This window comes from Corvus kubaryi, unplaced genomic scaffold (assembly GCF_017639235.1).
Source record: "Corvus kubaryi isolate FWS band 111438036 unplaced genomic scaffold, C.kubaryi_AGA036_p1.0 37334, whole genome shotgun sequence".
Lineage (NCBI taxonomy): Eukaryota > Metazoa > Chordata > Aves > Passeriformes > Corvidae > Corvus > Corvus kubaryi.
In genome coordinates, this window is record NW_024581108.1 from 4,228,019 (window position 1) to 4,372,197 (window position 144,179).

Sequence of the window (144,179 nt, forward strand, 5' to 3'; positions counted from 1 at the left end):
TGGGACTGCAGCCATGGCTCAAGCTGGAGGCACGTGCCCCCGGGCAATGAGGCAGTCCTGACTGCCCCAAGCTGTGCAGGAAGATGCCTGCATTGGGTCCTGCACATAGGCTGGGACTGGAGTGCCTTCATCCCCTCAGTAAATCAAAACCTATCGCAGCTTGGTTCAAAGCGCTCCTAAATAAATGAGCCTTTCAGCCGGTGTCAATAGGATTTCCAGTTTCTTTCCCATTCCTCAGCATCCTTGGGTCCCCAGAGAATATAATCAAGCACAGGAGACTGTAACAATCAGGGCTTGGAGATTATGTAGTATCCAGGCACAGCCTTGAGGAGTCATGTTTGCTGACATTAGGTTGACTACAGCTTTACGGTCATTTTACACATGACAGCATGTCAGCTGTGTAAACCTTGCTGGAACAGGAGATTGCCTGTGACTAGCTGCTGTGAAATTGAAATGATTTGTCTGCGTCTATGTGGACTGAAAATCATGGCTATTGTTTGCTAGTCATTGCAATTTCTCAAGCTTCTTTTCTAATTTGGTGTAATTTTGTAGTGGAGACAAGGCATTAAAGGAGCTCATGGTGCCAGGTGTGTGTCAGATCCCCACTTCATCGGTGCCTCCCATCAGCTTCATCCCATCCGACTGAACGGGCTTCACCTTGAGAACACAGATCATATTATATTTTCCTAACTTCAGTAGAATTTATTCCAAGGGAAATCTGTGCTATTGCAGAGGAAAGTATTACCCAAGGTCGCTTAGAGAAGTGAGCTGTAGCTGATGTGATTTCTGGTGAACAACCTGTGGATTCAGGTACCATTTAGCATAACTGGTGTAGAGTTTGAGCCCCTGGATTCCTGAGCTTTCAGGGTAACTGTACAGATAATAATGGAAGTGCCATTCTGTGCTTTGCACCATAGCAATTTTGTTAATAATGACTATGCCTGTTCTCATTCTTCAGACTTAACAAAGCTATATAAATTTTGTGGTGTAGTTAAATATTAGGACAATACTTTGAGTATGGCTTTTAAGCATAATTTTGTACAAGTTAACTATATTTTGCTTTAAATTACCATAGAAAAATTGAAAATGTTTTGACTTACATTTTTGACCAAAATCTACAGGGTTCCTGTGTGGTTCATAACCTGACCACTCCATGTATCACAGGGAAAGCAGAAATGTTCTATTCTAAGTTTTTGTGATATTCTATTTCATGTAACTTGAAGTACAGTAAAGATTGGGATAAACAGACTTTATGCAACGTAACATCCAAGTACAGAACATTTTAGAAGACAAAAGGAACAAAGACTCCCACTGAAAACCTGCTAGTGTCAAAGAATCATTTATTCTGCTGTTGTTGATTTGCCCCTGTCTAAATGACAGGGGCTTAGCTACAGGAAACAATATTCCAACAAATGCTTGTGATATCCTGGATAATTCCTGTCACATCAAAAGCCTGTGTGGAATGGTGTGCTTTTGGCTTTCGTGCTCTTTTTTTCTCACACATATAGAAACAATACATGAGGAAGTATTTATGCCTATGAAGAAAGAAGGCTACTTTTTACGAACACAGCACATCATTGAATCTTAAACCACAGGTCTGAAGTTTGGGTGAATTTCAGGGCTGATGTCACATATTGTGCTCAAGAGCTTTTTCATCATGCTCTCCATGTTCCTGTGGTAGCTGCTTGTGAGGTTTCGGATGGCTTCTGTTGTTTGCTCTTCTATTTTGGCAGAGAAGTTACCTTGGGAGCCCATTACCTGAAAAAGCAGAAGACCTCTGAGCAAAATGAGAGGCTATATATGACCATGTTTATTGTACTTTTCTTCATCGTGTAGCACAAGCATAACACAAACACACCACAGAGCTTCCGAACAGTAAGGGTATGATCTGGGTTGAGCTGTGTGCATAAAAACAGGACTAAAAGCAACTCTCATATGCTCATTAGCAATGGGAATCTCCCCATGCAATGAAAGTTTCCCAGCTCCCTGAGGGAAAATGTGTGTGTTTTGTCTTTTATATGTCTCATTTTAATTTGTTTTCTATTTTAATGACTAGTCAGCTAAGTTCTATCACCGTGTGCTTCATTTGGCCTCACTGAGAATGCCTGTGAGTGCAGCTAAGGACCAAACATGGAAAAACCTTCCTGAAAATGCATAATTACAGTTTCAGAGTACTTGAAATGTCTTCAGCAGTTAGTGATGTATAACCCTCAACAGGCCTCAGACAAGGTCTTTTAATGTTACATTTTCTTATCTGGCGAAATACCAGACAGCTTCTGGCACAGTTAATATCAGGACATTCGCTTAGAATTTAATTGACTCTAGACTCACTGAACATTTTAGCAAGGTTATGTTATAAACAGATGCACACGTTCCAAATCTGTGACTTTGCTCCCTCCTCCCTCACTGCCCCAACATCCCTTGAATTCTTCCCTTATGGAAAAGTCCTTCAGATACCAGCAGAGAAATTGGTTTCCAGCTAAAGAATTCCATGTGGAGAGAAGAAGACATTTCTGCATGCTGGCAGAATAAGAAAGGAATAAGTAACATATTGTTTTTGTTCCTGCCGTGGTTCTCTGGGGTGGACTAGCAGGTGGAGCTAACCTGTGATATATTAGTGGGGTACCTACAGCATGACCAGAAACAGGGGAGGAGTCATTAACTCTATTTTCCATCTAGTTTTAGCCCAACTTAGTCCTTAGAAGAAGGAAAAGCATCTTTTGCACAAGCCACTTACCCTGTTGCATTTACCAGTACCTGTCAATGTAGTGAGGCATTTGTCCATAATCCACACGTAAAACACTTTTCAATTTGGAAGAAATGTCGGTTGTAGACATAATACTAAGTATTGGGAAAAGATTATAGTTTTCCATAATAGATATTTTTAGCTGACACTTTATTTTATCTTTTAGACAAGTTGCAAGGGTCATGTGTGGGAAAGGTTGTACAGCTTAGACTGAATTTATGGAGCTGATTTTTTCCACTGGGGAAAAGAACTTTCTAGAGATCCCAGATGGTTGCATGTTATCCAGCTACTAAATACTTTTGAAATGTCTCAAGAAAAGTATTATAATTTTAAGAAGAGCCTCCACAGACCTGCTCTCTCAGCTCATGCTAATATTGTAACTTGAGATAGTAAATTCTTACTCTATGTGTTTTTCCCTCTTTTTCTGCTTCTGAATTTGAAGACCTTTTTCTTGCAGAATGAAGGCAATGCTCTGCTTAGTTTATGATTTCTGCTGACCTTGAAGGTCTGTCCCTTATTTTGCCCATACAGGTTTTGCACTAGTGTAATTTCAAAGCTGCTAAAATACTACATTGGCTCAGAAACCACAAAATTCAGAACTAGGCTGCACATCTCCAGAGTGAAAACCCCATGAACTTTAGCAAAATTTGTTTGAGATCCAGGCTAAAAATTTTGCATGTTTTGAAAAAATATTTTGCATATTATCATTCTGACCTCTATCGTTATTTTTCTGTTGCTGTTGTTAATTCTGGATGGATATGAAGCATCTCATAGTATGAGAAAATTTGCTCCAGTTTGGATACAAGCAACACAAAGTAAGAAGAAGAATGGCTTTAAAGGAGACTGTGACAAAGAATTAAAAATACCTGTGTCCAAATACCTGGGAAAGTAAACTGATCCGGGCATCAGAGTTCCCTCTGCACTGGCTCTGCTGAAGCTCCTGACTGCCTAGCAGACACAGGTTAATAATGATGGCATTTGTCTGGGTAGATAAATGTTTGACATAATGGGTCAGGGAACATGGAGGAGGACTGCAATGATCTTGTACAACGCCCTGTCATTCAAGGAGCAATATGTGCTCTGTCCTGCTCAGGTGAAATGTTCAGTAGACAAACAGTGGCCTTTCCTGCAGCTTTAATTTTGCTTGTGATGAAAAAATTGAGTTCAAAACAAAGCAACATCTTTTCTGCTATCAAGACCTAGAACAAGAAGTCTGGCTTGACTGAGAAGATGAACAAATTTTAGAGGTGTTACTTTATTTTGGTGTCAGTAAACATCTGAAATTGTACATTTGAGACTGTTCTACCTGGCCTGCCTGTGTGACAGTGTGTCTGGGGGCTGGCAGGGTATGGTAGAGACTTTGTGTGTACAGATGTTCTTAAGGGTTGTGATCCCTGCTGGAAAATGTTTTATAGGAAGTGTGACTGAAATGACAGATTTGTAAAACAGATTTTATTTGACCTCTTAGGCTTTTTTTTCTTTTTGTGGCTGTTTTTCACAAGTACTTTCCTTGCCTTTGCATGATACAAGCTGGGGGAAAAAACAAGACCAAAAATGTAAGAGAAAGGTCATCAGGTAAAAAGGGAATGGTTTGTGAACTTTGATGGAAATGCTAGGGAAAAATGCAAGATGCCATAAATGTATAAAACAGCTTTATTCAGATATGAAAATACCTGTCAGATCACTTTTACTATAGAAACATAGTGAAAAACTCTTAAGGTTTTGGTGATTTCAGTTGATAAAGGATGCAGTCTTGTATGTAATTAAAAGAGACAGCTGAAGTGGAACAGAAATGGAAAGAAACATTTTAAACCTTTGCTTTTACTGACACATCCACTTTACTGAATCCCCCAGTTTCAGGACAGGAAGTAGGTCTGTCTGTGGTTGTAGAAAGAGGACCCAAAAGTAATTTTCCTTAAGGGACATATGTCTTCAAAGCATAAGCATGAACCAAACATGCAATCTGGACAATTTTAGTGGTGAAAGTCCACAATTTGTTCTACAAATGCATTCAAAGCCTGTGAAAAAGTCCAAATGAAGCATATACACACTTTAGATGGAATCCCTGTGTTTAATCAGTATGACCACACTGGTTTGCAGGAGTCTCCATGTAATACTGTTGGAAGCAATTTGGTTTACCATTGAGCAGATCGGTACAAGAAAAGAACATATGCAGGTTTCTAACTTACACTTGTTTCCTTGTTTCTAAATTCCTTCTCCCTCTGTAGTCTGTAGTGGTCTATCTCGGCTGTGGCTTCTTCCTTGGCCTGCTTCAGCCTTTTACCCTTTCCTAGAGGGGCAAGAAAGAGGCACTTATTTCATACCATCACTGTATCCCCAAAGATGAATCTCTCTAAATAGGAGGTGTTTAGCTGGCAGAGTAGAACACTGACTTTGCTGAAAGTCTTGTCCATCAGATTTATTTGCACAAGAATGGTCAGAAAAGACAAAGTGATTTAATTAGAATACTTTCTGACTGCTAGCCAGTCATGCAAGTACCCATCTTCTGAGACCAACTTCCTGTGCAGAAGCACACAACAACTGAAGAGCTTCTTGGTTTGCTGAGAACAGAAGTTTTTTTGCAACTACACGTCTTCTCACAACACAAATGCTTTTTTTCTAATCACAGATTGGTGTTTAAATAAATATCTATCTTTTCTTCATCAGCAATAGTAGCAGCCAGATAACAGATTTTAGTTGTCATGGATGGGAAAAGACGTTATTCTGTAAGATTTCCTGTATTGATTGGTTGCCAGAATCCCTTCATCCCACACCAACTGGATTCTGCTTAGAGCTGGCAGATTTCCAAAATACTGCAAGATATGTCTTAACCACTACCAAACTGAGTTGCAACTTTCAGGCTTTGTCCTTCTCTTCCCCCACCCTTTTCCACTAACCTTTGTTAAATGCAGAGGTGAGTGATTAAGAGGAGGAGGTCAATGGCATTCTCTGCCAGTGCACAGAAACTATGAAAGGGATTAAATTTTTTTTTTCTTTTCATTTTAAACTAGAAGGTGGTCTGTAAGGCGACATTTTAGGGTGAAGTGGAAACCAGAGTCTTCCTCCTCACCAGGCTTGTTTACATACCTAATTTTGTTTGCTGTGAATAGTTACTTTGTTTTAGGTAAAACACTATGGGCTTGTCAAATCAAGAGCACATAAGTAATTTCAGGACTGGGCATAAGGTACTTTCTGGATCTAGTTGGGTTGTCATGTAAAGTATAAGAGTAAATGGTTTGATGGAAATGTGATGTTTAAGGTTTTACATGAAGGAGCTGGTGAGCATGTCATAAAACCCCCATGGGCTTCTCTGTCGTTTATAAAGTCAGTAAAGTTGCATGGATCTCCTCAGGATTCTGCTACACTACCTTGTGAGGAAAAAGTAATTTTCTAACTGTAAACCTCTTGTATGGAATTTGATATGTTATACTTGAGACACCTGGGCTGGTGCTGATTTTTGGGGTCTCTTTCTGCTGCACAGCTAGAATTTTAGGGGGGGGGGAATAAGCTTGCTCCCTTTCTTAACAGGAGCAGTATCTTCAGTGGCTGAAAAACTGCTTAGTTGCTTAAATTAGGATATCACAAGAATGAGAGAGTGGCGGCCTAGGCAGCTGAATGAGCCATCTTGATCTCATGTGGCACATTGATTTATTTACTTACTGTAACAACCTATTTAACATCACTGAGCAATAAGAACCTTTGTATTTTTTTTTTTTTTGAGCTTTCAATTCAAGCACAGAAGACAAAAGATACCTTTTCTGCTTTCCTGAAATCCTAGGGAACATTCTCTGCCTCAGCTAGGAAGAGGAACATAAATATTTCTGATTTGTTTCCTCCGAGCCGTTCCACTGGATTGGTTACACCAGAGCTGGGCTTCTGAAGCCTTATCAGGTGTATCATATAACAACTTGCTCCCACTGAGCATGGCACAATGAGGAAGCTGAAGCTTGGGAGGAAGACTGTTTGTTCTAATACATCTGAGATTCTGCAAAAGCCTGCGCAAAATACCTGATTCAGCAGGAAATGACTTCACCAGTTGATGGCTCCTTCCAAAATAATTATCTGCAGATGGGTGAGTAGAAGCAGAGAGATGCATGAAATGTGGATTACCTTTTAAGTCTTGATTCCTAGACTGTTGGCTTTTGTGGGTGTGCTTATTGTGGAACCTCGGGGGTGGCACTGTATACAGGCTTTTTACAGGAAGGAGCAGCCTGCTGGGGAACTAGATAGCTTTACTGACCCCCAGTCTATCAGTGCAGGGCTCTCTTGTGTGGTAAATTATATTTCTCAGAGTCCTTCTGCCACTGAGCTACTGTGCTTATGCATAAAGGGGAGAGAGGCTGTTTAAAACCTAGTGGGTACTTTTCCAGTTTGTATTTCTTTGATAAAGGCTGATTTCTCCCAGCTTCTACCACTCACTGTATGAAGTATTGGGACCAGGATGAGTGAACTGACAGATCTGTGTAAGAGCCTGACGTTAAGTCTGGACAACAAAATTTGGAACCAGGTTTAGGTCTGTATTTTGAAGTTTCCCTTATTCTCCTTTCCAAATTTGGAGCTGATCAGCCTTTTGTAGAGTTTCCACTCTGTAGGAGTGGAGCCGGGGGGTGATTCTCTGGAGCTGGCAGTCGGGGGGAGTGACTACGATGAAGCTTTGCCAATTTCACCAGCTGAGGAACTGTATCTCTATAGCAAATTAAATTATTTCAAAATCAGTGGGATTTTAATTTCAAATTCCATCTGGGGGGCCATCTGTAGTAAATATGTTGCATATTTGGCCACCAGATAGATAAATATATCCATTTAAAATGTACAAAATGGAAAGAGATTTACTGTAAAACAACAGTTCCCTTGCCTCTGACAATGTAGATAGTGAACCGAGGAGTACATACATACATACGTGTCAGCTCTTGACAGTGCTCTGGAGTAAGCACAATACATAGGGTGTCACCGTAGGGTGGCAGCCATTTCATTTTTCCATGATGCCTTAAGAATTGGTACAGCAGGAACCTGCTGCTTCCTATTTAATTAAGTGGAAAAGCTGTGAGTAAATTACTGCTAGTTCAACAACATTGTGGACAGAATCGGCAACTGCCAACATATGCGATGGTGCATATGCTGCACCTGATTAAGTTAAGCACAAACTAGAGCTTAACCTGCTGTTCCACTAGCGACAAACCAAAATTAATTAATCAGTCTGTTGTTAACCACTTGTCTGCTACCATAGCTGTGCAATACAGGACTGCCTTTTCAAAGCCTTACTGATCTGCTGGGTTGGGCTCTCTGCAGAGCACAGCCAGGCTGAAATCAACCCTGACACACTGAAGGGTGGAAGACACTGAAATTCAGCCAAAATCGTGCAAAAAGAGGGCAAGAAATACAGGAGGATGGGCAAACCAGCCTGGCCCAATGACATTTCCTCCAGGATCATAGAGGTGAGGTGCAGAAAGCCCCAAGTTTGAAGAGATTTTTGCCGCAAAGGTCATGCTGTGGGGACCAGGTTTGCTGCTGGCCCTCTGTCCCTCTTTCCTGACTTGAATATGGGCAGCAGCAAAGCAGCTGTGCTATGCATGATTTCCTTGTCCACAGCCTATAAAAAAATTCTTAGGCATTGTGTTAAACTGGCCCAATCCTAAAAAGCTTGCTGTGACTAGCCAGTCCTGTATGGGATTTTCTTGCCCAACATGGGAAGGTGTTATTAGCATGGAGGAAGGCTATATTCTTCTTTCTAGGTATTTCTATGATGTTAATGAAACACCTTGCTCTGGTTAGATCCACAAGAACTGGTGTCTTTTAGGTTGTTCGAGTTTTTTAGATCTTGCAAGAAAGACAGTAGGAGGCAAAAATGTTGCATTCTAATTTGTTCAAACACTAAGTTATCTTACTTTCCAAAACTGCAATGCTAAAATGGGGGTTGGTTTTCAAACATATCATCTAGGCTGAATTTCTGCATAGAAATCAAGTCATTTGAAGAAGTTGCCAAAAATTAATCATGTTTTCTTAAAATAGAACAGTTGTCTTTGCTAAATTGCCTGGAAAATGGGATTTGGGGATGTGCATTCTGAGAAAACTATTTTGTACTTTTAATAGAATAGAGGCAGCTAAGCATTATGTACAGCTTTCTCAGTAGATAAAATATGTCTTGGATATTATCCAAGAGAGTTCCATGGATATAATTCTGTTTACAATATCTTATTTTGATTAATTTTGTTTTAATATGATTCCTATTATCTTTCATCTGAGTTTTCTTTTTATTAGGCATGAGAAATTCAAGGGAAGACATAAAAATCTATACGAGAACAAGTTTTGCTAAGCCCAGTGTTCACAACACATTTGTTCCCCTTGTTTTACCCAAAAGGATTTTCAGGAATTGATGTCTTGGCACTGCTAATGCTTGGTTATTTCCAGGATCCAAATTGTGCTTAAAGTAAAAATGATAGATAAAGCAGCACCATGCTCAAAAGGCCAAAGGATTGCAGACTGGTTTGGCTTGTGTTTAATAAATTTAATAATTTCAGCCTTGCACATGTGCATTTACTAATTAATTAATTAAACTACTAATAATTTTTCAGGTATAAATGATATCAGCTAATGACATCATGCCAGGATAAAGGGTATTGAGCAAGAAGTATGAAAAAGCATGTACAGAGGAGCTTTAGCACTCTATTTTTGCTTTGTTTTGTGTGTATCAATTTAATTTGCTAATTTTTTTCAGTTATTTAAAGTGGCTTTTGCATTATGAACTGCACATATGTCAGCAAAACCTCGGCCCATTACCTGTTTATATACAATATTATGCGTGTTCACACTACATTTTGATTGGTTATGTGAGTATCAACTGTAAACACCGAAGGCTTTGCATCAGGGAGTTCTGCTAGTCACATTTCCTTGCAAATGCCTTTTCTGGGTGTGTCTCGTGAACAGCCTGCCAGCTGATGTCCCCGTCTTAGCACAGCAGCCAGACTCGGGCACAGTGGTGGTGTGCAGTTCCTGTTTGCGGTGACGAAGGAGGTCATAGGGCTGGGGCAGCAGTGGCACGGCTGGAAGGGTTCAGTGCTTTCCCTGGCAGCCCAGACCTGCAGAGAACAGGCCCTGAGCAGCAGCTGCTGATCCACACTGGTCCTGGGTGGATCTGAGCTGGCTGTTCGGGGGTGAGGTAGCACGTCCTCCCGTGTTTCACCCAGCCGTGTGTGCACAGGTCAACCAATCGCACTGCACAGATCTGTTGCATTTCATACATTTCCTTTTGGCTTCACTTTTATGCTCAAACTCTGCAGTCCTTTGTTTTGATCTAACTGCAGAATCAATGTGGGGAAGAGACTGCTGAAGTAATCCCAATTTAGCATAGCCAGATTTGCCTCTCAAAGAATCCCTTTTGTCCTTGTCCCACAGTATTTTAAATTATGCTGGCATAGTCAGTTACCTAAGGTGGTGTAGTGACATTGCTATAAAAAATACTGAAATTAGGGACAACATGGAAATTTTAAACTTTATTTTGTAGCTTCACTGCAATTCTTGCAATGTTGAATATAATGGTTGTAGAGATTACCTATAGTGCGTGGTTTAGCACAAAATCCAGGGTGGATTTATTTATTTGTTTGCCCTTGATATGCTCTACCTAGGAATAAAATCTTTCTGAAATTCTTGAGGTTTTTCATCGGATCACACTGAACTGCTGAGGCTGGAAGGATCCTATGGGATACACTCCCTGATGGGAGCAATGGCAGCTTGATTGAGGCCATATCCAGTGGGTTTTGAACGTCTGAGAATGGAGATTCCCCAGCCTCTGGGCAGCCTGTTCCTCCCTCACAGTCATTGAGTTGTTTTCTTATGTTTAAATTTGTGAATTGATATTTTAATTTTCCTTAATAATTTTTGTAAATACAAGAAAATTCTGGCCTTAAAAGTAGTAGAAAAGAAAGCCATAGTGATGATTTATTTTCACTATAAATAATTTTACTGATAGCAAAATTCTTAATAGCTGTTTTTCTGTAGCTGGTTAATAACTCCTACCAGTGTGTTAGTGTTGAGGTAAGCATTGGTAGGGGTTTAATTCAAGTTTCTGACTCAGAGGGCTCTGAAGATACTTTATCTGTATGAAACCTTGTGCTTATCACAAGCACTCCAAGTGAGGATGAGGTGCTGACAAGGGAGTGTGTCTTTTGCAGAGTAGAGTAAATGCATCCATAACTGTGTCTGGATTCTGCAAGACATTCAGCTTTGGTCATCACTTTTATGCTATAATGATTCTTTTCAGTTTTGGAGTTCCTTAATTTATGAAGCTTCCTTTTAACTGCCTGTTAAAGGAAAAGCTAAAGTGACTCTTCTGGTTTTAAAAACAAACCCAAATGAAATTAAAGGAAAAAAACCCCCTCTAAACCCAAAAGTAAAGGGTAATTCACTTCAAGATATCACAGTTAAAGGCCTGATTCTGCAGTCTGTGTTCAGGCCAAACTCCCTCTCCCTCCACTGGGGCTATGCCTTTCTGGATCATGTGCTCTCTGGGTAGGAGGAGCAGTGTGTTTCCTCTGCCCTGCATGAGAAGGGAAAACCTCCCAGAGCTCCTGGTTTGGCCGTATAAGAGGTATCCAAGAAATGGATACTTAACTATCCATTGCTTTCAAGTTTCTGCCTGAGAGAGTTCTGTTTTATGAAGGTGAGGGGATTTGTTTTAATCTCTGTTGTGTCTGCAAGGCACAGGCAGTGGCTGGGTGCTTAGGGAGGGGACTTGCCTTTCTACTTATTTTTGTGTGCTGCTGTACAAATTGATAAAAATTAATGAGCACACAACAATGCTGATTCATGTGTAGAAGGAATATGGAAACTACACAAATTACTCTGTTTAGCTTCCATTCCTCCCTGGAAAACAAAATATATTCCTTTAATCACACTCTTGCTCCACATGACATCATTGTCGTGCATTTTCTTCGCATTCTGCAGCACAGCGTTATTTCCTGCTGCTGGTTTCTAAAGCAAGATCACTCCAGAAAACAGTACTAATGTTTCAGGGCTAGTGCAGGTCAATGACTCACGTGGTTGTTACCTGCACTCAGGAGAATAATTACTTGTACCATGTAATAAAACTTCTGTGAATGATCTATTACAGTACTGAGAGTGCTCGAGATTTTACCTGATTTTGATCACTGTCCCAAAGTCTCCCCTTAGTTTTCATATACATTCTTGAAGCCCAGCTTCAACTAGGAGACAAGTTACTGAATTTTGTAAGTAAAGAGGAACACTGAAAAATTTTAGCAAGACCTATAAAGAAAAATAAAGAGTTTGGAGTCTGGTCCTCCAGAACTGGCAGCCAAAGGCACACAGGATTTTAGTTTAAATAGCAAGGCAGTAATGACATTATTGGCATTGAGATGAAGGAAGAACAAATGCAGCTGACAGGATGAATATAACAAAGAAAATCTTTTTTAATGTAGTAAGGCACATGTACATGTACACACAAGCACATGGGATTCTAAGCAAACTCTGAATGTTCACGTTTGAGTAAATGCCTGGCTGCAGTCAAGGCGCAGCACTAGTACATGTACACAGATGAAGTAATCTTTTTCTGTGAGCTACTGTAATTCTGAAGGGCTTGCATTTGAGAAGTACAGTAAAACCAGGCCAGCTACTTACTTTTTTTGGCTTCCTCCAGTTTGTCCTTGGCACGTTTTTCTGCCTGCAAAAGCTGCTGGATTCCCTGAGACTGGCTGGTCATGCTGATTGCTGGGGCTGGTGAACTTCTGTGGAGACTGGAGCTCAGAGGGAGTTTTATACAGCTGCCAGGCTCTTCCTTGTGTTTTTTGTTCTGTGTGTTATTGCAACAAGCTTCCAGATTGTACCAACCCAGCCAGCTGTGCCTGGATTGCTGCTGGGAGCACAGATCTGGGAGTGCAGTCGGAAAAACACAGCAGTGAGGCTGAAAGAAATGTTCTCCTCTCTTCAGGGTCACAGAGAACTTGAAGTGTCTGATTAACACACTGGGGGAAAAAAAGAACTCTTCAAATGGCTTGTAGTTTAATGGGGAATTTTTTCTTTTTTAGAATCTTATTTCTGAAGCAGAATACAGTTAATCTTGTCTAGGAACTGAGGGGAAAAGAATATTTTCTTGGCATTTCCTTTTAATAACAGTTCCCCTCAAAGTGAAGAATCAGGCTCAGTCAACAATTGATTTTGGTTGAACACCAAGAACTGCTTGTAGGCTTCTGTTTAATGTTACTTCTTAACACTACTCATTGGGGTTTTCACTTTAAAAAAATCTTCAATAGGAATTAATTCATTGGGGACTAAAGATTAAAAAAGCATGTGGTGAGTATGTGCCTTGTAATGTGCCATGATGGAAGTGAGTGGACATGAGATGGAGTGAGAAGCTGTGGGCTTAGCTCTAAGATCCGGACTCTTGGAAGGTATAAATGGTGGGCTAGGTTTTACTTTCAAGTCATAACACACACAACAGTCAAATGAATGCCTGAGCATGGCTGCAAAGGCACATCCCATTCCCTACAGAAGGAAGAGTTTTGTGAGCTACTGCATGAATAAGCAGCATGCTCATATTCTGAATCCTCATAAAAAAACCCAACAAATCCCCCTTGTTACAGATACTTCAGCCATTGCACAGGAGAGGGACATGCCAAGTTGCATGATTAAAATAGATTTATTTTTGTAAAACATTACCTCTTAGCATGACTAAAGTATATTTATTAGAAGTTCTTGACAGAGCTCTGCCAGGACTGGAGATCACCTTCTGATGTAAATGTTCTTTTCCTGCTGCAGTTTAATATACATAGTTACATATTTATATGCGTAGATATGATTTCTGCATAGATTATAATTAAAATATGTTTATATAAAAATTATTTAGTGCTCTCTGTTAATGGTTCTTATTGTAGTGCCCTTTCTTTCCTGGGGCTTCCCAGGGCAGCCGTGTCTCGCAGCTTCCTTGCTGTGCTAGACTTTTACCTGATCCTGATGAGGAAATATGTGCAATTGGTATGAAGTCTCTTTTTCCCTCCCAAATAGTTGTAGGTTTGAGAGAAAATGGAAGGAGAAGCCTCTTGCCCTATTGCTGTCTTCAGTAGTGCTCTGAATGTCGGTAGCACTGAGACTTGGAAAAGGACTTTGGTTTCTATTCTGTGATATTGCAAAGTCAAATTTCACTCAAGCTCTGTCTTTCTTACAGTGTATTAATCACTGAGTTAATTTCTTCATCCAGAAGCTGTGTGAGATGCTTGCTTGTCTCCAGCACTGAAACCAGGGGTTCACTCTCACTCCAGGAGAGCAGACATGGCACTGTTTTTAGAAGATTTTAATGTATAACCTTGAAGTTTATTTTATTCAGACATAGAAGAAGTAGTGATGATCAATTCTACAGAAAATGTGGAAACTGTAGGGTTAGGAAGCCATTTGCCACTGGGCCTCAGCTACAAGTGATATTACTGGCAAAGAAAAGCAGAAGTGGAAAATGAAAGTAAAAAATGAAGAGATCTGGTTTACTTGGGGCAGGAAACTTGGGCTCAGAACTTTAAAGCAGAAGTTACTTAAAAATTAAATAGGAAGTGGAAATGTCAGGCTCGTCTCAGACATCAAACGTATATTCCAGGCAAAGGGTCTTGTCAAGCAAATCTCATTGCTGCGAGAAATGTTACAGAACTACTGGCAAATTAAACTGTTTCAGTTTCTGGATTTAGCTGACAGCATTATGGGTGAGACCCTTTGAATTTTCAGAGCAGTTCTCAATGCTATAATTGTATTATGTGGGCCTCATTAATGATCTGAATTTTGATATTTACAATCTGTTAACTAATATTTCTCATAAAATAGTTCTATATGATGAATTTTTATGGGAAAAAGATCCAATCTTCAAGAGATTATGAAGCTCTTCCACTGTGAAAATATTAATGTATTTCTTAAGCAGATCATTTGAGCTGCATATGTCACAGTTCACACTTTCAATATTTTTATGAATTAAAAAAAAATCTCAGTTTATAATTTTCCTTGTGACTGGTTTCCATACAGTGTGGTGGGATGCCATGCTGGCCCTCCTCGTGGCATCAGGCAGGTACTAGTGCGCATCTGCAGGGGAGAAGATGATTATTTTGGCTGGTGCTTATATACATTTTCTTAGACTCCACATGAAGTACTGCCACTTAGAACTAATTTCAAAGCTTGTCTGATGATGTTTGTGATGACCTCAGACTATGCTGACATGGCACTTCTGTGTATCCCACCTCATGGATAATTCATTAAAATAAATTAAGTTAAACCACTGACTGGCCAAACAGGCTCCTACTTCATCACACAAACCAGTAAGAAACTTCTCTGTGTCATAGTTGCTGGCTTTCTTTCCAAGTCAGCTCCGGACTCATTTAGTTAGAAAAGAAAAGCCGATGTGGGGACTGGTAATGGGGGCAGGAGAGGTGTTACCAAAGTGAGAGAGGGCAGAGAAAAGGGGTTTGGGTTTTGTTTTTTTAAAGTGTCCTTTTTCTTCTCAGCATTTTGTCTCTCTATCTTGGCCTCCAGAATTTCCTGAGCCTTTTTTCGTTATCCTCGCTGACAGAAAGGGAAAAATAGGCTCAGTTCTGGTGTTCTTACTGCCTCAAAGCAAAGCTGTAGAACAAGAGCTCTTGAAGAGTGCTACAAGGGATGAGAGACCCTGCTGAGCTTTCCCTGCTCACCCACAGCTTGAACAGCAGAAACACTCTAAATCAGGTATTTTGAGTTTAGATGGAGGCTGTGTAGCTGCTGTTTTATCTCTGCAGTGGGAAGGCCAGGGCCAGTGGCTGAATTCACCCGGGGTAATTCAGATTATTTTATTTGGAAAAAATCTGCTCGCTGTAACACAGATTGAGCTTTATCTAGCATGAGTTTACCACCTTCTCAATCCACCTGCTACTGAGCAGTAAAGGTAGTGCTGTGGCATCCTTTTATTGTGGTTTAAGTGTGCACAGACTCTCCTGCATGTAGGAGGGCAGCAGGCAGAGTTTCCACTGAAACGTGTTTAACTTGAAGGTCTCCCATGCATTTTCTCTGTGGCTGTATTTCCCAAGGCATACAATTTTTTAATCACTTTTTTAAAAATTATGAACCGAATTATTTCCAAGTGAGCTGCCAGAACTGCTAAGTAGCACACTCTGTTCAGGCTACAGCTTCAAAGCAGCGACATTGATTCACTGATAAAGCCTTAAGATCAGCAGTGTGTCAGGCAGGGCAGCTGGCTCGGGTGCTTTTCTGGGTCTGTGTGCCTTTTGTTTTGCTGCTTTAGAAAGGCCTAAGCAAGGAAAAGCAGGGTGCACACCTGCATGACTTCCTGCAGCACAGTGGGAGCTGTTCCTCTGATGAAAATGGAGCACCTTCAAATGCAGTAAGATCTGTCATGCTGAGAAAGAATGATGGGCTCCTGTTAGCATTAATAGCAAAAGGTCTTTGTACACAAACTGAAAAGTATGCAGTGAAAACCATCATACATATCTGAAAATCCTGGCCTTTTCTCTCTGAATTCAAAAACCCTGTTTGCTTACATTAGAAGAAAAAGCTATGAACTTTGTACTGAAGTTGTAATTATGTCTACAAGCTAAGATTCTTGCTAGTGTTTTCTGAAACGGACAGTTTCACTCTGTTGATATCACCACAGTTGACCTCAGCAGCCTGAGTTTCACCTGTAGGCCTGAAAAATATGGGAACAAAAAGGTATGCAAAGATGAATAAATATTAAAATATTGCTAGAGGGAGCTTGCTGCCACACTGTCTGGGTGAGCTTATTGACTGCTGGCCAAGTCTGCAACACAGCCCCAGCTTCAGCTGGTGTAGCGCTCTGATGACCCTGTATTAAACACCTCCTTTAAACCAGCTCATATTTTTTCCTAAATTTGGTTTGTGTCTTAATGGAAGTAATTATTTTTGCAACTATGGGGAGTTTAGCATTCAGAGAAAGCCAGTGTGAGCTGTGTGTTTAATTACTTTTCCTAAAGATCTCTTCAACTTCCAGGAGAAAAATTAAGAATAAAAAAAGTGCCCTTTTTTTTTTTCACTACTCATGTGATAATTCAGGTAGAGTAAATGTCAATTTTAAAAAAGTGCAAAAGAAAAAGCAGCAGCAGAAGAAAGCCATAGTTTCTATGGCTGTAACTTTCAGGTTAACTTACAATTTAACTGTCATTATGGTTGTGCTTATTTCCTATTCTCAGTGTATGGTGTGATCACTCCACCCAGCAGGTCACATACTCCCCCACAGTGGCATAGGGGAGAGAATCAGAAGGGCAACAGTGAGAAAACTTGTGGGTCAAGGTATGAAAGCAGTTTTAAAAATGAGGGGAAAGGGTAGGGGAAAGTAAAGCGATGCAAAGGAAGTCGCTTCTCACCTCCCACAAGCAGACCAATGCCTCGTCAGCCTCCAAACAGGGGTTCTGTGGAAAGGCTCAGTCCCCAGTTCTGTGGCTGAGCCTGGCCCTGCATGACACACAGCACCCATTTGGTCAGCCCGCGTTGCTGTCCTGGCTGTGCCCACTCCCAGCCTCCTGCCAGCCCCAGCCTGCACCTGTGGGGGACAGAGCTGAGGAGCAGAGAAAGCCTTGACACCCTGCAAGCCCTGTTCAGCAATACCTCAAACACTGGGGTTCTATCAGCACAATTTTAAAATTGTGCTATCAGCAAGGTGGCAACGTGCAGGCTGTGATGAAGCAATTAACTCCATTGCAGCCAGCCCCAGCACAGAGTGTCATTTCAAATAGTTCTCTCTCTTTTCTTTTCCCAGTGCAGATATTTGCTATCTTCTTTCCAGCTCTTCTGCACTACAATAGTGCCTCCTCCCTTATTACATCCTCTCTATGATTTTCACATGGCTGCCTTTCCCAAAAGAAGTTTGTAGCTTCACCCATGTATTTGCGCACTCAGGCAGGCAGGGAGGGGAAGTGGGGAGCCATGTAAGTATATTTTGAACTGTGTAGGCTAACCAACAACTCACACGCATGTCACAGCTCTACATTCACTTGAAGAAAACTGAGTGTAGTATATCAGAAAATTTCAGCTCTGTCTCAAATTAGACTTAACAAGATCAACACAGATACCACAAATAAAATAGTTAAACTTTGCAGCCTAGAGGAGCTGAACCTGTGGTTCTCTGCGTTGTACTTAAGTACTGCTGCTTTGCATAAAGCTCAAGGTGGTTTGATCAGTTTTCTGACTTTTAATAAAATCTTAATTTTCTACTCAGTCAAATGAATTGTATTTCATTCCAACTCTGAGCGACACCAGCTTAAGCTGAAAGTGAAAAAAAAGAATAAGAATTTCCTTTCTTGTAGTGAAAATATTAATACTTCAATAGGAAGAAGGAAAGCTTTATTTGGAAAGGTAAGACAGAAAACCTGGGGTGGAAAAAATTACAAATACTGGCAACCTGTCTCTTAAGACTAGAGCAGAAGTTGCTTCAGCTAAGATAGTCCCTGTAAATTTTCCTGATGTTATTCTGATCCAGTTCTGAAGGTGAATGAGGTGTTTTTGTCCTTACTTTGTAGAATCTACTTTTAATTAGTGTTCCTAAACACTAACATGTACATGTAATTATGTTAGTACATGTGTGCATTGAGATTTAAAAAGCTCTACTTCACCACTTTCCAGTGCTCTCTAGGTTTTTTGGTGTAATTAAAAAAATAAAAATAGAACTTTTCCTCCCTTCATAAAAGAAATCAGAACGTTAACTAATTTTAGCTTATCCACCACTTTACATCATGTCTTTGGTATTTCTGTTCTCTGTTTCTCTTGCTTGTCATGTGGCTGTGAGAGTAGTGAGTCTTGTGTCTCAGGCAGTTCCTCATTTTAGAGGGGGAAGGAGTTTTTTTGTCAAGCCTTTGCGCAGTTTAAACCCTTCCCCCCCGTTTTTTTTGCCATTCTCTTGGTAGCTAGTAGGGTCTTGGGTTTTCCTCTGCAGAAGATAATTCTGATGGTGAGGATCTCTGTATGTTTTAATGTGGAGCATTTGTCCCTCTTACAGGCTTGAACAGAAGGTCAGAATGCACTGTTAGGTTTACTTTTCTTCAAACACTTCACTTGCCAGTAACGTCAGAGCTGAGGGAAGCTAAGCACCATTACAGTGTGTTAAACACGTCCCGAGTTCTGGCGCCAGGCCCCTCCGGCAGCCTGGCTGCCCACACGGCTGCGTGCCGGGCGGTGGCTGTGCCTCACGCCTTGCCTTCCCCGCCTGAGCAGCCTTCCCGCTTTGTCCCACAGAGCTCCCCTCCCCTGGGGCTGCCCTTCTGGGGAGGAGGAGGGGAGGGAAGGCGGCCAGAGGTGCGCTCTGGGCCTGGGTCCAGGTGGTGGGACTGGGGTGGGAGCTGGAGGGAGCCGCCGCGGGGAAGCTGGGCCCTCATAACACCTCCCCGGGCCTCAGCTCCAAACCATGCCTTAGGCCCAGGCTTGTTTGGAATGCTCCTTGACGTGGGATGGGAAACAACAGGAGTGGTGATCCAAAGATAGGTCAGAGGTGGTTAGCTTCATTGTCCTGGAAGTGTAATAGACTGAAAAGGTGCATTTCTGACAAGAATTATGCTTATAATGGTGAACCATGGAGCATGGGCCAACATGGGAGAGCTCCCTGTGGGCCTCCCTCACAGCTCCTGTGTGGGGATGTTGGCTCTGTATTTTTGTGGTTATTGCACAGAAGTTCTAAGGGTCAAACTTTGTCTGGGAGAACAAAGAGGAGCAAAAGACTGTACAGAAGAATATTTTGGAAGATCCTTGTCTATCCCAGGGAATATTTTCTGGCCCTGCAGAGCCACGGGATTTCTGGTATCACGCAGCATTTAAAGTAGAGCCTCACTTCTATCTGTGCCATTCTGAAGTCATAGCAAGAATGAGGTGAATAACTTTAAAAAATATATTTCTAATATGAAATGGAACTTCATTTACATGCAGTTAATGTTAATAGGAAAAGTTTGCTCTAGTAAATATGTGGTCTGAAAGGAGCTGCTGGAATCAACAATAAAGGCAAATTATTATCATTTTGGCAGTTCTGAGCAGCTGCCTGTTTCATCTTTGAAATAAATGCCTGGAAAGATTTTTTTTTTTTTTTTTTTAGAGAAAAAATTGGAATTAGGCTACTATGAAAGCACAAAAGTATTCTCTCTATTTCTGTCTGAAGATATTGTGAATATTTGCATTGCTCTTTTTTGACACTATGGGTAACAGCAGAAGCAGCATGGATTAAACCTTTCTCACAGAGCATGGCATAGGCTATAATAGAAGTCTCTCAAAAGAAAAAATCATTGCTTTGAAAAACCTCAAAAGATACATTAAAAAAAAGAAGCTTCATGCTTATGGGTATGGTAACCCTTGATAAAAGGCTGCACAGTCTTGGCTCTCAAAACACTCTTGAAATTAAATTAAATTCATTGAAATTCTTTAGTAGAGGCCTAAGAAGTAATAGCCTTTATTGTGTCAGTGTGCCCTACTGGATCTTTCCCTTCAAAGCCACCTGAGATCCTACTCTTAATAGCAGAGATGACTGTAGATATATGTCCCAGAATTCACAACATTACAGCAGTTCATCTGTCCATTTCACTTGTCCCCCTTTTCAAGGAAGGGGTGAACGCTGTATGCAAAGTACTGAGTCTCAGAAACTACTCTTTTTCTGCCTCTCTCTGGCAACTTGACTCCTCTTTGCCTTCAGAACAAAACCAGGTCTGCTTTTATGAAATAAGCTGTGATAGTATGAGCAGCCATTCTTGCATTTTGCCCATGCCAGCAGCTCCCTCTCAGCGCTGACACCCAGGGCCTCATGTTGAGTCTGACCTCCAGGCAGGCTTCTGCCCCAGCTGCAGGTGTAGCCCTGCCAGCCCCTTTGCTGGCTCCAACAGCCGTGTCTTTAATGAATCCCACATGGGAAGAAGAGGGACAGACATGGTGATGAAAGACGAGGCTTTCTCCTTGCGAGCTTCAGTGAGGTGCGGGGGCAGGCACTCACCTGTATATGTCAAATAAATGTTGTGCTACAGTGTCAAGCATTGTGGATGTTGTGCAAACTGCCTGTAATAGCAACAGGTTGATATAGTTTTCATAATGTGCATATTATGTCCCATGTATTCCAGAAAAAAGCCCCAAAAGAAATGTGTGCTATTACCCTGGGGACTGCTCTGAAGCATAACGGTAAAGCACTATCATTTCCTTGAAATTTCCAAGTATAAATTACCTTCTGTCATTTTAATATCTTTGATATCAGTGTTTTCTTCTGAATCTCTCACATTTCTGTTTTTGCAGTTCTGCAGTATGTGAAACACTTATAAGTATTGATGGTACTGAAGAAATAACAAGGCTCTACAGCATAGAAACCTGTGACAATAGGTATGTGAATTAGAGTGGGAGGGGAGCTGACGGTAAGAAGTTCAGAAACCTGACTCTTTACAGTAACATTGACTTCCTCTATATAAATTTTTGTTGTTTTGAAGGTTAGATATATAAAGGGATGAGTTGGCTGTGGGAACTTTCCCCTTCCTCAGACAGTATCTGATAAGGTTGTTACCAACAAATCAAAGGTTTGTGTGAAATATGCTTATGCCTGTGTGTTATCCTGTTATTTGGCTTACAGATCTTCTTAGCAGCTTTGAAAACTACCTTGTCAAAGAATCTGTTTGTTTTAGAAAACTGACCTGAAAAATAATTTTGCAAGGGTAACCCCCAGAGTTCTCTGCAGGAACATGATTTGAGCACATTGACTGGCACTTGAGAATGAAAATGTTTTAGTTCCACATCTACCAGCAGTTTGCTTGACCTCTGAGGCAGTAGAGTAGTGGTGCAGCAAAGAGGCATCCTCAGCCCCCAGGGTCAAAAGCTGTGGGAGCTATGGCATGACAGGGGCTCTACTGCACAGTCTGTGGACAGCCTGTGTCCTGGCCTGGAGAGAATACAGAGATGACCCAGCCCTTTCCTGCACCCCATGATGTCTCTCAGGTTGTCTAACAGCTGCAGGTAGCAGTGGGGAAAATGTGATGGAGTTTCATTTCTAAGGACTGTTCAAGGCATATAAAGAGGAAAAACTGCTGCATACATCTAGGCTGTAACTGCTACAGTTAGTGTACCCTAGCTTGCACCAATATCCTTGTGGGAAAATGGAGAGGCCTTATAGGCTGTATTTCTTCCCCTGTAATCATTAAGAGCTTATTTAAATGTTTTCAGGCTCATGGTTTGGTCATGTTACTGAATCACAGCCTCTGCACAGAGACCACACAGCAGCAGACTTTAAAATTCGAACAAAGGAAAGTCTAAGTATTAGGAAATGGCTTGAAGATTTCATTGCATTTACTGCAGTGATTACACAGACTCTGAAAGTTCAGTTTTAGTAGTAGGTGAGTGGCAGTAGGTTCTGTGTTGGAGGAAACCCTCATATTGAAAAGAGTATTTCACAACAGAAGTGTTTCAGGTTCCCATACAAATGGGAAACAGTTAGGATCACTCCAGAGTGGCATAAATGGAAGCCTTTGCCTTGGTTTTGAAATTGTAAGGTAAAAAATTTCAGAATTCACCATCCAAGTGTCCACAAGAAGCAATGTTGCTTCAGAGTCCTAGAATTTCAGTGCTATCTAGTTAATTATGCTGAGAATAATTAGGAAATGCTTGTGTCTGTAATCTCCTTAGTCAGCTATGTAGATTTTGCAGCTAAGAGCCTTGATTTTTTCATAGCTTTTGTATGCTGGGCATGATGTGTAGAAAAACTGATTTTTATATTTTTTGCTCTTCAAATACGCAACATGATTTTAAACAGTCTCAAGCATTCAGCCAGAGTGATTGATTAATTGGGAACTGATTGATGGTCAGTAATATATTTGAATTACTTAAGATTGTTTTAAAAATGAATAAAAATGAGCTCCCATACAAAAATACCAGACATTCTACCACGTTTTGCAGTGTGGAATTTTTTTTTTTTTTCAGTCAATACTGGAGTTATGGAAGTCAGGGAAGAATCTTCAGTGGAAATGTGGTGGTTGGTGTGTGCATGTGCTCAAGCATGCATGTCCACAGCAATGTTGATGAAAAGCTCTACCTGTCCTACTCTGTTACAAAAATACTTTTCAAGTCTCTCCCCTTCTCTCTGAAACATCTCCAGGATGATTGCAGAGATAAGGAGAAACGTAAAGGTGGGATTCAGAAGGCAAAAGTTGTGCATAAACTAGAAGGGGAAATTTAAAAAAAAAATAAGAACACCCCAAACAAAATAAATGCATCGATCACTTTGAACTACCCAGCTAGACCCTGCTGCTTATGTGTGTCTTCTAGCTTTTCTACCCCTCTCTTTCTGAAATATAATTTTAATAAGTTCACAAAGCTGTTTTGAAACATGCAGCAATAAGGCATCATGGAGTCCTATTAGCTGATGATAGCAAAGAGTGTGTTGGTTTCAATGTATTATAACCAAAAAGAAGAAGGAAGGGACAGGCTTTTAATCTGGATAGCTCTGTATGGAATGGTGCATGAATATACATGCATATATATGTGTCTGTATAGGAACATATTTATAGTCATAGAAATATCAGAAAAAGCTGCTCAAACACATGGTAATAGGTCTTTAGTGTTTATTTGGTGCATTTTAAATACAATTTTTCTTTCATATGGACTGCATTTCCAAGTTCCTTTTCTTTCTGTCCTTCACCTCACTGGAGCATTCAATTTCTTTGCACGTAAGACCAGCATGAGGTCTGTAAAATTGCTTTTTTTTCAGTAAGAACTACAGGATTTGGCCTATAGTTTTAGTGTAGATGAAAGAAATAATGAATTTCTTTGAAAAAAAACCCAAGGAAAATCGGGACCATTTTGTTCAATACTACATCACTGTTTCCAGTAATTGCCTTGTACAGTTTGCAAGTCTTTCCACTTTATGTAAATACATTAACTTCTGAAAATCCCTTATAGCTGTGAGGTGGGGCCTTTTGAAGGAGGTGTTCTTTTGAAGGTTTGAGGGTCTCTTAAACACACATTTTCTTTCTTCAAAGTAAATCTTGTAGACTCCCTGTCACAAATCCTTCTTGTTAGGAATTCTGCTTGAAGAACTGTTTGAATTTCAATATCAAGTATTTCAAACAAATACATCTAATGCCTCAATACATTTTTCTTATGGTCAGTCAGTGGCCCTAAATAAGAAAGGGAACCTCTGATAATTTGAATTCTATTCCTAGCAACCCTTTGAAGAAAAGAATAAAATAAAATCTGAGGTTTTTTATAGTTACTCCTGAAAACCAAGAAAGGGGAAGTAACTGTAAAGTTCCAATTTTTGAAGCTGCTTTCTGTGCTTCATTTTGTTTTCCCATTCCCTATATTTTTGTAAGTAAGATGAGTGAGAGTTGAAAAACTCTGAAACAGAAAATAATGCAATACCTTAAAGGTAGGTTTTGGTCTTGACTCCTAAACAGAAGAAGTAATTAAGTACAGGCATCTATTTCATTATCAGTTTAAGCCATCAAGTGAATAATAGTTGTATTTGAATTTTCTGTAGTGAAAGCCTGTTCTAGCAAATTTTAATGATTGCAGGACAAGTGATCTGATTTACACATCATGAAGGAGTGAGGATATAAGACTTCAAAGCATTTACCTCTGAATTTTTATTGCAGTTAAGAATGGCTGTTTTCCTTGAGATAAATTTGAAAATTTTGAAATGTTATAATGCAACGATTGTGTAGGCTACAAATAAAGAAAAAGAAAAGGTATTTGTAAAATTTGGATATGAAGAAAAACAATATCATACTCTCAAGAAATTTGCATAATAAAAGTCAGAATTTTGCTCAGTGTCTCTGCATCTATGGATGTGAGAAAGTACATACCTTATCTTGGTTTAAAAGCCTTTAGCTATGACAATTAGGGAAGCATATAGATTTCTTGAATCTGGTTTATGTTATGAGATTACTACAGTCCAAGGACACCTACTTGTTAAGAAAGCCAGAAGTGAACTTTATTCTTTAAGTCCAACCTCATTTTACAGTCAGGGTCTTCAGGAAGTAAAATCATAAATCTGGAATGTTATAAAATATTTTCCCATAATTCAAGGTCAGGTTATAAATCTAAGTTACCATGTCTCTTGCTAGGTATGTATTTACTCTAGTTCTTAGAGCTGAAAGCTTCCAAGAAGTGACCCTTTAAATGCTATTGACATTAATTTTAGCAGCAAATTTGAACACTACCCTTGCTGAGCTGGGCAGAATGAGTTGCTTAAAACAAGTATATGCTCAAAGGTTTTTGTGTAGCATGGAACACAAAACACATAAAGGATCTTCTTTGCCTGATAACCCTTCCATCTAAAAATGACAACTATTCTGCGACTTCATCCATCCTTACATACTCATGTACATGTTCCTATATGTCCCTACAGATACACTGAGAATCCTGCATACCATTGCCCTTTTGGAACACTCCTTTGGACTTCACAAATGCGTTAAAGGCGAGGGTAGGGCACAGCAGCCTGACCTCTAGATGGAGTTGGATGTAGTAGAGCACAGTGCATTGTACCAGTGTCCATGCTTTCTCTGCTGAGATTATTACCAGCATCTTGCTTGCAGACCTCTCAGTGACCACTTCTTGCTTCATGATCTGCTTTTCTCCTCTGCTCTCCTCCCTCTCCTCTCCTTCCCTCCCACACACAGTTACATTGCTTGACCAGAACATGTGCGCTGCACAGAGCTGAGTGCCAAAGGGTGCATTTCCCTGAGCACTGGTATGGTCAGGGGACAGCTGGGGAAAAAAGAAAGACTCTGTCAGTGCTCGTCCCCAGCTTAGGAGAAGGACAACACAGATATCTGCACTAGCAATGTATTTCTTACAATGAGGAAAATGTCTGAATTATTCCAAATAATCCTGCAGAGATGGCCATAAAGTGACAGCTATATGTTTTTAAACAGAGAAAACTCAGCCTCACATTCAGCAGGTAAGGGGAGGAAGAGTTACTGGTAACTGTGTACACCAGAGGTATATTAAAATATGTGGTTCAACTACAAGCCAAGACACACTGAGACATAAAATGTATCCCATCAAATATACTGCCAGAAAGTGTTATTGGGAGGGCTGTGTAATGGACCATTTTGCTCCATACAGTGTGTTCAAGTCCTGTCTTGTTAAATGGGAGCTATGGACAAGCTGAAAGATAAGCTGGGAGCCAGGGAGCTCAAGAGATGTACTCTCAGCACTCAGACTGGACAGAACTTCAAATGTCTGCGCACATCTGCAACCTCTCCCCTGCCCCAGAGCAGGGTTTGTTGGTCCTGCAGCACCTGGGAGTCAGTGTCATCTATGCTTTAGTTCAGTGCAAGCTTCAGATCACCCCATGTATTGTGACAAGAGCTAAGAAACCAGCTTATCAATTGAGAAAAACCTCAGGCATCTGACTCAAAAAGTTTTGCTGAATCTTTAATGTAGTCCTTAGATGAGAATATGGATGGTATTTATCTGTCTCTGTACTTTTCTACTTTCAGTAAGAAAGTGCTAGCACCTGTGGCAGCTAGATTGGTGAAAAGGAGCTTGGTACCTCTGACGTACAGAATGAAATCTGAGATATTAGATTGCTTGTCCCCAAAGGACCAATCTTTTTATCCAAACAATCCAAAGGTAAGAAGACATGCACTCACCTGAAGTGTTTCACTATGTTAAATTGAGGCTGGGGATTGAGGACCAGCATATCAACACTGCTGTTTTCAGCTCCCAGAGTATTCCTCACTTCAGGGACCAGCAGTGGGCTGCATCAAAATGCCTTAGCTAATTTCCAGAAAGCCTATCTATGAAGAGAGCTACCAGAGACAACATAAATGTAATTGTGGCTTCACTGATGTAGCTTGAATTTCACTTAGCTGGAAAAGAAGGTTATATTCAGGCCCTCAGTTATAAATTTTGTGGCTCTGCACCATTTCTGGGCCTTGGTAATTATCATACAGGAACCAGAAAGTGAAACCAGCTTGGAAAAGTGAGAGCAGCGTTGGTTTATGGGCCAAGCTGAGGCAAGAGCAAAAAGCAGCAGTCAGAAATTTTTATTGTTTTACAGTTATAGCTTTATTTGGTCTAGTAGTCCAAATCTGACAGTCCTGAAAAACACTGCTGGTGATCTTTCACAACAGTAAAGGTATTAAATATGTCTAATGATGCAGTTAAATAAAACTTGTTTCCACTGCATACATTTTTGATAAATACAGCATGAAAAATAATATCAGTATTTTAAGTGGGTATTTTCTGGGATTCAAGATAATCTATTTGACAGGGCTTTGGGGTTTTGGTTTTCCTTATGAGCTCTTACTTGTTCGATAAAGAGTCGTAGGAGATTTTGAACATCGGTAGATAGTTTATAAAACTGATTTCACATAGTTTAACTATTGTAGATTATGAAAACCAAAGTATTTCCCCCCTTAATTAATCTGACTGTTAATGAAAGCATAAAACTGTTTAAAATAGGTAAATAAATATAGATGCATGACCTTCAGAGAGATCACATGGTTATATGGACGTACAAAGAATATGTACATTTTCAGCTTGCTCAACTTTCTAATACGAGCTAGGACATGTATAAAACCCAGGCTTTCTCAAAGCTACTTTTTCTACTTCCTGTTACCTCTTGGCATGGAGCAGTGGCCACAGTGGAAGCAGCAGAGAAAAGCTCTTCCCACCTTGTTTTTGAACTTCTCTTTTCTCACCCTGCTTGTGTTCCTCATGCAAAAATATGCATGGAACTTGTTTTCCTCAGGACTGGTATTGTGGCACCCAAAAATTGTAGTAGTATGTGAAAGGTATTTCCAGCTAGAATGGCATGTATGTAAGTCTGACCTTACAGATTCATGATTCAAGAAGGTGAAGAGTCTGCAAAGAGCAGTGAGACAGTTCAGGATTTTTTTCAGGCTAATGTGGGAAATCTGGAGAAAGGAAGGTTCTGAGAGCAAGGAATAGCACGAAGGATTTTTGGATCAGGGACAGAGGAGGGCAGGCATGTCTTGTTTTGTTTGCTGTCATCTGTCTTTAAATTGTTCCTGTTTATGGTAGAAGAAGAAAAGGAAAATGAACAGGTTATTTGCTTTTCTTAGGCAAACTTATTTGTGAATCTGTATTTTTCCATGGTGATTGGTCTCCTCCACCTAAAATGACTATGTGCTGATGGAGAGGGTAAAGTGTCTCAGAAAATTCACCCCTCCAGAATGTGTCTCCATTGATCAGTGTGGAGCAACTTTCTGAACCTCGGTAAACTGAAAATTAAGCTGGGATATCAAACTAATATGAGGTTCAGATTGCTTAGTATAGCTTTGCCTGAAGGAAAAGCCTTAATTTTTGTTTACCAGGCTACAGGCTTGACAGACTGACTTTGCTCTAGGAACCAGCATTGTGTTTTTGGTTTGCATCAAAATCAGTTTTAAATAATGCCTCTATATTTTAACACAGAATTTCATAAACTCTAAAGAGGATCTTCTTATGAGAAGAAGAGAAAAACAGACAGAGCCTCTTGCTAAATAATTGTTGCATGAGGTTTCATCTTCTGTGATATTTCCTAACTTACTAAGTGTAGGAAGTAACACTTGCTGTAAGGCAGAAAGAGGATGTGCAAATATTTTATGCTGATCTGGGGAGTGAGAGCATATTACCAAATTAGTATATCAGCCTGAGCTTGGTATGGGAAAAATGAGCTATTCTTGATAATAATTTATATTGCCAACATTTTATAACTTTTCAGAGTAAAACTTAAGAAACAATAGTGATACTAGGGTTTTTTGGGTTTTTTTTGTTTGTTCAGGTTTTTTTGTTTGTTTTTTTGGGTTTGGATTTTGTTTTGACAGAGACGAGATTTTTGCCAGTGCACACATGAGCACATTATAAAATAGTTGTTGTGAAATTGTGGTATTTCTTACTGTCCTGTTTTATGAGACATGTAAAAGGGGTATTTTTTTCTTGAAATAAATGAATCTGATACTGATTTGCTCCTGTTGTGATTCAGGTGTTTACACACTCTGAGAATTCCAGGTGTTTGTGGAATACCAGAACATGGACTGTTTCAGCATGATGGATTACCAGCTTGCCCCCCTCCCCTTCCACCATCCTTTTTTGGCTATTTTTGGCTCTTCCATTGTATGGTATGCACAGACTGTATGTGTTTATAAGGCCTCAGCAATGTGTTCCTTGGGCTTTCTGACCCAGTTAAAATAGCCAATTTGTGCTAAATGTCTTTGAATGTTTATTACAAAATATTCTAAGGTGAAATAGAAATTAGCTATAAAACCCATATTACAAACCAAATCCATTTATTTCAGTGTTCGTCTTCCCAATGCTGTCTTTTCTCTTACCTGTCATAAATCACTCAAGTATTTGCTTAACTCTGCCAAAATTTGTCTACTGTTTACATGATTGTTACTTTAAAAGTGTATTTCCAATATTTTTGCACCTTTGTTAGCTGACTCTAATTATGCCCATTAACAAGAAGTGATAGAGAAATATTGGAAATGGAATGAATGACTTTTGCATAACTCTTTTTCTTTAAAGAAGTTTAGAATTTGCTGCCTTTGCTAAATATTTTATTGTTTTTGTAGTGTGAGATTAAACCAAGACATCCAGTGCATCTTTGGACAGATTTTTTTTTTTCAGAGTATCAGCACTATGAACTTGTCACATTTTAAGATGGCTTATAGTGTGTGTGAATCAAATAAACTGAGTTGCTTAGAGGCATGGAAACTGAGGAAGGGAGGGAGATGTAGACCCTGATGCACAAAGTAAATACATCAGTGGAATCAGCTTGGTTTCCTAAGTGTTTCAAATTCAAAGATGGTTATTGCAAGTTTGGATTATATAAATCTTCTAGACTCTTTTAGCTTTTGAGCAGTAGTTTCTTGACAAGCCCCTGAGGAAGAAGTAATGCCTGCCACATGCTTATCTTTGGAGACATCTCTCTAACCCTTTTGGACAGCCCCAGAGAGAAAACTAATGTCACAATGAGAAGAAGGGCAGGAGATGGGCTATCAGAAGATGACCGACAGCATCACTGTGAGCAGACCAGCCTTCTAGGTAAAGATTTGTGCTTTACGCTTATAAATACCTTGCTCAAAGGCATTTTTGTGCTTCTATACCATAACGACTACAATCAGCTGTGGGACTTCATTTCCATCCAAAACATCATAGTTGGGATGTTAGAAAAACATTTGCTATAGAGTAATCCTGTGTTTTATTGGAAAAATGCACACAAGTACTCTTGAATATAAGTGTTGTCATCTGACAGATAGTAAAACACCAGGACAACTTATAGAGCACAGCTAATAGGGTATGACAATAAATCTGGCATCCTAGGTGGGAAGCAGTCTGGGTGGAAGCAGGATGCAGTGCTAGAAGCAAAGAATACAGAAGTTAATATTACAGAAGGTACCTGGTTGGGAAAAACAGAAAAGGGGACAGTGAACTTGTTGTAAGCGCGGTTACAACAAGAACTCTCAGAAGGCAAGCTGCTCTGCTCGTTTACAACAGAGACCAGCAAGCAGTTAGCTCAGAGGTAGCATGTGGTAGGAACATAGCCTGAAACATGGGTTCAGTAGCCTACCCTGACCCTGGTCCTGGCCTGCTTCAGCTGAAGTTGAGCCTTAAAAAAAACATAAAAAAAAAGAAAAGCCCACCCTGTGTGTTAGCTTCAGAATAAACAGACAGGTCTTTAAATTTGCTACAGAGCACACAGGAAGCAATGTTCAAGAGATAAGCGAATGTCCAGTGATCTGCAATGAAACCAGAATGGAAACACTTTGGAAAAGACTGCTTCTTGTAAGCACTTTCTTCTTTTTCTGTGTGGGCTCTTTTGTGTTGGCAGGTGCCACTATTGCTTTGACTCGTATTCTGTCAGGCCTTCTGCAAACATGGCGCAATTGTGACTTTATGGTGCAGGTAAGACAGCATTTACTGCGGAGTGTTAGGCAGTAGAGTATAATTCTGCATATAATTTGGGAAAATTAACCAGCAGACACAGATTAGCTAATACCAAGCCATCAGCAAGCAAGTAACCAGTTTTGCTGAAGGCAGGGTGGATTTGGTGAAGGTGATAGGGGAGACCCTGCACAGAGGGAGCTGTTTAGTACCTCCAGCTGGGGTGGTATCCCTGAGTTTCAGCCTGATTCTCAGAGAACAGTGCCCTGCCTGGCATTGTGCTCACTGCCCTTTAAAATTGTGGTTCTTCGTTTGCTGAGACAATCTCATGAGTGCCTATACAACCTAAGAAGTTACACTAGGAAATGAAAATTGGGGGGGGAGGGGCGGAGGGGAAACAGAATCGGACTAAGAGAAGGAAAAATCTGCCACTGTTGAAGAGCTCTTCTGAATTAGATTTCAACAAGGAGTGGGTAGCAAATATTCAATTAATTGTCATCCCTCCTTTTCATTTTCCCTTTCCAAGTGAATGATGGAAGGATACAAAGAAAAGACACTGTGGGTAAAAGTGTTTATTTGATGTTTTATAGCGTAAAATGATCTCATTCATTGTGCAATATCTGAACACCTTATACAAAGGTAAATCCTGAGCCGTTCTCAGCATCCAGCACTCATCCAAGTTCAGGAGGAGGAGCAGATGTTCAGCACAAATCTAAAAAATCTCAGGGCTTATGGGTATGCTGACACTGTTTAAGGGTAGCAAATTCTAGGTGGGCATGTTAAAAGGAGCTACTAATTTCACAGTAACTGAGCCCACTGTTATCCTGGGCTCAGTGTAAGCAAGAAGTAGGTGCCTGGCACTTCCAAGAGCTTCTCGTAGACTTATTGCTCATTTTGGGCCAGATTGTGAACAGTGCCTCAGGGATACCAGAATACGTTCTCTGTCCTGAGCAGGTACAGCACAGATCATGCAGGCCTGAGGGTTGATAGCAGCAAATCATCATTGCCTGAGGGTTGATAGCAGCAGAGCAGTATGCTTGCACAAAGAGCTCTATTGTTTACTCTTGACCTTAAAATAATTTGATCCAATATGACACATCAAGTAGAAATGTTTTCTTTCTTCGGGAAATAGTTCTTGGCAATTGAAAACAAGTCTGAAAAAGTATGTGCAAAATAGATCCCTTAGCAAATGTTCAGTGAAATATTAAGACTGTTACAAGATATATTCTCTAGCATGAGCAATGTTTTCACAGTAAGACTGTCAAATTAATTCTACTGGATAAAATGCATAATGCAGGTTTAAACAGAGCTTAACAGAGTTAAACAGAGTTGCCCTTAGGATGAATTTACCCTGTGTCCCTTAGTGTTCGCAAGAGCGTGCGCCCTCAGTTTCTGTAGAACTGCTTAATTCTGTTATGCAGTGTGCTGAGTATCGGTGTAACTGAGCTGAGTCATATGAGATGATTTCAATGCAGGGGAGAGTTTGCAAAACAAAATCTGCATTACTTTAAATTCAAAAATTGTATGGAGTATGTGGAGAATTTAATTTTTATTTAGTTACATGCTTTGTATTTTATTCTTTCAAGGCCTCTGAACAAAAGGAAAACACAGGTGAGTTCTTGAGAATACATTTCTTGAGAAAACTAATACACATACCACATTTTGTAAACACATTGACACAAAACATCTTTAGGTTTAGGTACCCCTGGAGAACACCATTGCCTGAATTAACCCTCACCCTCCATGCTATTAAACCCTCAAAACCCCAAAATACATCCCAGTTAAAATTCTTGGTGATTATGCTAAGTGAAACCATACTGACTTTGATAACCTGGACTTGGAAGTTGTGTTGTGCGAGGAAGATGAATGCTGCAGTGTTATCTGGCTAAACTCTCAGGGAAATGAACACAGGGTGAAACTGAGCAGCACGAAATCATATGAAGAGGAAAAAAAAACCGAGTGTGGTTTCACTGGCATATTTCCATCATGGTTCCTATGGCTTTAAACCCAGTGAGCACCAGAAATGATTGGTTTTAGGTGGCACAGGCCCCGTAGCTGTCAGTGTGTAGGGGAAGGGTGGCTCTTGATATCTGATGGCAGATGCAGGGTGGGCCAATCTTTGGGGGCAACCTGTGACAATCCAGCCTGAGACACAAATTTATTTGGCTTGTGGCTATATGAAGTTGCTGTTCATACCCTGATTACTGCTACTGTTGCCTTCCTTTATCCAGTCTGTTTCCTCCTGGCTCAGTAGCACCAGGCAGAGGTAGGGAATGGTTTGGGGAATGCTCTTTGGAGTAGGAAAGGGGAATCTCAAAATAATTTTACATGGTTGAAGAGTTCAAGCTCTCCTTGCCTTTAGGGTAAATAGTAGTGAGTTTTATGGCTGTTCTCTACTTTCCTCTGCCCTTCGCTGGAATAGGAAGCAGCTCCTTGGCTTCTCCCCAAAGAATAGTAAGGTATTTTTTAGCTGCATTATCATATGGTGGCTTTCTTCTGGGGCAGAAGTGTCATGCATGTGCTTGCTCCCTCCCTCTGTCACACATTGTAATCTGATGCCTTTGAGCGGCACAGCTTACAAAACAGAGTTACAGAAACACCTCCTGGTAGAAAGCAAGTTAGCAGTGACTGTGGGGGCTATTAGAGATCTGGGTGTCTCTCAGCAAGCTCTGAGACTGTTCGGGGTCTGGGCGGAGCTTTTGCACTGTCTAACGTGTCACTGGGCACCTACAGCGGTTTTGTCTGATGTCTTATGAGAGCCTATGTACAGAGACGGGCGGGTGTAGCGTTTATTGCTTCATAACAATATTTGCAACTCATCTGGAGAAAGGGCATGCTGCTTTGCTTCTTTCTTCTTTGAATTAACTTTCTTTTCTCTATATTTCAAGGGCTCTTTCCTTTAAATTTTTGGTAGGAGGAAGGAGGCATGGATTTGTTATCTTTTCCAAAGCCTTCAGATGCAAATTGAAAGCAAAATTGATTATTATTTGGGACTTACATTTTTAAAATTTTATTGCAGTTGTAATACAATTGCCCTTTGAGCTGGTTTTTAATAGCACAGAATAGGAGATATTCTGTATTTCAAGACAGGTGAATCAGACAAGGAAATATTTGCATCTTATACTGTTTGGTTGGTTTTTTGGAGGTATTGTGGCTCTTTTTATAGCTTACAAAAGAGAGAGACTTCCAAAGAGATGGGTAACTTAAGCAGCTGCACATTTTTAATGTCATTTTAGAAATCCTTGTTAATACAAGTGGATGGTTCTGGCTTTGATTCTTTCCAGCACAGGGGAAGTATACTGCTGTAGTTACATACTGACATAATTATTTTGGCCAATTAAAAATGCAGGGTCTCTCCTGAGAAAGGATTTATTTTAACAGATGATTGTTTAATGTGCAAGTAGAATAAATTAATCGTCTCCCATTCCCTCAAAAGTAAAAGTTTGGGTGTAACCTTGGGAAAGGAGACTGTGGTTTATGTTTGGGAAAAGACTTCACATGTTCTAATAGAATCATAGGATGTTAAGGGTTGGAAGGGGCCTTAAAGATCATCTAGTCCCAACCTCCCTGCCATGGGCAGGGACACCTCCCACTAAACCAGGTTGCCCAAGGCCTTATCCAATCTGGCCTTGAATGCTGCCAGTGTTTGAACATCCACAACTTCCCTAGACAACTTGTTCCTGTGTTCCACCACTTTTACAGTAAAGAATTTCTTCCTAATGTCTACCCTATATTTCCCTTCTTTCAGCTTGAACTTACTACTCCTTGTCCTGTCGCTACGGTTCCTGATGAAGAGTCCCTCTCCAGCTTCCCTCTAGGCCCCTTCAGATACTGGAAGGTTGCGATGAGGTCTCCACATGACCTTTTCCAGGCTGAACAGGCCCAGCTTTCCCAGCCTGTTTTCATAGGGAAGGTACTCCAATCCTCTTACCAACTTCATGGCCATCCTCTGGACTTGCTCCAACAATTCTGTGTGCTTCTTAGGTAAATTTGTAACTTTGGTCATCAATCTTAACAGTTGATGGTTTATGGTTAGCAGTATACCTAGAATGGCGTGATCACTACAGTGTGTGATGTTCTCCCCTAATAATAGATAGGGTATGTTGCAATATTTCAGTGCTGTGGAAGCTCTGTCAATATCACACAGCCAGAAAAGATCCACTCTGCAGGAATTTGTCTTGGGGTCGCAGCTTGAGGAGTTGAGTGGAGGTGGTATAAAACTGCTGGGGAAGGTCAGGTAGGAATGGAGCCAGGTTTTTTTGAGAACCTTTAGGAGAGATTCTCCACAGGATGCCATGCACTCCGCTCATCAGATGGCACACTTCAGCCATGCTGTTATCCTGGTTTTGTCTAAGATAAAAGGGACTGAGATGTCGGTGCTGCAAGCAACGTATAACTAGTCTGAATTTAATTTGTGACAACTCCAGGATGATGAAGTTATTTTATATCAAAATTGGAGTCTCTGGAATGTCAGAGCAATGTCATTGTATTACTTTTGTTCTGAACATATTTACAATATAATTATTATTACAGCCACTTTGTATAGAGACATACTGCTTAATGGAATCTAAGATTTTGGCCTGTAGGACTTGACTCAAAATTGTAGAAGATGTGTTTAATCTTATGAGGAGTTTGATTCACACAGGTAATTTGTGAATTAATATGTGAATTTGTGCAACTTTTTCCTGTGTGATACTTAGGTTTCTGAGGGACTTATGAATAGGCAGCACAAAAGTATTCTCTTCCCTTCTTTACCTGTCTTATGACAGGGTTCTGCTGGTTCTTTTAGAACCTCAGAAATCTTAAATAAGAGAAGAAATCCCAACATTTCTTCCCCTTTTAGTCTACTATATAAGGGGCATTTGTTACCAAGTTGTTGAGAACTTCCTCAGTGCATGCAGTGAGGGAAGATGTCTTTTGTGTACCTTGCATCAAGTCCATGAAAGTGACAACAATCCTCCGGCAAAATCATGGTTAAGAATGGTATTGAGTTCTCTAATTCTAAACATTATAGAAAACAGAATTAGACTGCCTCTATCCATTTGTTGTGTATTGCTGTCATACCCAGAAAGACATCCTTGTAGAAAGATTCAGAAATATATCCCACAGAATCACAAAATATTTAGGATTAGAAGGGACTCCTAGAGAACAAGTTCAACTCCATGTTGAAAGGGTTTTCATTTAATCATCAGTTACTTCACCTGAGGATGCATCTTTTTATGAAGGCCTTGTTGTCAGAACAAGTGTTCTCATGACTCGTGGTTAGGGTTTCTCTTCCTCTCAACAGAAATCTCAAGAAACATGCATAACATATAAGGGAATCAGTGAATGTGTGCAGTAGAAAAGTGCATATGAAGAGAAAAAATGACTTGGCTAAATCCAGTCCTATGAAAAGTGAAATCTTGTGTAACTCCTAAGTACAAAGAAAGAAATAGCTGAAAATAATCTATTTTAGTTGAATTAAGGAAGCTAAGTATTACTGCAGGAACTTAAGAAAAACCCCTTTGACTTCCTGGAAACTGAAAGAAGTTTTTTTGAAGAAGTAATTGTCTCTGACATCACTGAAGTGCATTGCGAGTTTGCGAGTGGTTAGTTAGGGTTACAGAGGAAGCAACTCCTTCACAGATAAGCAGACAGTGCAATGTATGTGCCTAGCTAGTCTCCTTTTGGGTTCAAGTTTGGTGAAGAAATTCTTTGGCAGACAGATAACATTTATTTTGCTTTCCAGAGAGAGACACATGCTGTTTCATAAGGATACGCCTGATTTCCAGAAATAACCATGTTTTTGTGGCTTAAACTCTTAGCATTTGGTGTTGCATTTCTGGGACAGGATGCTTTTCTCAAAGGTAGGTCACAACTGATATTTTTTTCTCTCATTTTGATCCCTCAATATCCTCTGTAGATGTAAAACCAATGAAAAGCTTTGTAAAGTGGAGAAATATATTCTTGGTACAGAAATTAGAATACAATTGTATGCAATGGTGTAAGAACCTAGGTCAGGAAGACTGACACATCATGTACTAGGCTAAAATGTCTTCTGCGTGGTCCTATGTGAGAGTTACACAAACCATTTAAAAAACCCCACACATTTGTAGTTGTATTTGAAAAAGAATACATTTAGGTCTCTTATGTGAACCTGTTCAATGTAGTTTTTATGTTCGGCTTCATCTCATGATGCAATACTTTGTTTTCTGTGTTTAAATCCTTCAAGAAAAAAATCTTCCCATCAGTGTTAGCCACTCCCTGATCACAGAATCTGCTTACAGTTCCTCAAGTTTTGATTTTTTTACTGCAGGAGGATTAGTAAAAAATTCTAGAAGTTGTAAACTAATCTCTACAATTGGTAAATTACTTATTTTGTAAAATAGACGTTATTTATTTATTTTGTAAAAATTGCCCCTTAAATAGTCTTTGGAACATTTAATTACCTCACTGCAGGTGAATTTGTTGCTTGACTTTTTTTACTTCTATGAGAGAAAGAACCCAAGAGGACAAACTTGCAAAACATGTTAGATGTGACAGATAAAGAGAGTAGCAAGAAAAGCAATTAATCTCGAGGTAATGCTTAATAAAAATACAAAAAAGTATCCATGTGCAGGAAAATATTTTCATCAGTAGAAAATGCAACATTTTATGCATATGTATCTTCCATCAGTTTAGCTAGTAATGTAATTTGGGATAGTTGACGGCAGACACAAAAACTTTTCTCTAGAGTAACGTTGACCCTAAAAAGTGGCTTGAAATATTTTTTCTGAAATGGCAGCGAGTTATATTCAGGGCTGAAATCTCTTTTCATTTACATTGAATTTATTCATGCTTCTACCCTCCTGTCACTATAGTAACTCCAGGTTTATACTGATGTAAGCAACAAAATGATCTGCCTTTAGTTGATAACCAGCTAAGAAGAGCGTTTGAAGCCTGAACATTAGCTCTCTTGTCCCTCAAAGTCCCTGAACAGAGACAGCACTGCATAAATCTGGTTGATAGCTGCTGGATATTATAAGAAAACAAGTGAATGCTGCACTGTAGAGGAAAAGAACAAAATCTCTTGCTTTTCCTGTCCTTTTTTTTTATCTGCTGTCCTACTTTCCATTTTATAAGTCCTTCTGAGACTTCCCACTGCTACCTTTTCTTCAGAAAAGGCAGGCTACTGTCTGCTCTCTCAGCCACCTCCACAGTCAGTCAACATGTTAGCTGACAGAGAGGGCTGGAAAACCGATAAATGGGTAATAGCATTTTATTTCAAGTAATAGTTATTTTTCCCTGTTCACACACAGTAGACTAACTTGAGCCAGTTCCTCTTTACATTTACTAAACTGAAGAGCCTTAAGGAAATGATATTTTCACTCCTCTCTACTACACTTAAAGCAATTAAATCTCATGCTGTAGTATCAAGTACACAACTTCATAGACCTTGTTTTTATGATGTTTGGCACAGAGATTGCTTCTCCTGTCAGGGTGACAGAACCATTATACTCCATATTTGCTGTGCAGATTGCTCTGCCTTGTGGCCAAGGGAGACTGGGCAGTCTCCCAGGGAGGGGTTTGTTAATGGAGGAGCAGCACTTCGAAAGGGTGTTCTTGGTTCTATGGCAATCAGTTTTCAGGCACTTGATTGTAAGTGCTGGGTGGGCACTGGGACTTCTATTGTTATTACTAAAATTATTTTCCAATATATCATATTGGATACTCTTGTATCTAGTGATTTTGAAAACTTAGCAGAAGAAATTTTAAGGTTGTCTGACTTCCTCCACAAGCTCAGACATCCTATAGAACACCACTTATTTCCTGTAATCATCACGCCACTTTTAGGAGCATCAAACTACATTAAACCAAACAAAATAGAAGAACTTAGAGCCTGCACAAAGGCCTTTTCAACTCTTTAAATCCTTCAAATAAAAAGCATGAATCCAGCTAATTTTTCTGATAAGGAAAAGAGACATGTAGTGGTAACCAAACACCCCAAAAACCTGAAAAATGCCGCAAAGCCCTCCCCCAAAAACCCCTAACCCAAGCCAAAAAAGTCAGAGAAACACCTTTGCTTCACTTTAGGAAAAAGAAATGCTAGCAGAACAAGCACTGTTTCCATTAGATCATTATTTCAAGTTCCCCCTTCCTTCACAAAAGTATTAGCAATCTGACAGCTTTCAAAAGCTTTCACCCACTTCTGAGCCACTTCCTTTATTTCAGGAAACTAAATAATTGCTTGCTGGTTTTGGGTGTGAATGGTTTCTTTCCAACTTAAAAGTATCAAGCTTCAGCAGGCACACTGTGCTGGTTTTGTGTGGGATAGTGTTAATTTTGGACACAGCTAGCATGGGACTCTGTTTCGGGTTTGTGCTGAAAACCGGGTTGATAATACACGGATTTCTTCTGTATCCCATACCGTTTATGTCCCATGCTGTCCAATACAACATTAACCACTACCTGACTTCCCATCCTTTGGTATAATACACAGATATTATTCCCTTAGCCTATCAACCACTGCAAAGTGTGCATAAAATGTCCGCCACCTGCGCACGGAGTCCATTTAGTCCAGGACTGTGGGCTCCATGTTGTCATACTCAGGACAGGAGAGGTGGTTTGTTTCGTGGTTGTTGTGCACCAAAGCCAGCTCTGTTGGCGTTCCTGCTGTGCTTGCTCTGCTTCCTGTAAGGCTTCTCCTCCATTGGTTTGGGTGGTTCTTGTTATAGTATTTCCTATAATATGCAACTCAAATCATGGGTTACAACAATTTAAAGGTATTTCTATTACAATCTCTTACCCACTCCCTATCGGGTTTAACAGTGCAATGAACTCATCCCCTTGCCCTTATTCCAGCTTGGATTTATCCATAGGCAGCAGGCCCTTAGGGTTGTACCTGCTCCAAGCAGAGCCTTGTCTATGAGCCAGTCTCTTCAGGGACACACCAGCTGCTGCATGGATTTATGCACAGCCATAGTTGTGCCACAGTGGCTCTGAGGGGCAGCTGTTCCAGCACGGCCCTGTCCATGGGCCTCAGTGCCCTCAGAAACAGATCCACTCCAGCACGGACTCACCCACAGCCACCATCCCCGCAGAAAGCAAACCTGCCCCACACGGCCTCGCCCCTGGCTGCAGTCCCTGCAGGGTGTTCCTGCTCTGCTGTGGGTTTATCCATGGCCACATGATTTCACGTGCTCCAGCACAGCTTCATGAACAGCCACAGGTGCTTCAAGGTGTGCCTGCTGCAGCACCCACCTGTCCTTGGGCCATGACACCTTCAGGGGTGCACCTGCTGTGGCACTGACACAGCCACAGCCACTTCAAGATGTACCTGCTCTGCCATGGACTTATTAATGGCTAAATAAACTTCAGGATATCCTGCTCCTACGTGGACTCCTCCACAGGTTGCAGTCCCTTTGACTTCAGTTCACACTGGAGTTCCAGTGTGTCCAGTACAGCAGCACAGAAACAGCAGTGATTCCCTGGCCATGTTCCAGTCCCTGTGCATCCTCATGGCTGTCCTCAAAATGTTCCCAGGCATTGCAGAGTGAGGGGATCAGCAGCACAACAGCAGGGAAAGCAAAAAGCAGCCACTGATGAGCACTACACTAACGAACTGTAAAGCATCAAGCCCAGGGCAAGCACAGGAGTCTGCCCAAAGCAGCCAAAGAGCCACAAAGGCTGTAAATTCCATCTAACACATTCCAATCAGATCTCTTGTTATCTGAAACCCTTTGAGCCCTACATTGGGTGCCAAAGAGGGCTGCTGTGGTTTAACCCCAGCTGGTAACAGCCCCACACAGCTGCATGCTCACTGCCTCCTGGTGGGACTGGGGAGACAATTGGAAGGGTAAAAGTGAGAAAAATCAGGGGCTGAGATAAAAAACGTTTTGTAGGTAAAGAAAAACAAGGAATTAATTCACTTCTTCCCCTGGGCAGGCAGGTGTTCAGACATCCCCAGGAAAGCAGGTCTCTATCACTTGTAATTGTGACTTGGGAACAAAAATGCCATCACTCTGAATGTCCCCACTTCCTCCTTCCTTCAGCTCCATATACTGAGCACGATGCCATATGGAATATCCCTTTAGGCAGGTGGGTTACCTGTCCCAACTGTGTCCTCTCCCAACTTGTTGTGCACCCACAACCTCCTCACTCAGTGGGGTGTTACGAGAAGTAGGAAAAGCCTTGACTGTGTAAGCACTGCACAGCAGTAATGAAAACATCCCAGGATTATTATTTGGATTCATCACAAATCCAAAGATAGCCCCATGATAGATAATGTGAAGAAAATTAACTCTACCCCAGCCAAAAGCAGCACATGCATGAAATCTGGCCGTGCAGTCTCCATGCCCAACAGCTGTGCAAGTTTCCAGTTGGAAGTGTTACATTTTCTTTGCAGAGAGATCAGCATAGCTCATCCTATGGCTCCAATTTTCTGTGAGAATCTTTTTCACAGATCAGTCTATCGCCTTGGAAAGAGTCTGGCCAACCTAATTTTTTAAGTAGTGGAACTTAGTAATATTGGTTTGTTTCATGAGCAGGATAAAGTACAAGGGGAATTGCTCTGGCAGGAGAATGTATATTAAGGTAGAAGAAAGCAAACGCTTTAGAGCATCACCACTGATGTTGTCCTCTTATGGATGCCCCAGTGCAGGTTCTGTTTAGGACTGTTCCTTTTTGTTATAGCGGTGCATTTGAGGATTTCTGAAATGCATACCCTAGAGTCCTGCACTCAGGGACCTCTTAATCATTTACAACAAATTGCCTGCTTTACACATTGTGCACCACCCCAGTACTTTATTCCCAATGAACTGAGGCAGGGAGTTGGTGTGCACACAGGTGGCCTGCAGTTCTGCTCGCTCCCTGGGCTGGCCAGACACAAGCAACTGCTAAACTGGAAGCAGTTTAGTTTCATTATGGTGTCATACCTAAGCTACAACCCAGATACAAGTTGGTTGGAGCTCAGCAGCACTGAGCTGAACTGCTTGGATTCTGGACTGAAATTAGATACTGATTTGGACTAAATGTATGATTTTCTTTACTCATTCACCTAAACCTGTGCAAACGTAACAAGCAGATGGCTGGATGGTTGATGTGCTATCAGTATGTCTGTTGATGCAGACAGTACAAGAGACATTGGTTCTGGACTAATGGGTCTTCCTTACATAGTATAGAAAAGACATGTTCTACTCATTTTTATTCACTCACATCAGTATGTTGATATACTAAGAGTATTTTACCAGTGTAGACCTAAAGCCAAAAATACTGCCATGCAGAGACCAGCTCTAAAGAAAGTCCAGCTCTTGGTGGCTTGGTATTTGGAACTACTTCCTTTAGTTTTAATTTGGTGAATTTATATTTATATATTTAGGTTCTGAAGAACAAATCAACAGCAAATGTGTTAGAAACACTGCAGATATAATTAAATAAGGCAGAAGAAATGGGGGGAGGAAACAGGATGAAGTGACTTTCCAAAATGTGTCGAGTGTCAGGAATCAAGCTCTGTTTTTCTGACTCCCATGACCTATCTGCAAAACTGCTTGTTGGTCTGGTAGCCTGTGTATGCATTAAACAAGCAGCAGTCTCCACACTGAAGATGCAGGTATATTGTACATATTCTGTTTTCTTTGCTGTGCAGCTGCATTGTGGTATTTAGTGTATCATGCTGAGAGTTAGGGAAGAACACCAAGTCATGGAAATGTTCTGTCCTCTGTTTAAATTCTCAATCTACTTGAAGAGTTAATATTCATAAGCATAAATCTGGTCCACTAGAAAGGCAGAAGAAATTAACCCCACAGTGACCTCTCTGCATCATGGCTTGACTTTTTGTACATAGTCAACTACCCGGTGTGGTTAGCCCAAGTGTCTCTGCACCGCCCTGTGCAGGGCAGACTTGCCCTGAGTCATTCCCCCTTCTTTGGGAGGCTGTTCCTCCTCTGCTGCCAGTCCCAGGGTGAGAGCTAAAGCAGGGAGAGCGCAGCACGGGGGTAGAACCCAAGACAGCAGAGGAATGAGAAGTGCTGCAAGAAGGTGTGAAGTGCTGGGCAAGGCTTGCTAGCAAGAGTTCAGCTCTGGGCTGTGAGATCCTCTGAACGCCCAGCAGAGCACCCGTGTTACAGGAGTGCAGTGGCTTAGGCAGGGCTGGGCTGGGTGTTTGTGCCTGCTCAGAACAGATGGGCTCACTGAGCTGGCTGCTGGCACTGTCACTGCCAGCGCTGCCTGCGAGACAGCGATTGTCCCCGAGCTCTGCTGCTTTCTGCATCATCCCGAGATACCCATCGTCACACTGATTTATCTTAAATCATATGTAACTAGAAATCAAGCAATTTTTTCTTTCAGACAGACTTAAGAAGTACATCCAGTATATTTTGGAGGAAGTAGTTGACTCTCTTCAAAGCTCAGTTTAAGCCCTGAAGCACTTCTGTGGAAAAAAAAAAAAAAGGTGAAAAGTTTTAAAGAGTGGCAAAACTCTGGCTTCCTCCTGTAAATATCAAGATTAAAATAACAGATAGTTACGAAAGTTGTTTATTTCCCTGCAACTTGACTGTTCTTTCAGCCTTCATGTCCTGATATATTCCCAGGCTAGCCATACACTTGCAAACAGATCTTTTTCACTGGTGTTTCAGTAACTGTTACAGCATTTTATCTATTTCGAGGCTTTTTTCCCCTTTCAAGTAAAGCAGTTTGGGGCCTTCAATGCCAGGATTTTAGAAACTAGCTGTGAGCACTTCAGTGCTAGCTTATATTATCCATAGTGTTGTATAGCTAACAGGATCCACTTCTTTTCTTTTATACCACTACTTTGCAGTACTGTTCTTGCAGTTATTCCCTCTGTGTCAGTGCCTTCTCGGCTGGCCTGCTTGCTTAGGTTTCTATTCTCTAGTTTCAAAGACTTCTCTTACAATCTGTCTGTTCTTCATTCATAATCCCACTGCCTCGCAAAGAGCTCTAGAGGTACCTTTTGTAGTGCATGAATGACTTTTTTGTTGTTTCAAAAATGTGGGCTCCATGGAGGAATATTTTTAATTGCCTTTTGAAACAGATTCTTTTCCTAACAGTAAGAGAAATAATAAAAATAGCTGTCTAATAGAGAAATGAAGCCATACAATGAAGCTTTTTGTAAAATATGTAAGGAAATAGTAGTTCATTAAATGAAGCATATATGTCCTATATGAGTTGAAAGATTTTTATACTCAGAAAAATATATAATACAGAACCTTAGCTGAGATGTTACAAAAATATAGGGCTAGTGATGCCTTTCCAGGTAATCATATATATTGAAAACTTTGAATTGAATATCCAACATAGTATTAAGCCCTGAACTGTTTCCAGAGGCTTGTCAGTTAAGACTATGTAGGTGAAAAATAGGGTAAGATAAATGGCAAAGCCGAGTCAGGCTTCTAGAATAAGATCTAAGAGACAGAAGTCAGCTGCAGTCTAGGTTGTCTTAGAAACTTCTGGTGTGAAGTGTTGCTTTCATTTCTCCAGACCTCAGTTTCATCATCTGTCAAACTGAAGATAGTAACACTTACCTTTTGGAAAAATGTAGAGTCCTAATTCCTTAAATATTTACAGGTATGCCTGTGTCTCGCAACATGTAAACTACCAGCAATTAATGTGGTGAAACTGGCTGTACATTAAAGTATCTTGGGTAGTGTGAGCAAAGAAAGCAAAAGTATGGAGCAAATGACTTGTTCATAAATTTCTACCTTTTTCTCAGTCCCAAAGCACAGGTGTTGTCAATGGGGAGCTGATACTTTTGTGCTGAGTAAGAACGACCCATACTGTGCTTAACTTCAGCAAATCTGAAATTCTGTAAAACATGATCACATCAACTGTAGTCTCTATTTTACCCATTATTGGGTGAAACGTGGGTGAAATAACTGAAGCTGATAAATAAGTTCTTGAGACACTAGAACAGGACCACCAGCCTTTTACTTCCTGTGTCTGTGGATGAGCTGAAGTGTGCTAAACAGATCACAGCTGCACAGGTTTCATGTTATCCTCCACATTTAAGGGTAAATACAATAGGAAGCCTGTCTAGTAAATGAGACGTTTTTGGAGTCTCAGTGGTAGTAGTTATAAACCTAAGCACCTGCTCTAGAGAAGTGCAGGCCAAGCCGACTTTGTCAGCATATGATTTAAAATCTTATGCTCACATAATCAAAGGAAAGATGACCAGTGCTGCTACTGCAGCAGTTTGATTAACCTCTTAAGATAGACTTTTGATGCCTAAAATGAATGCAAAATCATGTGTGTATACACCTTAAAGAAATCTTCCAGTTTTAGTGAGTTTTGGATAGAGTATCTGGAGGATTTCTTAATTCATATCACACTTTCTTGGAAAAATTTAAATGATGAAACATATATTTTTAAAATTATGTGATTTTTTTTGTTTTTTTTTTAATTTGGTCCCTGATGGCAGTAAGAAATTATTGCCCTAGGTCGTGTATACCAAGGGACCTCCTCCCAAAATACAGTGTGTGACCGTTCATGCCTGTGCAGTATGTGTGAGTGGAAGGGTAACATTTGGGATACTTCAGACTGCCTAACAAGTACAGAAAAAAAGCTTGACTTCATTTGCAGCTTCATTAATGCTTCTGTGCTCAACTGTGCTGCCTCAACAAAAGTGAAAAATCTTTCTACATCCTCCACACACCTGCAGTCTGGTGTATTAGTCTGAGGTAAGAAAGATTTGGGGGAAAGATGTGAAAGAGCAGAAAGAAATATGTAGCATTTCTGATTTTGCTGTCTTTGGTAATAAAATGACTTAGAAATAAATGTTTCTGAGAGACATCCAATACTCTTGCTCTTAGAAAAAAAATGTAGGAATAATAACAGCTTAAGCCAGTGACAGCTTCCTATCTACAGTTTAGAATAGGTTTACAGTGGAATGGTGCTGAATATGAGGGAGGCAGCTCAAGGAAATGAATGTGAAATATCTAGAGAGTTATTTAACCTTGACGGTAACAGTAACGGATCAAGGTTTTATAACACTCAGACATGAAACTTTCATAAAATCCAGTGTTGCTTGGCCTGCCAAATTTAGCATTTTATACTTTTCTGCAGACTGGTTGGTTTGGCCATGAGGATTTTGAAGTGATAAAGTAGTTAAGTTTTAATATGTAGTAAAACATTATTTATAGAGGTGTACGGTTATGGAACTCACCTACAGATGCCTTTTGAATCAACACAGAATGCATTAAATTAATTAGAAATCATAGAACAGTTCAGGAGAAAAGGTCACACAAAAATTGCAAGATATATGGATCAATTATTCCAAAAGTTAATAAAAAAGCAACAGCTGTGTTTGTCTTCCTGGTGCAATTAATGCTGGGCTCAATGGCCTGCTAAGATGCAGTTGTGCACTGTCCTGAATAAATAGAAAAAATTTTGGTGCAGTAGCTGGTTAAAGATTTTGTGTTAACATTGGAAAGAAAACCATTTACAATGTGGATGTCAACAAGTGTGTTGTCATTGCAGGAGGATGCCTTAAATGGCAAGGGAAGGACTGCTTGCACAGCTTCTAAAAACCACACTCCTCACCAAGCAAGGAAGACATTTTCATAACAAAATGCATGCCAGAAATGCCGTTTTTAGCTGCTCTCTCTGCAGCTGATGCTCTCTGTTTCTCTTCACAATAGAATTGCTGCTCACCTGAGTCTCACCTCAGTGGTGATGTCAGTGGAAAGTTTGAAAAAGCTTTCAAGTATCTTACAGAATTTATTTTTCCTTTCTGGTTTTGTTGGTTTGGGATTTTTTCTGTTTTGGTTCTTTTTTTTTTTTCCCCCCTTTAAACCTACTGGGGGTCTTCAAACTCCAAGATCTGATTTCCTGTTAGCTGCCCTGAGAAAGCTGTTTGGAGGAGATATCCCTGGCTTTGACTGTAAGCTCCAAAACATTTGGGAACTGTTTTTACATAGAAATGAAAAGAAAATGGTCAGATTTTCAGAGGACTTTCATGTGTTGGTCACTGAGACAATGTGAAAAACTGTAGTGTGCAGCTGCAAGTTAATATTTTCTGAAACTTTTCCTGAAGTTGTGAATACTAAATACCTGAAAAGTCAGGAAGGAGCTGCTCCTCTGTTTGGATGTGACCGTCTTACTTCTGTGTTTGTAGAAGGGTTATTTGCTGTAGTTGTGGTCAATCATTCTTGCTGGGCCAGGTGCTGGACAAATGTAGGATGAAGTATGGTCTTGTCCTCAAAGGATTTCTGATCTGATTTTGGACAGTGTGGATATTTCTTAAAAGGAAATGCTCTAGAGGTGAGAGAAACACTGACAATGGAAAAAGTGATAGCAGCATATGTGGCCAGCCAGAGAAATTGCGTAATCCTGTGTGCTATTTATTTCCTTTTCTGAGAAAGGGACATACAACTCCTTATTCAAAGCAACGTGCAATAAATTATTCCCGGGATTCAAATTAAACTCTCCTACAGGAGTCCAAGTATTGCAGGTATCATCACATTGTACTCTTACAACTTTTATACATGTCAACAACTAGTGCAAGTAATCCTGGAAGGTAACTCCTAATGATAAAACTACTGTGGGTAAAAACTTACCGTGCTCCAAAGCTCCTCTCTTGCTATATGGAAACAATAAAAATCAGGTCACATCCAAAGGCACTATATTTATTTGCAATTATTATTTTCTCCAGCTGTTTAATCCTTTCATTAACATATTGGATTCTCCCACCAGTGAGTGAAATACAGTAAACAAATAACAGAATGTGTAGATGATGTGTTACAAACATCCACACACATTTACTCTCTTGTATGGGAGAGCATGTAATCCCACCCTCCTGATTCTCAGTTCTTGTAGCTGTTCCTCTGCCTGCAGGAGATGAGCTAACATGAACAGCATCTGGATTTGGAAGAGAGGGACCACATTCTGTTCAGTACAGTGCAAAAAAATTTTAGGTTGCCCTCAACATTCTCATATCTCAGTGGCCATAAATAGTAATAACAATAATAAATTAATTTTGACATGTAATTGACCTATCTGATTTATTTAGACTGAAAAGAAAAAATCACATTTCCTGAATATCACATGGTGAACTCTGTAGATAAAAGCTCTGGAGATTGCCTGCAATAATTCAAGTGTGATCTGGATCCATAATACAGTACAGAATATTTTTTTAAATATTTACTGAACATTTCAGAGGGTTGAGGGGTTTTGGTTTTGTTTTGTTGGTTTTTGTGGAATTGATGGTTTTTAATTTGCTGTGCTGGATTTCAGGGTCATAAGGACTTTTGGGTTCTAGATGGCTGCAAGTTTGAGTGAAAAGGTTTTGTTGTGAAATGCTAAGGGTTTGGAATGGCTGTTTGCAAATGCAGTAGCTGGTCATAAGATACAGCTTTAAGCAGAGCCTTGAATGGAACTGTATTTTGTAATGTGTGTATAATAGCTGTTTATTAATATCATCTTTCTGTAAAATCTGAGCTCTGCCTGTCCTGGCAGCCTTTCCTTGAGATAATGAGTAACCATAGGGGGGAGGAAGCAGGTACAGTAACACTAAACACTTTTTAAAAATCACTTTAAATCTCTAAGGTAGTCTTTGAAGAGCACTGCAGATACTGATAGAGTGGTAAGTCTGATGTATGGCTGATACCAGATCTTTGCAGTGGTGGTGGATGCAATCAGCATCTTCACTGAAAGAAGTTCTTCAGAACTTCAGAAAGAGGTTCTTCCTCTACTTGATTCTCTTTTCTGTGAAGAGAATGAAAATCCATTCAATGTGTTACACCTATGTTGCTCAGTGTACAGTTCAGGCCATATTTACAGAATTGCTATTGAAAACTTTCTACAGCTAGAAATGTTAGTTTCTTTTTGAGCTTTTTGATGCTGCTGCTTATCTTCTCTAGGCTAAGTGCTATGCACATACAGAGTCTCATATTTGTGATGACAAAATGGCCCAAAGAGAAGATCAGTCTATTAATTGGAAAGATTAATCTACGACAAGCACCCTACTCTTTAAAGCACCTCTTGCTTCACTTAATCTGCAGTTTTGAAAGGTTACCACCTCTGTGAATCAGATTGGTATAATTAAGAACCTGTTAAATGCAGACCAATTATTAATGATTGCTGCATGTAAAATTTAGTATGAGTAGATTTTGTAACATCATACAAGAATTCTGTGGTGAGTACTGGAATGTAATCCTGTTACCTAAACCTCCATTTTACTACCTAGCTGTGAGATCTCTGTTTTCTCATGGTTCTCTGCCTCCCTAATTCCATGGCTCATGCACAGAATAAGCTCTGCAGGTGAAAGGTATCCTCACCACATGCTCTGGAGCTGTGTTCTATGCTGGACCAAACCAGAAGTCTGCAATCAAAGAATGAAACATCTCTGTGAATATTTGTCTGTGTTAGGAAAGGAAAAGAACTAGGGCTTTGCAGTGGCAGTGCAAATGGTATTTGCCAGCTCTTGCCTTTGCTCCCTGGACAATGACTTTTGGAACAACTTGTGTATGTGTGATTTTATTATAAAAAGTCATTGTACATGGTACATGCTGTGACTTTCCAGGCTGTAATTCTGTGCTGAAGTTCTTCTGCCAGTTCATCTCTTTGCAGAAGCCTAGTGCCAAAGCTACCACATCCCCTTTCCCTCTTGACCAAGGGCATCCCATTGGTAACTGTCTTTCCTACTTACTTCTGAGGATGACAATTGTTTCTGTTGTCTTTATGACCATGAAAATGACTTGTATCATGTTGGTGTTATCATTATTTTTGTATTTTCAATATTACTGTCAAAATGCACATTGCATTTGTTGATGTTATTTATTTGCAAAGCCCTTGCAAAAGACTTAAAATGTTCCTTTATGAGACCTTCCTGATTCTTGCACAAAGGACTGAAATATCTTAAAGTAGTTGCCACATTAAAGGTAAATCACATGAATATTAAGAATATTTTTAACAATCTTCACTAGATCTGTATTTCTACAGGAAATGTGGAATTACAGTTTTCAGAATGTTTTAAGTTTCAGTTTGGACAAAGGGCAGTATAATTCCCATTTAATGGAGCATAGAATTGAGATGGAAGTAGGAAAAACATCTTCTGAAAAATCACTGCACTGTCTCTGTTTTGAGCTGTAGGCTTTATTTTTATTTTATTTTTTTGGACAGTGGATGTTGGTAGGAAACATATTGCAAAATATTGTATAGAAATATTTTTTTGCCCAAGTATAAGAAAAGTTTGAAGAAAGAAAACTGATTTGCTGACTATTTCAGGTCTTTCTAAGATGTCAAGTAAATTTTGTGTTACTGCCGTAATGCCAAGATAAGAATTTAATAGTAAAAGAAAATATTTTAGTTTCTTTGAGTCATGTTAGGATCCCTGCAGCACAAACTGATTTCAGTCAAGTGTCTTTGTATTCTTTGCTGAGGAATATGACAGATTTTTTTTTTTTAGTGAACATTTTGAGGATCACTTAGGGTCCTAAATCCCTTATCTGTTTTGGAAATTGTGACCTTTGTAATGGCTTAAAATGAATGTGCTGACTTATTGATAACTTGTAGGGGCAACTGCAGTCCTGATGCTAAAACAAATGGCATGGTTTTCCTTCCCAGTAAATCATGGGGTTTCTTTCTCATTAAAGGAGTAAATTAGTACTGCAGGCACAATCACAGGTCTAAAGAGGATGAAAACCTGCTGGCTTATCTCCAGTATTTCTTCAGTGATAGCATTCCCCCCACCTCTTTTCTCTACTCTTTTTTGTCTTTTTTCTTTTCTAGAACTAGTGCTCAGTGTCCCATGCTCATACTTTCTTATAGCTGCCAGAACTAGTGCAGAAGTCTAGTTAGCCCTTACTGACTGATTTGCTGCTCAGCCTCTTGTCTCCTGCCAGCAACTCCAAAGCCAGGGAAGAGCTGACTGGGGGGACACAGTGGAACAAGCTGCCCAATCTGCTACGATTGTAATTCTGAGCATGCTTGGAAACAGTCATGGAAATAATGCACTTCATTTTCTTAGTGATTATATCTGATCCATTTTGAGGGAAAAGCACTAACACTCTTGAACTGATTCATCAAGATAGGTAGCATCTTCATCTCTAGATGAGTATGGAAAATTACCTGACCTTTGATGGATATTTTGATAAAAGCAGACACACAGACCTAGGCACAGTTTCCAGGAAGTGTAGGCAGAATACTGCCATTCTTCCAGTCTAAGAAAGAGTATAGGCAATTCTTACAGGTGTGGGGGAGGAATTCTGCTCGGAGAAATTATTGTAGTGTCTCTTCAGAAGATTCTTACCTGGAGAAGCTTTCAAACTATGTGAGAGTTTTGCCAAGACAAAATAGCTTGACTTTAAAATCAATGTTAATAAGGTCTTACTGTTTTACTTATTTAAATCTGTTCTATTGGGAAAGCAGAGTTATTCACTAGTTTAAACTTGGTCAAATTCAATTGGATTTCTTATAGTGAAACTAAACTACATCATTATCAGACCAGACACACAAGGCTTGATCTCTTGGCCACCCCATAGACATCATTCAGGATTCACAAACCATGAACGGGCTGCCAGTTTTTACAGTGTGGGGGTTTAGTATGCAAGTAGAAACACAAGATTCTTCTAAAGGATTTAGAATAGACTCCTGCTTTCAGGAATGTACCAAACCTTGATTATTTCACACACATATCAGTGGGTTTGAGTGAAAAATAATGTTAGTGACGGTCACTTTCATACTTTAGGTGAGACAAAGAAATGTGATTTCCTTAAAAGACCTATAAACCATTTTTTAAATGACAGTATTACCTTGCAAAATATTTGTTTCATTAGAGGGAAAAGTTTGCAGAAACCAGACCAAAATTTGTTTTAGTAAGTGCTGCTAAACATTATTTATCAAAGGAAATGCAAAAGAAAAGAGCCTTGGGACACCTGTTCATCATATCAAATTGTCACCTCATAGAGCTGATATAAAATATGTCTACTTCATAAATGGACTTCAGTGCACCTTCATAAATATCTTACTGTTCCACAGAGATCAGAACACTTCAGCAAACAAAAGTTATTATTTCTGTGTTAAATGGAAACATTCAGATAGCTGACTTCTGAAAGGTCACTTGGAAAGCTGCTAAACAAAAAGAAATACTCAACCTTTTGGTGAGTAAGAAGCAAAAGAAAAAAGATCAGAAATTAAGACTAAACAAGGAGCATTTTTTAATCCAAACATTGAAGTTGATTGGTTGTGACTGTAATTTCATAAAGGAAGTCACATACTTTGTAGCAAACTGAAGCAAAAAGCCATATTGAACAACCCAAACCAAGAGTCTAACACTGCTTATTGTATGAAATGAACCATTAATTTAATGAACACTGTTGGTCAATCAGCAGCATGGTAGGAGGCCTGGAAATCACATCAGACGGTTGCAGAAATCCTGGGCTAACCTTCTTCATGAAGTACTTGTCATCCAAGCAAAGGGTGGACACAAGAACTCAATACGATATTTAGCAAAGACTACTGCAGGAGGACTTGATGGCATTAATCCTTCTTCCTGGGAGAGAATTCCTGTCAGAAATTTTTCCACAGAAAATTTCTACCTAATTCCAATCAGAGGTATCAAATTGAGCACAAGTAAAAGGGTCGCTTGGATGCTTGGATCAGGTCAGAGTGTCGTGTTTTTTAATGAACATGAGCAAGAGTAAATCAAGAGCAGAGAAACAACAATAATGTCCCAGTAATTTTGTAGCAGGGCTCAGTATGTTTAGCAGCTGCATTTATTTTGTGATCTGGAATTATTGTGGCACTGCAGGAGGCAAATGCAAATGAGAATTAACATGATCAGAGTGATGATAGGTCTTAGTCAGGCAGATTGTTATAGAAGTTACCATCTACCTTGTAAAATAAATCCAACCCCCAAATCAAAACAGCTCAGCTGTGCTGGTGATGCAGAGACCTGACCCAGGACTTAAGTCAGTGACACATTTCTTTGAGTCCTCTTTCAATCTATGGGACTATAAGAGCCTTTCCACTGGAGGTGGAAGCTGTTGCAGAATGTGTTGCAGTGTTGGTGTATTCATAGAGGAAGATGTAAAGTCTCTCTACAGGAAATGTGATCATTAGGGAAATGATCTGTTGCAAAATTCATTGTGATGCCACATTTCAGAACAAAAAGTGCTTCAAAGCTTTTAGCTCAAAAACAAGCTCAAATCCAAAATCCGCATGAGTTCTTGTCATACAGAGACAGGAGATTTCACTCATAATAATGCTGGGAATGGCTGACAGTATGTGATGCTGAGTTTTTGAACTGTTAGCTGTTTCTTGACCACAGATTCCATCTAGATGCTTCACAATGTAGTTGCTGGAGGAGAAACCAGTTTGATTACAAATAGATCCTGGCTTGGTCTCTCTGCTCATTATCTTTATGGTACACTTGCTTTTTGTATTTCTGCTATTGTTTTAATATCCAAAATTCTTTCTGAATTTCAGCTCTTTGATGATTCTTTGCTAAAAATAATTAGATTTAATATTGTTTTAGTGTCCAGTGCTTGCAATCTTACTGGTGAGTGTTTGAATATTGCTGTCAATGGATTTAGTAATGTAATGACCAAATTGGCAAGCACCAGCCCAGCTCATGCCTTCTTCATAGGTGAAGCCTTTCTATGAGGAAGGTAGAGGAAATCAAAAAAGACTTCTTAGTTTCTCAACTCAGATTGGAGTTGTCTGCATGCTACAGAAACAAAAATGAGGTTTAAACATCATAGCAGGCAGATTTTCTAGATCTGGGAGATTCAAAGGATTCTCTGGGGATGCAGGGGTTGTTCATCTTCTGCAAAAATAAATTCTGACCACCTTCTTGCTTACAAAGGCCAGAGGCATTTCAAGGACACTTCCAGGTACATTGCACTAGCTTTGTACCATCAGTAGATTAATAATTAAACAGAACTAATTTTCTGTATTTCTTTTCACTGGCATTTATGATCTGTCAGAGCAACTTTATTAAAATCAACTGTTTTTATGCTGTTTTCTAATATTTGTAATTTTGTTAAGCAGACAGAATTACTTGTTGGGGTTTTTTTAAAATTTAAATTAGAGAAATTGTATTAATAGGAAACTATTTAAAAACCTTAATAATGCAAACTATTAAATAAAAAAAATCCATAAAAATTATAAAGTGGAAGAGAAATATGGTGTGATGTGCCCAGGTGTAAACATCTTTGCCTGGCTGTCGGCCCTCTGGCTGTCCAGGAAGTCGCCTCTGACTCACGTTGCTGCTTCCATCCCTCCTGCACCTTTAGACTTCCTTCATGTAGAGCCAGTGTGGCAGATGGAAGTGCTTCCTCTTTGGTGTCAGGTGCTTGATCTGGACCTGCAATCTTGGAAACATTTTCAGGTTTGTTGGTATAGTGATATTCATCGATTTCTACTGATGCATGAAGGATGGAGCCTGAGGCCATTTGGATGTCTCTCTTCATGTTAGGCAGTGTGTTATTTTTCCAGTGATTGATTTGCTCTTGCTGTAGTAATTCACCACTTTTTACCTAAATACAAACTTGGTTTAATGTCATGTTTTAATTGATACTTTTTCACAGAGAATTTATTCTACTTTAAGAAAAGCACAGGTAACAATATGCAGATGCAGTGATGGTTTTAATGGTCTGAAAAACCCTTCTCCATTCCCAGTGCTTGGGAGTGAACACTAATTGAGTTTGCATTCTTCTTTGTGAGGACAAGGCACATGTGTACACATTTGTAGAATCCCATTGCAAATACCATTAAGTTAAACTGGAAATTGGGCATATAAAGAAGAGAGTTAATTCACTCAGCTGTATCAAGCTCCCAGCCTACCTAACCAAAGGACTCCTTGCACAGTGTAAGGCAGTGGCAGAGATATACCATGAAGAGCTTCATGGTATATCTCTGCCACTGCCTTATCTCATAAATATCTCATTTGGAGTTAGTATTGTAAAAATATATGCACACTTGTATTAAAAAGTGAGAGATGTTAGTAGGCTACATAAATGTAGTGTATTGCAAATATATATGCTATCTTCTGGGTATAATTTAAACAGTAAAAGTTACATCTCCTTTGAAATCCCCAGTGCTATTTCTGCAGAATATGAGCTCTAGTCTTCTCTGGGAGGACAAGTGTTAAAAGTTAGCCCTGGGAGAAAGGATTTTAGATTGTATGGAAAGAAAGTATACAAATATAAACTGAAATCCTAGAACCTGTAAGGAAATTATGACAACACACTGCTCCAGTGTGTGCCTCAGCCTAAATGGAGAGGGAGCAGTAAAGCCAGAGAAAACAATTAAAGCTGGGTTATGAGTGTTTGTGTAGGTACTAGTGGTGTTCTTCTGAAGATGAAAATCCATCTAAAGCGATGCTATCTAAAGATAATATCAACTACTCTAGGTAAAATTCGAAGTAATTATTACCAAAAGGAAGACATTAATTCAGGAAATCACATAAGCCACAATAAATTAACAAATTACTCCAATGTATGAGAAAAGCTGTGAATAACTTGATGGGTCTGCTAGATTTTTAAAAAGTAATGGAAGCAATAAAACAGAGGACTAAAGTGCCTTTTTACAAAGTTTTCATGCAGTCAGCCCCACAGAGATTCCTGTTCAGTGCTGGAAAGTATGACAACAGTAGAAAGCAGGGTTGGCTACAATCTGTTAGTGGTGTGGGGAGGGGGCCCAGCAGTTTAACAGCACGAGGTGTTTGCTTCTGGGTGCACTGGGAAAGAGCAGAAATGGGACATGGCACTTTTTTTTCTTTTTAATTAATGCTAGATTTTCTTTTATGAAAGAAAAGCTTATGAATAGACTTATGAGAAAAAGCTTGTGGATGTTGTCTTTAGGAAGTAAGTTTCAGAGCTGAATGTTGTGGAATTCACCCAACATTTCTTGAAGGACTTATGAATATGAAATTCCAATAAGAATAAAAATCAGATGCCTGAGCATCAGCTGCTATGGTAGAGGTAGCCAGGGGATCATCATTTAATGGTAGCTCTTTGGAATTTAGATCAATGAGACTTCAATATCAAAAGAATACTTGAAACAGTAATAGCAGAAGGATAAAAGAAAAAAGTGCTTTGGATGTTTGTACTGGGCAGCTTGGATCATCCTAGATCAGGACAGTCTCTGGATATTCTGTGCAATGCTCATAGAAGGTAAATTACAGTCTTTTTTCTTAGGTATTTGCTGTCTCATAGTGTACCATGAGGTTTGGGTCATTGTGGTGGTTGCCTGTGTAGTGCTTTGTAGCTAAAAAGCACGCTAAAAATGAAAAAAATGAGTCATTAGGGCATCTACACTTTCTGGTTCTTTAGTTCTGCAAAATTCTGTGCCTTCAAACAATGTAGGCTGAAGTGTTGGTACTTCTGTATGTTGCTGCCATTCCCCTTACCTCAGTTAGGAAGTTTACTCATTTGTGGGTTGACAGGCAGCCTTGCCTGGGAATGGGAAGGTACTTGCTTTCAGCGCAAGCTGAGAGCTGCTTTGCTAAGTACAGCCCAGTGCTCTGCTACATGGAGATAAAATTAAGGCACCCACATCCTGTCACACCATTTAGTTCTTGCAGGCTGCCATTTACCAGGAAATTGAAAGAAGTCCATTAGCTCCAAAAACTGTTAAAAAGCAGCAGTTTAAAAAGTTATGCCTGATTTGCCTTATACTCTTCACAGTTGAAAGCACACCTTGTGAGCTTAACCTGCTGCTTGTGCAACTCTTCCTGGTGGTGGCAGAGGAGGAGCAAAACCTGCTCTGGCTTCTTCTCTGCCATATTAGGTTTGCAGGTGAACAGGAGTAAATTCACATAACTGGTAACTAATGCAACTCTTCTTGTACATCTGTAATCATTATTTGCTGCCAGTTCCTGTGTCCATTCTTACCCTTGTACAAAAGATGTTGAATATGCAGCTGTTGAAATTCAGCTGTGTTTTAGTCTTGAAATACATATACATTTCAGATGAAGTTATAGACTAGGGAAATGGACATTCTCCTTTTATTATTTTGTAATGTTAGCAACTTAAATTTTATTTACCTTTAGCAATAAATTATTAAGTGGGGCTGACTGGATCTATTTTGGAAATGTTATTATCTGAAAAGAAATATAAATCTTAATTAAGGTTCTTAGTTTACCAGAAGTCAAACCGTATTATCCCAGTGAAAACTGCTCAAGACTAGAAAGATAAACAGTGCCATGGTTATACATCACAGGCTTGCTGGGCAAACAAATTTAATACTATCTCTGTAGAAGACTGAACTAATCCTTGTGATCTTATCACCTCTGAATTTCAGAATTTCTGATCAAGTTGTCAGAGAGACAGCAAACTGTAAAGGCATCCTAAAAGGCAATCTAGGTGGCAAGTCTGAAACAGCTCTAAGTTCCTAGTGAAACTCTGGTGTAAGAACATGTCAGTGTTTAGGCTATGGAGGCTGAACACATCTTGCAGATGGGGATATTTGTGCTGTGGAGGCATCATCAGAGCTGTGGGCCAGTTTCCTGGAGTGTGACATAAGCAGATGCATGATGATAAGATAATGAGGAGCCAGGCAGGTGGGGACCAGCCCCTTGAACGTGGGACCATTGCAGCTTAGAGGTTGGCTGATGAAAGAGCATCGAATCAGGAACTCCAAAACATTGGCTGGTAGGAAGGGCAGAAGGCAAAAAAAAGGGGAAAAAAGCAGCCAATCACATATGGCTTTTGCAATTTTAAGCTGCAGAACAGAGTAGCATTGTTGGGTGGATGTGCAGAAGGCAGTGGAGCCCTGCAGGACCTTCCCAACCCCTTCTCTGAGCGCATTTATGTGTCAGCCGTGCTTCATAAGCTGTTGTCAGTGTCAGCATTAATGCAGGGCCTAGGAAGGAACAGAGACAGACATTTTGCCAAACTTACTACTACAGACCAAACACATTTAACAAGACTTTAATCTACTTTTAAGTGTTAAAATAATTCTTCTGCCCCTTCCTACTGAGGTGGTGGATTGCAGTGGGTTTCTACTGTATGTAATGTCTCTATATCTCTGCCAAACCAAAACTTTGAGCTGACTAATGGGTAAACACCAGCATTGACTCTCAGCCTTGTCCCCTAAGGTCTGATGGCAGAAACAAGATAATGGGAACCCTCCCATTGTTAAGCCACTCAAATCTAACCTGAAGTTGATTTAAACTGAAATGGGAGTTAGACCATGTGGCTGACTAACTGTGGTGACTCATAGCCAAAAAGGATTCGATTACACGGTACAGCAAAGCCAGGCAGAGAGGCCCCTGAACAAGCAGTAACACAACTACTGGAGGAAGCAGGACTTTTACAACCACATTCAGGAGTGTAGTGCCAAAGCTCATTAACATTGATGAAGTAGAAGATTACTTTCATTAGCAGCTGCCAGTAACTTAAAACTGAAAGACAAAACAAGCTTGGCAGTTAAGCCATTTTAGCAGTGTGTACCTTTGCACAAGTAAAAACACTTGCACTCCTGGCTGGAGAGCCAACGCTCTGGCAAGAGGCCCATATTCCTCACGTAATGTAGACCAAAGCCATGGTCAAATAGATTACAGTGGTTCTGATTTGAGAAGTTCCTCATGATACCAAGTGCAATGGGATGCCACTGAGCCATCAGCCACTTGTCGCTGCAGAGCCAGCTCCTCTGCTACTGCCAGTTTCCCAATCACCCATGATGGGGGATTGAGCAGGGGAATCTCAGCTCAGTGCAGGAGATGCTGTGGACCTCAGTGCCATTTCTTGCATTCTTTGGAGAATTCTTTTAAAAAGTTCCGTTTCCCTTCATCAGAGAATCCTGTTCCTTTGGGGCTGCTGTCTGCCCCATACATGTGCCAAAAATGAATTGACAGCCTTTAACTCAATTTTCTTTTACACCATCTGCTGTGACCCTGGAGGATTGGCTATTTGTACCCTAATAGAAACACATTATATCCTTGGTACAGGGTTCCATTCCCTGATCACTGTGTTCCTTATTTTCTTGGAAGTTTAATAATCTTTGTAAAGCTTTCCTTTGACCCTGTCAACCTAAAAAGAAGGCTAGTGGTTTCATGACATATCTTTCATTGCACTTCTTCAGACTGCTTTATGCTGTCGTCACTGCAGGTGATGTTGGTCTGTCCTTAATTTCTTTGGGTCTTATGCAAATGTATATAAGGAATATATTTTATATCCAAAAGGAAAGAAAGATCACACTGTGCTAGCAATGTAGAATTGATTGGGTTTGTAGCAGATGAGCAGAGCATCTATCATGCATCCTTGACCATGGAATTTCCTACAAAACGGTCTTGTGCAGCAAAATGAAAATCCAGAAGCTAGAGTTTTACTTTTTTATAGATTTTTCAAACTTTCTGCTCATGAGGATACTCTTGATAATCTTGACTGATATGCTGCAGTCTCTCTGTCTTTCTCAGTTGCCTTGTTAATGTTGGGCACCATTATAAATTGTCTTTCATAATTTTAATATGAATTAAACTGCCTTCAGAATTTCAGTTTGCAGCATCAAGTATTACAAAAGCAGAAAAAATTGACAGAGTTTGGGTGGGGGTGCTGTAGATTATGCAGGGCATTGATGATAGCTGAGTTTATCCAAGTACTCCTAACAGTGTACATGCTGGTGCAGAGCACAGCATGGAAACCCAGGTGATCCCACACTTGTGTTGTCTCTGTGCACCAAGTGGAGGTACAAAGAAGGCTCATGTGCCTTCCTGAGCCAGCAGAGCTGAGTGCTGAATTAAGCACTGTGAGTCCCCACTTCCTGCTTGTGTTGCTGGGGAGTTATTAAGAGATCTGTTATGTGCCAGAGTCTGTAGCAGTCTTGACTCAGATAACCTTTTTTTCAAATTATGATCTTTTATTAAACTATACTTAATTCTTACTCAAGTAAATGACAAATGACAAATTTCTGTACTTCCTTGAACACCTACCGGAAGATTTTGTCTTTTTTAGTTTGTTCATACTATCAATTTTGTGGGGTATACGTACGAAATGCTAAATAATAGGTGCTAAATAATATCTTCAAACGCCTTAGTCTATGCAATAGAAAAAAAATCTTAAATATTTCCATATTAAAAATGAAAGAGCAGTAAATTTTACCAGGCCATGTGGCCATACATTCACCAGTATTTCAACCAAATACTGTAAAAGTACAGACTTAGAAAAGTCTTACCCACATTTTCACATACTTGTGTCTTTCTGCTTCAGCTTTTCCATCTGTCCTCACAGCAGAGAGTACACGCTCTGCTTCCAGACTGCTCCATCCATGTGGATGTGTGTATACAAACCAATAGTTGTTTTACGAATCAAATTTAGTTTCTGACCTCCTACCTCCAAGTGGGAGTTGTTGTTGTTATTGTCATTAGATGTATAATGTTGCTATATACACATTTCTTACTATTAGACATAAGAAATATTTACAGGTCTGTGGAATTTCCTGGCTTGTGCATAGCTGTGCCTATATAAAGAGTGTAAAATTATTTGGAGCATGAAATTGGATGTTCTCTTAACCTTGGCCTGAGGGCTTTCCCTGGGTCCCTATACATTGAAAGGTCCATAAAATTCTTTTCCTAAATAAATTATTGTCTAGCATCCTTATCTAGTATCTTTGATTTTACTTTTCTTTCCCAGACCACTTACTTAATGCTTTTAAAATAAAAAATTATAATAAAAAAGGGAACTGTTCGTGAAATACTAATGAAACTTGCTTGCCACATGCAAAAGATGGAAGCATAGACTATTTATGTTCTTTTTGCTTTGAATTATTTATAAAGATACTGAAATCTGTCTTGTTCAAATCCTGAGGAACATTAGCTTTAGATTTTTGCTCGAATGTGGGGCACCACAATCCCTTTGAGCAGAGTGTAATACTACCATTCTGAGCCTTTATTTTTATTTCCTGAAACATTCAGCATAGAGTCTTTTAGAAAAGGTTGATCAGCACAGGATTTAAAGCAACATTAGATTAACTGGTTTTGCCTCTCTCTGCTTGTGATTATCAGGTGGTTTGTTAGTTAAAGGTGGATCTCACATCTCCTGTTTGTTATAATGAAAATAGCAGATGGAGAAAGAGGAAAAAAAAGAGCACATCTGAAATGGAGTGAATGGCCCAGAGTTGGGTACCAAAATTGCTGATCTGATTTCAAGAGAAAAATTAAGAAGGAGAGGGGATCAAAAAATCACTTTCACTTAATGTTTTTATTGGATTCTGGAGGAATTGTTGGACTCAGTTATCTTCTGAAATCCGTTCATCATTGCTTCTGATGTGGCATGAAGTAAGGGCCCCTTCTTGACCTGCTCAGCTGCTCTGCTTCCCTGAAGGGACAGAACCCAGCTTTTGCAATCCAGATTTTGAGATAAGGAGAGGCTTTCATAAGGGTGTGCATAGCATTCTGGGGAGCTCAAGTTCAAGGAGTTTCTCTCTTTGCAGCCTGTTCCTATTCCTGCAATCAGATGGACGTGAGCACATTTTTTATGGCACTTTCAGATCTCTTGTCTGCGAACTTCATCATTTTAAATTGATTTCTAATTGCAATATGTCACTATCTTCACTTTGTATGGGATGTTAGAGAGGCACAGAAATGGAAGGTACATCCAACCACTCATGCAGTTGAGTAAAAAGTGGAATTCCTGGGTAGGACTTGGTCACAGTCCCAATTTTTCTCATTCTGGCTGAGTACAAGATGGATTTCAGGTCATACATCAAATATAGGAAATGTTGATTAATTTAAATAGTGTAATTTCTGCTTTTCACACAATCCCAGAATTAACTAGGTTGGAAAAGACCTTTGAGATCATTGAGTCCAACCTATGACCTAACACCACCTTGTCAACTGGACCATGGCATTAAGTACCACATCCAGTCTTTTCTTAAAAGCCTCCAGGGAAATAATAAAAAATGAATGATAAATTTCAAGAGGCAGCTTTTTGGAAAAGAATGATATGCATCACTGAGTGATTTACTTTTCAAATTATTTTTGCATGAATAATGCTGGTAGAATCTGACCCTTACATGATGCTTCCTATCAACATTTTGTGTGTAGAGATTACTGTGTTTTAAATTGCACCCTAACAAGTATGTTGCTGATTTAGCTGTTGGTCAGTGAATACTGGCTGTCATAGTATTTTATGAACAACAAAAAAATGTTATTTTTTATATATATATATATATAATAGCATATTTGATGATGGATATTCAATTCTGATAAATTTTGGCCTGAATGTCTGGAGGAAAAAGAGAAAGTGAAGATAGTAGCCAAGTAAAATCACTGTCCCTTGAAACAAAGAGAGTTTGCTGGCTGCAGCTGGCAGCCCCGGGAGGGTGAGGAAGCTGCCCAGCAGGCAGAGTTGGTATGGGAACGGTTCTCCACTGAGCTGCATGATTTTTTTCCCTCTGTACTCTCTATCCTTTCAAGAAACAGAAGCTAGTTGTCTATCAGCCAGTGCTGGTTAGGATCTTCTCTTCATGCTGGAAGAAATCTGGGTCATAGGAGATGACTGAGACTAGCAGGATAGTTTAGAGCATTGCTGCTTGGAGATGTGAGTCTGGGACTTCAGCTCATGGAGCACAGGGACTGCTGAGGGTTCTGTTAAGCTCGGAGCAAGAAGTCACAGAAGTACAAATGACAGATCACTGGAAAAGGAAATTTTTGTGCCACATCTTTATCCTGATTTGCGAATCTTTCAAAGGCTGAGGCTGTGCAGGCAGAGTAACTGGGCACAATAAAACCCAGCACTGTGACTGGAGGTACTGAATAATAGCACATGCATTACTCTGCTGTGGTATAAACAGCTGGTTTTCTTTAGGCCTGAACTGCACAAGCATCAGATAATTCAATTAAAAATGAATGTTTAATTTTGTGAGTAGATAAAGGCAGATCCTCACTCAGATCTTCACTCTGACTCCAATGTGCTCATTTGAACCACGGGACCTGTTCTCATCCAAGACAGCAGCTGACTCCCCCAGCCCCACCATCTGGCTCTGTAACAGGGCCACTTCAGTAGCACCAAGCATCACTGCATCACTCAGACCAACACTCCTTTGAGCCACTTGCCATCTCCTAGAAGTATCAGAAATGTTGTAGTCACAGCCCTGTCTGAAAAGTGTGATTTTTGCAGCAGTACTGAATTACCTTGGTGAGGGGAACAACTATGGGAACAGTGCAGCTACCAGCTGTACATTCACCTGTGCCAGAGGTACTCTGTGACTGCAGCTTTGTGGGGCTCTGGATTCTTTCTGTCCCCAGCTGCTACTGCCAGCTACTACCTGAGGGTCACTCAGGTGCTGTCAGTGTCAGTGCAGCCCCAGGAACACCCCCACTACACCTTTGCAGAAGTTATTCAGTGTTGCTCTCTGGTGGGTTGTTGCTCTGTCATTTGTCACACTCTGGTCCTGCTGGCTTGAGTCTGTGTGCCACCACACAGCCCTGCTTGCCCTGCCCTCAGCCCTTGGCCAAGGTGAAGCCAAGGCACTCCTGTGGTACATTTATGTGTCCTTTATCAGTAAAAAATCTGCAGTGCATAGCAATCAACCAAGTGGTTTGTTAGGGTGTTTAACATAGCAGTGGATCAGAGAAGAATACTACTACAAAAAGGAATAACTCACAGGGAGATGTCATTTCTTGGAAGAAATGTTAATTTCTTTTTAAAAATCACTGGCTGAATCTTTTTGAAAATCGCTGATTAGAGTCCTCACTGATATAATGCTCTCAGTAAGTACAGAGCTGTTGATCCAAGGACTTCATGCTAATTGGACTCTGGCAAACAGAAGGTATTTCTGATTTCAATAGTCTCTATGTTATCAGTGGCTAAAATGGGGATTTTAGAATCACAGACTCACAGAAAGACTTGGGTTGGAATAGACCTTAAACATCATTTAGTTGCAGCCTCCCCTACTTTTCATACAATACTAAATTGTTTATGGTTTGAAGTTTGAGCTAATTAAAGACAGCTTAGAGAAGTATTTCCAAGTTGATTCTGTTTATCAGAGCAAAGGACCCATTTTCTATTGCTGGCAAAATTATATAAAAAGTTATGTGCAATCAGGAAGATCTACGAAACCAGATAATGCTTTAATCTTGAAGGAACTCAGATATCTGTCTCTGAGAAGCAGAGAAGCGAGTCAGATATTTAAGTAAGCCGTGGTCCAATGAAGGGCCTCAAATGAAGGAAGGTTGCCCCTGCCTCGCACTCTCACCAACAGTCAGTCAGTTCTCAGCTGTAGCCTCTTTTTATGATCAAAACTTTTGAGAACTGAGCTGCTTTCTGCTGTCCTCCACAGCTCTCTATGACTAATAGAGTTGGCAATTGCAAAAACCATGGAGTAGGAATGGAGAGGACAATATAATAGGTGTAAGTTCTTTGCTCCTTCTGCTTGTCATACACAATATCCATTCAGCAAATCCAGAACCATCCTATCAGTGCCATTGAGCAGAGAAATATGGAGCAAGTGTTTCTGTTCATGGTCCATGTGGGAAAGGAAGATCAAGGAAGGTGCAGCAGGGCTAGGAAAGTCATGACTCAAGTCAGAGGGACTGGCCCTCGGGAGCAGAGAAGTTCAGCATGGGAACAACATAAATTTGGCTCAAGACTTTGTATGTGCACAAATACTGAAAATATATAAAGGGCAGGGCAAATATTAACAGATTTTTTTTGCATGTAGCACAAAATTGCCAAACAAATATCACAGCCAATCTTCCATTCCTTGTGTATAGGTGTTTCTTAATGACTGTGAAGGGTACCCAGCATTTCACAGCTGAAGGAACTATTACCTCAGGGTTTGATATTCTCCTCTCTTGCAGACAATTCACATGGTGACAAATACTCTCTGCAAAGCAGCCTGGACTTCATCCCAAAGATTGCCCCCCCGCCCCCACTGTGTCATATTAATGAACCTGTACAACTGAAAATAATTACAAATGCAAATGTGATGAAAAGGAGTTTAATAGGGATGTTTTCACGAGTGCACTAGAGAAGTGGTTTAGCACTAAGATAAGTCTGATTGCTTGGGCATGTGGGTGCTATGGTAACTCAGTTTGCATTTGGAAGCACTTAAGCTCTAAACAACAGTATGCTGCACCCTCTTCCTTTTGAGCAGGGTTCTGTAGAAGAAAGGCAGAAGTAAACAGCATGAGAGAAACCACAGAGCAGCAAAGGCGTCGTTAGCTTTAGCTGTGCAAGTGGGTTACCACAAAGTCGTCCTGTGAAGGCTGAGAATGTCAATTAAATATGGTGCAGTTGACAGAAAAGTGCTCCTGACTGCTAAACACACAATATTCCTGGGTATTTATTTTAGGTTTGTAGGAACTGTGTTGGCAAAAAGAATTTAATTTTAGTTTTTGGGTTTTTTTGCTTTTGGTTTTTGTTGTACGTCAGGTTTATGGTTTTGAGAAACTCTACATATCATTGGTAACAAGTATTACTTCCATTAAATTAATATTTCATCAGAGAAATTCTCTTTTGCTCTGTGTTTTTATTTTTCTCTGAAAAAATTAAACTCTTATGTTTATTTTGCATTATCACAACAAGAAAAGTTTTTTTAAAATGGTCAGAAACTTTTTTTAAATGGTCAGAAATATTCAGTTTCAGGTTAGTTGAGAAAAAATATTATCTCAGTATTTTTCTTGTGCCTTTTTTCTTTTCCTTTTCTTAAGAAAGGCTCAGTATGTTTGCACAAGTTATACTTGGTAATAATTAGTTTTTACCTTATAAACTCTGACAAACTTTGATGTTTGTATTTCCTTCTCTTTCCTGAGTTTGCAATATTGTGCTCCTCCTTGTATCTGTCAGTTATATATTCATAATTCCATCTCTTTGTTCTGGTTGCTCCCCTTGTATTTGACTGCTGGCTAATTTGAATTTTTTGCCTTCTCCGTAGCTGTAAATACTGATTAATGCCTATAGTTGACTCTGAACTTGAGGAGGATAGGGATAACTCCAGTCTTGGAAGGTGGACAGCAAGGAGAGGGATCTAGAACAAGCATTAATTTCAGAGGTCAGTTTTCACTAAAAGCATAATACCACATCCTATCACGTTAGCTGTAGTCAGGCCAGCACTTACTCCTTGAGCTGTGCTCTGCAGGAAGACCACGCCTTCCCCCGTGCAAGTCAGGTCTCTGCACTGGCAGGTGTTTGGGAACAGCAAGACCTTTGACTGTCAGATATGTGCTTTAACCAAAGGTTTAAGGTGTAGGAAAGAGTGCCAGGATCAGGCTCTTAGGCTGCCATGCACTGTGTGAAGGAATTGCTATGGGAGGCAATTATTAATGAACTTGTACAAAAATAAATATTTTGAGAAATCAGAGGGAAACTATTTTAATTATTGTTCTGAAGAGACAGAATGGACATTAAATCCAGGTGTCAAAAGGAAACAATTGGCATTTCTCAATCAGAACATGTTAGAATTTCTGTTAAATTAAAATTTACAGTTTCACCATTTTATCCCTAATTTCTGGTGAAAATAAATATTGTAAATGTTGCCTGTGGAAAAGAAATTAAAATGTTTATTTAGTTCTAATTCCTATGATTGCTATAGGGCTATGAAGACTTTTATCAATTAGATAACGAATAACTTAGAAGTGATTTGATGACTTCATCTTCAATGACCACAAGAGTAGTTTTCTATTTTAGGACCCTCTGAAATGTCTCTGTTACCTGAGAAATTTCTACACTGTAGACTCAAATGAGTAGTTTATTTTTTGACTCAGAGCATGCAAAATTTCACGTATTTTTCATATGAACTCTGTATGGCATTCTTTTACTCAATTTTCAAAAAGCAGCACTTTGTTCAGAAACTAGGAACAGTTTTAGTTTTTTTCTTCCCCAGGGTTAGTGATAAAGAATAAAGTGTAATTTTGTAGTCTCTGATTATGAAAGCACTTCTGCACATGAGATCCCACCTATAAAATTTGAGGGGTCCTCTGTGGTATAGAATTACTCAGATGTTTAAGTGTTTGCTAGTCTATTCTTAGGTCTGCCCAGATTTGTTTGTAAAGCAGCAATGGATCCCTTCACTTTGTGTTTTTGGCAAAAATAACAGTAACATCTCTGGCCCTGATGCTCTTTTACTTTAAGGTCTCTTTAGCTGGTTCTGGCAGCGCAAGGGAACCTTAAAGTAGGTGTGAACTACGTCCTATCCCACTTGAAGTTTAAAAATAAATCAAAGAAGGGTGGCTGGCAGCATTTTGTAAGGCTTCTTGCCTTACTCACCCTTCACCTCCCACCAGGAGCTGTTCTTTTTTTGCAATTCAGTGTTGGCTTGCAGGGGAGCTGCAATGTCTGTGCTATTTGCTAGGAGACCCCCTCAAAGAGCTTTGCTCCATCTGAACAAGTAGACCACATCCTGTTGCTTTCTGTGCAGATGTGAAGAGCCCTGACCCTGCTGAAGCAGTGTTGTTCAGCTGTGAAAAGAGGGAAGACAGAATCTGGTCCTACACTCGTTGCTTGGTGTAAAATGCTGCCTGGTGGGGGTTGCTGGGGTCTGTCCAATATAGTAAAGGCTGGAGAGATCCTGGGAAAAGGGCAGCAGCTCTGCAGAATCACTAAGCATTTTTCCTGGCAGCAAAACCCGGCTGCCAACTGCTTTACAGACATGAGGCTGAGAGGAAGGATTACTTCCTCGGCCCCCTCCCAGCTCTGGCAAAGACACGAGGAGTACAGCTGGATGTGAAGAGCCAGCTGGTATGGTACCATGCTAGATAAAACACCAAATGCACTATTAGCAGAAGAGGCATCCTCCTTCCCACATTGCTCTATGCTGTGTGTATGGAGGAATGCAGTCCTGCAGCAATCCTGTGCTCAGAGCAGACAGCCTGAGCTGCTGCGATGCAAGTGTAGTCTCCCAGCCAGTCCAGCAGGAATACAAAACCAGGTCCATTTTACTCACTGCACAAATTAAGCAGCAGAATGGAATTAAAATGGATGTTCCCTGTCGTCAGCTAATGGATTTTTGCCCCTATAAACATGATAACATTTTTAGGCTCTTAATGCTGATTCAAGAGGATCTCCATCTTATCAGCTGGAGTTTGTGTTATTAATAGCACACGCACACAGGAAATGTGTGCTGGCACTTCCTTCTGCTTGAGAAGATCAGACCCTGGACTTCCCTGAAAAACAGTATATTTTAACATATTGTGGGTCCCACTTGTCTTCTGTTAAGCTGCTTGGTCCTGCCAAGTAAAAGCACTTTCCTAAGACAGCAACAAGCTGTCTCCTTATACAACTGGACTTCTTCTACAGGTGCAACCACAGTTCACTGCACTGAGCACAGAGTCAGTACTGCAGAGGTGGTACAGCAGCTCCTGTACCTCCAGATGTGACCCAGGCTGTCCTAGGGGTTTGAAGGGATAGGCTTTTTTTTGGTGGCCTGGTTTCTTTCCCGGTTTTTCCACTTGCTCTTCTTGTTGGACATCAAAAGGTTTCTTCATAAGGCAGCAGTCGCATGTTCACTTACAGGGCCAGTACGTCTTTGAGTTTTCAGCAGAAAGAGTGGTCAGCTCATTTGCTTTAGGTGTATTTTGTTGGCAGCCTGTCATTCCATCTCAACCCTTCCTTTCAAGCAGAAGCTGCATTCTGTCTGCCAACTGGTAGCCAGAGAGGAAGGAGAATGAAAGCAATTAGCCAGTCTCCCATCTGCCCGTGGGATGAGCTGCTGGTTATATCTTTTTCCAGGGCATGTGATTAAGGCCAGATTTGCTCAAACATTACTGATGGGTTGCAAATCTTTTAGGTAAGTCAGCAGTAACCAACTGGTGGCCAAAGCAGGACAAGGGAAAGGGAGGCTTAAAAAACTTACTTCAGTAGTAGGAACTTTTTCTATGCTTTAATTCTTCCACTTGGGTTATCTGATGTTATCCTTGGGCTATCCTACACATACCATCTTAAAACTGTCTTATGGTTGGATGCAGTTTAAGCTTTGAGAAAAATTTGGGATAGTTCTTGTTTAAACTCAGACCGACTTGCTTAGTTTGGCAATCACCAAGCTTTGGTACTGCACACCGTGTGTTTGGGGGATTGGACATCCTTATTACATTTTAAAGATATTTTTGGATTTCAGCTTTCAAGTTTCCAGAGTTATGTTTTAGAATATAAACATGAGCAGACAGTTTTGTCTTTGAGGTTTACTTTGTTAGCCTGAGGTTAACGCAGACATATTTGTTAGCTCTAGGTCAGGTTTTTGAAAATAAATGAATAGTAGCAATATACCTATTAATCTCAGAGCAACAGAGTCTGGTGTGTTGGGATCCTTCTTGATTTTCCTTCATTTTACCAAGTATCTCCCAATAAGGTTTCATGGGGAAATGTATTTGCTTTTCTTTCTGAGAGGATTTTCTAGTGTTCTGGTGCCACCTATTGAATTCTTTTCAACTGCGTCCTCTTCCATTTTTACAATAAAGCATATCAGGGAAGAGAATCACAGGAGAGCAGGAGACCCTTAAAATGCTTAGAAGAGCATAAAACTGCCATGAAGTTCTGTTAAAATAACACTGCTTAGTTGTAGGGGGAAAAAAAAGGCAATCTAGGACTATTACTTTCCAGACTGTTTTAAGACACTGTTCTGAGCAAGGCAGTGGGACCAGGTGATTTCTTAAAATCACTTCTAACCTGGAGTTCTATGATTATGTGTAATGTTTAGCATCTCTCACTGTGAGTGAGCAATAAAATTTACACTCTATTTAAGATACTAGCATTATTCCTAACTTTACAAGGGGGAGGATGGGGAAAATTATTTTCACAGGAATCTTGAGGAAGTGAATGAGGCAACCAGAAACACAACACCAACAAGCTTATGATCCCCCTTTTCTCTTATTATCTCACTTTACTTGGAAGAGGCAGTCTTGATGTATATGTTTTTGTTTCTATTATGTTTACATTAGAGATCAGTAAGCAGCTTGAAAAGCATTTCTTAATGTTTCACTAATCTGAGCAGAGTTTAATTTAGGACTTTTTCTACAACTTCTTTTTATTGTGTTCTTGGAAAAGTTTTTTAAGTGAAAGTTGATCTGTGTTGATGCTCACAGAAGGTTAATTTTTAGCTTGAGGTATATTTGATGTGTTGAACTAAAGTAAGATTAGGGAAAGGAGGGGGAATAATTGATTCTTCATCTGAGAAGCCATTTGAATAAAGAAAAATCACATTATGGAATTTAGAATGACCAACTGCCAGTTTTCAAACACTGAATTAAAAACCATGAAAGAACACTGAAAATTAATTGTTTATGGCAAATATGAATGAGTATAACTGTTAGCTTTTACAGGGTTCCTTGGCAGTTTAATGTGTATAGCTATTGTTTATGCAATTGTTGTAAAGAAATGTTGCAGATAGGAGATTTTGGATGCTGAAGGTACACTGATAGTTCAAAAGATCACCTATATTTTTGTTTCTTATCTGTAACCTCTTTCAGGTTAGGAAGCTTCATCTGCTAATATTCTGTAGCTTTGAAAAGAATGCAATGAAGATATATAGATATAAATGAATTGTCATGCTAGACCTGTTAATGTAGTGGCTTCTACACCCGTGTTATTCAACCTGTTGTCAGTCTGCTACATTTTAGAGACTATATTCTTACAATTAAGAGCAATGTTATTTTGGCAGTTTCATATGATTTCAAGCAAAGTATAGACAGACCCATATCCTCATCTCATGAAGCAGATTTTAGGCAACACCCCTCCCCACTTCTGTAAAGAAATACTGCATTACTCTTTTTAGCTGGAGTTCATTTGACTTCTCTTGATACTTTTTCTGTAAGACATCAGCCTATTGGCTTTTTCCAAATTTTAATTTGTGGTAAGAGATCTTGAATAATATACTGTCCACAACAAATTCAGCTGCTCACTAGACAAGTATTTGCAAGACTTTAGCTTTTGTTTACATTCATATTCATATCATGGCTTAGATACACTTCATGACAGTTCTGAGCACAAAATTGCTCACTCTTTGCAGGTGACGTTGCCATCACTGGCTGTGTGTTTTTAATGGCTGTTGTCAGCTTTCTGAACTGTCCATATGGGGTGCAGAATCCATGGTGCCCACTAAGCAACCAACATGTGTGCTGCTGCTTGTCAGGTCGATAGGGAGAAAATCTCTGGAGTCCCAGGAGAACTGCCTATGTTGATCATCTGTGTCAGAGACGAGAGACATGGTTTTGATTCTGGCACATGAACAGGATACTTAAGTATCCCTCATAAGTATTGCACTTTGTCACATAAACCTGGCTTTTTGCTTTAAAGGTTGAAGGAGTTTATTTTCAAAAGAGTAGAGCTGCAGCAGTTGTGAAGTGCCATGTAGGGAAGCTGAAGTAACAGAGAAATTATAAACAGGAAAGTACTATCTGAAAAACACGTGCCACAAAAAAAGAAATAAATTCCAAGAAACAAACATAGTGGGAAAGAACTGGTAGAAAAAGTAAAAGAAAGAGCAAGGAAGAACCAAACAAGTGGATGGAAGTTTTTGGGTGGCCCTGAGAAACCTAATCTACTGGGTGGCATCTACTGGTGTTTGAACTAGACGGTCTTTAAGATCCTCTCTAACCCAGACCATTCTGTGATTCTGTGACCACATGCTTGATATTTTGGGGGTCTGATTGTTGCTACATCCACTAAATAATACTTAAGAATGTGTAATTTCCTGGGAAAAGCTTAGCTGATGTTTGGGAGGAAGGAATGTGTCTTTTTGTATTTTTGGCCAATGACGTGTTTAGTTCCTTGAAAGTTTAATTTATAGTTTTTCTATCTCTTTCTCTTTTTCAGGACAGACGATAACAATGACCACACCTGGTAAGAAACCTAATTCACTTGAGAGAACTGCATTGATTTTTTTTCCCTGATAATTTCTTTTTTCTTTTTCTCACACACAGTTACCTCACAGAGTGTATAATGCCTCTTCATTCATGCAACAAAATGAAATACGCTGTCTTAATAGGCAATAATATCCGACAAGTCTGGTTTTGAGTCATGTATTTGAGTGCATTTTAAAACACAGCATTTAGCATGAAAGGTGCAGACATAACCAAAAAGGAATATACTCACTGGATGTTCATCTGACACCTGTGAATCCCCTGCACTTTAAATGTTTGCTGTCTCTTTGCTTCCTTAAAAATTCCCAGCACTCCAGTATGAGAGTGCTCCAGCACTGCAGCCCAGTGTTGGGGACAGCTCTGTCCCTCCTTGGCCAGGCAGACGTGAAGCATTAACGACCCTGCTGTACCTCTCACCACAGGTGCCACAGGTGCCACCCTTGCAAACAGCACGCACTTCTCCACGCACACAGCGCCCAGCCCCAGCACGGCACCGAGCACCCCAGCACTCAACAGCAGCACTGCTGCCCTCACCGCACGCACTCCCTCTGCCTTCAGGAATGGTTCAGCAGGTTTGCACTCTTCCTTTGGAAGCCACTCTCTGCTCTCAGAACTCTGGGGGAAAACGAAGTCATTCAGCATCAGGGTAGCCTTTTTCAGCTCATGGTTCCTCAAATCAAAAAGGTGTCTGCAATTTGGCACAGCAGCAATACCAGGATTATTTGCAGGATCTCAGGACCAGGTCTGGTATATGGAGGCCAAGTCTTGCAGTTGTCACAGTAGCACCAAAATGCCAGCTGCTGCCAACAAGGCTGTCCCCAAAGCAAGAGCAATAGGAATGAGCCTAAAAGAGAATATATAAACCTGTCAGTGGTTTAAAAACATGGAGATAAATAATGATATATGGTAAGAAATATAGTGAGCAAGATACATGATCTTGCAAATGAGCACTACCTAGAGTTGCTGTTTGTGAAACAGCACAAGAACTGTTCATAATTGTTTTACTGTAATAATATACCAAAATGTTCTTGTTTTTCCCAGTTCACAAACTGTAACATTTTTATGTTGACTTCATCTTGGATTATGACTAAATAATGACCAAAAAAATTGTCACTGTACATTGCAAAATTCATTTGTAAGGGGTATACTCCTAAAAATTTGCTTTCTATTTACATACTCATTTTTTTGTTTTATTTACTATTTTGACATGACTTTTCTTTTAGCCGTCTTCTCTAAATAACAAAAATCCCCTAAGAAAAAAAGGTGGAGAAGGGCTGTAGTGTAAGACATTTCTGAAGACAAAGCCATATGAAAGAATGAACTTCAGTTTTTAATGCTGATATGTTGTTTATTTTCTTACAGATGATTACAATTCAACATCCTTGCACAGCACCACCTCATCAGTCAGCATGCCAACAAGCACTGGGATCAGCCCCACTCACACAATAGGTGACAAACTTGCACACAGTTACCTCAATTATGATACATCAGGCACAGAAAATGGGTTAGAATGAGACGATTCATTTAGAATGTATCAAACCTAAGCATAAAAATTAGGCATACAACTGCATTAAACTTAAGGATGTTTTTAGGAATCTTTCTAACTATTTATGAGTAATATTAAAGATACCAGGTTTGTTACTTGTCAAGCAAGTGAAAAATTGAAATTATTTCCACACAGTGGCACATAGTAGGGGGATAAATCTGTCAATTATTGTATCAGTACTCCTTTTGTTATTCACAGAAATTCACCCAAGCAGCTCAAAGATGTGAATACATCCAAGATCTGTGTGCTTCTCTGTTTTCCAGTGTCTTCCCTTTTGTTTCACACAGCAGTAATACTTTCTTGGGATGCAGTAGTTCAAACACTTAGAGAGGGTTTAATTGCCGTTGGGCTGTAAGGAATTACTCGGGTCAGTAACATATAGGTATGTGCTTGTGCAAAGTACATCCAGACCCTTACCATCTTTTTCAACTGTCCTTCAAGTAGCTGTAGGCTGCTGTCTGCTCTTTGACAAACTGAGCTTAGCTTTTACTTGTGGGTGTTCTGCCCAGTCCTGGTGACTGTCCAGTGGCCCTCTCAGTAGGGCCACTATCCAGCCAGGTGACTCCCAGCCTGGAGGGAGGCAAATCTAGGGCCTGCCTTCTCTAAAAAAGAAATTAGATATTTGTGTGTTTTGGTAACATCTTTACCTTAGGATATTTTAAGTAAGTGTTTTCAGGATGAAGTTCTTTGCTCAAGCTTCTGTACAGAAAACACCAGCTAAAATTTTTTGGGGGTATCTCAGTGTACAAATAGTCATTAAACAATCTGTACTGTTGTATAAATCTCTTTCCAAAGGTAAGAGTGGCAGTGCAAAAAGCAGGTAAATTTTGTTTCTTTGGTGACATACTGCTCAGTTACCCATTCCACAGTATACATGTCCTGGAAAACTTCTGCAGCTTAGCATACTGCTATGAGAATGTGTGATTATGGAATATTCTTGTGCAACTTTGTACTCAGAAATGTTACTAATAACCAGTTTAAATTCTAGTTCATTGATGTCATATGAAAATTGTGAAAGACACATGATGCCTAAAATAACTAATTGGAGAATGGGGTTATGTGTAGCTGATAATTTCTTCCCTATTTCAAATGTGAGAGGAGTGCTAAATACATGTGCTTGTATTGAATGTATTGAACAAAGAGTTTGGGGCAGTATTGGTCACCCTTCTCCAATGCTCGGTGGGAAAAAACCCAACCTGCTAAGAGACCTTCATGTTGTTTTCTTTTCTTGTAGAAACTATCACAGTGATACCTGAAGAACCTTGTGGTAAGAACCAAACCCCTTATTCTTCTTCAGTCTTGAAATGTGGCCAAACAGTAAACTCAAATACAGAAAACTGGTAAAGCTGATAAAGCAGCAAAAAAATAAAACTGATCAATTAGCATCTTGGGTTATTTAATAAAATGTCTTCCAGTTCTGGAAGTAGGATTAAAGTTATTTAACAATTCTGGTCTTTGCACCTCCATTTACAGTGGCTTTTCTTTTAGATATTATTAAAGATATAAAAGACTCTAAGTGCGACTCTGAAATGGCTGAAGTTGAACTGAAAAATTTCACAAAAGACAGAGAATATTTTATATTGGGGGATGGCAAAAGCATAACTGTGAATTCCAGCAACCGTTCAGTACAGCTTCGGAAATGCAGGAGATACACTGTTCAAGTTAAAAACGGCAGGTGTTCAGACAGTAGTTCTTTTTCTGTTCCGAAAGGTAAGTGTACAAGGGTTTCAGTAGTTTATTTTCTTTTTTTTTAAATTTTTTTTTTGATATGCAGTAATTAATCTTCCCCAGGTTTCTTTGCCTATTCTTGTTGCTTCTCAGAGAATCAGACAGAAAGTTTTGATATTTCATCCATGGTTTGCAAGATATTTTGAAATTGCTCATTAAAACTTCTCAGTATTTTCTCAAAGAATAATGTAAACAAACTGTAATTTTTTCATTGTAAAGAAAAAAGGGAACTTTAACTGCATGTGCCATATGCAGTGTGGTAAACAATAGCAAGAGCAGCCACCACTTCAAAGTCGGTGTTTATGCTGAAGTCTGGACTAAAACTTTATTATTTGAATACCTGTGGGTCTTTATCTCGTGAAGGCTTTTTCAATTTTTACTTTCCATTTCTTATTAAATTCTTTGTATATTATTCTATGCCGATTGTATCTTCATATTGCAGAAGAGGTCAAAAACCATAAAACAAACTGTTATTTAAAGACTCAGTATAGCCAATGTCACAATGATGTATAATATTCTTCCTTTTCAGTCGTCAATAAACCTCTTGTAGTCACGGACGTAACCAACAAATCTGCCAGGTTATGTCGGAATAGCTCACTGGCCTGTGCTAATGTGACTGTTACCTGCAACAGGACATCACCTCTAAAGGAGCCTGACAGTGGGTTATTTATTTATTTATCTTCTAAAGTATTGTTGATGTTGTCTTTTGGTGAGAGACTGGCAGATTTAAATTAATTGTGCCAGTCTGAGGGAAGGGTAGTTCAGAATTCCTGGGATCACCAGCTGAGGGACTACCATCCCCACAGAGTGCAGATCTGGGAACCGAGACCTCTTTTGCTGAGTTTACCAGCTTCACAAATTGCAGACTTCTGGAGATTTTGAGGTCCTGTTTGATTTTCTGAAGGGGAGCTGAGCACTTTGGAAATGCTGCAGTCTGCAGCTCTGCTATGAGCTGACCCTTCATAGGCTGCCTGGGCCACTGGCGGTACAGGCTCCTGGACGGTGCAAGGCCAGGCTCTCTGCTCTCAGAGCCAGCCATCCTGAGGACATGATGGCTCAAAGGCACCTAGTGATAGGGCAAATACGAATGCTGAATGTTCTTATGTGTCCCAGAAAATGGGTAATGAACACCTGGAGATTTCCTGCTTCAGGGAGCTGAAGAGCTATGAAGCCATTCCAGGGTTCTGCCACACTCCCCATGACATGTTCTGATTTCTGTAGGAAAGCTGTTTCCTTAGAAAGTCAAATCATATGACCTTTACTGATGAAAATTAAAGATCTATGCAAACTAAGTGTGTAAGAACCTAAAATCTAGTCAGAATAATCAGGTATACATTTTTCTGTTTGGAATATTATGGTAGTTTATTACAAATTATATTGAATAAATATGGTAGAGAAAATCCCGTTTGAAGTAGTGCCACATACTTTTGGAGTTGTGAAATATATTGATAAAACTCTTCTTGTGTCTACAGATTCACAGCCTACACACTCAGGATGTAAAAATTTAACTTGTGAAGAACTGAAAAATTTATCACCCTCCCGTGAGTACTACTGCATTGGATTCATACGTTTTAATGAAAGGGATGTTGTCAACCAAAGCTTCTCCATAAAAACAGACTATGACAGTAAGTGTAATGCTTACTTTTGCTTTACATTCCACATATTTCTGGAAACCCCTGCTATGAACCCCATTATCTGTGTTTCCTGGGGCCATCATCTTCAATGGCCAATTCAAGATACACTTTGAGCAGCATTCTCAGCCATACTCAGGTTCTCCTTCAGCTCTTCCTTCCTGGTCTCCTGCCCTTGTGGTTGTTCTTTGATTGCAGTCACCCTCTCAGTCTTCCAGTCTAAAGCCTTTCTTTCCTTTTATCAGAGACTGTGATAACTTTTTGTTGTTTTTTTGGAGGCTGAGAACATGGTCAACTACAAGGAATTTTGAATGAAGACACACACAAAAAACGTGCAGATCTAGTCTGAAACAAGTTTCAAACTCTTGATTTGAAGAGTGGACAATTTTAGTAAAATGTGATGTTGCTGTAGTCACCTTGTCCTGAATTAATTAATTATGAAATTACTGTAATATGATGCTTTTACATATACTCAGTTTATACTTATGTATAATTTCCTGAAGTACAGTAGAAAAAATATTACATGTTGTTGGTATCTTGCTTTAGTGTCAGATGAAATTTAATTTAATTAAAGTAGGTAAAAAGAGGAATACTTGCATTTTCATTTATTGTTAATTATTGTTATTTTTCTTTTACAACAGTTCCAAAAGCACCACAACACCTTAAAGTAATGGATATAAATACCACAAGTGTAACAGTTACATGGATGAAACCTGAGAACGATTCAAATGGTCCCATAGATGGCTACTTCGTGAAATTCATTGTGGAAGGCCAAAGTAAGTATATTCACTATTAAATAATTCATTGAATGTATGTAATTACAGAGCACCAAGCATAATGCACTGTCAAGTCCTATTGGAATTTCTTAACACTGTAATTTTTTTTTTTTTTAAACAAACATTTAAATTTCTTTCCTTTGAGGTTGTTCCAGTTGAACTTTCAGTTGAGATTATTCAGTTTACCATGTCAGGACATGACCCTGTCACTGTTCAGTTGGCATAAACATATGGCAGTTAGACATAAAAATGTTTAGATAGGTATAGCCAGGGGATTGTCTTCTGCTAAATGGCCACTCCTGTCAGATATGCTGGTCTAGGCCACCTTACATTTCAATGAATAAATTTGTATCCATTGCACTGGGATCATGTTCTCCAGATGCAAGCTTTTCTTCAAAACAAGGAATGGACAATGAGGTTTTTAAAATCAAGAGCCTGATAATAATAAATATGTACCAGGTTTAAGCTAGACCTGGTTTGATTCACCCTTTAGGCTTAATTCAGCCTTTCTGTTCACGTACTGCAGGTTATGTAAACCTGTGCTGCCACAGGAACCAAAGGCTGTCATGCTCCTGTGACCCCTGATACGAATAATCTCTCCCATTCTCCAAGCCCCAAATTTGACCACAACCCAAAGGGGTGGCAGCTTCATGAGCCAGTGTCTGTGATTGGTTTGACTTGGCCAGTGTAGGAGACCAAGGCAGTGATGTGTGGGTGCAGGGAGGCCACATCGGAAGCACGTAGAAGGAAACATGGAAAGGCCATGGCTCTCCCAGTTCCCCAAGCCACCAAAGCCCCAGCTGCACGGTGGGCAGTAGGTTTGCTCATGTTGCTTCTCATGCAATTCCTTTCTGTCCTGTTTGCCACTCCTGAAAGCAGGACCACCACAACGTCTCTGGCATCATACCAGGATAGACATGCTCAGTCTGCAGAGTGATATCTTCCTACTTAGCCCTGCCCAAGCTGAATGCACTTTATATATATAAATACTCTCTATATATTTATATATTTACTCCTCTTCCTGAGCATTCACTTAGCATTAGTAAGCAAAGCAAAGCAACCAAGTTAAAAATAGAAATACACATAACTGTGGTTTCAGGTAGCTCTGATAAAGTGTAAGAGTTCTTGTCCTCCTAATATAGATTTCATTAATTTCATTAATTAATTTCATTTTTCAGATGTTCATGAAAACAGAATCCAAACAACTTCCTATACTTTCAGTGAATTTGAACCTTACACCACAGCTTCTGTATCTGTGACTACATATACAATCAACAAACGCAGTGAAACCCTTAGGGGTGGATGTGTAAGCACAAACTTTACAACAGAAGCAAAAGGTAAATCTCTCGTTTGCAAACTGTTATGACCTAGGCTGATATAACACAAAGAATATGTACTTCCCTAGTGTAGTTCATTATATTTTATACATGGTATTACTATTAGCCAAGAAAGTGCTTAAAATAATTGTTTTGACATTCATATGTGTCCCTTTTAAAATTACTTAATGTTGAACTATTTTTTCATTATGCACTTGGTATTCATATTTTTCTTATAGATACATAATTTCTAAAAAAATAATATTAATTTGAAATTTTCGTTAAGGTTTTAGGAACCATTATGTCCCAATGTAAAGAACAGATTCAAATTAAACAAAAAGAGAATAAAAATATTTGCTTTTTTCTTTGTGGCGTGAAAGTTAGAAAGACGTGCAGACTCTACCTTCTGTTCTGTAGTTACCTGTTTGCTTGAAGCAGACCCAGGCTACACCAACACTGAGGTCTATAATGGATGCCAGTTAGTTTGGATGTAGCTGTACACAGCTTCCAACACTGGGTTACAGACATGCCAACCCTTGTGCTGACAGAAAGGTGTGTGCATCTTTCTGGGGCTATCCTTTCAAATGTATAGTTTGAAGTATACAAGGATCAGAATTGTCACCTGAAGCCCCATGAAAAAAATTAAAAAGCTGATTAATATATTGATAAATGTGAACAGTTTGATCTGAGACTTAACTTTTACAGAAATTTAAATATGGCTTTAATTTTTAGGCAGCCCTAATTTGAGCATGATCATGATTCTTTCTATGAAAATGTAGTTTGAGCATATTATCTTTTGAAGCCCCCACTTTCTGGGTTCCACTCATATCTTAATAATTCAGGTGAAGATTAAAGTCTACGATATAAGTTTATGGGTGTGAAAACAACCTCATTTCTCTTATTTTTTTGAGAAAATAATGAGTTGCTTCATGAATTAATGGTATTAGAACTTCTCCAGCTGTCACAACAGCTGATAACAGGTCACACAGGAAATGGAAGAGTTTTATGGCTTCTTACTGAAGGACGTATCAGTAGAACACAAGTCCTTGGAAGTAGGAAAACCCTTACATTTTATAAAAGAGGTTTTCATCTTCAACAAACACATTGCCTCCAGAAATGTTCACGTTCTCCTTTTCACAGCTCTTTCAGCAGCACGTGGAATATGAATCTAACAGATCTGCCCTGTGGATAAAAATGATCAGATATGTTGTAACCTCACACTCAGCCAAGTCAAATATCCTGCCACTCCCCACATGGGATATTTGATCTGCTCATAAAGCCTCACAGGTCTTAGCTCTTCACATAAAGAAAAAAGAAGATGCCTTTTTTCTTTTTTTATATGCTGGTTTGCAAGTTAACATGATTTTGAAGAAAAATTCCATGGCGGTGTTGATGCCTTAGGTTTTAACTTTTATATTTTTCAAATCCTGTACTGCCTAGTGTGTAACTCTGAAGTTTCTTGTGGCCTGTTAGCTGCTGTTCTCTCATGCTGGTTAGACATAACAAGCCACTCTAGGTTTGCTCTCCAAGGACACCTTATTGTCCCAGGCCCCAGAATATGTAAACTAAAGCCTTTCAAGAGGAGGGCAAACTTGGAGTAGTTACATCATTAACTGGGGTTGTAATTGGAGAATTGATATGCAAATGGACAAAAGTGTGAAGAGCTCATGACCCAGGGTCCACCTTGGGTGTAGCCTTTTGACTGCCCAGGGTGTACCTTTGAAGGCCCTTCAAATACATACCTACCTTTATTCCCTTATTCTTGTCTAGTCTCTATTTTTAGGTGGCCATCTCCAGGCATCAGTGTTCTACTGAAATGTGGCTAATGGGGTTGCCTTACAGAGGCTGCCTGATTTAGTTTCTGATAGGTTTTATCAGCTCTCAGTGAAAGGCCCCTCAGCTGTGCTCCTCAGTCTGAAGCCTGCAACATTTGCTGCAACAAAAATGAAGTTTGAAACCACAGATTAGACTTAACAGATTCTCTATCATTAAAAAGTTTTTGTGGCTTTAGGCCAGACTTAAGGGACACTGTGCCAAATATTAAAATACACTAGTGACTCCTGGTAGAAAATTTAATTTACAGTAGTTTTGAAATGAATATTCACATGGAGAACTCTTTTTTTCTCCTGTCTTGTCTGTTGCCCCGTGTTCCTCAAAAGAGAAAGTGATCTCAGATGTAAGAGAGAGATTTGGCATCATACTATTTTTTCAGTCTGACTCTCAGTAGAGCCTTTTCAGTTCCACTTCACATCTTTTCCAGCTTAGATAAGCCTATGATTAGGTCAAAATTGATTTTGCTTATCTTCTAAATTGGGACTGAAATCTTTAAGGAAGAAAATATATGAAGTTATTGACAGAAGATAGGAAACAGACATGAGCACATAGAGCTGTTGGGTTTCAAATGATGAGAATAGAGCAAGTAACCCTTTTTTTTTTGTCTACAGCACCACAAGAAGTGACTGATGTTAAAAAAACATTGACAGCTGATAATGCTGTCCAGATTACGTGCAAAAAGCAAAAAGTGTTTGGGCCACGTACAGAATTTATACTGATTTGGGAGAATGATGGAAAAAGTGAAAACAAAAGCAAGTGTGAATTTAAAAAGGAAAATCTCTTGTACTTAACAAACTATAAATTTAAGGTAAGTTAGCTTATTGTATTAAAAAATAGAAAATATTGCTGTATTTTCAATGTTTAAGCATATTATACTAATTTTAGGAAAAAAAGGCAAATATGGTGGCAGAGGAGTCAATCTATGAATCTGTAGGCCTCAGGTGTAAATAAGTAGCTATTATTTTGGAACTACAATCCATATGTGCCTAACCTATCAAGCAATCCCTTGTGTGCTATTCCACATAGGTTCTGACAGCAAGAAAAATGCAAGTGGAATAGCCCGTTTGTACTTGGCTCAGAGAGAAATTTGGGGGATCGATAAGATTAAAATAGTTTCTTGAGCTTGATTGATATTTTAGTTTTTAAAACATATTCCATTTAATGAATGAAGATTTTTGATTCTTCAGGGACTAATTGGTGTAAAGCAGTTCAGATCCTTTTGCATGTCCTTACATCAGCCTCTTACAAGCCAGTCCTTGTTTCTATACAAAATATATCATCCTCTGTTTACAAGTTTCACTTTCCTGAAGGCTTCCTGCAATTTTCTCTTCACCCTTTTGGGGTTGCCTGCAAGACCAATGATCTTGTGTGATTCTCTTAATAAGGCCAGTAGAAATATTTTTTATATCCTGATAGCTCCTCTCAGTAAAGTTTAGGCAAGAAAGTAACCAGTAAGGATGGAGTTCTCCTACTTTTAGGAAGCAGTTTCATTTATTTATTTCCCACAGTCTTTTCCTCCTTTTCTCTTTTTAGCTACAGAAATGCAGTGTCAGACGACTTGAGTAGTCTCAGTTTTATTTCAGGATTTTGTATTTTCCCAACAGATTCTGCTCAGAGAGCTCTGTATTTGGAAAATAAAGATGAGGTCCTGTAGGAGGAAAAGATCCTTGCATTGTCCCAGTAGCACAGGATCTTTGTACCATTTAAAGTTTTTGTCCACCACTTTCAGTGAGCAGTTTTCCTTACAGAAGGAATTTGCTTCTGCACCTCTAAATCCTGGCTTCTGCTTTGCACTTATTTTGCTCAATTCTTACCCAAAAAACCAGAGAAAGCCTAATGGCCGTAGCTGGTAATGAAAGGACTCTGATCAAGTTCTAGAAGACTCAAGAGGAAAAAAAGCCCAGTGTGAAGTATTTGATTCCAAGCTGTCTTTTAGATCTGATAGGAATTTCTATTCAGGAAATTTAAAATGTTGAATAAATGTTAAATATATGACAAAACATAAACACAGCAAAACAAAGTTAGTATTTTAACACCATTTAAAGTACCCAAAAGTTAATTATGCAAGAAAATGGTTTATTTAATTAAACTTCTATTAATTACCTCCCATACAGAAACTTGTACTAAAACCATCAAATTCAGTTGACTATTTGTATATTTACTGTTGAGGAAAGATAAAATTGATTTTGAGATGCATCTGATTTTTATTTTGTAAAATGTGTTTCCTATTTTTCGAAATTTTTTTTCCTGTCATCCCTATATTTTTGGATCTCGATCTTGCTGTAACTTGGGTAGAAACCTGAGTTGCACCATAAATGGCAATACAGAGATTGACAGCAGGTACTGCTGTCAGTGAGGTTGTCAATAGATGGATGATTTTCGAATATCCATTGTGCTGTGTTTTTAAAGAATTTTATGCAGAAATTTTTACTTGTCATGTCTTAGCATCTCTATTATTGTCATCCACTGCATGCAGATCTTCGTGAATAATGGACAATTTGATGGGATACCAGTAGTGGGGAGTATAAAAACCAGATGTAAGTAAATATGTACAGTATCTTTACCTTCATATTTAGAATAATATAAATAATGTAAATTGCAAATTCGGTTAAATTGCTCCTAATTAAAAATCCAAACTGCCTGTTTTATAGTTAATATTTGATCTGCATTTGAAAAATATTATCCCCTCTCAGTATTAATGTAACAGATCCTATTGAAAAGTCATTAATCATAATTCAGAATTATTACACAGCTGTGGTTTCTTCAGGAAACATTTGAATGCAACTAGAAATTAATTTCTCTAACTTATATTATTCACTTCAGGATTATTTCTCCTGTGTTCAGATCCTGCATTTCAGGAGCTGAACATCTGCGACTTGGCAGAGGTTCCCAATTCCCAGATCAGGAGCAACTGAGAGCTGCACTGCTCAGGTGTACAGGTCACACAAAAGCAGGAGACAAGCACAGTAATGCTGAACCAGTGAGTTGTAGCATTTTGACAGGTGGACTTGGAGAACTTGTTTAAGGGAAAGTTTTCTTAATGAGAACATAAAATTCCCTCCTCTACTTTGGCATAGTAAGCTTAAACTGAACACTTAAAAATAACAGTTTGGTTTTTTCTCAAAAAAACCCCTCAAACTAAAAATTGATGAGCCCTGGTTCTAGGGAGTATACAGATTTCTTTTTTTAAAGTAATTTTAAAATAATACATGTATTCTTTTTCTGTTGATAGATAATTCTAGAGCCTTGATTATATTCTTGGCATTCTTGATCATTGTGACTTCAATTGCTTTACTACTGGTTCTGTACAAAATCTATGATCTTCACCAAAAAAAGCTTAGGTAAGCTTCATGTTTGTCTCCCTCTCTTCCATAAATGGTGGGGGGGGAGACTTCTGGTTTTTCCACAAGATTTCACAGTGGGTAGTGGCAAAATGTTACAAGTTTGATGATTCATTAATACTGGAAAAAGATAACCTTTTACCTTTAAATCCTTTTAAAAGAAACTAATTTTTTGGTGTTTGTCTAATAAAACAAATATAATGAAATAGATTTAAAAATCTCTCTGCTCTACCCTTGTTCAAGGCACAGAACAAAATGACTTTTCCCTAGTTTTGTGAAAAAATGTTCTGAAATATCTGGAAAATATTTCCTTCATTATTTAAATCAAAAATACTGAAAAAAATCCACATTTTCTTGTAACCCTTTTGAATGTTTGTTCACCCAGAACAATATCTCGGGGAGGTGTTGTTTATTACAGTAATTTCTCAATGGCAACGAAGCAGTTGTGTAGGACAGAGGATGGCAATAGAAGGATGGCCATTGCCTTCCCTGATGCCTGTGCCACCTACCTGCAAAGCCAGGCTGACTGCTGCTCTCCTGAGGGGGCACAGGCTGCTGGGAGAGACACAGGAGTTTGGGAAATTTCTTCTGAAACCTCTCAACCCTCTGGCAACAACAGAACTTGGTGACTCCCCTTCCCTACTCTTCCCCTTAGGGGGACAGGGAGCTGCTCTTGCTCAGATGCAAACTTTTATGTTTAGGGAAGCCAAACTAATTTCTGCTTGTACAGCTCCAGAGAGTCTGACTTGTTATTGGCTACTTAGCATTTAAACTTAATTTCATTATATTTTATGTGTTAGTTTTCTGTCACTAGCAAGAGAAGTGAAGATGGTGTGAGCAGTCACTCCAGTGAAGAAATTAAATATATGTTTGTTGTAGGCGAGATGGGCAAAATCATGCAAGCAGTAAAGCTTTTTGCTCTCCACCTTGTTTCTCTGTTGTGACTGCTGGAGTCTGCCTAGCAGGCTGCTGCTCCCTGAGAGCTCAGCCAGGTTTCCTAGGGCCATGCGAGCAGTCGCATCCCAGAGTCCATTTGGGACAGCCCCGCGAGCTGGCTCCGGCAGCCAGCAGCGTTACAGGGCAGGGGGGGTAAAGAAGGCAGAGAAGGGTCTCTCATGAGGGTTTGAGATGGCTTTAATCACATCCTGTCCCCACGACGTTCAGAGGCAGAGAGACACGAGGTCTGGGTGCGGGGTGGTTTTGTCAGGGGCCCAAGGGCAGTCCCTGGGTGGGGCTGGGGCACAGGAGCAAATAGGGGGAAACCGAGGGAGTGCCCAGGGCTAGGAAGGGAACAGGGGGGACATATGAAATAGGAAAAGCGATGGATTAGCAGATCACCACATTTCTCCACCTCACGGCAGGAGGGTGGGAGGACAAGGATCCCAACCACCTCTGCATAATCCCAGGTGTAGCACTCTTGTTTCAAAGACAGCTTGTAATGCAGGCTGCTAGCTAACAACAGCCCTGGTGTTCTCATACAAAACTGATTTTATTTAACTTATTATCATGTATATCTTACTGGTCAAAGCATTTACAGATGCTTCTGCTTCTTACAGCAATTCTTCTGAAGGCGTGAACCTTGTTGCAGGTGAGTATCTTTGTATATTTAGCAAGTGGAAATAAAATTAGTCTCAGGTCTTGCTGTCACCTTTGGATTGTTTGCATTCTAGGTTACATACATAGATTACAGATATCAACACAATAACACCCTATTTGGAGGGAAAAATACTTCAGTAAATACACAGAAGTATGTGTACTTGAATGAACTGAAAGTTCATCAATGTCTGAAAAATTCTTAATTATTTCATTGCAAACCAAATTTTAGTTATCCCAGACACGTTTGTGATGTTTAACACTGATAATAAGTCCAGAATAAAATCCATCTTAAAACAAAATTTCCCTTTTCTGTGCACCTTTTCAAAACAAGAGATTGAACATTAGTCAGTTGTTTTTTACTGAAAACTTTTGAAGGCTTTCAAATCCCTAAGACTGAAACTGAAAATTTTGTGCAACTTTTTGCACAAGATTTCAAAGCCTGTGAAAACAGGATCAGTCAGTACCAGAAGGCTTCAAGACAAAAATAATTTAGAACACTAAAACTCACAGAAACTAACTACATTAAATGGGAAGTAATACTGTGTTGAAACTCAAATCCATTTACTTAGATTCACGGTTATTAATGTAAATGTAAATGAAAAATTAATCTGTGTCTAGTAAGAGGTGTTAAAACTTGTTCAACTGTTATTTTATCATTCAAGATCATATTACAGATTATTGCAACTCAAAACATAAATTGGAGAAAATTTGTAAAGTTAGGCAATACGTGTTGTTATATTTTAATCACTGACAATAACTGATCAGTACTGAAGCAGAAGGTGAGGCCATGTCACTGCTGTGGGCATTGGGGCAGTTGCTGTTTCCTGAACGTGACTGTCACCACATTGTACAAAAGCAGTTAATGTGGTGTCCCTGCATGTAGCCTCCGGACGTGTCTCCAGTCAGGCAGTAGAGCTGGAAAAGTTCTCTTATTCCCACAGCCTGTTTGCTCACAGCTGGCTCAGGCAACACCAGTTTTATAAAACAAAAATACACCAAGTTAAAATAAAGAGTTTGGTCCTTTTGTTAATTTATCTGGGAGTTTTAGAATCACATTTACTGGAGTGTAATGTACATTTTCATCATCAGTAACAATAAATGCTTGGCTTATTTACAGTTAAAGATGATGACAAGCAACTTCTCAACATAGAGCCAATACCCTCAGAGCTATTGCTGGACGCATACAAGAGGAAGATTGCAGATGAAGGAAGGCTTTTCTTGGAAGAATTTCAGGTTTGCCCTTTGCTCAAAATATACCACAGCTTTTTATCCCGGTGGTTGGAAGAAGTCTATTCAGGAGCATGTTTGAAGTATATCTACTAGTCAGAAATAAATAACTAAATAATCTAGAAAATTGAGTGAATTCTCATCTAAGGTCAAATATGCCTCAGTTAATTTTGCTACCAATCTCTCCTCATTGTAAGATGACAATAATTTTTTTCCTGAAGGTGTTCTTCAGCAAAAGTATAAAGAACACATTCTAAATATTTCTCATTCTAAAGTACCTTTTAATACATATTTTTTAAACTTTGTCTTACTGCATAGCCATGGGGATATAAATAATATGTAATTCTGGAGTTATATATTATCTACATTAGGGAGAAGAATTTTTTTAACTTTAGATATAAGAAATATAGGAAGTAATATTGTATGAAATAGAATGTTACCTTCCAGATTCAGTAATACAAAATTATTTCCATATGCATTTGACTGTAAGTAAAAGATATTTTAAATTGAGGCTTAACTAATAAAATAAATTTTATATTTTACAGAGTATTCCCAGAGTTTTCAGCAAATTTGCTATAAAGGAGGCCAAAAAGAGCCATAATCAGAACAAAAACCGTTACATTGATATTCTTCCATGTGAGTATCTGTAATAATTTTGACATGTTTTATAAATGTTTGATTTCTCACTGCCTTGAGATAACATAATTATTTTGGTTTAAATTATTTAAACAGACGACCATAACCGTGTTGAGCTCTCAGAGATGCCAGGAGATCCAGGATCAGACTATATCAATGCAAGTTATATTGATGTGAGTAACTTTTACTTAAAAAAAGGTCTTAGATGCTGTGTGGGAAATCCTGTAGTCTGTGCTTTTAAAGCATCAACACCTTTGAGGATTTCCATTGGAATTGTTTTCAACTTTGTAATGTATTTAGTATCATTGAACTGTTGCATACTGAATTTATTTTTAAAGTTGCAAATCTTTTAGATTGTTCATGCTTTCTTCCTAAAAGTTAATAACAATGTACTTTTTACAGGGCTTCAAAGAACCAAGAAAATACATTGCTGCACAAGGTAATTTATAACCTTAAAAGAATATGCTTTCTTTAGTCACCCATTTTCGGCAGACTATTGAAATCCTATTAGTAAGCTTAAAGGAAAAATGAAAATCTGACCTTTTGAAATTTAATATGACAAAGTTGTCAATGTGTTTTTGCTTAGGGAATTTTGTGAAGATTAATCGTGGTACTTCAAAGGCAGGTTTTTCATCTTGTATAATTTTGCACCAAAAGTTTTCAGATTTCATAGCTATGCACTACAGATACAGATGAGACTTTTAAACTGTTGTAGCCTGATGACAGCAGCCATAATGAAATCAAGTGTGTGGCTGTTATTTGCGTGATCTCTGGTTAGCTCTTCAGACTGCATGGCTAAGCATGTCAAGCAGGCAGGGTTTTTCTTCATGTGGCTGCACTCCGAAAAGGTCCCTTGAATTATCTCCTTCTAGGCCCCAAGGATGAAACCACAGATGATTTCTGGAGAATGATCTGGGAACAGAAGGCAACAATTATTGTCATGGTGACTCGTTGTGAGGAAGGAAAGAGGGTGAGAAATATCCATCTTTCCCTCCTTCTATCTTTCCATCCATCTTTTTCCTGAAAACAGAGTGGATTGCTGTGCTGAATTACATAGTCTTCTTAGTACTTTTTTTCATTCTTTGCTGTTCTCTCATTGTGGCAGAACCTGTGTTGGAAAGCATGCTAAAACATTGTTGCCTTACGAATTATCAGTCTTATCAGAAAATATCACTTTAGACACAGCTGTAAGTAGCAGAGGGTGAGCTTCCAAAGTACAGCTAATTAATCCAGAAAAGGGCTCAAGGTAGAACTGTATCTCCTCATAGACCTGTCAGAAAGGGTATGGTTTCTATTTTTCTTCTGTCTATTCTGGTATCCTGGCAGAGTCCTCAGTAGATCCTAGAAAGAATATTTTTCCTCTGTTGCCTTTATTTAAGCGGAAGGTTGGATGCTTCTGGCCTGCTTTTGTTCCTTATTCCAGGTACAGCAGGAAGAAAGGGAACTGCTGTTTTAGCTGCATTTAAAGATGTTGACAGCCAAGATGATGTTATAGGCAGGCAGGAGCAGCAGCCCTCATTGACTGAAAAAGAAGCCACGAAAGTAGCTGCAAACATTTCTACAGCCATCAGGCAACAGCAGCAGTCACAGTTCATTGTTTCAACTAGTGCACAGGATATTTTTTTTTCCCCTCTTTACATCTGAAACTAAATTCCATGGCCATGAATTTCAGGTCAGAGGCCTGAGTTTTTAGATATTTGGAATTGAGAAGTTGGAAAAGCTATACTGAGTTGCCATCTACTTTAAATTAGGCTTTTTTCTAGCTCTCAGCTCTCTACCACTTTGCTGTTGTGCTGCTGACTTAACGTCATCTCTTCATAGAACAAATGTGCCCAGTACTGGCCATCAATGGAGAATGGAACTGCAACGTATGGGGACATCATTGTAAAGATCAATGAAAGTAAAACATGTCCAGACTATGTTATTCAGAAACTGCACATCACAAATGTAAGTTGACTCAAAAGTGTGAGACTGACTGGAACTGGAGTGTCTATTTGGAGTCTGCATTTTAAGAAAGAAGAGTCAGCTATTAATGGAAGATGCTCTGCTGTCTTTCCTAAGCATGATATAGCTTAAGGGAAAACTTAGATGTAGGTGTCCTTCCTTGCAAAGTTGGATATATATTTCCCAACTTCAAAAGGTATTTTTCCTTAATACATTTAAATTTCCTTAAATTTTCCTTTGATACATTTAAAATTAAATTTCCTTAAATTTTCCTTTAATACATTTAAAATTAAACTATTAATACCTTGGCAAGTGGTAAAAAATTAGTAGATACGCTGTGGTTTCCTTATGTATTTAGTTTGTTCTTGAGAACAAAAAAGTTGCTGGTTTGTGCGTATCCCAGTATAACCTTCTGCAACTAAAATCAGTGTGACTCATAGATAACCATTATCTGCCCTTGTGATAATTGTGCCGTGGGACAATTACAAATCCTGGTAATCTCAAGTGCATTTATAAATGTATTTTAAAATCACTATTTAGATATTTTTAGGGTCATCAAGTCTGGTTAATTGCTCCCTTTCACATATCTGAAGTCACATTAGTTGCCCTTTGTAATTGAGAACACAATTTGCCATCAAAGGCTAAATTCTCACCTCAGGCCCTTTGCAAAAATACTTCAATGATGATAAATGGAGCCTAAGTCTTAGCTAAAAAGCCTTCAGACTCAAAGTGTAAATCTGCTGACAGATCTTCAGCAAAGCAACAGAATCCATCCATCTTGACCCATTATTACAGTTGGAAATTCCTATTCTGCTGTCTCATATTGCATTAAAATTTACTCAGAAAGTGGTCGGATTAAAAGAAAGTTGTAACTTCATGTGGTCAGTGAGTAGATCAGGATGTTAAGAATTAACTATTTACCAGGACATTGCTCTGTCACTTGAAGACTGACTTTAGAAATGAGAGATTGCAGTGGGTTGAGGGCTGATATTTTTCGAGCTGTCTGCTTTTTGTTCAGCTGACATCATATCAGTAAAGATAAAATGGATATTGGTTGTGGAATTTAAGAGTGATTCCCTGGAAGAAAGTGAAGACTTCTGCATTTGTGGTAGAGTAGTGATGTATAATTACTGAAACAATGGCAATTACTGAAACAACTGGATAATTCATCTCTTGAGTAAGAATTTGGGCATTAATTACTAGGATGTGCCTGTACAACCATACTAAATATGGCCAGTAAAAGCATGTCATTGAGGTGTTTTTCTCATTTGGTTTTATAATCAGGGTTGTCAAACCTTAGGTCCTCCCTTTTAGTCTAGCATCAACATACCAAATTCAACTCAAGACTTCACATGCTTTGAGCTTTAATCTAGTCACTTCTACTTAAGTATACATATATATACATATATTCATGTATATATAGATTGATATGTGTTAAAAACAACACTTTTTCTAGGGAAGAGAGAGGACAGCTGGAAGAGATGTCACTCATATCCAGTTCACAAGCTGGCCAGACCATGGAGTCCCTGAGGATCCGCATCTTCTTCTCAAACTCCGACGCAGAGTTAATGCTCTCAGCAACTTTTTTAGTGGTCCGATCGTGGTTCATTGCAGGTAAATATATATTATTCTTTAAAAAATTTGGTAATGTAAATGACTGAAATGAAGCTATTCAGAAAAGGGAGCTGGCAAAAGTGTTAGTCTGATCCCAGATTTTGTGACTTGAACACTTGAAAATGAGGCAGCCAAAGATACACAAGGCCTGTTTTCTGGAGGATATGAAGGAAATTCAGGTTGATAAAACCTGAGGATACACAGACTTTTGAAAAACAGCCATATAAATGTGGGGCTGCTCTGGCTATAAGCACCATATTTGGCCGTGTTGGCCTTGCTTTCACTAAAAGATACTAAAAATGCAAACTCATCATTGTTTGTGTTGCCAATAAATTTACAGCAAGAAGTGTTTTCAGTTACTTTGAATCCTGTTGTTACACTTTTCCAGTTTCACTCTCTCGTGACTGCTCCCCTCAGAGTGGGAGTGGGAGCTGCCGTTCCCTGTTGATAACCAAATCCCTTTGCACTTTGCAGTGCCGGTGTTGGGCGCACCGGGACATACATAGGGATTGACGCCATGTTGGAGGGGCTGGATGCAGAAGGCAGAGTGGATGTTTATGGCTACATTGTGAAGCTGCGTCGGCAGCGATGCCTCATGGTCCAAGTAGAGGTATGTCCCTGAAACTCCTGTCACTTACAGCTCTCCTTCACTAGGGCTTCAGCAGTATTTCTCACAAGTGCACTGCTCAGTTCAGTTGAAGCTGTTCTTAGAAAATATAGCTCTGAAAAGTATTAAGAGGGAGAAAAACTTCCAACATAATTTTTCAATTTTAGAAACTTCAACTTTTTAAGTTTAGACTTTAGAAGAGGAAGCCAAGGAGAACAGCTTTCTGGCTTACAATTCACAAGTGCAAAATTGAGCTTGCAGAGTCAAACTTGATTTAAAAAATTCTAAAATGCATCTGCCTAAGTGCAATTTTCATTTGAGTTGAGTACAAAAAAAGTTATGGACTGATGCAACACATGTTTTTAACTTATTTCAGCATTTTACAGTTTTAACACTTGTATTTAAGACCTGTTTAATGTTAATGCTTAATATTATTAACACTAATGCTGATATCATGGGAGTAATAGCTTCTTATAATGGTTTTAAAAGGTGTTATGGTTTTCTTTTACTCTTTAATAATGTCATGTTTAAAATCTTCAAATGGCAAACACCAGTCACAGTACATCCTTATTCATCAAGCACTGGTGGAATACAATCAGTATGGAGAAACGGAGGTCAGTCTCTCAGAACTGCATTCCTGCCTTAATGGTCTGAAAAGAAAAGACCACCCGAATGAGCCTTCTCCACTGGAGGCAGAGTTCCAGGTAAATACGCTTTGCATTTCAGTTGCCCTAACTTCCCACTTGTATTAGAAAATGCCTTGCACAATAGTCATGAGATAGAGATACCAGAGGTAATAGATCATTTAGATGATATTTTTTTTCTCTGACACAGAAAGTTTCTTTACCTTCATGAAATAATCTGTATATGAATGAAGTTTTATTTCTGCTTTGGTGTTAATATTTTTAAGAAAGATGGAGCTCACAGAATTATTACTTGTGTCTGTGTTCATGGTTTCCTGTGCCATTGTGCGTGGGTAGCAGGCATTTTTAAACTGTAGTTCAATGTGACCAAAGTTTAAAGAACTAAAGTAAGGAGTGAGGCACTGTGAGATGAAGACTGGGTGTGAGTGTCCTGAGGAGATGATGATCTCAGGAATGATTTTAATCAAGCATAATACCAAACATCCTCTTTCTTCAGCGATTGCCATCCTATAAGGGGTGGCGGACGCAGAACACTGGGAATCGGGAGGAAAATAAAAGCAAAAATAGGAATGCCAACATAATTCCTTGTAAGTATTTTCCATTGCCTTATTTTATCCCACCTTGCCTTATTTCATCTGTTATCTTCTAGTAGAAAAATTTTGAAAAAATGGGCAAATCACCTTAAAGGGTAGTATTTGATTAGTATTCTCAACACTGTAAAATCAGAAATTTCTCATCGTGATTAAAAAAAAGAGATGAGTTTTTACCAATGTGAATTATTGGGAGTGTTTATTTCAAGCAAGGTGACCTTGGTTCTGCAGTCTGTTGTGAAAGGACTGGCCTTTTCCATTCCCTCCCCCCTCCACAAATGCAGGGGGCCGTGTGCTGTGACGGTGACACTTTGTCTCACACAGATGACTTTAACCGAGTGCCCATCAGGCATGAACATGATTGCAGTAAGGAGAGTGAGCATGATTCAGATGAGTCCTCGGATGAGGACAGCGACTGTGAGGAATCCAGCAAGTACATCAATGCTTCCTTCATAACTGTATGTATTTAGAGGATCCACTATAGGCATTTCACAATCTTTCAGCTAAAACTCTTTTTCTCTTGTTGGCATCACAATAGAAAAGAATTTAGTTGAATAAGGGAGAAGGATCTGATGGTTGATTGGCAAATCCATCTATGTTTAAAACCATTAGCCTTCAGAATGGCCTCGTGATAACATGTATTTCTATCAGTGGGCATCTGTCTACAGGTTAAACCAGATAAATATTTTCCCTGTTAGTGAAATGTGAGTATAGTTATTCACATGGACCAAACCCTACCACTGAAAATCGGAGCAAACAGTTTTTTGGTATCATTATATATCCAAAGAAGAAAAACAGTTATTGGTCACAAATGAAGTAACTGATTTTAATGGAATTACTAGCTAAGTTCCATTTATCTGAATCCTTTGAAATGCTGCACAGTTAGGATACTTATTCAGGGTAAATGTATCTTTATTTTTAGGAAGCTCAGTGTGAACTGACTGGTGCACCAACTTTGTGTGGTATAAACACAATTTCTTAGTGGTAAAACTAAATAGCTGTGTAGAACAGAATGTTTTACCCCTTAAAAATACGGTTTGCGAAAAATGGCAGGGTGAGGTCTCACCCACTGCAGCACATTGTTGTCAGTCTGAAGTGATATTTTTCTTGGGAGGATTGAGTTTAATGTTATTTGGGTAGTAGAATTCCTTTAAGACCATTACCTACTGTGATAGGCATGTTTTCCATGTAAACAAAATGCTTTGTTAATTTATTCCATGGGGTATTCCTTAAATGACAATGAGTTCTATTGTTTGACAATCACATTTTGGATGAATTGAAGGAAAAAAAATTCTTTTATAGGGTTACTGGGGTCCAAAAGCCATGATTGCAACACAGGGACCGCTGCAGGAAACTATCTCTGACTTCTGGCACATGGTGTTCCAAAGAAAAGTCAAAGTCATTGTTATGCTGACAGAGCTGAAGGAAGGAGATCAGGTGAGGGTATTGTCTGCACACTGACATACTGAGTATCCTCTATGTGCAAAAAAAACATTGCACTGCGCTCTCTCATTCCCTCACTCCACTTAAGAGTTTTCCATAGCATAAGGAATTTGCATTTCCAATGTATTTTGCTCTATGATTTACCTACTTAATTTACTCTCTAATGAATTTTTGATGGAAAAGTGTGTGATGCTATATTTTAAACTACAGTGGAATTCCTCCTACTTTAAAGTTACTAAAATCTGTAAGTGCACATGGAAGGCAAAATCAAAGGAGATTTGAATGGTAATCACTGACTTGCACTTTTATCCATTTTAGGAACTCTGTGCACAGTACTGGGGAGAAGGAAAGCAAATATATGATGGCTTAGAAGTTCAAATGGCAGATGTCAACTCTGGTCCTAGCTATACCATACGTGCATTTGATGTTACACATCTGAAGGTAAAAGTTTTTTTTGCTAATTCCAAAAGGAGGTTTTCAAGAAGTTTTTAAATTTAAAAACAAATTTATAAATTTAGCCTCAAAAAAGAGAAGAGACAGTTCCCACTGCAGTTACCTCCTGCTCTAAGAAATGAAAATATTTTTCTCTTCCAGACCAGCAGTCAGTCATGAGAAATGCTAAATTATCTCAAGTTTTCTATTTAGTGAGTTGCTGAGATGGTGGGAGGGGAGTCTCAGGAGATCAGCTGTCTTTTGTACTTTGAACAAAGCTTGGATGTGTACCTCCCTCATATTCATGAGGTAGAACTATCACCCTGCAGTTCCTCAGGAGTATAATTCTTCCTTTGTAAATCAGCAGCAATAGAGTTACTATGTGAATCCATATTTTATCCTGAGCATTAACTACATCTCCACTGCTGTTTTCCAGACAAAAGAAACTCAGAAGGTGTATCAGTATCAGTACCGTAAATGGAGTGGCTGTGATGTTCCAGAAACCCCCAAAGATTTAGTCAGCATGATTGTCAACATTAAACAAAAGCTTCCAGCCAGACCAGCCACTGAGGACAACAGGAGAACCCGCAGTGTCCCACTCCTTGTCCACTGCTGGTAGGTCTGAGTTCAGCACACATATTCACCTAGCTCTAAGTTCTGGGTATACATAGCAACCATAATTTTGGGATGCCTGTCTTTTCTCACAAGCCTTTCCATGTGTCTGGAGACTCAACTCCCCCTAGAAGATTCCTTGAATTGCTCAATCTTAACCTTTTGAACTGTAGTGATGAAAAGCAAGCACACTTCTCTTGGGCAAGTGTTGGCACAGAGCAGGTGCTATGAGCAGCTGCTCTTGGCTGGTGCACCTATTTTGTGGGGAAATGCTAGGTCAGAGTGCACTTTCAGGATACACTAGTGAACATCCTGTAGAGTTTTTAGGATATCTCTTGCTCTAGTATAAAAGTTCACTTTTCTAGGACTGTTTCAGGGAATAGCCTTGCATGCCATCTAAACCAGAAGATAATCCTGCTAACAATAGTTGAGACTGCAAGTCTGACATTTTGAATTTCTCTCTTCCCCTTAAGTGATACTTGAGATCCAGGTACTCTCTAGAAAAACTATGTCCAGTGTGAGTCCTACACATATAATTAATTGTGACAATTTCAGTTCAGTAAAAAATGCTTTGGAAATGTAAATGAGTATAAAGGCTTTAAAACATACCTAACATTTAGTCAGAAGACTTCTGATTTTACATTGTAAATTTACGTGTACATTTTACACATCTTCTAGTGATGGATCACAGCAGACTGGTGTATTTTGTGCTTTAATGACCCTCTTGGAAAGTGCAGAAATAGAAGAAGTAATAGATGTTTTCCAAGTCGTAAAATCTCTTCGTCGCACCAGGCTGGGAATGGTCTCCACCTTTGTAAGTAAATCTTATGAATTAAAAGAAAAAAAGATGAGGTTACTTATCAAGGACACTAATATCCTCATAACCTTGGGCATAATTTCTGTATAGGGAGCACTGATTCTAATTGGAACATTCACACTCACCAGCATTTGGGCATTGGTCTTAGCTGATAGGAATGAAGGAGTCTGAGATGTCCAGAGCTGCAATTCTGTACCACCTTTGGAAAAGGGTGAATAGTATAAAACTACAAATTGTGTAAATTGCTGTTCCTGCAGCTGGTTCATGATGTACGGGCAGTGTCCCTTCTGCAGTTGGGAGATTAACTCCATTTGCAGGCTGGCAGCCACTGAGTGTTTTGTTTCTGTCACTCCAGAGGAACTGTCTCTGTGTCATATTCACATGAAGTCAGAATAAACCATAGGAGCAGCACTCTCTATGCCAAAAACTGTGGAAGCTGCTTCATATGCAGTCTTGCTTGTCCAACTACATGCTACATGCCTAAAATTTAAGAGAACAGGGAAAGAATGGATTAATTCTTGGGCTCTGAGCATTCCATTCACACTAACTTCTTCTCTTTAAGGAACATTATCAGTTTCTGTATGACACCATTGCCAGTACCTACCCTGCACAGAATGGACAAATAAAGAAGAACAGCCAGCAGGAAGATAAAGTTGAATTTTGCAGTGAAGCAGGAAAATCAAATCAGGAAGCTGATTTGATCACAACTGGTCTTGCCACACCACTGCCAGAGGAAAAGGAGCCACCTGAAACGTGTGATGATTCTAAGGCTGCAGATAGCACTAAGGGAACAGAAAGCTCTACAAATGGCCCCACAACTCCAGTTCTATCTTAGAGCTAGACTAAAAAAAAAGTGCTTTTTCACATGCAAAAAATCTTAAGTAAAAGAAGAGGTATAAGATTTCTTCCTCTTCCCACTTTTTTTTTTTTTTGGAAAATGTTTAGTTATTTCAGTTTTTGAAAGGTACAAATTTAAAGGAATACTTGAAACTTGTAGAGAGTGACAAAGAACTGTGGCAGTTTAATTTTTGTGTAGATTAGCATTTAATACTTTTCCAGAAACCTTTTCACTATTTTTATACTTTGCCTTTTAAAAATGTGTACAGTGTAATGCTATGCTGAGCAGTGCGAAGGAAAATTTTTTATTTCTGTAACGAGGGAAAAAGCAACTCAGAACAAGATTATTGTGTTGCAAGAACAGGTCTGTCCTCAAAACTACTAGCAAGTAAGTGAACATATAGGTAAGCATATACTCTAGTATTTCAGGAGTAATGAGAGCATTAATAATACTCTTGGGACTTGTGGGACTTTGACAGTTTTAAGACCTTATCATTTACATCATGTGGCAATTCCAAAGAATTCAGACTTACAAAGAGCGTGTAAATCCTCCCATATCAGTGTGGAATAGCAATTTTTGCATTTTTCTGACTGTCCTCAAGGTGTCCTTATTGCTCCACATATATTAATCTGATATTCCAGAGTTAGACTACTATAGGAGTTTGGAGAGCGGATTTGAATCATTGCAACAGTTTTGATGGAAAACACATCCTGTTACTCTTAGAGCTTAAAGAACTGAGCGCTTGCACATTTCATATGCTTACTTTTATTTAAAGGACTACTTCCATAATGCCTCCAACCTTTTTTCAGAATTGGAAAATACTTTGATAATTTTCCTCAAAACTTGTAGATTTTAATTGGTACAGGATTTTTTTTTTCATAATGATGTTTTGTATGTTGCAATTATGATATTTTTACTATTTCTTGCTGGATTTTAGCCTACTGTTTTTAGAACAAATAAAGAAGATAATTAATAGTTGACAAGGTGAAAATGATTTTGTTATCTAGTACTATGGAAACTGATCATTTACTTCTAAAGGTATAAAAGCTTGCACTGTCCCGTACATGGATAAAATTTACAAATGTTGGTAGGAAAACACATAATTTAATTCTTCTAAAACTGTGTGTGTACCCAGGTAAGTGTCATGACTCTCTCAGAACACAGGAAAGAGGCTTCATTTTATTTTGCTTGAAGCCATTAAAGGAACAGTCACACAACAGATTCAGTGCTCCAAGTTTATCACTGCTTATTCCTAATTTCTCATTGCAAAACACAATTGAAAATACTTAGAGAGCTGTCTAAACAACATGTACAGTCACACTTGGTTAAAACCCTAATTTAATTGTACCGTTAGCCTAGATCAAATACTTCATTTACAATTATCAGCTCAGACAAGTGCTTGCTGGCAGTCTTGCTTCAGAAAGTGTCAGCAAGCAGACACAGAGCAGGGGGATTCCGCTTGGCTGTCAGCTAAACTCCCTTTTCAATAAGGACTTGTGTTAGGTGATAAACTAGCAAAGCTGAAGGGGGTCATCTGTGGAGGGAAAGCTCTAGGGACTACATGGGAAGGTAATTTAAAAGATATTGTAGGCCCAAAATCTGTTGGCTGGTTTTAAAGGAACTAAAAACAAAATTGCAAATTTAGCATACCTTGAAGATTAAAACTATAAAGAACCTTGGATGCAGATTAGTTCACTGGTGTTCACTGCATGTCAGAGAACAATAAATTTATTTTCTTTCTTTTAAGATTTGCCAACTGTAAAGGCTCTCTAGCTAGTTCAGGTAGTAAAATAAAGAGGTGAGCGCTGCTGTCTAATCTAAGGCTGTGGAGACAGAGACTAGTCACACTTTTACGAATAACTGAAAGTGTTTCCCAAATCAAAAATTACACCAAACTTTTCTTGTTTTAAATCTGAGGACACTCATATACTTCAATTCCTTGAAAAAAGGTTCCTATGGTTTTTAAGCTCCTGCAGCACCTAGGCTGTAAAAACTGTGGGTGTTTTTGATTTGTTTAATTATTTTCTAGAATGATTTCTGTGGTCTTTTGCTGGTATTTTTTAAAGAGAAGAATGCCAAGTTAACTCTTGATTTGTGCATGTACTTTGAAAGAGAAGTCCTTAACTATGTTAAATTTTCCTTCATGCACATTTTCATTATTAGAGAAATGGAGCTTTACACTGAAACTGCCATCATGTGCCTGGTGTGAACCACTTTTGCAGTAAATTTCTTTACAGTCATAAGGAGGTAAACTGAGCTCTTGGCTTTTAATTATTTTCAAATTAAAGAACATATTGTAGAATTAAACCTCATTAAATCCCAGTATGATTGAAGGAGGCTGTCTTAACATAGTTTAGAAGTTCTGGTTGCTTCCAACAATTCTCCATGTGTGTGCCAGGGATGCTTTGTTGCCTTCTCTTTTGTCCATTTCTTTCCAAACATCCATGAGGTGGTGACACAGAGCTTGTAGAAGGTGCTCCTTATGCTGGATGCTCCAGCCACTTGCCTTACTCACTTTTAGGATTAATTTCAGGTTCCCCAGGAACACGGTGAAACATTTTACAGGTGAGACACGAAGCCCAAGCTAGTAAGCTTTGCTAGGAACTGCTTTGGCTCTGTCAGGGCAAGAACAATAGTGTAGCACACTGGAGACTTGGGATAGCCTGAAAGTTGAGAAACAGTCTCAAAGTCAGATGAAAAATGTTTATCTCATGAAGTACAGCTAAACCACAGAAAGCCTGCTAACCACTGACTCAAGCTGAGAGAGCCACTCTTGGAGCATGGTTTAGAATCTGAAGTCCAGGATAAAAACAACTAAGCAACAGATGAGCTGAGAGAGGACTTTGAGCAACAAATGAAGGTAATAAAGTGTTCATGTGACTGGAGTGACTGGATTTCTCCTACAATTTTCTGGGTAGATGCTGACATAAAGGCGGGTATGTAAAAATTACAATGCTGTGTTAGTGGAATCCAGTGTGGGAAGATGGGGGAGAGGAAGAACCCCAGAGTCTACCCAAGATTCTGCTCAGTCAGGTAACTGCAGTGAGGAATGGACTGTGCATGTTTGCTTTTGTTTAGTTTTTTCCTGTTTCTCATGCTCTGTAATGAGCAAAGCAGTTATATTAAAACATTTTCAGAGGCTGTACAATCCCACAAAACAGGGCCAGCATGCAGAACTCTGGCGGTCAGGGTTCCAGGAGATGGCAAAAGCCCTGCTGCTCTCCCACACCCCAGCTCCCACTGCTGGGTTTCTGCTCTTGCAGGGTATGTTTGTGCCTGCTCCTTTCCCACCCACATGTGCAGCCAGTGTCCATGAACTCACCCTCTCCACTTCTGAGCCAGCCAGTGCTGCTGGAGCACATGCTCCAGTGGCACTGAGCTCACTCCCACTGGGAAAGGAAGGGCATTCTGCTCCTTGCTCTGAATGGACAGGCTGAGGGGAGCTGGTGGCCACATGCAGGAGCCAAGGGTCTGGACAGCCCTGGAGGGTCCCCACCTGTCCCACCCCTCTGCTCCCTGTTACCCTGAGGACACTTCCTGTGCAGGAGGGCTGCTGGGGCAGTGAGGCAGGCAGTGAGTTCTGGGTTTTGCTGCAAATCAGGAAAGCTGGGTGAAATCTGGTAGGAGAGGCACAAATTGTGCTGGGGAGTGGGTCTGAGCCACAGGAAGTGCTGGGGCTAAGAGTTACAGAGGGAAGAAAAATGCTACCATCATGAGCTGTTTGTTTGTGTGAGGCAGCAAAAAAAGTAAAGTGAGTAGCGGCTCCAAGACAGGTGTTTCATTAAGCAAGAAATTGTATGCTTTATTTAACATTCCTCAGAAAAACTCTCCAGTAGCAATGCTTATCTCTTTGACAAGGCATCTTGCTTTTGTAAAGGCCCAGGGGTTTTTTGACATGGTACATTCTACAGATTGCTTCTAAAAGAATATCAGAAATTCCCAGATGGCTCTACACAGCTGTACCACAGCTACTTTTCCATACATAAAGCAACTGTTTTCCAAGGACCAACATGCTGGTTTTAGACTAGGGAGAGCTACAGCAGAAAAGGAAGTTTCAGTTACAGAATACAGAACATTTCTATATACATCAGCTCTGCTTCAGAAAAACCTCAAGTCTTCTGATAAATATCATCCAATTATTTGACAGGTACAGCAACAGAGAAAAGTTTTATACAAAAGCTTTCTAAGTCAATCTGTCTTTTCAATGCAAAAGAAAGAAAAGTGACTACAAAAGTACCATGCAAGTTTATGCTCAAAGATCTTTCTAGTGATAAAAAATTATTAGGAAGGATACTTAGTACAAGTTATAATAAAATATTACTCTCATTATTTTAGCTTTAAATAGTTACGTCCTCAGACTCAGGATTGCCAGCATCAGCAATGCATAATGTTACTAAAATTTTTAAAATTAAGGTAATAAACCTTTTTCAGAGGAATAGGTATAGATCTATTTACAGCTGGGGTGTCTCTTCAATCCCACATCTGTGCCGTGCCATGGCTGGCAGTGCTAATGTAGTCATAAGTGTGACTGTCTGACACACAGAGGGAAAAATAAAAGGAAGTTTATTTTGGATCAGTTTCAGCACTCAGTTTCAAATTTTTGCATTTTGAGATGAACCCTCCTGATAGCCTGACCTTGCCTGGCAGTCAGCTGGGAGCCAGAGCTCACACATGTCAGTGCTCCACAGAGTCCTTGGGGAGGCCCTTGTGTATTTTCAGAGCTTCCCAGCAGGCTGTGCTGAAATTCTTCAAACGCCTTTTGCTCACTTCTGAGCCTCCTGCAGTGCATCCAGCTTGCTCCACTTCAGTAACATGGAGCCATTTGAGGTAATGGAGATGGCATTTGTTTATGCAGCATTGCAGAGATTGTGTCTCCCCAGAACCAAGTTCTAGTTCAGACGCAGAGCATGTGTGTGCGTGTGTGTGCACATGCATCGCTCATTGCCTCAAGTGTGAGATTCCACTCCCAGCCAGAAATTCATGAGCTGATGATTTGGCAGCTGCTTGGCTTAAAGAAAGGAAAATAGGAGAAACAGGGATGACATGGTGGGGCTGTACTAGCTTTTTTTGTGGGGCAGTGCAGTTGGTGGTCTTTATAATAGTGGTTTTCAGGATGAATTTGAAATGATGATCATTTTCAGGATGAAATTGAAAAATCAATTATAGGTGAGGTGCAGGAGACTGCATGGCTACTGAGCACTGGTGTTGTCACAGTCTAAATCAGCACTGGCATCAGTAGCTACCAAATATGTATTTGTCAGCTCTCCTGATGTTGCAATAGAAGTCAGTGTGCGTGTTCTTCAACTGCAGAGAAAAATGGTAAAAAAATGACAGTAGTAAGTTACCACTGGAAGATGGTGTTCTTGCCAAATGCAGACATTTTGCAAGAAATGTCAATTTTGGATATTTTTCTTGAAGAAAAGAATAATGAATAATTTTAATCCTATTTTAATAATGTTAATATGTCATTTTGAGATTAACAATATCTTGTTCTATATTTAGTACTATAGTTCCTTTTACTCCTGCTACTTTCTGAAATACTTAAATATATTATTTTTAATATATCATTATGTCATTGAAACCACTTCAAGACTAAAACAGTTCAGTATTGTTAAGTGTTTCCTTTTTCTAGGCTGCTTTCTTAATATAATTTCTATTCAGCAATAAAATGAAATTCTGACTTCATACATTGATTTAGCATAAATAAAATTCTCACTGAACAGGAATTCAATTTCTTAAATGGCATTAGTAAATTATTCCATAAAGAGTTATGTGTCCTTCCAAAGAGAGCAAGGCATTTCCACTATCAAATAACACCTTGCTCTGCTCCAGTCACAGTGGAAAGACTCACAGGGCAGACAAGGCTCACAACCCCCTGCAGAAAGCTCTACTCTCATCTTTACAGCGTAATTTGTTGAAGTCTCTGACTCTTCCTTCTGTAGTTTTTGCTTCAGTTACTGAATTGTGATGTCCTTCTATCTGAAAAATTTTATCAGCTTCCTAAGCTTTCTTCTTATTTGGAAGCTCCAGCATTTCATTGACTTCAAGGCTGTTTTCCACAACAGCCTTCTGTTTCCATCTCCCAGTGTAGTGGGTTTGGTTTGTAACCGGGCGGAAACACCAATTTAGTGTAGTGGTTTGGTCCAAAATACTCATTACTGTTTACCTTCTGTGAGATAAGAATTAGGAGAAACTCAAAGCAGGCACCAAACTTGAAAGAATATAAAGAAGTTTATTAACAGACCTAAAAGAAGACAAAAAAATCATACCTCACCTTCAGATCTCTTCTCTTCCCCCCCCCCCCCTTCTCCCTTCTCCCACTGACAATGTAAAAAGACCACCCTTGAGATGTTCAATTTATCACTTCCATAATAACCTTGTTCAGTCCACGTAGGAAGAGGAGTCTCTCTTGCCCATGCTATGAAAACATTATCACAACGAGACAGCCACCCAGGTTGGTTCTCTGCTCGCATGTGAGTCCCTTCCCATGACTTGCAGCTTTTCCCACAACTGCTTTCAAGGGTCTACTCTTGAAATTACTGGGGTACAATTTCAAGGTTGAGCCGTTCAGAAACAAAAGTTCTCTTCACCCATCTCTGGGAGCATTTCATCTCTAAGAACGAAGCCCTTCTCCTTCCCTGGGAGCAAAGGATCCTCCTCATCTTCATCTTTAGGACTATCTCTGGGAGCATCTCTAGGAACTGAGGTCTACTTCTTTCCCATTTGGAGCAAAAGTCCTCATCGCTTCCATCTCTCCCTGTTCAAACTTCTCATTAAATTACAGCTGCTTCAGCATCTGCCTATCTCAGCGCAGGTGCTTTTGCTCTCAAGTACAAGTTAAATGCTCCACCCCCCATGCCTTCATGAAATTACAACGGGTACTCTGATACATCATAGCTTCACAACTGAATTTCAGCTTTAAGCATCTCCTCCTTCTCTTCCCTCAGGTTTTCAGCTCTCCACAGCACTAAAAGGGTTAATCTCAGCTAGGCCTTGCAGCTGGAATTTCGCTTATCACTGTTGGTCACATGACCTCTGCCGGACAGCGGTGCAGCTTCAGCTGAATCTTGGCCACACTGGAGAGGGGGAGCCGAGCTGCTCCGGCTGCCCACAGCAGGGCTGTGGGGGGGTTCCGCAGGTGGAACAGGGCCCATCGGCTCCAGGATGCCTGCCCTGGCCTGGACCGGCCCAGCCTGAGCAGGGCCTGGGCCGGGCCCACTGGCCCCCACACGGGGCCTGCAGCCACCTGTCCCAGCACTGGAAACGAGACAGAGCTCTGCCTGGGGTGTGTCTATTCTTAAGTGTGGATCAGAGAGGCGGTCACAATTTTAAGTGGCTCAAAGAATTGTCCATATTCAAACTGGCCAGCTGATAGGTTCTGTCAGGTCACAGAGGAAGCTGTAAGCACCCATTTTTAAGAACATCACTTCTGGGACTATGCTTGCTAACCCATGATACCCAGCCTAGTCCTATCCCCATGCTCCCTGCCCCTTTTCCCACATCCTGGGTGCCAGGAAGCAGCAAGAGCTGTCTGCCCTGCCAGGGAAGCAGAGCCCATCTCGAGGGCAAAGCAGGGGAGGGACAGCCCCTACACTGACACAGTGTCACTGTGCTCCAGCAGGGTGAGCAGAGCAGGGCTGTGACAGTGACCAGCCTTAGTTGTGACACAGTGCACAATTCCATGGGCCCCGCTTTACTGCTTCTGAAGAGTCTTGATATTTTAGGTCTTATATGTGTAGATGACAGAAAAACTACTGATTCCTGTAAAATCAATGCTACAGGTACCAACTGAATATTTGGACTAAAACTCCAAATTTTATTGAGAAAAAGTATTAGTTTGGGATTACCTGTGCAGGTGAGAAAAGCAGGTCAGTTGAATTTATTGGCTTACCGACATGATGCTTGTGGATATTTTCATTCAAGGCCCATTTCCACTCAGAGCTACATCTGCATCTTCTGCATCTGAAGTGAATCCTCCCATCATCTGGTCAGCTGAGGTTTTATTTTGAGAGTTTGTCTTAGGCAAGATAGAAAAGAAATAGCCACAAAGTAGATACCTTGTTCTCTACGTTTCCATCATGCAGGAACAGCTTTCTGATGGGGTTTTGTGAGAGCTACAGCTTCAGGCTTGCTAATTTTGAATTCCTAATTCAGTATTTCTAAAGTCATGAACTGTGCACTGCTGCACAGAAATGCATTAACAAGCACCTCTTCTCATTTTCTGGTCTTTTGTTGAAGCACAAAGCTATTTAATGCGCTTTATGAATGATGCTGTTTTCTGAGAGAGCTGTTTCCCTCTTTTTTGCTTTTAACAAATGGGAGAGTTGGGATACTGGTTACTTCTCCTTTTTTCCTCACTTATGCCCAAACAGGGAGGAAAAGGTTCCTTGTCCGAGCAGGTGTATATATCCAGACAACATCACAACTCATGATAGGCTACACTACAAGCATGTGGTTAAGTTTGGGCTACAGCAATTTTTGGTCTTAATCTGTTTTGAGTTTTAAAGGCCTTGAAGCCTAGGCCGCTGTTCTAGTCTAATATAGAGTTGAGAGGCACAACTATGAACTGACAACATGTGTGAAATCATGGTCTCAGCCCTGTTCACACAGGAAAAGTCTGTTCTGCTGTCATGGCAATAGCAAGGAAAATTAAACTGCTTGTCACACCTGTAGCTGACCATCATGAATGTAGATTGGTTTTGAGGATATCAGGACCCATTTACGAGGTTGTTTGTACTTGTAAATGTCGTCTTTGGTGCATAAACCCCAGAGCCTTCCTGTAGGCACCTCCTCCTAGTGAGCAGCTTCCTTAAACCAAAGCAGAGCAGGCCTGAGGCCAGCAGTGGTGCCAGCTGCATGGCAGGATGCTCCTGGCAGGACTCACTGTGGGAGAAGCAGTGAGGCAGCTTGAACCGAGGTGGCCCTACACTCACAAAGAAATGCTCAGGAGACATCAGATCAATGCTATTAGCAGCCATTTAAATCTCCTCTCCCTTTTCTCCTCCAGAGTGTTTGGATGGAGCAGGTGGGTATGGTCTTCCCTGTGTTTATGGATTTTTTTGTTTTGCTTTAGTTCTTTTCTGCATTCCATTAAAAAAAATTGCATCTAGCATTCTATTTAAGCTTTTGCTAGTAGCTAAAAATATAAATAAATCAGGAGGTTTTTTTAGTTTAATTTCTGGTGCTGTGAGTTTTTCCATCCGACTGTCATTATGAATCAGTTATTTCTTTGCTCAAAACCATCAAGTACAACAGCATCCAAAGTAAATTCTTAAATAAATCAAGTTTGATAAATTAAGTAATTAGAACTTCAGAAATCTAAAATAAATAGGAAGGAGGAAATATTTTTATGAGGTTTATTCAGGTTTCCTTGGCAAGACCTTGATCTACAGTAGACATCCCAGCCAGTATTTTCCCTTGCAACCTGACACTCTTGGCTGAGAGACATCACAAACACAACTGAGTGACCATGTGATGGTAACTGTTCTGAACAGCTACAACTGTGTGCCGATGGCTCCTCTGAAGTGGCTCACAAGCAGAGATCACATGTAAAGGGCTGTTTGAAGGTAGCCTGGGTAACCCAGCCCAGGAACAAGAACAGGATATGCCTCCGTGGCAGGGCAGCAGGCTGTATGCAAGAAATAAATGCAAGTGTCCAGCTATTCTGCTGGACTTCTGGACTGGAAAAAGGCACACCAGATTTAGAGAGGAAGACTTCTTTTTTTAGCCAGTTATATCATCTTATAGCAGCATTTGAGGGAAAAATTGCAGTGTGCATTAATTATTTCTATGGCAAATTAATAAAATCATCTGATAGGTAGGAACACATTCTCTCCCCTTGCTCCCTTGTACTGGTTCCCTACTTGCTGCCCTGTAAAACTGAAGCATAAATACTCTGTAAGGCTGCCCCTGATCCTCAAAAGATCAAAGCAGCCTCTTCGTAGAGGACTGAACTGTGCAGGGCCAGCAGTACATGGTACAATAAATATCTGAGCATCCATTGTTTATCAAGGACTAAGGAGAGCAGAAGGTTATATTAAAGAAGAAAAGAGCAAATTTTCCTGCTGTGAATACTTTGAGGTAAAGGACAAGCCCAGTATGTCAGAGTTCAGCACTGGAAAGAAGAGCTCTGGAAACAGAGGATGTCTCTTTCTGTCCAAAGAGGGAATGCTGTGACAGTAAGTGTGTCATCCTAGTCCTCTGTTAAAAAGCATTTTAGATGACATTAACCAGACTTTGGAGGGCAGCTGTTATGAAGCACAGCTCAAGAAACTCTGCTGCCTCAAGGCCTTGGAGCAGCCTTTTTACTTTTATGTCTTGGCTAATGAATAGGCTGCCCTTTGGCAACTGTTATATAAGTGAGAGCTTTTTAAGCCCAATGCATTTCACATTCTCTTGAAAACCAAAATTTTTGACCCGACAGGATAGTGCGTAAGCAATTCCCTGAGTTATAGCCTTCTCTGCGTTTTCCCAGTGTGGGTTTTTGCTCCATAAAGCACATTGTGAGCATGGGGAAAGCAGTTCCATGGACAACCTGCTTTTGCAATATTGCTTAGAAATGTCCAGTGATGTCAATATGATCACAGCAGTCGTCTGAGCCAGGACTCTGCCCTATATCAACTGAAATTAGTGGGATCATTTCCAATGATTTTGCTGTGCAGTAAGTTGGGATTTGAATAAGAGAAGCAAGTATGACTAGATTATTGCTGACTTTCTGGCGGGGGAAAACATGCAGACAATCAATGTGATTGGTAATGCAAGCTTCATTTATTGGCAATACAGAGGCACTTATATAGTGTAAGTATACATGCTTATCAGTTCTTAATTGGTTCAAACTTACGAAAGCGCATTCTTACTTCTACATAATTGGGTTAGATAAAAGACTACATTTGGCAAGCTTCTATTATTTATGTTTTGTCTTGAGAGATCAAAGATTTTCTTCCCTTCCCATGGTCAGCACATCTTTATCAGAACAGCACTGTACCTCCTAAAAACTCCTTTTTGGTTCTCAGGCCTGTTTCTCACACAGGCATTTTCTCATGGAGGCTTTTTCTCATGCAGTCCTTTGCTTGCAGGCTTTTTCTTGTACAGTTCTGTTATTAATTTGTACCCTTTATCAATAATCCATATCCCTGATCCTCTAACCATTCTCCAACAGATTATATTCAACACACTTTTCTCCTCAGTACCAGAGAAACTGATACTCGCAAATACTGCCTCTGTGCAGAAAGTTTCCCTTCTGTAATAAGCTCTTTCTTCTCCCCAAAAACTAAGGGAAAAACAGGTCATCCACATAAAAATGTGCACTTGGTGCACTACTTGCCTTGAAACAAATCAATTCTTGGATTCTACTGCCCTGTAAGTGGAGAACAGATCTGGGTACTCTTGTGGTTGATGCTGTTAACATTCATGTTCTGCTTCTTTAGGGAAAAAAAAAAGGTAAAAATAATAATCTGTTTTAAGTTTTACCTGGAGTCCACTGTTAAATTGGTCCTTGGCCAATGGCAGTCTAAGAATATGCTTTCCTGCTAATTTGGTTCAGCGATAAGATTCCTTGCCAGTGGTGCACAGTGGGGAAAACCGTATGTGGTTAGCCCTGGTTACCTGGCAAACAGGCACACAATTTGAACAGCCTGTGGGGAATTCCTATTTACTTGCTTATACTGTTTCTCAGAGTCATACACCTGCTTCTTTCTCAGTGCTCTCTTCCTCTGCATTAGTTGTTCCTTGGGATTATTTTTTGTGCCTATAAAAGATCAAAGCAAGAGGCAACTAGAATTTGCTCTTAGAAGTGACTACTGTTACGTCAGGAGTGAGTCCAGTAGACTAAAAACTCACAGGTAATTAAAAAAATCCCAAACCCCACCATCACAGATACAACTTCTGGTGCCTCATGGTTTATTTTTGGATAGAGCCAATTACATGAGCATAGTTGGAGGACATACAAGTACCTGTTACAGTGTCAAAAACAGGAAAGTGTAATTAAATGTGCTGTTCTGGTGGGCTTGAAACCTATTTGCAATCAAGCGAACCATTGAGCTTTTCAGCAGATTTGACTTTCTCCCCTCCGGAGAGGCTGAGAACTGGGACAGGAGCCACGTTTCACTGCTGCTCCTGGCTGAGGCACATTGACAGAGACATGTGTGGGAGTTTACACAGGGTCCACTTGAACCAACCCATGTTCTGGCCAGGATTAATCTCTCATTTTTATGAGCACTAAACTTCACTAACATTCACGTCCAAATTAAAAAAGTATCAAAAACGTATTACTAAAGCAATTTTTTTATATAAATAAATATTTATTCAATCTTTGTTGCCATGGATGAGGAGAACATGGTGTTGGTGCCAAACCCTTCATGGCCTCCTGGATATACCTGGTGTTAACTCTTTGAGACGAAAGGGGAAGCGATGAGTCACCCACTGATTTGCAGGTTTTTTCCCTTCCCATCTAACTCAAGCAAAACTGCCAAAATCTTGAATGTTATTAAGAGTCTGAGTACACTGTATGTGAAATGTGAGATGCAGTATCTGACAGTGTCCTGCAGTGCAGCACAGCACAGGAGCTCCCCAGCTAATGCCAAGCCAGTGTGCTTGGAGCTCAGGAATCGGATGCATCATAGCAATGTTATTCCAGCAGGCTCATCAGAATTAATTAGCCTGGCTGAGAGGCAGGACAGATTTTGCCTGGGCAGACTGCACAGACAGAGCAGCTATAGAGCCTGGTACCTGAGCCAGTTTATCTGGAGCAATGCGGAAGTGCTGTCAGTGCTGAGAAAATTGTACTGGCTTGAATGGTGCCAGATCACACTGTTTATTAGATCAGTTGTCTCAATGACATATGCAGAAGGCTGTATCTGAAACAGGTTTGCTCCTATACTTCTCCTTTTTGGTGTGGATTCAAGAGAAGGAAGAGTATCCTGCTTGAAAAGCCATTCTCTATGAACTCAGCAAAACAGGTTAAGTTGTAGTAAAGCAGTTCCTTCTCCCATCTCATATGCATGTACATCTATTAAGAATGGAAGTATAAGTATGAACACTAATATATATTAAAGTATCAAAGTAGAGATCTCCAAGATTGATCCATACACTCACTAATCTATAATAATTCAATTTTACTTATCAGAACCATTAAAATGAATTTTTGGCAAGCAGTAGGCCTATATTTTATGCCTGAGGTCTACACAGAGAAGTAATAGTTAAGCATATAAACTCACATTCATTAGCCTCCAGGAGAAAGGAATTTGGGAACCTAATCTGATGTTAAGACCTTTCCAGGTAATGTGAGCCTTTAATCTAATGGGGTTCTTGTGTGTATAAGCTATTATTGCCAGGCACAGTAACCCCAGCTATAAGCAAGGACTGACCTGGAGAGTTATCTGCCCACCAGGGAACGCTGGTGGAGGACTCAGCTCCTTCCTCTGCCCTTGTCTTCAGTGTGGTTCTGGGCAAGTCACTGGGAAATAAGATACAAAGGCTGTTTGGAAACTGGTGAATATAATACTTTGAAATAGGGTTCAGTGTTAAGATAAAAAAACATTGAAAGACTGTGAAGTTATCTTCAGTAACTGGGGAACAAACAAGCATTTTAGAAAAAACCCCACACTGTTATGTGGCTTGTTTTTGTGAGAATCAAGGAGGAAGCAGGACAAAAATGTGAGTACGAGAAAGCATTTTATATACACATAAATACCTATAAATGATGGGATCAGTAACGAGGCAGTGCTCTGGTAGGCTAATCCCTGACTGTATCCTTCACACTGTACAGCTATTGCTTGATCCTACCACAAAGTCTGTGTTTCATAGGTGAGACCTCTGTATAGCTATATATGACACACAGCTGCTCCTGCTGCATTACTGAGTGCTCAGGGCCAGATGCTGCTGTAGTTTGGCAGAGTGAGTACAGAATAGGAATTAGGACGTTCAGAGCTATCCATTAAATTTACATGTCTGTTTCATTTCAGTTAATGGAATAAAAATCCACGACTGAAGACCTCAACTAGGAATCCCTGGAGAAATACAAAGTACGATTTAGGTAGCTCAGAAAGGAGCAGATACTGTCTGCAGTTTTCTGAGCAAAAATGTGCTGTAAAAAGTCTGTGTTACCTAAGGGGGGGGGGGGGCGGGGGAATAAAAAGAACAACCCAGAAAAAGAACAACCCAAACATTTTTATGAGAAGCAGTACTAATGGGAAGACATGTTAACAGGAGTGCTGATTCATATCATTAATGTGGGCAGGCTGTAACCATGGAGAGTGAAAGATCTGTTGGAACACGCTTTTCTTGAGAACACACCTAAATTAAGAGGCTGTCAGAGACATGTGCTTCATAGTGTTGGCAACCCAGGTGTAACAAATTTCCAAGATGACTATTAGTGAGTACTAACAGCTAAAAAAGCATTTCTAATTTCTTGATGAATATGGAGGCTTAACTGAAAGAGGGAACTGCAAGCAGAAGTGAAGGTCAGTCAAGATACGCATGTGCAGTAATGGCCACTAGCAGGGAACACATAAATGGGGTTCAAATCAAGTGATATGATTTAAGAAAAAGAACCAAGAATGATCAGAGTGGAAAGACCATCTCACACTCTCCTAGCGCAGAACTTTTTGCTTTCTGTGTCAAGCATTTGTCTTTGACACTGGATCTTGGATCCAATTTGTTTTGGCAATTCCTATCTTCCTTGCTTTTCTTTGGATATGTTTTAGAATAATTATAACTGCCCTGGGAAAAAAAGACACATGCTCTATTACCACTTTCGTTTTCTGAGTGCTACATTTCTTTTAATTTATGGACCAGTTTTTTTTCTGCAATGGAACCAAAGACTTGATAGGATTTTATTTCCTGAATGTGACTGATGCCTGAGAAAACTACTTTTCTATTTCAGTAGGGCTACTTTGAGGAGCAGAAATGGGAATTAAGCATGACTTTCAAGAATTTTGGTCTTCAGCTTCACTAATCTCTCCTTAAAGTTAGTGGCCAATGATCTGCAGTGGTAGAACACTTAAGCACATGGCATAAAGAAAAACAGATATTTGTGTATTTTAATAAATTTTAGGTATCTTTCTACTAAAACATTCAGTCATTTCACCTTGCTGAATTTGAAGTAAGGGTGGAAGACAAAAGGTAGAACTTTTGATACCAAAGATTAAGACAGGGTTCAAGGATGTTTATTTTACCTATTGGCTTATTATTGGCAATATTTATCATGAAAAGCTTAAAGTGACAATTTGGCTACTTTCTTTTCAACAAGAAACCCCACTCCCAGCTGTACTTATGGTATCTAAAGATGTGAGACTGATTCATGATACTGAATACTGAAAAACATTTTCTTGTACCTTAAAGAAGTGTTTTCATGTTAATTATAAAGTGCTGACCCATTCACAAAGCAGGGCATGAAGGCAGGTGAAAATGGTGCAACTCAGACTTCGAAAACTGAAGGTCCCAGATCACATCTGAAATGCACAAAGTGTATTTTCTAGAAAGCACTCTGTCAATCACTGGTGCTGGTGGGAGAACTCTGCTAGCCCCACAGATCAGGTAATGTCAGCTCCATGGTAATCTGCCTTCAACAAATGCTGGTGGGCTTTTTTGTTGCTCTTGCCTTTTTTTAACAACCATTCTGTACTCCACACTTGTGTAATTCTACAAGTTCTATTAATTTATGATTTTATTGATTTTAGGTATCTGATTTATAGTGTTAATTAACATTGTGTCTGGGAATTGTTTGGAAATGCACCTTATTTAGTTATTTAGGAACTGTGTGAAAAATCTCTGAAGGACAAGGGAACATTTATTCCCATGAGTTTTCCATCTGTCTTTCATATGACTGTTTGCAATGTGAAGGAATCTATAGCACCTATATTTGCATTTTTTTCTGGGGAAGAGTCAGCATCCAAAATTGAGTTACAATCCACTGTGTTGCATTGGGTTTGCATGGAAAAGTTTTGGTAGGGGAAGTGTGGGGTATTTCAGAGGTAGCTTCTCTGAAAAGGTGCTGGAAGCTTCTATGGAGCCAATGCCAGCTGTCTCCAAGATGGATCAGCTGCTGGCTGAGGCCAAGCCCATCAGCAACAATGACAGTGCCTCTGGGACAATATATTTGAAAGGGGGAGCACTGTGCAGTTGCAGATGGAGAGAAGAGAAAGGAGTGAGAATATGTGAGAAAACCAGCTCTGCAGACACCGAGGCAGGAGGGGCAGGAGGTGCTCCAGGAACCAGAGCTGAGATTCCCCTGCAGCCTGAGGTGCAGCTCATGGTGAGGCAGCTGTGCCCCTGCAGCCCAGGGAGGTCCATGGGTCCATCTGCAGCCCATAGAGGACCCCACACCAGAGCAGGGGGATGCCCAAAGGAGGCTGTGCCCTCATAGAAAGCCCACACTGGAGCAGGTTCTGGGCAGGACCTGTGGCCCCGTGGAGAGAGGAACTCACACTGGAGCAGGTTTGCTGACAGGAGTTTTGAACCCACCAGGGACCCACGCTGGAGCAGCCTGTTTCCGAGGGACTGCACCGCATGGAAGGGACCCACGCTGGCACAGGGGAAGAGTGTGAGGAGTCCTCCCCCTGATGAGGATGTAGTAGCCAAGACAATGTGTGATGAACTGAAAGCAGCCCCCATTCCCTGTTCCCCTGCACTGCTGCCAGGGAGGAGGTAGACAAATCAGGAGTGAAGGGAATGAAGAAGGGGTGGGGGAACGGTGTTTTAAGATTTCTACTTAGCCCACTCCAGTTTGATTAGTAACAACTTAATTTCCCCAAGTCAAGTCTGTTCTGCCTGTCACAATGCTCACTGCTGAGTGATCTCTCGCTGTGCTATCTCAACCCAGGAGACTCTTGTTACGTTTTCTCTGCCCTGCCCAGCTGAGGAGGGGAGTGGCTGAGTGGCTCTGGTGGGCACCTGGTGCCCAGGCAGAGTCAACCCACTGCATATATGTCTGACCACTTAAAAAGAATTTGTTAATATTGTCTCAGCTGGATAGACAGTAGAGGACTTCTGGGTCCTAATCTTTCCTCTAGTATACTTTCTAGGTAACATTTGTCATGAGTGACTGTTTCTGGTGTCAATGTCAGGCTCACAGAACCTCATGATCCCATGGCTATTTTAGATGGACCCACAAATCACGGTATGACAGGATGAACTTACTTTTTGCTGCAGGATACAGTTTTATGCTGAGTCTGCCCTGCCCATCTCACAGAAGCTTTCTTCAAACAAAATTTCTTTGCTATGCAGGGTGTTTTGACCTTGAACTGCTTTGAGCACAGCAAGAATAAGCACCTGGAGAAGGAGGCAAAAGGCAGGCAGAGAAATGTCTGCATTGAGCTTCCTCAAGCAGCACAGGCTGCCTAAAATGAAGGAAAACCCTCATCTGCCTATGAGAAAGGAAGGCAAAAGTACATGTTTTTTGACAGAAATAAAAGCTTTTGACTATTGCCAGGAACTTTATATCACTTGTTGATTGGCATTATTTCTGTTGACTGTTTGCCCGTGGACCTTAGCTCCAGGATTTCTCCCTCACTCAGGGACAAGAGTTCCCAAGTAGCTGCAGCAGCCTTTACAACACTCACCTCTGCTGCAGGCACAGGCAGTCCAGGAGATGGCTGGCAGGACACCCAGCCCCTGCTTCTGGGCAAAAAGGGGTCAGCAGGCAACATCTAAGTCAGGCAGGGGTCAGGAGGTGAGGCGGGATCAAGGCAAAGACTAGGAAAGCTTATGCAGGTTGACTGTGGAGCAAACACCACGCCTCATGTTCTCAGTGTGGATGTGTTTAGAATGCCTTAAGGCTCTGGACTTAAAAGTATTTTAAAGGGATTGCATCATATATCATAGCTTCTAGTACTTTATGAAGCTATTTATAATAGTAGAATGCCAGGAGTTTGGGATTTAAAAAAAAACCAAAGCAAAAAAACCCCAAAGCAATTCTAGAAGTAGCCTTTCTTTTCTTCAGTCTTGCGGTTTTGTGTCAGATGGATAACACAGAGTAGCCATATTACTATTTCAAATTGGCATGTTCTATTGAAAATGAGTCAGGAGCTACCCTGTATTATCTCCTGAATCCAACAGAGCTAATGCAGATTTACACTAACATTACTGAGAGGAGAAATTGGCCATTTTTGGACATCAGCGCTTTCTAAGCAAAGGGATATGTTGTACCTCCAATAAGGCTTCATAACCCCTTATTAATGAGATTTATGAAACTTGAAGAGAAAACAGACTGCTGAGCAGCAACTTTATTCTTTGCAATCTGTGTGAGTTAGTGGAACATTCCTTTTATGTTTAATAGCAAAATACCTGCCTGGAGCACCTTTTACACAGCTTGTATGTGCATTGTGTCATAGTATTTTATTCCAATTTATATCAGATAACTCTACTGTCTGTATACATGAAGAGTATTTACAGTGCTTAGTAAAGCTCAGAGTCCCTGAGACTGGATTTTTGAGTTCTCAAGTAGGGCATTCTCTGCAATAACTTTCCATCACTGCATCCAACATTCTTTGTCTCCTTTGAAAATCATGGCTGATTAAAAGTCTAATGCAACAGCTGTTTGTGATCATATGATTGATATGTTTTCGAGACAGATGCTGAGTATTAGATGCAGAAAGATTTTTGCAGCACTCAAGAAATTTGGAATTGATATTTTTTAAAGTCACAGTAGGACAGAGCTGCTAGACAATGTGGATTCCTTACATATGTAATTAAGAGTTGGTGTAACTCAAAAGATTGATCACACCACTTGGAGAAAAGCCCCCATAGGCATGGTTTCAGGAGGTAAAATTATTTTCATGATTTGGAAAGTACTCTGAAAGCTTTTAACAACTCATTATGCCCATAGACTACCGCACAATGTATTTTTTTTTTTTTTTGCTGTTTAATATCAGAAGTGAACTCCCCTTGTGAAAAAGCTTCCTCGTTAGCTCACATTAACCAGCCACTATGTGAACCACTGCTCCTGGCGAGATCAGGTGGAGCACAAGTAGGGATATGGCAGCTAAACAGTTCATAGTATGGGAGACATTAGGTTTTGTAATCATCTTTAAAATATAAAAAAATCTTTGTGGTCAATCAAGGGCCTGCTGCATGACAGCTACAGCCTGGAGAGGTATCTCAGAGCACGGATGCTCATCCACAGCCGTACCATGAGCCTGGCACTGAGAGAAATGCCTGGGAGAGCCTCACCAGCACCCACTGGGATCACCTGTTGAGGCTGATGGAGTAACTCCTGCAGACCTTGCGCCAGTGCAAAGAACCTGAAGGAGCTTCAGCGGAGGTTTGCATCGTGGCACGGCCCGGGGGTGAGGCTGCCTGGGCTGAGGGGCTGCACCTGGGATCTGAGGGGCTCCATCAGGACCTGAGGGGCTCCATCAGGACCTGAGGGGCTACATCACGACCTGAGGGGCGGCACCTGAGATCTGAGGTGCTACATCAGTGCCTGAGTGGCTGCACCTGAGATCTGAGGTGGCTACATCATGACCTAACTGGCTGCACCTGAGATTTGAAGAGCTGCATCGGGGCCCAGCCCACCCTCAGGCCCCGGTAAAGGCTCTACTGGACTGGTCTCCAGGCAGTAGTAAACTCTTTGTGGAGGGTGTCCCGGTGGTGTCTCGTGAGGAGCTGGTATGTTCAGGTAGGCTGTTCCTGTTAACTTGCCTATCAGACCTGCTCTGCTGCTAGAGTATCTGTGTGGGTGGTGGGAGTAGGGGAGAGGAAGGTTTCCTTTTTGTCTGGAAGTGACTTGGAGTCTGAGTTTTAAAGGTTCTGGCTTCACGCTGAGATAAGGCTGCTGCTGTGTGTGTTTGGGAGAAGCTCCCTGGGGTAAGCTCAGTCTCTGTTCCCTTGCCCTCAGGCTCGTTGCTTCACTCAACTGCCCTTGCAGTTTGGGGACACTGTAGCTACGCATATGTGTGTGACACAGAGTGGAGGCTTGGCCTTTTAAATGGTGTGGACAGGGAAACTAGGGAAAGGTTTTGTCAAAGCAAATTGCAGGCTGACATGATTCCCAACAAGAGTTCTTGAGCAAAGTTTGAACAGTGCCCTTATCTCTTGTATGTGCTCTTGGTATCCTTGGTTGTCTCACAAAGATTTGTTTTTCTGGTGCTGTCACAGATCATGAGGTCAGGTGAGATATTCTTATGCTAAACTGGGGTCAGAAAAGTAGGTGAAGGTATTTAATGCTTTTTAAGGAGCAGAAATCTTCAGTGGTGTGTCTTTCCTTCTGGAAGATGCGTACTGTTGGCAATCCAATTACATATGCACTTTTTCTTGCTACTAGGAAGATTTTTCCTTTTTTCTCTTTTTTTCCTTACCAGGTCTGCTTAAATTAAAAAAAAAAATATATATCCCTTATATCTGCAGTATGGACAAAGAAAGAGAATGTGAATGTGCAGTTACTTTATATCAGAGCTGGACCTGAAATTAGTTAGTGGCAATTCCTTGAATTGAGGGTAGTGGGGAGAGGATGTAAGTTTATTCCAATTTGTGAAGTTAAAGTCTATCTATGGAATTTTTTATGCACTGAGACTAAGGTCAAAATAAAGTTAAGTTTAAGAACCTAGTCTTAAAATAATCAAAAGCTTGAATAGGTGGTGTTTATCCACATCTTACTGTTTTTCTAGGAAGATCACTTCCTCTTGATAGAGGAATTTGGTTACAGAATGAATTAGTGAAGCAAAAATAACATGGTAGTTTACTGGCATAGGCAGGGAGCTCTGAGTCTGAGAAAACTGCAATAATTTACGCTCTTGGCTATCAGTGTGTGTATGCTATGGGAGCAAACAAAAACCAGCATATGAAATAGACATTCAAAAAAGGCCTTGTTCTGTGTAATACGCAAGACAACCTGCGTGCGTTAAATCTGTGGCTCTTTAATGTAGAACTTAAAGAAAATATATGTTCTCGGGAATCTACTTTTATTTAATGGTGAGCCCAGTTTGGCAGTTGTGGCTGTAAAAAAGACTTTTAAAGACGCAAATGCAAAACCAAGTCAATTCTTTTCTTAGCAGAACCTGGTACCTGAAGAGGGACAGAAAAGGGTTCTGAAAATATAGGGGACAGGGATAGAAGCCCCCAAATATGAAATGGAGTATTTCTGTATTTGTGAAAGCATGCTTTTGGGACAGATAAAGCTCTGTTTCCTCCATAACTATTGTTAGTTTTCCTTCAAATAGAAACTGATTATAAACTTAAACATACAAAAGAAGTGCAGATGAAATGATATGCATTCACCTCGTGTCAGCATGCATGCCCCTTCTAGAAAATGAAGGTCAAAAACTTTTAACCAGGAAGTTGAACCAACGTATCACCACATACAAAAATAACCTAAACCAAATACCAATGGAACCACCATATAGTGTTGTTTGCTGTAAAGAAAAGCAATAGATTTTTTTTTTAATTTCAGATGATCTCTATTATAAGCTAGCAAGGGTGTGTGATCTACAAGTACCCATATATTAATTAACTCTTACTATATCTGTTTATAAGTTGCCTATTTCATTACATAAGTTGGAAATATTTGTACAGGTTCCTGAAATACAAAATATTCTCAAACTTGGGCCTAAATGGTACTTTAATTGAGCTACTTGTAGTAAGCCTAAGCATATGAATCTAAGATTTATTTAGATGATCTATTTTGTATTTTCATTAGGTATTTCTGCTTGCATTAGTAATGTGCCAAGGTTTTCACTCTATTATATCACATTTATTTTGCCTTTAATACCAGAAACAAAGAAAATGAACAGAGTTTGGGCTGTGTGACTGGAATAGTATAATTGTAGTCCCTGCAAAGTCAACAGAGTAGTGTCTGTCTTGGGGTTGAGAAACCCCATTGGAGAAAAAAAAAGGAGGTCAAGCTTTACAATAACTTACAGAGAGCATAACTTCCCTGAAAATATTTCAACAACTTTACTTCATTTTGGGTTCTTCTATGCTTCATTGGGATTATTTCTTTTAAGCATGGATGCAACTGTAATTTTTACAGCCTGATGGGATTACTGTGGGTAGATGAAATACAGTAAATTTGGGAATTGTTGTGTATATGGAGTATCCACTAATTGTAAAATTCTCATAACACAATCAGGGTTGATTAGCTGGTTGATTAGTTATCTGTGAAAGGAGCATGTAAACATCTGGGCAAACAGGTGGTGCCTCTCCTAAATGCATCTGCAAGGAGTGGAAAGCTGCAGAGCATGTCTGCCCTGCTGAATCTAGGCACTTTGACTGCCCATTAGTGTTCTCCTCTAGCTGGTCCCAGCTTCTGACTCAGGACTGTGTCCATGTCTGGTACTGTAACTCTTTAATATGCCACCTGTGAGAGCTCCAGCAGTTACAACTTGAAAGGGTCTTCCTAAGAGCTTTCTTAACCTCTAGTGGACTGAACACAACATGATTTAAAGCAGGTATTGGATTTAGAACATGGATGGAAAAGCTCAAGAGAAACAAGGGTCCCTATGGAGTAAATGGCTAAATTGGAATGAAGCATTGTATCACAAGGCTTGTGAATGTGCATTTATAGTCTCCAATTTATATATGTATATTCTGCTAGTATGGGTGCAGATGTACTCTGCTACACAGTTTTCTTTATAAAGCAAATGTGTTTTTTGTGGGAGACCTAACATTGTGTTCATAAGGACAGCTTTGCTATAAAGCTGACTCTGGGAACTTGGGGCATATGTTTGTTTATTAATAGTGTACTTTGTACTATGTATATAAAGAAAGGTCATCAAAGAGTGCATTTCTGATTTGTAGCTTGAAATGCAGATCTCTGCTAAAGTTTGTTTCTGTTCCAAATATCTGCTCATAAAGATATATGGGTATGTGTGCAGTTTAGATGTTCTGAGATTAAACTCTCAGAGGCAAGCTTGGCTGCTTTGTTTATTAATGGACAAAAGCACTGTCTGAAAATTTTACAATAGAGGAGTAGTTCTAGACAGACAGCAAGGCACCACTGTGGGGGCTGGTTGCTCATTATATTTATAGATAAGCATAGAAGCCATGTGTGAAAGATTGCTTTAAGGGCTGAAGTTTTCTAGTATATGATACAAAGTACCAGTGGCCGTTTCTGAGAGCTGTTGAGAATATAGATTTAGACATGGGACCCTGTTTTTAACAGCTGCCTAAAGATACCAAGTCAGAATTCTCTCTTCCTGAAGACCTTTCTTTGAAGTTGTAACACTTCTTGTTGTGTTAGTGAGGACTTTGTTGATTAGCACCTAACTCAGCATGCCTGATGAGGAACCAGTGAGCCTTTAACTAAGGGTTTATTAGCATGTTGCATAATCTAATATCTGGGGGTGCTAATAATCAGCAGTCCTTTGACTTAACCTAATTATTTTTTGATTTACTTTAAATAATGTCCATTTGAATCCTGGTGGGTAATTTGATAAAGAGCTGGCTTCCCACTTGACCAGTTCAACCCACCCTGTATTTAGATAATACTTGAAAGCTGGGTGATCAGTATTATATCTGTGTTTTAACAGGGTCATTTTCTGTGCTTGGGAAGTTCTTAGAGTTATCAAAGAGTAGTAATTTATTTTTTAAGAGGAAGCCTTATGTATCATTAAGTATGATTTGAGACTTCAGACTTTAATTTCCATACCCTATTGAACCTAATATGACTAATTCAACTTAAAAATTGAACTTTTTTCCTGAAGTCTTGCATAGCATTAAAATTGCAGTAGCTGATCCTTAATACGTGGCCCCCCCCCCCCCCCCTTTACTGTGTTTTCTCTTTTCAAATTTGCTTACCACATGTATTTTTCAGCCCCTTCTGTAGAGAAAGACTGTTAGGGACCATCTTTCTCCTCCAATAATGTGTCAAAATACAGGCTTAAGAACAGTGTATGACACAGTTATTCTGCTTCCAGAATCAGCATTCAGAATTTGCTATTTGCTCTTTTGTCAATAGGTCTGTTACTTATTTGAGGTTCACAGTAACATCATCTATGTTATACAGTTGTGTGGCTTCTGCTTGAAAAGCTTTGGAGGCTCTCTAGTCTGGAGTGCAAGCTGCTGGCTTTCTCACCCTCACCTGTTGTGGTCTGAGAGCTGACTGGAAGGTTAGCAGCTCCCGAGGTGTTGAGGCACTCGTGGTACTACTGATGGACTGAAACAGTGGCTCTGCACAGCTCTTTCCTGGTTTATGTGGGAGCTGTTCTAGAGCTAAAGGATGCCAGTTAGCAACATCCTGCATAAAGTTCTTTTGGGCTTTCTTTCGTAAGGTCACTGCTTGCTAGGTTCCATAGTGATGTTTTTTCTTTGCAAATTTGTTAAGGTGGCCTAAACAGCAAACGTATGTCCTTTAACTTTCCTGAATGCCAGGGTGTTTGGGTGCTGGCTTGCAGGGTGAACTCTCAAATGATGTGGCTGCCTCAGGTGAAACCAGTGCAGGAACTCTCACTCACACCTGGGGCCACTCTGAGTCTCAGCCATGAATAAAACCAGTGTTTTAAAGATGTTATCCTATGTCAGTTTGGAGAAATTTTCAGCTAATTTAATGACCAATTATGCATGAGAAACTCTTCATTTCCACCCAGGTTCATGTGTGACTTCTGTCAGGTTCTGTACATTGTGCTTGTAGGATGTGTTAAGAAACTAAGATTGCTTATTTTCTTGTGAAGCATTGTGTGTTTTTATTTGCCAAGGAATCTGTACCTACAGTCTCATGTTCATTGACTCTTCAATCTTAAAATCCTCTGAAAACACACCAGCTTCTTCCCACCCCAAAAAAGTGAACTGCAAATTACATTAACTAAGATGAAAATTCCAGTCTGGGTTTCTGATGCCAGTCCATGTTCTACTCTGTGTTCTGCAGATTTAGTTGTTCTGTGCTCATATGCACTATCATTTGGTATTTTCATATCAAAAGTGTTCAGATAGAATATTTAATTGGGTATTACACATAAGGGAAAAAAGCCTTTTCCAGAAACAGTGATGAAAAGTATTACTGATCTCATTTCAGTTTCCAAATTTAGGGTAAAGGGTAACAGCTTTGGAATGAGACTGAATAAGGTGGGGTTTTTTCCTTTGTAGTGGAGAGCAAGCACATCATGCTACCAGGTTTCCAGTACCCAAGGAATTACCTGGAAGAAAACAAATACTGGATCCTTGGAGCTAAAATAATGGATTTCATTTATTTAGTTTTCCTTGATTGTTTTATTACTACTTGCTCAGTCAGGGTGAACTCTCAAATGATGTGGCTGCCTCAGGTGAAACCAGTGCAGGAACTCTCACTCGCACCTGGGGCCACTCTGAGTCTCAGCCATGAATAAAACCAGTGTTTTAAAGATGTTATCCTATGTCAGTCAGAGTTTTCAAAGGTGTCTAAGTCATGTATTCAGTTTTCACTCCTAAAACCCTGGAAATCCGAGTCCAGACAGTAACTGAACAAACTAACAGCAAGTTTTCTGTGTTCAACACAGACAGTTGAAATTAAACTCCAAAATATTTTTTTAATTTGCCACAACATTGTATTTCATTTTGTGGCTAACACAGCTGAACCCTGGTTTCATGAAAATAGCTTTGTGGGGCTTGTTTCTATACTGTTTCTTGTGAATGATAAAAGCTTACCTCACTCTCATAAGGACCAACTTTTTAAAATTAGTAAATATGGAAAAAAAATTAATTTTGAGCAAGGTGCAAGTGAATAAAAATGCTCCTCTATATCACTTAGTGCCACGCAGCATCCCCTTAATCTTGAGGTTATACAGCATAGTTAAGAGATGCTATTTTTTTTTTTATTTTTGGTCAGGCTACTCAGATTTTATGTAGATTCTTTCAGGGAGAGACTTGCTCCTCAAAATACCTGGAAATTTTTGAGAGAGAGTGTTGTAATTAGTGAGAAGAGGGGTGTGACTGAGTGCCATCATTATAGTCATATCTTCACCTTTCCTGCGCACTTCTCTTGGACTCTATTATGATTAAATACAATTTTTGTGTATAGACCAAAAAACCAGATTCTGTTAATGCCTCAGTCTGAAGAAAAGTTGAAACAATGCAGGAAACCCTTTTTGTGTGGACACTGTCTCTTTTTGCTTGTGTTCCTGTGCTTGTATTATATTTATAATATATAAATATATAATAATTATAATTATATTATTATATAATATATAAAGATATATATTATAATATAATATTTATAAAGCAAACAGACATCTATTTCCCTTTCCTCAATTGTAGCCTTTAGATCCAATGAAACACCTTGTAGAATACAATATTTTGTTTTTCTAAGTGGGGACAACAGCAGTCAAGCTTATTGGAGTGCAAGGTGTGTAGAGTGAGCAAGAAAGTCACTCAGGTCTGTCTGAATTTATAGTACAACAGGTCCCTGAAGTTGATGGTTTGTCCCCTGTCAAACTTTTTCTTTAGTGGTGTCCACAGAAGATATATATGGATTTTGTCCCCAACCTACTAGTTTGGTGTATGACCTCTGACAACAGCTAATAAAATCCTAATGAATTTAAAGATATAAATACTGCTTAGCAAAAAGCTTTACAATCCTCCAGTTATATATGTGCATCAAAGCACAGATGTTAAATAAAGCCAGACCTTTACAGTTCAGTGATTGAATTAATGCATCTGAAAGGAGAGGGGAAATGGTTTCAGGACAAACCAAACCAGATGGAAGAAGGTGGGGCTTAGCTTTCCTACCAATTTCTTCTGGGTGAACTCAAATACATGGTCTGAAGTTAAAACATTAACTTAAGATTTATTTTATATTTAATCTGTATTAAGAGATTAGCATGTTCAATGTGTTTGCTTGAAAATACTGAATGAAATTAATCTGAGATCCAAATTTTTCCCTGTTTTGATCCATTGATGATGCAGTTTAACTGGAAATCACAAAAGACTTGTTCTACTAAGTAAATGTATTTTATGGTTAATTCATTATTTTATTGAGGGGGAACAGGACAGGGAAGTCCAGTTATACAAAATGCTTGGACTATATTGCATGTTTAGCTGCTGTTACATGTTCCTCAATATAGAGGATCTGAGAGAAGAATGATTTCTGAACCCGAGTTGCACTAAATGTCAGGTCTGTCCTTATAAAACAATAAAAAAAGGAACCTGTTGTACAGCTCTTATTTAATTTTCTCCAATGTCTCATTGGTGGGAATTGAATTTTTTGGCTCAATATTCTTTTAAAAAATTTATCGAGATACCAAATTACTGTCTCTTTCCTACATTGTGTACAGTAGTACTAGATTTGGGAGCATTAATTTTTTATTTCAGATAGAATTTTTTATGAGAAAAGAGATGTTAAATCTTTCAGATCAGCAGAAATACCCACTGCAATTCTAATTTTGGAGTCTTGGTTATATGATAAAGGCAATATTCACACATACAAGTTGAGGGAGCTATTTTGATCCCAGTCATAAAAAACCCCTCCACAGGCTGCCGCTATATATGACTGTTTACCCAGAGCATGATGTGTGTGGACAGTTGGAAAGGTTACTGCTGTGGTTATGTACTGAGTTTTGCATAGGAGGCTGCAAAGAGGGATGTAAAAAAGCTACACAGATTGTTTCAAATAGTGGTGAATGCTGTGGCTTTGGCTCAACACATTTATGCCTTTCTAGATGAAAGTAGAACATAAGTTTGCTAGAAGCCAGAAGATTTTTTTTTATGAACTCTAACAGTCTGGGGAAAAAAAGAAGTTGGCTTGAAGAAAAGAGAACTGAGATGAAAAAATTAACTCCCGGAAAACAGTTTCTGCCGCTTGTAAGAAAATCACAAATGCCTTTATTGTTCATGTGTTTCTATGTTTTTACTGAGTTTTGAGGCAGAAAGCAAAAGCAGTCTGACTATGACTGTCTCAGGACAAAGGAACTTTAAAATAGTATTTCAAGAGGATGAAAGAATTTGGCCAGGAACTGCTGTGACCTGTCTAAAGCCTCCTGGATGAGACCAATCCTCTTGTGCATATAAAAACAGCACAAGGTGAAAAGTTGCTATAGCATAACTTGTGAACATTTCTTAAAAGAAATAAAAGGATCTTGATTAATCAAAGTAGGGAACAAAAATGTGACTATTTGTTTTGATACAGCAGTGCAGGCAACTGCATGGTGAGACATGGGATCAGCAGCTGCGCATGGGCATAGCTGTCTGAGCATGCTGGCAGGAATGGGATGTTCATCCTCAAAAACTCCACCCAGAGACAAAACATTTCAATAAATAAATAGAGCAATGAAAAGTTTTAGGCTTTTTATCCTGGTCTGGCTACAAAAGGACTAATACTGATTTACCAGAATTCACAATGGATTTCTCAGACATTATTTCCCTTCAAAACAGCCAACTCCTTCAATTTGAAAAATACCCACAAGGAGGGGAAGAAAGCCTGGTAGTTTTATGAGCAAAATGTATTTACATTTTGGATCCTTCTAACTCTCAGTTCCTATTGCAATGCTAGAAATAGAAAAGCTTATTTTGAAAGTGAGCTAGCAAAGATTCTCCCATGTGCTATATCACTAATGTCTAAATCCCTGACATCTTGTTCAGGGAGCAGGGGGAGCTGGACAGGTGGCTGTAGCTGTGTGTAAGGGAATAAGGCCAGTGATGTGCCAGATGCTGCCAGTCTCTGGTCCAATATATAAACCTACCTTTGAGTGGACTCCAGTCCAGAGTCTGACCTGTAGAGTCACAGCAAGACAATGGAGCCAGTTTGCTGAGTCAAAAAATGAGTGTCTGGTAAAGATGGATACCTGGGTTCACAGGGCTATTGCTGCAGAGGTAAGCCATTGTCACTATGCCATTGTCTAAACCAAGGGGATTAATGATTGCAGTGGGCTGTTAGCAAATATGGAAGTGAGCAGGAGAAGGGGTATGACAGCTGCATGCCACTTATTGTGTGTCCTTCCATGATCCTTTTTCTGAGATATTTGTAGGCCCACTTTCCCTATTCCTCCAAAATGTCTCAACTCCTTTTGTGGAATTATGGTTTTTAATCTGTGCTGAGACGCTGTCTGATGCTTCTGTATTCTGTCTTTTGGCTTTTTTTTTTTTTTTTTTTTTTTTCAAGTTTTCATTTCACACAACCTCTCTAAACTTTTTCTTACTGGAATCTGTCTATGATTCGTCTCTATCAGTACTACAATTCCTTAATCCTAAGCATCCCATCTCCTCCTCCCATTCCTATGTGGCCTAATCTGCACCATCATCCACCTGTGCCGTTGGTGTCCACAGTGCCTGGGTCACTCAAGCATGTCCTTGCTGTCCCAAAGCATGACTGCCTAGGGGCCAGCAAAGATGCTGGCAGGCTTGACCATGGGACATGTTACTTGTTCCATTCTGCTACTGGTCTGCAGTGAGAAAGTGGGGCCTGTATTTCTGTCTACAGGTCTTCAGTTCTGGTACCTCTATTCAAGTAATGTTTCTTTTCTACTGCTGAGTGTCCTGTGCTTACAGTGTCAATCATATGTGAAACTCTAGTTTCTCTCCCACACTTTTTCCTGAAAAAATGCCTGAGAGATGTGCTTCCAAGGAAAGATTGAAAAGCTTAGTGGAGGACCGATATTCTTCTTTCTAGGCATCAATTTTTTGCATCTCTGTGAAGTGGGAACACAGGGTAAGGGGAGTCACAGCATTGTCTGTCTGTTGGATAAAGTTAAATTCCTTGGATTAATATTGGATTAAATGGTCCAACTTTTAAAAATCTCCTGGGATGTAAGGAGAAAGAGTTGTATTGAAGATTTGTAAGGAGCAAACTAAAATTTCCAGTACAATGGGATAATAGGTGCTGTAGGAAACAGAGAAGCAACGACATAGCCTTGTACTTGTGAGGTTCAAGGCAGCTGACAGTTATTTGCCCTCAAAATAAAAAGTTATTGAGTGGTGGTGTGCAAGCTTCTGTCCGAAGTCCAGGACTATTCAACAAGTTCACTGAGAACCTGATGTTGGACTTGAGCATCTTAGTTAACTTTACAACTAAGAATTAAATTGGGAAAAGGGAGCTGCAGATATGTTGGGAAAACATATTGCCCTTCCCCCATCTTTCACAGACTAATATTTGGGACAGTCCTATGCAATTAAACTTCAGAAATTTGGTACTGCTCACTTGTGTTGTCAAACGATTTCATTTTACGTAATCAAAATGCTTATGCCTTTATATGGGCCCATGAAGATCTAGTAAATTTATTTGTTCCATGTATATTCGTGGTATTTTTTTTTTTTTTCTCTCATTTAAAGAAAAATCCTAAGAAATAGTGAGGTGATGTAGTGGTTAAAGAGATAGTGTAAGAATTAATACTAGTGCTTGTCCCAATAGGAGTACATTTCACATCTGTTACTTATGATGTGAAGCACCACTGGGGACAGATTCAGTAACAATGTAAATAGTAATACCTTTAATTAGACCAACAGAATAAATACGGCACACAGGCTTTAGGGATCTCATAAAAGCTCTACCCCTGAGGAGAGGAAATTGGTGCAACTGGAGAATGATAACTGTAAACTGGGAAGATCAATATCTCCTAAGTTCTTGTGCAGCAAGATTCTTGCAGCTCTTATGGGTAAACTTAAGGTTAAACTATGACCTTTCAGACAAAACCTTCCTGTGAACTTGGAAAGCTTAAGAGTAAAATTTACTTGTCAGTCAAATGACAAATGTCAGATGACCTTCTGCTATCACTATGCTTACATCAAGATTAAAAAATAATCAAATCTCTTATAAGTACTGCAGAGATTAAGTTATTAGAGCAGAAAAATATCTTTACCTGGGACTATGCTGCCTCTCTTCTGGGCTTCACTGCCTGAGGTACAGAGCAGAAGCTTGGGGTATGAGGCTTTGAAGTTAAAGCATAACAGCCTCTTTGTTTTCTCTGTTTTCCTTGCCATAAAGAGCACATAAGTGCAGTGACAGCGTTCAGTGAATAGGCGCTTTACACGGCTGCCCAGTGCAACACCTGCTGGCCGCTGAGTGTGACACCCCTGCAAACTTCTGCCTATGGCCCAGGAAGGGACACAGAAACCCCTTGTTAGGCTTCATGTCTTGTAATAGTCAGAAATATACATGTGGTGGGTTGCATTTTCCTCCTTGAAGCCAGTTTTTCCATGTGTTACAGCCAACACAAGTCCTGCAAAAAGTAAGAATAGTTTTTCAGTTCAGGACTTTAGAAGTAACTATGGCAATGCTACAATTGGACTGTGACATCTTTAGCTTGTGGGGCTGTCTTCAATGTCTGTAGTGGTCTGCAGGCTTAGCTGGACAGGGTATTTTAATAATCTCTGACTGTGGATTGGGCCTTGTAGCTTGTGTCTATCTTGAAATAAAAAGCCAGTGGTTCAGTATCCAGAAGGAAAAAAAAAAAATCAACAAAATGGGCTTTTAAAATTGGATCTTCTCGCAGAGTTGTCACAAATGAAGATTTTCATATGAATGCTTATTGGGGGTAAGGGATCTAAGGTAACAAAAACTGAATAGCACCTTGTGGATGGGATGAAGAATGTACACTCAAAACATGGAATACCAATAGTCTCTGCTGTTGTGGAGGAATAAGTGAAACCACATGAATTACAAGACTGGCTTGAACTTACGTTCTTATTGTTTACATGCCTTGGTCCATTAACATCACTGCTTAACACACTGCTTATCTTCTTACAGTATCTCTCTAAATTAATGTTTGTGGGTTTGGTTGTTTTTGTTTGGTGTGTTGCTGTTTTGGTTTTTGTTTTGTTTTGTTTTTTTTTTTAAATAAAGATATGTTTGTCCCTTGAAGAATTATGGGAACTGCTCTTACAAAGAGCATGTCTTATAGCACCTACCACATATTTTTCTGACTTAATAAATATTCATTTCCAAATGCAAGGTTTGAAAAAGTGGCAAAGCTCTGTATTTTTACAAAATAGATGCCTCTGAGCCATGTTTGATATGAAATAGTTTTTTAACATTCCAATTTTATGTCTTAAGAGTTAATAATTTATCCAGAAAAATTCCACATAGTGAAAATTAGTGACCCTGTTTTGCTGTTCAAAGTTTTATCTGAAACAGCACTAGTGGCTATTTGCCTGAGATGCAGGCTAAAGGCTGAGCATCTACTGCAGTATTTCATTCTCTATTTAGCTTTATTAATAGTTGAGAGCTTTCTTGGTGGGAGATGTTTTGTTAACCATAACATAAGAAAAAATTCTATACACGTATAAATAAAACTTGGTGATGAAAAGTAGGTCAGTCCTTCACTATGGCTTTTAGCTACATCTTAAAGATTTTTCTCTGCAGTGATTTGCTGATCCAGTTATTCTTAATATCATAATCCTTAAATTTATAATCCTCAGTGATAGTTAATGATTGCTACCATGTATAATTTTCCTCATCCAGTGTCATCAGTGCCAGTGATGCTTTTGGTCATGTATTTGTAAGTGGCTGTCTGTTTCAGAATCTGTTTTTTTTAAATGTATCTGATTTAATTACCAAACAGTGAATACACTGCCTGCAAAAGTCACTGACCTAGAATGTTGCCTCTAAGCTTTTGAGCATGGCTGATAGTGGAATGATGTAAAATGACATGAAAGCTGAAGACATAATTGCTCATTGTGAATCTTTTTTTTTTTTTTTTTTCAGTAGCTAACGTTATTCCAAAGATGAAAAGTGACAGTTATGTATTTTTGGCAACGTTTCCCTGTAGGAACGGAACAGGCAACCTACTTATTTTCTCTACTGTTAGGGCTGACTCAAAACTATATTCATACGAAGTTTATTTACTGACATTATAGACTGAATTTTTGAGCAGTCTGTACCCAAGTAGTAATTTAGGGCTCTTATAGTCTAGGTATGTAGTCATGAAAAATGAGCTGTTGGAGGTTTAGCCACAGAATATCACAAGATATTTCTAGGAGCAAATGCTGTGTTTTGAGAGTTTTCAAGAAAATAAACCCCCAAAAAACAAAATTGAAGCACTCAAAATTCAGATGCTGCTTGTGAATATCTGGCTCTACAAAACTTAAGAATGCCATCTGGTGACAGCTTTACCTTCTCTACAGATTCCATCAGACCGCATGTGTGTTGTTCCCATTGCTTGCAAATTTACACTTGTAGCTGATGGGAATTGTACATATGTGAAAGCTTGGAAAGCAGTTACTGAGCAGCCTTATTTCCAAAAGAGCTGACAAAATGTAGCAGCCAACAGTTTTAAAGTGAACATAGAGCCTTAGCACATATTGCAGTGTTCTGTGCAGGCTCTGTGTTCACTTTAACAGAGGCTATTACAGCTTCTGATGATGATAAAGGTGCTGTAACCTCTGGACTCTGCCTAGCAGGCTGCTGCTCCCTGAGAGCTCAGCCAGGTTTCCTAGGGCCATGCGAGCAGTCGCATCCCAGAGTCCATTTGGGACAGCCCCGCGAGCTGGCTCCGGCAGCCAGCAGCGTTACAGGGCAGGGGGGGTAAAGAAGGCAGAGAAGGGTCTCTCATGAGGGTTTGAGATGGCTTTAATCACATCCTGTCCCCACGACGTTCAGAGGCAGAGAGACAACGAGGTCTGGGTGCGGGGTGGTTTTGTCAGGGGCCCAAGGGCAGTCCCTGGGTGGGGCTGGGGCACAGGAGCAAATAGGGGGAAACCGAGGGAGTGCCCAGGGCTAGGAAGGGAACAGGGTTAACAAGCCACCACATAAAGGTACGTACATCAGCTGTAGTCAGCTCAGGAACCTAGCAGTCTGTGGGTGAGATACAGGGATATCAACTTCTTTTCTCAGCAAGTTTGGAGGGTCTGCCTGTTCAACTGTGGGTCCTCCTCTTAGAGGAGGATAGTGGCTCCAGCACCCTGTGAGCTCAAGAGTAGCAAGCTGCTAATGTGATCTTACTGATTTGGGATCCAAGCAAAAATTTCTTTGTAGACTTGAGATATATATATCTATCTATCTGCATTTGTGGTAGAAAGAAGGCAAAATAATCTGTTTTGATAACTACAAATAGTCCTTAAAACATTCTCTATCATTTGTAGGCACTTTGGTTAAATTAACTTTTACTTTCAGTTCATCAAAGGCCAGTATGTCCTCCTGGAAAATAATTCTGTCAAGAGTATCCTGAGCTAATCTGATGGTGTCCTCACAGAAAATGAATAAGGCAGAAAGACTTCTATTTCAGGGAAACATAATTCTGGTGCTTCATCTAAGTAGAGAGGCGCCATTAGTGCTAGATATTAAGACTGGAAAGGCACATACCTAAGCTCAAGCAAAAAACCCTTCTGCGCAGGTATGCACATCTCAGACTTGGATTGCTCCTGAGCAATACTCCTGAGTAATTAGCAATAGACACAGTAATGCCTTAGAATCTCAGTACAAGGTTTAAAGCAGAAGTCATGTTCCCATACAGATAGGAATCTCTATGAGGAAGGAAATGTAATGTTTTGTTTGGTTTTGGTTTGGTTTATTTTTCTCCTGCAAGTATGAAGTATCTTAAGTGCCTGTCTGCATCCACAAAGGCATCGATGGGGATGGGTGGCGTAGCAATGGAGAGATGAAGAAGGGGAAGGTTTTTTTGTTTGGTTGGCTTTGTTTCATTTTTAGAATTCACTCCTAACAGTCAGTTTGTGGTATTCACTTTGAGCAGGCCTGTGGTTTGGTTATCTCACTCTTGGTACATGTCAGCTAGTTCCAGAAGGCACTTCCAGTCAGAAGTTACCAGCATTTGTACACGTACCTGCAATGCCTAAATTTTGCAGAATATAAATCATGTCTTGTAAAGGCTGATACAAATCTGAAGTCTGTATGTACTTCTAGGCCAGAGAGGGATGCCAATGAGCACCCAAAATAAAGAAGCCCCTGGGTATTGTGACAGGAGATATTTTAAAAGATGTGATAATGTTTTGCTTGGAGTTTTTTTTCTCAAATGTAACCAATGAGTGGCTTACTTTGCTAGCTCTGTCAAAATAATGGCAAATGATGGAAAGTGCACAATGTGAAGGGAGAGAGAGGAAACAAGCTGCCATTGCTTCAAACATATACACTTGTGCTGTGGGAGCCATCGTCAGCCAAAAATAAGCTGTGAGCTCTTTCCCACCCACATAGCTCAAGCTTCATGAAGCGAAGGAGACTGTCATGTGGTGGCAAAGGCCAGATTATCATAATGTGGGTGAGATGTTTCTGCCCAAAAATGCTCTCCTGCCTGTTGTGTTCTGAAACTCCTTATTTGTACCTGCAAAGCAGTAATCTGCACCATTAGAGTAGTGAAGTGTCCAAGGGCTGTTTGTGTGGGGCACCCAGAGTTTGTTCTGTGGGCAGAAATGCTCTCTCTGTAGGTGGATATGTGTGTTTTTCAAGTACATGTTCTTTTGTTTCTCCTCTTCCCCCTCGCCCAAGAGTGACATCTACCTCTGCATTTTTCCCTTCGTGTAGGATGTGTGGGACCATACTTCTTTTACAGTTCTCTTGTGTGTTGGCTTACCAAATCCTCAGTTTGTACAAACTGGTGTAATTCCACTGAAACTGATAAAAGTATGTTGACTCCAAAACCAGCAGAGACTCTGATTTCATTAGTTAGCAGACAGTGATGCACATGAACTTCTGGAACAATCTACTGCAATTGTTTTGGGGATGTACAGAGATATGAGATATTCCTGGAGAGTCTACAAAGATTTCTTTTAAGATTTTCTGTAGGCCACAGCTGGCTGCTGTCTTTAAAGTACTGTCTCTTTTTTTTTTTTTTTTTTTTTTCCTCCTTTTGTCTCTTGACATTCAGTTATATCCTGAATGGCTCACAAAGTTCCTTTAGTTTTGTTATCCCTCAGGCAGTTTGTGGTCTCCCTGAAGCATGTTCACTGTCCCTGCCTGTGGGAGAGCCTGCACGCTAATTTCATCATGTCTGTCAGTCTGGTAACCAGCAGCATATTGACACTGAGTGAACTGGATGGCATTTAAATGTAAATCTATTGTCATGAACTCTAGGCTTATCATGGCTCATTATTTTGAGGCAAGCACAGTAATTAGCACGGGGTGTGCTCTATGATAATTAGGAATGTTTTACACATCAGATGGTGATGTTGACTTTTGAGGGCAACCACCTGGACCCAACTCTCACTAGCTAAAACTAATATTTTTGTATTTCCTTTTGCTTCAGTGTTTCAAAATGCCTGTGATAAAATTCTCTAACTGTTTAATCACTAAATAAGATTCATGCAATCAATTAACTGAATAGTATGATTTATTGGGACAAGTTGCTGGTACCCATAGCTGAGATACATGGTTTATTGCAATTTCTCTTGAGTGCATGGTGAAACTTCCACTATCTTGAAAGCCAGGTGCATGTTGTTTTTCAGCTCTCTCCCCTCTTTACTGGACCTGCTATCTGAACCTTCTGAACACTGGTATCATAGATTTGTGGTATCTGGTCCACTTTTGACTTGTTTTTCATCATAAAGATGTAGTATGACATTCTTAGTGGAGAAAATAATGATGATTAAAAAAACACCCACAAAAAACCCACGACACAAAACACAACCCAGCAATTTATATCATCAGGTCTCATGATAATCTATTTGTGAACTTGTTAGATTAAAGTGGATTTGTTAAAACATCAGAACTTTTAGGGATATCTTGGCAGCAGCTGTATCTCATGAAGTAAAATCAGGAAAGATCAGAATATGTATCAGGGACCTATATTCTGTCTGCACAACTAGGGGGCTTATTTCTGATTTACTGTGAAATATAGACAGAGTTTCTGTTCTAACTCATGGCTTGTGTGGATTAGTTTCTGTACCTGAAGCTTTCCCTAGATTTCTGGTGTCAGTTCATATCCAAACCTAGGAGGAGGATTTTTGTTTCTAGTGGCAATGTGAAAGCAGTCTCATAACTAGAAGATGAAGAAGGTGGGCATTTCTGTGTTTTCATAAGAATTGTGTTTGAAAGCTGTGCAATTTGAAGACTTGCCCTGTTTCCTCCTCAGATCAATAATTGCTAAACTCAAACATAAACCTTCCCTCACATGTATTTGTCAGACATATTTGTATTCAGTGTGTGATTACTGGTTGTTATGAAGTGAAGGCTCTACCACAGCCATGTAAATACTGAGCTTGTAAATACCCTTTAGGTGCAGACAGCAGGAAGAGTAAGTTAATCATCATGCTTCTATTGCCTCTTTTGTAGTTTGTACTCTTAAAATAATGTGGGGGAAATGCAAGGGAAAGTTTAAATTTTTTTAAATAGCCATAGACTTCTGCTTGTATTCAAAGTTCATTCCCACTGCTATGTTACCATGTAATTTCTACCTCTAAGTTTCAAAACATTAGTGGATTGGGGGGGAGAAGGAGGAGCTATATTTTGATTAAAAAATTCTCTAACTTCAAAAAATTGCAAGTGTTGCATTTCAAGGGCATGAAATAATCTATTTTAAAGTAGGAAAGAACTTGTGGACACTGTATCTATGGAATAATACCAGATAAATTTAAATGTGTTAGTTGTGTGGTGCCATTACAAATGCTATTTTTGGCTGAAAAGGATAAGTGATTGCTCACAAAATAAAAGAACTTCAGATTATTTCAGCTAGCCCTGGCTGGGCTCTTTGGAATGTGGTCTGTTTCTGGCATTTGCACTTGAGGATGATGTATAGGAAGAAAACAAAAATAGTAAAGTTCAAAAAAAATTATAAACCTAAATAAAAGAGAGGGCAAGATGTAAAAAATTTTGTAGTGGGTGTCACCATGCAACTGCTTGGAAAAATAATTGATTACCATTGTAACTCTGGCAAGTAACAAAGATATACGTTAATAGGAAAAAAAAAAAAGGTGTTTGGCAAGAAAAATGGGTATCTACATGAGGTAAAAGTCAGGATTGCAGGAGCTTTCCATTTTTTTCCCCAGGAAGACATGGTTGGAGTCTAAAATTGTCCAGATACTGCTTCCATTTCAACTATAAATGACTTCTATATTTAACTCTTTATCTTACTGTGTGACTTCACCATCTGTAAAGCAAGAGATGTTAGTGTGATGGTGTCAGCTGTGCCAAAAAGTAAGTCTATCATATTCATCCTGCCATGGTCCTGAATATCACAGACTATTTCTATCATAGGAATTCTTTGACTTCTAGTTTTAGAGGTAAAACCAAGTGTCTTTCTGTACTTGCTAAACAGAATTTATAGAATTGATCCAGAAGCTGTTGAGTTGGATGTTTTAAATCTTCTTATGCCACAAGCCAGGGAGAAAAAAAGAACTTAGGGGTAATTAAAAAACCTAACAACTCCAAACCTCATAACAAGCCCTTAGAACCACCTCTGCTGTCCTCAAGCATGGTGATGTGCACACTGGGGAACAACAACGGATCTCTCATGGATGGGGGAAGTGCATTCCCTCTCCTCTTCCTCCACTGCTGTAACACCAGTGCTCCTATTATGTCAAGGTCCATTGCATTTACTGCAACTTTGATATGCCTGACCTAAAAATATTGCTGTGAGTGAATTATTTACAATGACACAGAGGAGCAATTTTCTAGAATGTTTCTATGGCCCGTGGGCATTGTACTGAGTACATATGTATGATATTAATAAAAAAACATGAAAATTACCATGAAACCTTTCCACAGTATATCAGTTATCATTACCAAATTGGAGTTGTGCTGTGGCTTTATAGCATAAGGAAAGATGTGTACAAGCCAACATTTCTTCTGGGGTGGGGAATAATTGTGTTGTTTTCCAATGAATATTATTAAATAAATAGTCTGTAGAGGTCGATTTCAAGCTGTATGAAGTACTGTATATCTGTACACTAAGAAGACATTTTTCTATTTCTATATGGTGTAATTAAAATCATTGATAAATTTCCATGCTAGGCACCATTAAAAAAGACAACTGCTGCAGATTCTCCTGTTCAGAAACTGGTAAAAACTTGCAGTCCAGGTGGAAATACTAGTTTTGTATTTGTAATGGGAGTTGGCTATCTGCACCTATGTCAGTGCTGGCTGAGGTTTCTGCACCCTGATCCAGCAGGTTATGAATTGCTGCTCTTGCATTAGTAAGTGTATGGAACAAAATCATGACAGAAAACAGGAGAGATGTGTATTTTGAAGAGAAGTACTGCCTTAGAAAAGGATGTAACTTCTTGCAGTGGAGTTTGTCCCTCCTCAACACTAATCATTCAGGCACTATCACTTAGCACAGAAAACGTATCTGCAGAAACCACTCATGTTCCTTCCAATGTTGAGAAATTCCAGATTCTTCTGTTTTGATAAGTCTCTCTTAAAAACACATAACACATCTATAACTAGCATTAATAAGTGTTGTGCAAAATGAAGATCTGGTTTTTAATCTTAGTAAAGAACTTTGTTTTGCAGCAAAAACATACTAGCTACAGCTTAATTTGAAAACTTTTCCTTCTAGATAGAACATACGCCTCTGAGTCTTGCTTTTACTATGATCTTTATCTGCTTGCAATAGGTAAGTCTGTAGTAATTCAAATTCCCATTTCTGTAGAAATGGGTAAACCTAAAGATACAGGCTTATCTCTGAAGAGCATTGCTGAAAAATCATTTATCCACAGCAACTCTTCCTTTTAATACTTTACTCTTCTGTCTCTGACCATGATGGTATTCAGTGAACAACAGACCATGTGTGTTCTTCCCCAGTAAATACTGCAATGAAAAAAGATAATCTTCCCAAACACTGACTTTAAATAATGCCCAATTAATTTCAGGATTTATTTTGCTTGTATTCTTGTTTTTTGAGGAAGTTTTTTTCTAAAAATATTAGTTTCACATGTGACAGAGGACTGATCTTTCATGATTGAAATATATTTTTACCATTTAATTAGACTGGTAACAGATCAAAAGTAACTCTAGATGTATTGTCCCATGATAGCCTTGATATTTGTATGCTGTTTAGTTCCTACACAGTGAAACTTGAATAAAACAAGCAAGTTCAGTAAACAAGATAACTTGTGTGACTGATGTGCTGAGGAAACTTTGTAAATAATCAGACTTAAGTACTGTTTATAAACACTCCCATAATGAGGAACAATGATATGATGGTATGCTGTGAGATTTCCTGATTTTGTAAGCAATTCCTGCTGAGGAATATTTGAGTTGCACTGAGTCTAAAGGCTGAACTTACCTTGGATGATTGTGTGAAGTGAGAAACATAGACTGGTCCTTCTGTGTACCTGCCTTGGTTAATAAAGGCTTATAAAGAAATAAGGAAACAATTGTGAGCTTATTTACACTTTATTTTCTTATTGCAAAACTCAGTGTGACAAAGGTTCTCAGTTTACAGTAATTTTACAATTTAACTGCTTTTCCATTATTATTTCTGGATATACATTTCTGTCATTTTTCAGATCTCTGAAAAAGGCAAATGCAATAATATCCGTGTTCTTAAAATGAGTTTCAAGTAAAATTAATTAATATTTTTTGTTATAACATTTTTATCCATAACTCTTAAATCCCATTATTTTTCCATTTGTATTTGCTATCACAAGTATAGAATAAAATTTTACCTTTTTCACATCGATCTTTTTGAATAAGTTTGGAAACAATGTGAACTAAAAGTTTAGAATTAAATATTTAAAGTTTTAAAAGTAAATGGTCCTCCATTTTATACCTCACAGGTAGATGGCAACCAACAGACTATGGAGATATCTAAACTATCTTAGTCCAGCAGTAAACTGTACCTCAGCAGTTCAATTTGTAGTTAGAGTGGTAGAGGTCATCACAAATTCTTACATGTTTTGCACATCATGAAGTCTGATGTGAGTTACATTTTCTTGGTTGTGCAATACCTTGACCTAATTCTACAACTTTCTTAAACAGAATGGAAAATTCACACCTGAAAAAATGAAACTTAAAATTTGGCGCTACTTTCCTGAGTTTCTGTAACTGGTATGTAATTTGTTTTTACATTCTGTTTTTAAAAAGGATTTGCTTTATTTGCAACTCTTTGGTTAAAATGGCAATTAAATATTCTCTCCTCTGTCAGAGTCCTTAGATATGGATATACAGAGCTTCCTGTCCTGTTATTTTTCCTGCATACATAGTAAGTAAGAATTTTCACATTTTCCATGTTATTGAACCCTGTGAAGACAATATTCCAGAAAAAGACGGGTGTTTTCTTTTCTAGTCAGCTAAATAAAACGCGCTCAAAACCAAGGAAGCAAGAAGTGGATACCCCCAAGTATTTTTTTTCCCAGAAAATTGTAGCTTATAGGAAGTGTTTGCTTCTCACTACTGCCTTCAGAGCTGCTGCTCCTCTCAACGGCAACTGTACAAAGTGGGGCCACAGTTGCATTCATTGTTCAGTGAGCTTGTCCACATAGTTAAACCCACCGACAGCAATGAATGTTGATTGTGACCTTTTTGTAAAGCTTGGCAGGGTGGGGGAGAAACATCATGTGATGGTTAGGTTGCTATCTTCGGTGTTAAGGCCTGAAAGCATGAAGTAAGGAGGAGGATGGTTAGCTGGAGGGTACAATCAACGGTCGATGGTTTTCACTTTAATTCCAAACTCACCGACAGCGTTGAATGTTCACTGAAGCAACCACTACAACAGAATTCCATTGACTTGACTGTATCCTCAAATGTCTGAAAGTAGGGGGGGGGAAATCAAAATTCACACAATGATTTTAATCATACAGATGATGCAACTTCAATCATTTTTCTCTTACCGACACCAACACCCTTCTCTGCCCATTGTGTTTCAGTCTTTGTGCAAGGAGCTGGCAGTTTCCCAGACTTCTTTCTATGGAAAGAAAATATGTTTCAGTTATTCAGGCTTCAAAAATAAAGGTTAGGGATCCAGGCATGAGTGGATTAATGTTTTCTGTTATTTCATGAGACTGAACTTCACAGTAAAACAAAACATGAGACCTCATAAATGAACAGAGATGGCTAAGTTTTACAAATTAGTGTTGCCAATTAGAGATTTCTCAAGTGGGCAAAATTTCTTTTGCTGATTTGTTTAATTGGATTAAAACTTGGTTAGGATTGATAAAAAATAAATTTTATTTAAAGAAGGCATAAGTTTTCAATAAACACATCAGAGAGACAAGAGCTTTTTTCCTTACAAATTTTCATACATGCAGAACCTGTTGAGATTGTTTTCATGAAGAGAAAATGAATGTATATTAAGTATTGTGAATGTATATTAAGGCATGACATCTATTTATTTTCATATTTTTTTTCTGTCAGCATGGTGTGCACATCCAGCTGATCATCACACAGTAAAGTCCTTATTCTTAAAAATTTCCACAATAACACAACAATTTTTCCTAATCTTCTGAGCCTTCCAACTCAATTGTCCTAATCATTAATAAAAACAAATAATAATTAAAAAAAAAAAAATTGTAGTTTGTGTTGTAGAAGAGTTTGAGAGGTTGGCTCAGAAAGCAAAACATGGTAATCCAAAAATTTTACCTTAATTGCATTTGCGAGGAGGGCTCTTATGCAGAAGGTGTTCTTGAAGCTCAGCTTGTCAGAATTCTTTTTTGCTAGGTCCGCTCTTACTGTGCTGAAATTGTGATGTATTCATTGACTTACATGAAATGCTGTTTGTTTGTTTACCTTATCCTTTGCTAAAGATGCCCTATACTCTCTCTTATCCAACTGTGATCTATAAGTCTTCATAAATGTTTGGGGTTTTGTCTGTACCTGTGCTAAGGGAACCTACACTAAAGGGCTGGAGTTCATCAGTGTGCTGCCCCTGCCTATTTTGTAAACAAATGCTATGACAAGGGCTTTATCCCAACTGTTTCTTTCAACTAATTGCTCTGCACATGGAGGTACTTATTACATCATTTAACCCAACTGTATTTTCCATCTAATATAACTAAAAGAAAAAGTCATTAATGTAGCCTACTGAAGAACTAGACAAGACCTGAATCAAATAATTTTCTTCTTTATGGTAGATTTAGATGTGTTTTGTTTATGAAGGCCACTGGGATTATGAATATAGCTAAGTCAAATACACTTTAATTAAATGTGGCAGCCCACCTTCCTTTCCTGATTCAGCAGCACAAGATATTTGCTGCCAATATTTTTGCTTTGAAATTTGATTATTTTTATTTCTCCGTTTATTTGTACTGAAATTTCCAATGTTTAATTCCATGGATGTTACGAAAAGACATCTGTACACTGGCATGAGTGCTGAGAGTATAAGGCTCTCCAAGTTAGTCTTATGTGCATGTGTTCAACATTGTTACATCCAAATGAATTGACTTTATGGTTTAGGGTCGCTCATGTTTAAGATCAGCCCTATTATGAGCTTGTTTTCTGTACGTCATTTTTTTCAGCGTTCATTCCTATGCCCTTATTCCCTGCTTTCATCTGTCCCTTCACACTTCAGTATGGGGGCTTGCCTGGCTCATATCTGGCAATTGAGATGGGGTGCAGGGAAGGAAGAGGACCTGTGTAGAGCTTGTGACTGGATGGATTACATCTTAGAGGGAATTACTTTCACAGGTTGTTATTGATACCTCCCCACCCCCCATAATGGAAAACCTCAGTATTTCCTTGGTCACCTAGCCTCTGAAATGGGCTGAAACTTCTAAGTACAAAAAGTATTTCTGGGTTCCAGCCCTGATTCATGTTGTGTGCAGGTTATGCAGGGTAAATATGCTTTCATCTTCTTTTGTCTGGTTTTCATTTTTTTTTTCTAAATCCCTTACCAGGCTTAGCTAGCTGTTACAAATGCCAGCTTTATTTTAAATTTTATTTCGGATCTGCAGGCTTATGTGAACATTCAGATTGGATGTATTTTTTTTTATTTAAGGTTAGTAGGTCATAAATAAACCAAATCACTTTCCTTGCTATGAGCAATAGGGTCATGATGTAGATGAAATATCGCTTTAAAAAAACTGGAACCTAACGTGAATTGACAGAGGTACATGAGGAAGTAGTCCATCGTGTTGCTGCAAAGGCCATAGGGATTTGGACTGCTAGAGCTGCCTGTCTTAGGAATAGATTAGATATCTTGTCTGATGACCTGTACTTAATTTAAGTGACTGCCTTTGCAAGTCCTTCCAGAGGGCAACTGTGTGAAGTAGAGCATCTCATCTTCAGTCTTCAGTCCTTTTCCTCCTCTTGATGGTCTGACCTAAATTGAAGATATGGTTGTTGTGCTGCACAAATAGACAATTACTTCAATACTATGTGAACTGCGTTCACTTCTAATTAGTTACCTTTTCCTTTTGACCTTGGCATGTTGAATCAAAAGACTAGCATTCCAACCTTATTGTACTGGTTAATACTGGGCAACTGTTACACAACGCACTTGTGTTAACAACTGCCTTACGTACAACAGAAGCAAAAGCTCCCTCTTGCTGCTCAGGAGTTGTGGACCTGTCAAGTACTACTCTGCCTTGCTTATTTCCCCACCTTTTCCTTTCTTCTTCCTCTCCCCCATACAAATGCTAGATGAGATATGGAAGATGTCAGCCAGATAGAAGTCTGGCTTGCAGGCCACTTCAAACAGCTGCCTTAGAACTGTTACCAATCTTCCTGCTGGTACAGCAGGGAGACTGCTTAGGAACAAATCCTTAGGTGAATACACAGAACTCAGCCTTGGGGCTCTTACAGGTTTAGGTACTTTTCCTAATCGTGCATTAAAACAGTCTATCCACATTGTGTACTGGTTAAAATACCATGTTAACAAATTTGTAAGGTAGATACTTCACATGGTTTACAGCATCATTTTTCTTTTGCTGACATGGAATTTTTTGTTAGTGGAAGGTGGAGTTTAAACTTTTTGAAGCCAAATATTCATTTGTATAAAAGGAAGACAACAGAACAATGTTCATACTGATACTGCAGAGTTATCTCATGGGTGCAGTTGTTGGCTACTTCCACCTCCTACTTGCCCTCTCCCAGTCTGTCAACAGACTTCCAGTTATACACTTAGGGACAGGAAGAAATGCAATGTGTGGATGTATTTTTTTAATTGTCTTGCAAAAGTGAATTCCAATGGCAGTGTCTAAAAATGGCAGTAGCACTCTTGGGTTCAGATTCTCAGCTAGAGTAAACTGACACAGCTCCTTTGACGTCAGTGGCATCTGCATTTATGCCAGCTGACACCTGGATGCTCATCTGGCAAAAAGTGGATTAGAATGATCAGTTATTGGTTCTTATATTTTCAATATTTTTGTGCTGTGTTCATCTTTTTTATTAAACCTTTCTAAAATGACAATTTTTCATGTTGTATTGACATTTTGCTTTCAACAAATCAGCAGTAATACTAAATCTCAGTAAGTATTGACACTGCTGTGCTTCCACTGAAAGGAATTAAATCCAGTTGACCATAGTGATTAGATATTCAATTTGTTCTTAGATGACTTTGAGTTATATGCTGAAAGTAAAAAATCTGTGCCGCTATCAAGAGGACAAAATGAAAAGTATTTGTTTCTTCTGTGATCTTAAAAACTGCAAGAACAGACTCAAATAAGTCACTGTAATCTAAGACTCTCACTGTATTCTACAGACACTGCAGTTGTTTCTGCAGTGTGTTGGAGTATAGCCTCAGCTCCTAATTACTGGTGCAGTAAATCTAAGGCTAATGTTTTTCTAGAAATCCAACTAAGCAATCACCATGTTTTCATGTTGCCTTAGACCTATGGAAACATCTCTGTTAACCTCTGCTGGAAAAAAAAAAATGATGTGGGAGTATTTCACCATTTACTGGAGTACAGCCATCTCTGGGGAAAAGTGGCAGCTGCATAACATCTTGAAGCACTAGTGCATGCCAGCCTGAGACAGGGGCAAAAATTTTTGACTGCCTTGTTTAAATGCTGCATTCTACAAGGCTGCTTTTTTGTACATTCCTGGTTCTTGCTCATAGAATAAGAGGGCAGGAAAACAGAAAACACTTCGAGGTGAAATATTATCCACAAAAATGGTTTTTAAACTAAATCAAAACTTGTTTGACATGAACAGCCATCACAGAGAATCTGAAGTTCACCAGAAATGGTGACATCTCCAAATATGCTGCTTCATGAGTTTGTCGGCTTTGACTAAGTTTTTGAGTAAGTTTGCTGTCCAAAAATTGACTGTACTCTTGAAATGAAACACATCAGCTAATATTATATGTTTACAACACAGGCTATAAGGTGGGATACTGATTAGCCATGCTAATTTAGGAACAGAAAAAATGTGAGGAGCAGCAATGATATTAGTTCAATCAAATATTTGATTGCGCTTCCAGAAGTAATTTAATTGCAGAGTTCAAAACTATGCTTTGCCCATTAGAATTTTACCTGATTAGTATTTTGTTAAATCTTGATGTTAAAAAAACTTCCAAGCCCAAATCTAATACGAAAATACCCACAGTAGTATTGGCTTTTTGCTTACTGCTTTAGATTTGTGTCTCAATCCACATAAATTTTTACTCTTATTTAACAAATCATAGTTGCACTCATGTTCTAAACAGACTTTTATATCTGCCCCATTGAGCCTGACTGCAATTTATTACTTCATGTTGTTAGTTCTGTTTGAAATTGTAAGTGCTTTTCCAACATACAGGATTCAGGCCCTGGCTCTGAGATTTGATTTTTATTTAAAACCAAGAAATTTGTAAATAAATTCTAATACTGCCTGCATTTTCCCAGTCTCTTGGATCACAATTCTCCACTCTTTGTTACTGGAACACATTACTATTTATGGAAGATATGCACAGTGTCCATAAATCATATGCAAACATCTGTTCTTTAGATCAGTAGATGGAGTATGGTAACTGGTTCTTTCATTAATATCCATGAAATAATGCTCACCTACTGATGTTTTACTTAAACTCTAGTATTTTAGCAAATATTTCAGTAATCTAACTTTTCAGGCAATATTAGTCAAAACAGTAGAAATTGCAAGCACAGTCTGGCATAGCGTTAGTTCCATGTGGCCTGTACCTGAAAAATGCCAAGTGAAAGTTGTAAGATAGAGGGTAAATATTCATAGCAACAGGATCAACCTGGCTAAAACACAAAAGGTTCTGTCAGTAATTCTCTCTGCACTCATTGCTGCCTTTGAAGAGAATCTTTTTCCCTTCCTCCCCCTTCCTGTGATAGCTTTAAACAGGCATCCTTTTCTTATTTGATGAATCTGGACTGTGTGTAGTGGTCTACATTTTTGTCTTAGTAGTATGATCTATTTCCCATGTGATTCTGCAGACAAGGTTCTAAGGCCAATAACTGTGAAGCTGTGCTCTGGAAACATATGGTGAGTGTGGAAACCAAGGCTGTGTACAAGTTAAAATGTAAGAGGTGGGAAAGACAATATTGTAGAATAGGATGGGCATGGGATGGAAAGGCAGAGGATAAGAGTTTTCTTATTCTGTCATCAGTCTCAGTGTTAGGATTTTTGGATATAGTTATTTCAGTTGTAAAGAGAAGAGTCTTGAGAATGTATCCTGTTTAGCATTTATGTCAAGCCTTCATTTGGTTGTCATATGTACTGTGGATACGTTGGGTTTTTTCAGTGTTTCCTTTGTGTTTGTATTCTTTTTACAGGAACAGACTTGATATTTTGAGACTAGAGATATAAATGTCAGCATAGTTGAATTTTCATAGGAAGAAAGTAAGTATAAAAATGCAGAGCAAAAACATTCCATATTTCTAAAAGTATAGTCCTACTGTAGCCAGCTGTAAGACAAGAGACTGTAGTCCTTTTTCTGCAGAAAATGGACTTGCTTTTAAGTTGCCTACTAATGCTCTTGGTATAAAACTCCTAAACTGCTTCAGAATTAATTCAGAACCCCATTCTAGGATTTCTGGAGTATTTCAGTACTGTTTGCATGTTGTTTTTTGTTTTTCACAGTGTTATGTGAAATAGGTACGTTTAGAAAAACATGCTAGTGGGCTTTCAAAAC

At 39.5% G+C, this 144,179-nt stretch overlaps 2 protein-coding genes and 1 long non-coding RNA gene across 12 annotated transcripts in view; 1 reads left to right on the forward strand and 2 right to left on the reverse strand.

The window, feature by feature from the left end:
• Positions 1-1,323: 1,323 nt before the first annotated feature.
• Positions 1,324-12,645, reverse strand: ATP6V1G3 (ATPase H+ transporting V1 subunit G3). Its single transcript, XM_042029926.1, has 3 exons — positions 12,377-12,645; positions 4,936-5,036; positions 1,324-1,758 (listed from the first exon to the last, which is right to left on the reverse strand). The coding sequence occupies exons 1-3, from the start codon at positions 12,456-12,458 to the stop codon at positions 1,585-1,587; spliced, it is 357 nt and encodes a 118-aa protein (XP_041885860.1). The 5' UTR covers positions 12,459-12,645; the 3' UTR covers positions 1,324-1,584.
• Positions 12,646-36,114: 23,469 nt separating this feature from the next.
• On the forward strand, positions 36,115-97,427 carry PTPRC (protein tyrosine phosphatase receptor type C). Of its 4 annotated transcripts, XM_042029928.1 has the most exons (31): positions 36,115-36,214; positions 36,300-36,417; positions 71,230-71,256; positions 71,699-71,848; positions 72,639-72,725; positions 74,057-74,089; positions 74,311-74,532; positions 75,080-75,208; positions 76,023-76,175; positions 76,823-76,957; positions 78,136-78,294; positions 80,718-80,914; positions 82,583-82,643; positions 83,339-83,447; positions 85,004-85,035; positions 86,161-86,276; positions 86,816-86,906; positions 87,003-87,079; positions 87,309-87,345; positions 87,779-87,876; positions 88,728-88,853; positions 90,307-90,464; positions 90,939-91,074; positions 91,626-91,775; positions 92,212-92,302; positions 92,630-92,763; positions 93,608-93,742; positions 94,067-94,189; positions 94,617-94,795; positions 95,471-95,606; positions 96,172-97,427. In XM_042029928.1, exons 2-31 carry the CDS (start codon positions 36,351-36,353, stop codon positions 96,442-96,444), a joined length of 3,621 nt encoding a protein of 1,206 aa, XP_041885862.1. In that variant the 5' UTR covers positions 36,115-36,214; positions 36,300-36,350; the 3' UTR covers positions 96,445-97,427. The 4 variants fall into 4 exon arrangements, with proteins under 4 accessions (XP_041885862.1, XP_041885863.1, XP_041885865.1 ...); XM_042029929.1 differs by lacking the exon at positions 71,699-71,848 and having other exon boundaries at positions 36,116-36,214; XM_042029931.1 differs by lacking the exons at positions 71,699-71,848; positions 72,639-72,725 and having other exon boundaries at positions 36,116-36,214.
• A 39,118-nt stretch (positions 97,428-136,545) lies between these two features.
• The window catches only part of LOC121665565, a 63,042-nt gene continuing 55,408 nt past the window's right edge, over positions 136,546-144,179 (reverse strand). For 3 of the 7 annotated variants that reach the window (XR_006016395.1, XR_006016394.1, XR_006016392.1), the window contains 2 exons: positions 138,746-140,423; positions 136,546-138,071 (listed from right to left, as the gene is read on the reverse strand). This is a non-coding gene — a long non-coding RNA (uncharacterized LOC121665565). Of the gene's footprint in view, positions 138,072-138,745; positions 140,424-143,220; positions 143,283-144,179 lie in introns of all 7 variants that reach the window. The other 4 variants (XR_006016393.1, XR_006016398.1, XR_006016397.1 and 1 more) reach the window with 4 other exon arrangements.

Coding starts and splice junctions, on each gene's coding strand:
- ATP6V1G3 (XM_042029926.1), bottom strand. CDS start 12,458: ATGACCAGCCAGTCTCAGGGAATCCAGCAGCTTTTGCAGGCAGAAAAA. Junction 5,037..12,376: donor ACTGGAGGAAGCCAAAAAAA/GTAAGTAGCTGG, acceptor TTGCCCCTCTAG/GAAAGGGTAAAAGGCTGAAG. Junction 1,759..4,935: donor TTAGAAACAAGGAAACAAGT/GTAAGTTAGAAA, acceptor CTGCTTTTTCAG/GTAATGGGCTCCCAAGGTAA.
- PTPRC (XM_042029928.1), top strand. CDS start 36,351: ATGTTTTTGTGGCTTAAACTCTTAGCATTTGGTGTTGCATTTCTGGGA. Junction 36,418..71,229: donor ACAGGATGCTTTTCTCAAAG/GTAGGTCACAAC, acceptor TCTCTTTTTCAG/GACAGACGATAACAATGACC. Junction 93,743..94,066: donor AGCTGAAGGAAGGAGATCAG/GTGAGGGTATTG, acceptor TATCCATTTTAG/GAACTCTGTGCACAGTACTG.